The sequence below is a fragment of the Ranitomeya variabilis genome, chromosome 2 (assembly GCF_051348905.1).
Source record: "Ranitomeya variabilis isolate aRanVar5 chromosome 2, aRanVar5.hap1, whole genome shotgun sequence".
In the NCBI taxonomy this organism is placed as follows: Eukaryota; Metazoa; Chordata; class Amphibia; order Anura; family Dendrobatidae; genus Ranitomeya; species Ranitomeya variabilis.
In genome coordinates this window covers 27,998,421-28,142,599 of record NC_135233.1, presented here as the reverse complement: position 1 = coordinate 28,142,599, position 144,179 = coordinate 27,998,421, and the positions used below count along the sequence as shown (strand labels likewise).

At 45.3% G+C, this 144,179-nt stretch overlaps 1 protein-coding gene across 1 annotated transcript; it reads right to left on the bottom strand.

The window, feature by feature from the left end:
- Nucleotides 1-29,054: 29,054 nt before the first annotated feature.
- CNIH3 (cornichon family AMPA receptor auxiliary protein 3) lies at nt 29,055-115,448 on the bottom strand. The gene is made up of 6 exons (XM_077292215.1): nt 115,018-115,448; nt 71,426-71,494; nt 45,216-45,263; nt 34,378-34,490; nt 33,907-34,050; nt 29,055-31,086 (listed from the first exon to the last, which is right to left on the bottom strand). The coding sequence occupies exons 1-6, from the start codon at nt 115,096-115,098 to the stop codon at nt 31,059-31,061; spliced, it is 483 nt and encodes a 160-aa protein (XP_077148330.1). The 5' UTR covers nt 115,099-115,448; the 3' UTR covers nt 29,055-31,058.
- Nucleotides 115,449-144,179: the final 28,731 nt, after the last annotated feature.

Below are 144,179 nucleotides of genomic sequence, written 5' to 3'. Positions count from 1 at the left end.
CTCTTGTCTCTGTTTCTGATGTTCTCTCTCTCTCTGTCCCCCAGTTGATATGGCTAGGACGCACCCGTATGACGGGGTAGGCCTGGAGCTTTTTTATAGGGACCCTAGAGACGCCCTTCTCCCACAATTGCCTCCGTTGTCTGCTTAGGTGAAAAGGTGAGACAGCCAACCTAAAGTCAACTGCCCTGCCGTTATCTGGAGTATTGCGTAGAGCCAGCACTCCCTCGGTGTTCCGGCCACCGGCTACGCGCCTCAGAAGGATGTTGCCACGATTTTAGGGCACGACTCCTCCCGGTATTATCTCCTTGTGCTGTGATCTCGTTTCTCACTTCTCCAACAATATACTCGCTTCTTGTCCTTTCTTTGGATGCCGCCGCAATGAAGTGCAGGCGCGGACCCGTAATGATCTATCTCTTGCTAAGTCTCTGCCAGGATCCCACCCCTGACAGGGACCTCTGTCTGCAGCTCAGATGTTCCTCCTTTTCTCCTGTCTGCCTGACAGGTCCTCTCTGGGTCTCACCCAGGCTGCTTTCTGACTAACTTCCTATCCAACCCCCAGTTTTACCAGAGTGTGGGGAGTGGCCTAGTAAATAGAACGTTTTGCTCGCCCTTGGGTCCGGAGTGTGAAGTGTAGTGTGTGACTGTGATACCTGGTCAGGTGAACTCTTTTAGTACAATCAGACGTAACATCACTCCCCTTAGTGGCAGAGCGACAATACTGCACGACCAGGACTCTGGGGCGCTGCACTGTCACTTCATATGACTATGATGTTACTATAGGGGGTGCAGTGGTTGGAGATTTTGGGGGGCATTGAGGTCTCTGCGATCTCATGTACTGCAGCTCCTTCCAAAGTCTACGGGACTGATGAAAATAAACGAATATCCCCCCAGCCCCAAATACTCTAATGTGCAGCAACTCTGATGGATCTATAACATGTTCGCAAATCTCTCAGCCACATAAAGAATTTACAGACATTCTTCAGCAATAAAATGGGATTATATTTTTAAGAAGATTTTTGAAAAAGTTTCTCAACTTTGTATTTAATGAACTATAGAATTAATTCTGTGTAAAGGTGGAAATAGTCTATAAAACATGTTTTTTAACAACATTCGTTTGCCCCCCAAAAAAGGACTGGCCGAAACAATCTATGTAGGTGTCCTTTGTAACACACACACATTTGTAAGGAGATGAATATTTTTGGAAAGCACTTCATATACAGTATACATATAATAAATATATAGTTACAAAAATAAATGTGTCATGTAAATGTAATGATTATGAAATTCCCCTGATTGCTCCATCCTACACCGAACGTAATACAGTATAGAATTATTAATCACCGATTAAGAGGGGCGCTGATCATTGGACCCCCACGGATCTAATGTTGATAACTTATTCTATGGACTAGACATCAATTCTTAAAAAGCTGGAAACCTCTAAGGAGAAAAAGCTGAAGGCTCCTATGTCTGCCATCTTATCCCCTTTCCATAGGATCCCCAGTGATCCTGCAATCCCATAGATCAGAGGTGTCAAACTGCATTCCTCGAGGGCCGCCAACAGGTCATGTTTTCAGGATTTCCTTGTATTGCACAGGTGATAATTTAATCACCTGCACAGAATGATTCCAGCACCTTGTGGAATGCTAAGGAAATCCTGAAAACATGACCTGTTGGCGGCCCTCGAGGAATGCAGTTTGACACCTCTGCCATAGATAATGAATGGAGTTGAGGTCAACTATGTGCTCCTCTGCTCTACTCAAGACAAGAGCCCTGTTCCCGGGATCCAGAACCATGTTGTCATGATCCAGACCGGGTTTTGAGTCCTGTCTTCCCCTTTCCCGGTCTGGTCATGTCAGGGGTTAACTTTGCTCTGCCTCATTCTGGGTTCAGGTTTGCTGTTTATCTCCGCTGCATTCTGCAGGCGGTGTCAGTTATAGTTTCTGCCTACGGTGTGAGTAGCTTATCCTGCTTAAATCCCCTCTTCCCGTCCCGACACTGTGTTTCCCCTTCGTGTGTGGACTCCCAGGTACTTGACTCAGCTTGGACCCTGACCTGCTTTTGTCTCTTGTCTTTGGTATTTCCATTCCTGAACGGTATTGACCTTTTTGGCTTGTCTCTGACTCTGTGTTTGTTTATTCCTTTGGTACTGCGCTACTGACTAATATCGACCCGGCTTGTTTGACTTTCCTGCTGCCACCTGGTGGTAGCCTCGCTGCTGCTCTGCAGGTCTGCTCTGGCAGTGTGTAGTCCTCCCGTCACTTTATTGCCATCTAGTGGAGCTTCCATCTCCATGCATAGCAGCAGCGTGACACATGTTGTCATCAGGATCACTGGGGTCACAGTGATAGGACCCCCAGTTATCATTAAGTTATCCCCTATGCTATGGATAGTGCATAGCTTACAATTTTGGGAATAACCCTTTAAGCCCTAATGCACAGCAGTACAAAAGTATTGCATTGTGTTGCACCCGCATTGAAGTGATAACAATTTCAAGTTTAGGAAATCGTCATTCTCGGATGCAGTTTGGTATAATAAATCTGTCTTACCCCGGTAAGTCTCCACCACTACTCACAGTGTCTGGTATTGGCTGCAGAGCTGATGTCACTTCGACAGCCAATCGGTGAGCTGAATGGGCAGCGCTCACTGATTGGCTGGTGCGCTGTCGACTTGACGTTAGTTCTGCAGCTAAAACCAGACATGGGGAGCAGTGAAGGGGGTTCATTGGTGGACCTGAGGATGGTGAGTAAAGCACTGTTTGTTTGTTTGTTGTTTTTTTTTAATAGCAAACTGTTCACTTTACACTATATTTCTCCAGCTTGGTATATGGTTATTTCTGGCTTGAAAAGATTCACGTAGACAATTTGTTACGGCGTTCCTTTAAAGCGTGATGCAGATCCATCGCATAATCCTACCAGAGCCGTAGAGAAGCTACAGGTGTCACGATATAGAACAGGGTGTAGAAACTTTCCCCGACTCTTCTTGCAGCACGGGGGCCTCAGAGATCTGCATCCCCCGAGGATCGCTCCTCATAATGGATCATATTGTGCTAATAATATACCCCAACCCCTGGAAACCCTCGGCCTCGGCAGTCAAGCTGCTTTTAATGACATTTTAATGCCTCCTTTCTCCGGCAGTTTTGTTCGGAGCGGTGGGAGAGCGCAGGATTCCGAGTCTCCAGCACATTAGCCAAGTTGGGTTTTGTCACTTTGTTTGAGGTTTCGCTGTGTGCAACAATCCACAGGGGCATCCGATCAACGTAAGGGGAGCAGCAGGAAAGCAATCTATCACGCTGCAAGCCCCCCAACCCCCGCCTGCCCACCACTAATTAACTAATTACCGCACAAGCAGCTACTAATAATGCAAAAACTGGAGAGATGATGGAGTGTGTGCCATTGTCTTCCAGGCAAGAATTAGTCTGTTCCACACACTTCATTTAGCCGAGCGCTGCATCCATTCATTACATTGGCAGGACTGATGATGATGCGGATGATGATGATGATGATGATGATGATGATGGGGGGGGGAGGCCGTTGCTGATGACAGATCTGGCTGCTCGTATCAGAGGTGAAAATGAATTTTTTGTGTTTTTGGTAATATTATACCCAAAGTCATTAATTGTTTAGCAATAACCATTTTTGGCTTTCGCTGCCTTTCTGATAGCTCCCAGGAGCAGCCTGACTTCATATCTCTCCGCTGCCCCATCTGATCTAATGTATAAAGAGCCTGACCGGCTATAGTGCATTGTGGGAGAGTAAAGTGACTACGGGCGGTAGCCATGACCGAGCTGCTGCTCCATAACTCCTTTTAACGCACTTTATAGGACCCAGTGGCACCCTCCCCCAGCTCTAATTGACACACCTGGACTGGGGTGTGTATAACTCCCAGCTTGCTGCTGGGAGTTGCCGGTGACATTTCCATTTCCATGTTGGGGCTTGGAGCTATCGCAGTCGGCTATCTTCCTCTTTGGTGTTTGGAGGATGTCTGTGTTTCTCTCTGAGTCTACTCAAGCTAAGTGTTCCCCTTGTTTGTGTATCCCATCTGTCTTTAGTGGTGGTGGAAATTGACTAGTTCTCATTCTGTCCTTCCCTTTGCAGGGCTTATCGCCAGTGTCGGGCAGGGATTACGGTAGGTATCCTGCTCGGCGATAGGTGCGGAACCTATATAGGGATGCTTAGGGCAGACAGGGTGACATTAGGTCTGTCTAGGGGTCTCCCCTCCCCCCTTCCCTAGTGTTGGGCTCCCTTCCCCTTATCCCTTTTGTGTTGCACTTAGTGTTTCCTACACTGTGACATTAAGGCACTCTCCGTAGTACCCATACCAAGCCTTGAGATCTGGACATTGCAAGAATGTCCGCAAGGGATTCTAGTAAGGCCTCCCACTGCCAGGAACAATAGATTATTACTTCCTATCAGGAAGTGCTTGCTTTTCAGTAGCACTATTCATTCCCACTGTGGGCTAGTCCCAAACATTAACTGTATCGTATGTCCTAGATCCTAATCTGTATCTTACCCTATGCTGTTTACCATATCAGAGTCTATTCACAATATACAGTATACTACAGTACATAGCATGTGCAATACTAATGCTATATAGTGTCTGATGGAGAAATAACTATACTTGCGACAATGCGCGACAGCATGAGGCCGTTCATTAGGACATTGCATGGCCACGGTACAAGGTACAGGGGTTTTCTGCTTTTGACAATTGTTCTTTTTATAAGCTGATCAGCAGCAATCAGTTCTACTCTATGGCAGAGACCGGAAGGATGTGTTCTGTACCTGCAGCGCCTGCGCAGGAAGAAGGAAGTATTACACCGTTTACATTGAGGGCAATGCGCTCTCTGTGTAAGGCCAGTTGTGTCGGGTCCTCTGCGGTACGAGATGAGATCTCCGCTCTGTCCAATAGGTGAGAATGCAACTGTGATAGGAGAGTAAAAGGTGATAAAACGTAGAAGAACAGTAAAATAAAGTATTAAAGGTCTGCTGTACTGTAATATCCTTATGTAACCATTAACCTTTTCACCACCATAGACCACCAGGAATATAACCATAAACATCTTCACCATCCTAGACCACCAGGAATATAACCATAAACATCTTCACCATCCTAGACCACCATGGCTGTAACTATGAACACCTTAATTGTTCTAAACCACAAAAAAATGAAACCATAAACTACTTGATGAACCCAGGACCACCAGGGATGTAGTCATTCATCCTTATGTTGCCACAGACCACAAGGGATGTAACCAATAATCCCTCCTCTGCCCTAAATCACCAGAGATGTAACCAATAATCCCTCCTCTGCCCTAGACCACCAGGGATATAACCAATAATCCCTCCTCTGCCCTAGACCACCAAGGCTGTAACCAATAATCCCTCCTCTGTCCCAGACCGCCAGGGCGGTAACCAATAATCCCTCCTCTTCCCTAGACCACCAGGGATATAACCAATAATCCCTCCTCTGCCCTAGACCACCAGGGATGTAACCAATAATCCCTCCTCTGTCCCAGACCGCCAGGGCGGTAACCAATAATCCCTCCTCTTCCCTAGACCACCAGGGATATAACCAATAATCCCTCCTCTGCCCTAGACCACCAGGGCTGTAACCAATAATCCCTCCTCTGCCCTAGACTGTCAGGGCTGTAACCAATAATCCCTCCTCTGCCCTAGACTGTCAGGGCTGTAACCAATAATCCCTCCTCTGCCCTAGACCACCAGGGCTGTAACCAATAATCCCTCCTCTGCCCTAGACCGCCTCTCCTCTGCCCTAGACCGCCAGGGCTGTAACCAATAATCCCTCCTCTTCCCTAGACCACCAGGGCTGTAACCAATAATCCCTCCTCTGTCCCAGACCGCCAGGGCTGTAACCAATAATCCCTCCTCTGCCCTAGACCACCAGGGATGTAACCAATAATCCCTCCTCTGCCCTAGACCACAAGGGATGTAACCAATAATCCCTCCTCTGTCCCAGACCGCCAGGGCTGTAACCAATAATCCCTCCTCTGCCCTAGACCACCAGGGATGTAACCAATAATCCCTCCTCTGCCCTAAATCACCAGAGATGTAACCAATAATCCCTCCTCTGCCCTAGACCACCAGGGATATAACCAATAATCCCTCCTCTGTCCCAGACCGCCAGGGCTGTAACCAATAATCCCTCCTCTGCCCTAGACCACCAGGGATATAACCAATAATCCCTCCTCTGTCCCAGACCGCCAGGGCTGTAACCAATAATCCCTCCTCTGCCCTAGACCACCAGGGATATAACCAATAATCCCTCCTCTGTCCCAGACCGCCAGGGCTGTAACCAATAATCCCTCCTCTGCCCTAGACCACCAGGGATATAACCAATAATCCCTCCTCTGTCCCAGACCGCCAGGGCTGTAACCAATAATCCCTCCTCTTCCCTAGACCACCAGGGATGTAACCAATAATCCCTCCTCTGTCCCAGACCGCCAGGGCTGTAACCAATAATCCCTCCTCTGCCCTAGACCACCAGGGATGTAACCAATAATCCCTCCTCTGCCCTAGACCACAAGGGATGTAACCAATAATCCCTCCTCTGTCCCAGACCGCCAGGGCTGTAACCAATAATCCCTCCTCTGCCCTAGACCACCAGGGATGTAACCAATAATCCCTCCTCTGCCCTAAATCACCAGAGATGTAACCAATAATCCCTCCTCTGCCCTAGACCACCAGGGATATAACCAATAATCCCTCCTCTGTCCCAGACCGCCAGGGCTGTAACCAATAATCCCTCCTCTGCCCTAGACCACCAGGGATATAACCAATAATCCCTCCTCTGTCCCAGACCGCCAGGGCTGTAACCAATAATCCCTCCTCTGCCCTAGACCACCAGGGATATAACCAATAATCCCTCCTCTGTCCCAGACCGCCAGGTGTTGTGAATTTGGATTCTGGGCTCCCCCGGTGGCTACTGGTGGAATTGAACTGGTGTCTTCATCTTCTCTGTTCACCTGTTCCCATCAAGATGTGGGAGTCGCTATATAACCTTGCTGCTCTGTTAGTTGCTTGCCGGTCAACAATGTTATCAGAAGCCTCTCTGTGCTTGTTCCTGCTCCTAGACAACTATTAGATAAGTTGGACTCTTGTCCATGTTTGTTTTGGCATTTTTGTTCCAGTTCACAGCTGTAGTTTCGTTACTGTGTCTGGAAAGCTCTTGTGAACAGGAATTGCCACTCTGGTGTTATGAGTTAATGCCAGAGTTTTAAAGTAATTTCTGGATGGTGTTTTGATAGGGTTTTCAGCTGACCATGAAAGTGTCCTTTCTGTCTTCTGCTATGTAGTAAGTGGACCTCAAATTTGCTAAACCTATTTTCATACTACGTTTGTTATTTCATCTTAATTCACCGCCAATACATGTGGGGGGCCTCTGTCTCCTTTCGGGGTATTTCTCTAGAGGTGATCTAGGACTAATATTTTCCTCTGCTAGCATTATTTAGTCCTCCGGCTGGTGCTGGGCATCTAGAATCAACGTAGGCATGCTACCCGGCCACTGCTAGTTGTGCGTTAGGTTTAGTTCATGGTCAGCTCAGTTCCCATCTTCCAAGAGCTAGTTCCTATATATGCTGATGCTATGTTCTCTTGCCATTGAGAACATGACAGTTTGACCGGCCCACTAAAGGGTTAAAATCCTTGGCTGAGAAAGGAGAGAAATAAGAAGTCTGCTGAGATTTTTTTTTTTTTTTTTCTCCTTCTAATCTTTGAATGGCTCTGTGTCCACCTGTTTGTAATGGATCTTCAGAGTGTAACTGCAGGTTTGAATAATCTCGCCACGAAGGTACAAAATTTGCAAGACTTTGTTTGTCATGCACCTGTATCTGAGCCGAGAATTCCTTTGCCGGAATTTTTCTCGGGGAATAGATCTGGGTTTCAGAATTTTCGAAATAATTGCAAATTATTTTTGTCCCTGAAATTTCGCTCTGCCGGAGACCCTGCACAGCAGGTCAGGATTGTGATTTCCTTGCTCCGGGGCGACCCTCAAGACTGGGCTTTTTCATTGACACCAGGGGATCCTGCGTTGCTCAATGTGGATGCGTTTTTTCTGGCCTTGGGGTTGCTTTATGACGAACCTCATTTGGAGCTTCAGGCAGAAAAAACTTTGATGTCCCTATCTCAGGGGCAAGATGAAGCGGAAATTTACTGCCAAAGATTCCGTAAATGGTCTGTGCTTACTCAGTGGAATGAGTGCGCCCTGGCGGCGACTTTCAGAGAGGGTCTCTCTGATGCCATTAAGGATGTTATGGTGGGGTTCCCTGTGCCTGCGGGTCTGAATGAGTCCATGACAATGGCTATTCAGATCGATAGGCGTTTGCGGGAGCGCAAACCAGTGCACCATCTGGCGGTGTCCACTGAGAAGTCGCCAGAGAGTATGCAGTGTGATAGAATTCTGTCCCGAAGCGAGCGGCAGAATTTTAGACGGAAAAATGGGTTGTGTTTCTATTGTGGTGATTCTACTCATGTTATATCAGCATGCTCTAAGCGCACTAAAAAGCTTGATAAATCTGTTTCCATTTGCACCTTACCGTCTAAGTTTATTCTATCTGTGACCCTGATTTGCTCTTTGTCATCTATTACCACGGACGCCTATGTCGACTCTGGCGCCGCTTTGAGTCTTATGGATTGGTCCTTTGCCAAACGCTGTGGGTATGATTTAGAGCCTTTGGAGACTCCTATTCCTCTGAAGGGGATTGACTCCACCCCATTGGCTAATAATAAACCACAATACTGGACACAAGTAACTATGCGTATTAATCCGGATCACCAGGAGATTATTCGCTTTCTGGTGCTGTATAATCTACATGATGATTTGGTGCTAGGATTGCCTTGGCTGCAATCTCACAACCCAGTCCTCGACTGGAGAGCTATGTCTGTGTTGAGCTGGGGATGTAAGGGGGCTCATGGGGATGTACCTGTGGTTTCCATTTCATCATCTATTCCCTCTGAAATTCCTGAGTTCCTGTCTGACTATCGTGACGTCTTTGAAGAATCCAAGCTTGGTTCGTTACCTCCGCACCGAGAGTGCGATTGTGCCATAGATTTAATCCCGGGTAGTAAATACCCAAAGGGTCGTTTGTTTAATCTGTCTGTGCCTGAACATGCTGCTATGCGAGAATATATAAAGGAGTCCTTGGAAAAGGGACATATTCGTCCATCGTCATCTCCCTTAGGAGCCGGTTTTTTCTTTGTGTCAAAAAAAGACGGCTCTTTGAGACCATGTATCGATTATCGGCTTTTGAACAAAATCACTGTTAAATATCAATACCCATTGCCGTTGCTGACTGATTTGTTTGCTCGCATAAAGGGGGCCAAGTGGTTCTCTAAGATTGACCTTCGTGGGGCGTATAATTTGGTGCGAATCAGGCAGGGGGATGAGTGGAAAACCGCATTTAATACGCCCGAGGGCCACTTTGAGTATTTAGTGATGCCTTTTGGTCTTTCAAATGCTCCGTCAGTTTTCCAGTCCTTTATGCATGATATTTTTCGCGATTATTTGGATAAATTTATGATTGTGTATCTGGATGATATTCTGATTTTTTCGGATGACTGGGACTCTCATGTCCAGCAAGTCAGGAGGGTTTTCCAGGTTTTGCGGTCTAATTCTTTGTGTGTGAAGGGTTCTAAGTGTGTTTTTGGGGTACAGAGGATTTCCTTTTTGGGATATATTTTTTCTCCCTCTTCCATTGAAATGGATCCTGTCAAGGTTCAAGCTATTTGTGATTGGACGCAGCCCTCTTCTCTTAAGAGTCTTCAGAAATTTTTGGGCTTTGCTAACTTTTATCGTCGATTTATTGCTGGTTTTTCGGATATTGCTAAGCCATTGACCGATTTGACTAAAAAGGGTGCTGATGTTGCTGATTGGTCCCCTGACGCTGTGGAGGCCTTTCGGGAGCTTAAGCGCCGTTTTTCCTCTGCCCCTGTGTTGCGTCAGCCTGATGTTGCTCTACCTTTTCAGGTTGAGGTCGACGCTTCTGAGATCGGAGCTGGGGCTGTGTTGTCGCAGAAAAGTTCTGACTGCTCCGTGATGAGGCCTTGTGCCTTCTTTTCCCGTAAATTTTCGCCCGCTGAGCGGAATTATGATGTTGGGAATCGGGAGCTTTTGGCCATGAAGTGGGCTTTTGAGGAGTGGCGCCATTGGCTTGAGGGGGCCAGACATCAGGTGGTGGTATTGACTGACCACAAAAATTTGATTTATCTTGAGACCGCCAGGCGCCTGAATCCTAGACAGGCGCGCTGGTCATTATTTTTCTCTCGGTTTAATTTTGTGGTGTCATACCTACCGGGTTCTAAGAATGTTAAGGCGGATGCCCTTTCTAGGAGTTTTGAGCCTGACTCGCCTGGTAACTCTGAGCCCACAGGTATCCTTAAGGATGGAGTGGTATTGTCAGCCGTTTCTCCAGACCTGCGGCGAGCCTTGCAGGAGTTTCAGGCGGATAGACCGGATCGTTGCCCACCTGATAAACTGTTTGTTCCTGATGATTGGACCAGTAGAGTCATCTCTGAGGTTCATTCTTCTGCGTTGGCAGGTCATCCTGGCATTTTTGGTACCAGGGATTTGGTGGCAAGGTCCTTCTGGTGGCCTTCCCTGTCACGAGATGTGCGAGGCTTTGTGCAGTCTTGTGACGTTTGTGCTCGGGCCAAGCCTTGTTGTTCTCGGGCTAGTGGATTATTGTTGCCCTTGCCTATTCCTAAGAGGCCTTGGACGCACATCTCGATGGATTTTATTTCAGATCTGCCTGTTTCTCAGAAGATGTCTGTCATCTGGGTGGTGTGTGACCGTTTCTCTAAGATGGTCCATTTGGTTCCTCTGCCCAAGTTGCCTTCTTCTTCCGAGTTGGTTCCTCTGTTTTTTCAAAATGTTGTTCGTTTGCATGGTATTCCTGAGAATATCATTTCTGACAGAGGGACCCAATTCGTGTCTAGATTTTGGCGGGCATTCTGTGCTAGGATGGGCATAGATTTATCTTTTTCGTCCGCTTTCCATCCTCAGACGAATGGCCAGACCGAGCGGACTAATCAGACCCTGGAGACATATCTGAGGTGTTTTGTGTCTGCTGACCAGGATGATTGGGTTGCTTTTTTGCCATTGGCAGAGTTCGCTCTCAATAATCGGGCCAGCTCTGCCACTTTGGTGTCCCCGTTTTTCTGTAATTCGGGGTTTCATCCTCGATTTTCCTCTGGTCAGGTGGAATCTTCGGATTGTCCTGGAGTGGATGCTGTGGTGGAGAGATTGCATCAGATCTGGGGGCAGGTGGTGGACAATTTGAGGTTGTCCCAGGAGAAGACTCAGCTTTTTGCCAACCGCCACCGTCGTGTTGGTCCTCGGCTTTGTGTTGGGGATTTGGTGTGGTTGTCTTCTCGTTTTGTCCCTATGAGGGTCTCTTCTCCTAAGTTTAAGCCTCGGTTCATCGGCCCGTATAAGATATTGGAGATTCTTAACCCTGTTTCCTTCCGGTTGGACCTCCCTGCATCCTTTTCTATTCATAACGTTTTTCATCGGTCATTATTGCGCAGGTATGAGGTACCGGTTGTGCCTTCCGTTGAGCCTCCTGCTCCGGTGTTGGTTGAGGGTGAGTTGGAGTACGTTGTGGAGAAAATCTTAGACTCTCGTGTTTCCAGACGGAGACTCCAGTATCTGGTCAAGTGGAAGGGATACGGCCAGGAGGATAATTCTTGGGTGAATGCATCTGATGTTCATGCCTCTGATTTGGTTCGTGCCTTTCATAGGGCCCATCCTGATCGCCCTGGTGGTTCTGGTGAGGGTTCGGTGCCCCCTCCTTGAGTGGGGGGTACTGTTGTGAATTTGGATTCTGGGCTCCCCCGGTGGCTACTGGTGGAATTGAACTGGTGTCTTCATCTTCTCTGTTCACCTGTTCCCATCAAGATGTGGGAGTCGCTATATAACCTTGCTGCTCTGTTAGTTGCTTGCCGGTCAACAATGTTATCAGAAGCCTCTCTGTGCTTGTTCCTGCTCCTAGACAACTATTAGATAAGTTGGACTCTTGTCCATGTTTGTTTTGGCATTTTTGTTCCAGTTCACAGCTGTAGTTTCGTTACTGTGTCTGGAAAGCTCTTGTGAACAGGAATTGCCACTCTGGTGTTATGAGTTAATGCCAGAGTTTTAAAGTAATTTCTGGATGGTGTTTTGATAGGGTTTTCAGCTGACCATGAAAGTGTCCTTTCTGTCTTCTGCTATGTAGTAAGTGGACCTCAAATTTGCTAAACCTATTTTCATACTACGTTTGTTATTTCATCTTAATTCACCGCCAATACATGTGGGGGGCCTCTGTCTCCTTTCGGGGTATTTCTCTAGAGGTGAGCTAGGACTAATATTTTCCTCTGCTAGCATTATTTAGTCCTCCGGCTGGTGCTGGGCATCTAGAATCAACGTAGGCATGCTACCCGGCCACTGCTAGTTGTGCGTTAGGTTTAGTTCATGGTCAGCTCAGTTCCCATCTTCCAAGAGCTAGTTCCTATATATGCTGATGCTATGTTCTCTTGCCATTGAGAACATGACAGCCAGGGCTGTAACCAATAATCCCTCCTCTGCCCTAGACCACCAGGGATATAACCAATAATCCCTCCTCTTCCCTAGACCACCAGGGATGTAACCAATAATCCCTCCTCTGTCCCAGACCGCCAGGGCTGTAACCAATAATCCCTCCTCTGCCCTAGACCACCAGGGCTGTAACCAATAATCCCTCCTCTGCCCTAGACCACCAGGGCTGTAACCAATAATCCCTCCTCTGTCCCAGACCGCCAGGGCTGTAACCAATAATCCCTCCTCTTCCCTAGACCGCCAGGGCTGTAACCAATAATCCCTCCTCTTCCCTAGACCACCAGGGCTGTAACCAATAATCCCTCCTCTTCCCTAGACCACCAGGGCTGTAACCAATAATCCCTCCTCTGTCCCAGACTGCCAGGGCTGTAACCAATAATCCCTCCTCTGCCCTAGACCACCAGGGATGTAACCATTAATCCCTTCAGTAATCTAGACTTCCTGTTATATTCTTTTTAAAGGGAACCTATCCCACAATTCACGCTGCCCAAACCATAGGCAGGATGAATCAGATCTGTGCTGCACTATTGCAACCTGGTATATTTTTCTCTGAAGCTTTCTGGTATTTCAGAAACAATACAGTTAGAAGGTACGGCCGGCAGGGACCATAGCTGGGGGTCCGGGGGCCGTCAGGTTCAGAGTAGTCGATGCATCGTGACCCTGATACATGGATGTCTGAATTCGCCCTTTGTTGTCATTTCATTGCTCCATCAGGCCCCAATACTTGTGTCACTAAAAGTGGATTTTTTTTGCACATTTCCTTCCTAATGTGGGTATTAATAATAAGTAGATTATGATATCACCTTCTAACATCCCACAGCTACAACCCGGGCGGCTGGTCCTGGGGACGTTGGTTACTCTGCAGCATCTATCCTGCCCCTGAGCAGAGGGATAGTCATTACCGTGCCGCTAATTACCCGCACACTTGGGCTGTTCACAGCGTGAAATAAGAAGAGGAACTTGAGAGAACGCTGCGATCCTAATGGCAACGCTGCGGCGCAGGGTCTCCGGATGGCTCCCGCCAAACTACAGAGCAGATGTTGCAAATTACATTTCTGAGTGGAAGCATAAATTGCTAAAAATTGCCAAATCCTCTCCTCGTTGCCATTCTGCTTGATGTCCTCCTGGATTCCTGTAAAATAAATCTTTAAACTGAAAGGTTTATTGAACGGAATAGGAAAATCTCACCCGTAACTGTCAAGAAAAGTGATAAAAGCAGAAAGACACCGCGGGGCCCCGCTGCTGCGCAGATCGCAAACGACAGCGGGTTCTATTCCGGAATTAATCCTTAACCCTTTCTTTATTAACCGGGTGATTTTTGTTTTTGCACTTTCGTTCTTTTCCTGCCTTTTTTTTTTCCAAGATGCCTTTTTTTTTTTCCAAGAACCATAGCTTTTTTTTTTAATGTTTTTCCCATTGACATAGCTTTTTGTTTTGTCTTTGTTTGTTTTATTTGGTCATTTTCATTGATACCATTTTCGGGTACATACAACATTTTCATCGCTTTTTATTGTGAGAAGTGCGATGTCATGAACAATAAATGGAAATTCTGTTCCATACACCTGGACTTAACGTAGTACCTACTGTGTTGGGAAGGGGTTAAAGGGTGTGTAAACTTTTGTACTTTGTACTCATTTTCTTCTACAGATGCAATGGAGCCCCTGTAGTGAGAGGGCCCAAGGTGGACCCTATCCCTTCATTTTTGGGGTGGTAGTATCCTTTGCATATATTAAAGGGTTGTTCACAACATGTAAAGTTATCACCTGTCCACAGGTGCTGGGGGTTCGACCTCTGTGACCTTTTCAAATCCGAAAAATGGGGCTTTGAAATCGAGTGGTGGCTGCACCACTACTGCATTCCTTCTGTACAGGACTGTCGGCCATCTCAGGCAGCTTCATATGGGATGAACGGAGCGGAGGCAGGACAATTTAGAACTCCTTTCTTCATAGGGTTCTCAATAGTGATTAGTGCTTCATCAGTGGCACAAGGATCCTCCATGATTGGTCCTGGACTCGGGACTACAAAAGTCTTCAGCAAGTCCACTAGAGTGGGATTGTGGCCAAAGTGACCACCGGCTCTTCCATGCCCCAGTTTGGTGCAAGGTAGGACCAGGGCCGGCCTTTGCCCTGTGCGACCTGTGCGGCCGCACAGGGCGCCAAGGCTCGTTAGCATACAAGGGGCGCATTTATTGAGCTCAGCAGATTAATGTCACATTACATCACAATCAGGGGTGGGATTCAGCCGGTACGACCCGGTACGGGGCAGCCGTTTTCTAAAATTTCCATCTGCCAGCGTTCCGGTTACCACGCCCCCGGTCATCGGGCCCCCCCTGGCAGTGGCGTAGGAAGGGGGCGGCACAATGCGGGGGGCGGCACAATGCGGGGGGGCGGGTCGCCGGCGGCACAGAATTTACCTGGCTGTTCGCTTCTCGGCTTCAGAAAAATGGCCGCCGCGATCTCCATCTGCGCATGCGCGGCATCCCGCGGCCATTTTCCTGAAGCCCCGGGCAGCAGAGCACTCCACCTGCGCACGCGCGGCCTCAGGAAGATGGCCGCCCCCACCGATAAGCAGATAGAGCAGGATCGCGGTCAGGTAAGAAGAACTTGTTTTTTTTTTTTAATTATTATTGAGAGCGGCGATCGGGAGGGGGGGGGCAGGGCAGAAAGCTGGACACAGGGAGGCAGAACGCTGGACACTGGGGCAGAAAGCTGGACACTGGGGCAGAAAGCTGGACACTGGGGCAGAAAGCTGGACACTGGGGCAGAAAGCTGGAGACGGGGCAGAAAGCTGGACACAGGGGGGGCAGAGCGCTGGACACTGGGGCAGAACGCTGGACACTGGGGCAGAACGCTGGACACTGGGGCAGAACGCTGGACACGGGGGCAGAACGCTGGACACGGGGGCAGAACGCTGGACACGGGGGCAGAACGCTGGACACTGGGGCAGAAAGCTGGACACTGGGGCAGAAAGCTGGACACTGGGGCAGAAAGCTGGACACTGGGGCAGAAAGCTGGACACGGGGGCAGAACGCTGGACATTGGGGCAGAACGCTGGACACTGATGCAGAACGCTGGACACTGGGGCAGAAAGCTGGACACGGGGGCAGAAAGCTGGACACTGGGGCAGAAAGCTGGACACTGGGGCAGAAAGCTGGACACTGGGGCAGAAAGCTGGACACTGGGGCAGAAAGCTGGACACGGGGGCAGAACGCTGGACATTGGGGCAGAACGCTGGACACTGATGCAGAACGCTGGACACTGGGGCAGAAAGCTGGACACGGGGGCAGAAAGCTGGACACGGGGGCAGAACGCTGGACACGGGGGCAGAAAGCTGGACACTGGGGCAGAAAGCTGGACACTGGGGCAGAAAGCTGGACACTGGGGCAGAAAGCTGGACACTGGGGCAGAAAGCTGGACACTGGGGCAGAAAGCTGGACACAGGGGCAGAACGCTGGACACAGGGGCAGAACGCTGGACATTGGGGCAGAACGCTGGACACTGATGCAGAACGCTGGACACTGGGGCAGAAAGCTGGACACTGGGGCAGAACGCTGGACACTGGGGCAGAAAGCTGGACACTGGGGCAGAAAGCTGGACACTGGGGCAGAAAGCTGGACACTGGGGCAGAAAGCTGGACACAGGGGGCAGAAAGCTGGACACAGGGGCAGAAAGCTGGACACTGGTGCAGAATGCTGGACACTGGTGCAGAATGCTGGACACTGGTGCAGAATGCTGGACACGGGCAGAATGCTTGACACAGGGGCAGAATGGAGACACGGGGCAGGATGACAGACATGGCGTCATGACTGGAGACACTGGAGGCAGGATTGGAGACAGATGGGGCAGGATGGATACGATGGAGACAGATGGGGCAGGATGGGAAGATCATATGGGGCAGGATAGATACTCATTAGGGCAGGATGGGAGAATATATGGCTGACGCCAGGAATGAGACACACGGGGGCCAGGATGGCGAATATTATTACCATAGGGGCTAATTAAGGGATATTATTACTGCAGTAATGTATTTATTTTATTTTTTGAGTATACTGTTTTAAATGGAGGGGCGGTCCTATTACTGTGTAGAGTGACACTATGTCGCCTTCTTCATGTGGTGTAATGTAGAAGTTGGGAAAATTAAGTAATGTGTTCTGCAAGTGGAACTCGAGATAACTGTGTTATTTCCTGCAGAGACGAGTCCTGGCTGGATGAAGTGATGGCGGTCTGTGCGGGATGAAAGATGAAGGACTTCACCTAGAGATGTCACTGGTGAGTCAGTGTGTTACCTATACACTGACACTATACACTGTATACTATATACTGAGGTCCTGTGTATGTCACCGGTGATCACTGTATTACCTATACACAGACGCTGCATACTAAGTACAGATCTCCTGTGTATAATGGCACTTATGGTGATAGTATTGTGGTTTTTTTTATTATTGATCAGTATTGTAGTATTCAGTCACTATGTGGTGGTAATATGTGGTCTGGTCATGATGTTGTGGTATTCGTTCCTTGTATTTGATATTATTCGATCACTGTGGTGGTAATATGTCATCTGGTCATGGTGTGGCGGTGTTTGGCCTTGCAGGCCGCCGCTCTGCACTCTGATTGGCTGTCAGCCCATATGGCTTTGGACCAAGCGTCATTTTTTCCTTTTGGTCCGCTTTAAAGCACTTTATAATTCCCGTTATTGCAATATTAGTGTTTCTTCAAGTGTTTTGCAGGGAAACACAAGTTTTCTAAGTAAACGTGTTGTTGTGAATATTAAAGAGTTATTGTTTTCTTTCAAAGTTTGGAGGGGGGGGGCGCCGTCCTGCAGTCTCGCACAGGGCGCCTTTTGGGCTAAGTCCGGCCCTGGGTGGGACAAACCACTTTGTATAGATTCGCCTTGCACCTTGGTGATTCCAGATGGTTTGATAACACTGCCTTTCACCGGTTGTCTGACCAGCCGCTGCTGTGAGGGCTCAGTATGCACATCACCCCACATTCAGTTCTTCTCAGTGACACTTTGACCTTGTTGTGCATCACTTCTCTGACACTATCGATCTCTGGGTCTTCTGTAGGGCTCACCGGCAGCCCCAACGGGTAGCTGCATTTAGGCTCTTGGTCACCTGCTCCTGCCCCAAGTCTCACGGATGTTCCTCAGCTACTGGATCCAGACCTGAATCCTTAGAAGGTGCTTTGGGCATCTCATGTGGTTACACCACACACCCAATTCTTAGCACCAGAACAATGACTTTCATAGACTTCTTTCTCCATCGTTGGCATGCAACAATTACTACCATGGGCATGGTTTACAACAGTCTCAAATGTGCCAGGACTGTCGTGATTTTTCATAAAAAATGTTGGCAAATTCTAGGCAGATCTAGGTTAAAAAGGGAGCAGTTCATCTGGGTTAGGGGGCATTGGGCAGGCCTGGGTGGTGGGACTTTAATGCTCCTATTTGGCCAATGTTGGTAAGCATGCACAAGGTCAACCAAGGTGGATAAAATGTTATGGCACAACATAACATGGCTCATACACATACTATAGGCCCTGTATACTTTTATGGATGTATGTATCTGACTGGACATCATTTGTTTCTTACGCTTATTGTATAAATATCAGGGTCGTAACTATAGTGGGAGCAGGGGTTACATCAAAGACCTGGAGGATAAGTAGGCCCAAAATGTCCCTTTGGCCTATGTGAGAAGACCCATACTAATAAAAGCCCATGAAGAGATTTTGCATGTGGAGCCCACAAACATCAATTTACATCACTGATAAATATTCAGTATTTCAACAACCCAAATTTAACCCCATTCACATTTGACATTTTGAGATAAACGTCATTTTTGGGTGGAAGTGCCAAGTGAAGCCTCACAATTGGCTGAATTTTCTGAAACCTTAAGGAGCTGGAAATCCATAGGTGTCCTAAGATTAGCTGAGAAATAAAACAACCCTCATCCACTGGACATCAAGAGGTTCTGTGCAAAAATAGATCTGTCACATATTACAGGAAACGGGAGATGATGCTGGAAATTGAATTCTTAGCATGAAGAACAAATAGGTCATTGAGAGGGGCTGGGGGCGATGAGTAATTGTAACATCACGGCCACTAAGATAAAAACGCATCATTTGTGAGCTCCGGACGGTAGAAGATTCCATGGTGGAAGGCGACGTGACGGGAGACCGGAGAATGATTGGATGTGACAAGGTGGTTGCAATCCTCCCAGGACTTCGTAAGGTTTCCTGATCAGATCAGATATGACAGCTGAGAAGCAGGATGACATTAATGCACTGTATTCCCGCGCTGGGCTCCAGCGTGGTCCTCATGGTTGTTGGTGTCCTCTGACATACACAATCTATGTCTACATGGGCCACACAGGCGATCTATGTCTCATCTAATACTTGTTTCCAGGAGAGATGGACCTGCGCGTAGGAGGGTGGTGGAAAATTGTAATATTTCTTAATGCAGTTGTATCACATTCTGTGCTTTATCCATTAATCTTTTCCAAATTATGATCAACCAGGGACATAGCTATGGGGGAAACAGAGGCAGCAGTCGCGCATACTGGCCATGGAGCCTGAGGGAGACTTTGTACTGGGACCAGGAAGCGTTAGATGGCATTTTTGCTGCCTCTTCAGATGTTTAACCGTACATGCAGGAGTGCCATCTCCATACAGCTGAAGCTAGCGCCATACATGCAGGAGTGCCATCTCCGTACAGCTGGAGCTAGCTCCATACATGCAGGAGTGCCATCTCCGTACAGCTGGAGCTAGCTCCATACATGCAGGAGTATCATCTCCATACAGCTGGAGCTAGCGCCATACATGCAGGAGTGCCATCTCCCTACAGCTGGAGCTAGCTTCATACATGCAGGAGTGCCATCTCCATACAGCTGGAGCTAGCTTCATACATGCAGGAGCGCCATCTCCCTACAGCTGGAGCTAGCTCCATACATGCAGGAGCGCCATCTCCCTACAGCTGGAGCTAGCTACATACATGCAGGAGCGCAATCTCCATACAGCTGGAGCTAGCTCCATACATACAGGAGCGCCATCTCCATACAGCTGGAGCTAGCTCCATACATGCAGGAGTGCCATCTCCGTACAGCTGGAGCTAGCTCCATACATACAGGAGTGCCATCTCCATACAGCTGGAGCTAGCTCCATACATACAGGAGTGCCATTTCCATACAGCTGGAGCTAGCTCCATACATGCAGGAGTGCCATCTCCATACAGCTGGAGCTAGCACCATACATGCAGGAGTGCCATCTCCGTACAGCTGGAGCTAGCTCCATACATGCAGGAGTGCCATCTCCATACAGCTGGAGCTAGCTCCATACATGCAGGAGTGCCATCTCCATACAGCTGGAGCTAGCTCCATACATGCAGGAGTGCCATCTCCGTACAGCTGGAGCTAGCTCCATACATGCAGGAGTGCCATCTCCATACAGCTGGAGCTAGCACCATACATGCAGGAGTGCCATCTCCGTACAGCTGGAGCTAGCTCCATACATGCAGGAGTGCCATCTCCGTACAGCTGGAGCTAGCACCATACATGCAGGAGTGCCATCTCCATACAGCTGGAGCTAGCTCCATACATGCAGGAGTGCCATCTCCGTACAGCTGGAGCTAGCTCCATACATGCAGGAGTGCCATCTCCATACAGCTGGAGCTAGCACCATACATGCAGGAGTGCCATCTCCGTACAGCTGGAGCTAGCTCCATACATGCAGGAGTGCCATCTCCGTACAGCTTGAGCTAGCTCCATACATGCAGGAGTATCATCTCCATACAGCTGGAGCTAGCGCCATACATGCAGGAGTGCCATCTCCCTACAGCTGGAGCTAGCTTCATACATGCAGGAGTGCCATCTCCATACAGCTGGAGCTAGCTCCATACATGCAGGAGCGCCATCTCCCTATAGCTGGAGCTAGCTCCATACATGCAGGAGCGCCATCTCCCTACAGCTGGAGCTAGCTACATACATGCAGGAGCGCAATCTCCATACAGCTGGAGCTAGCTCCATACATGCAGAAGCGCCATCTCCATACAGCTGGAGCTAGCTCCATACATGCAGGAGTGCCATCTCCATACAGCTGGAGCTAGCTCCATACATGCAGGAGTGCCATCTCCGTACAGCTGGAGCTAGCTCCATACATACAGGAGTGCCATCTCCATACAGCTGGAGCTAGCTCCATACATACAGGAGTGCCATCTCCATACAGCTGGAGCTAGCTCCATACATACAGGAGTGCCATTTCCATACAGCTGGAGCTAGCGCCATACATGCAGGAGTGCCATCTCCATACAGCTGGAGCTAGCACCATACATGCAGGAGTGCCATCTCCGTACAGCTGGAGCTAGCTCCATACATGCAGGAGTGCCATCTCCATACAGCTGGAGCTAGCACCATACATGCAGGAGTGCCATCTCCATACAGCTGGAGCTAGCTCCATACATGCAGGAGTGCCATCTCCGTACAGCTGGAGCTAGCTCCATACATGCAGGAGTGCCATCTCCATACAGCTGGAGCTAGCACCATACATGCAGGAGTGCCATCTCCATACAGCTGGAGCTAGCTCCATACATGCAGGAGTGCCATCTCCATACAGCTGGAGCTAGCACCATACATGCAGGAGTGCCATCTCCGTACAGCTGGAGCTAGCTCCATACATACAGGAGTGCCATCTCCATACAGCTGGAGCTAGCACCATACATGCAGGAGTGCCATCTCCGTACAGCTGGAGCTAGCTCCATACATGTAGTGCGCACATCCACCATGCATGAATTACAAAGTGGTGGTGGCACTGACCTTGACAGCTTCCATATAGTCAGCTACAGTGGCCAGAAAGTCAATTCTAGTAAAGTTGGGAACAGTCATGGTCAGTTAGTGTTCTCCATGATCATTTACAGTATTCTCAAGGGTCAGTTATTGTATCTTCAAAGTCAGTTACAGTACCTCCAGGATCAGTTACAATATTCTTCATGATCAGTTGCAATATTCTCCAGGGTCAGTTACAGTACCTCTTCGGTCAGTTACAGTATTCTCAAGGGTCAGTTACAGTGTTCTCCATGATCATTTACAGTATTCTCAAGGGTCAGTTATGGTATTCTCCATGATCAGTTACAGTATTCTCAAAGGTCAGTTATGGTATTCCGCACGGTCAGTTACAGTACTCTCCTTGGTCAGTTACAGTATCTCCTGGGTCAGTTACAGTATTTTCTAGGGTTAGTTACAGTATTCTCTAGGGTCAGTTACAGTACCTCCAGTGTCAGATACAGTATTCTCCATGGTCAGTTACAGTATTCTCTTGGATCGGTCACAGTATTCTCCGTGGTCAGTTACTGTACCTCCAGGGTCAGTTATAGAATTCTCCAGGGTTAGTTACAGTATTCTCCATGGTCAGTCACAGTATTCTCCATGGTCAGTTACAGAATTTTCCACGGTCAGTTATAGTACCTTCAGGGTCAGTTACAGCATTCTCTAGGGTCAGTTATAGTATTCTCCAGAGTCAGTTACAGTTCCTCCATTGTTAGTTACAGTGTTCTCCAGGGTCAGTTACAGAATTCTCCAGGGTCAGTTACAATATTCTTTAGGGTCAGTTACAGTATACTTTCCGGGTATGAGCAGTGATGTCAGGAAGCTTAAAGCAGTACACACCTGTTTTCTGTTTGGAATGACGGTCAGTCTTTTGTTATTTGTGTATATAGGGCCTCAGACTGAGCACTCCACCCATCAGCCTCTGGTGGTTTTATTCATAGAAGGCTCCTATCTAACCCTATAAATGGAGGCTTCAGCCTAGCAGAGGATCCCCATTAGTCAGGTTCCCAACAAAGAGAATCACCTTATCCCGGCTGCTGGGTAAACATGAATTCGCCAATTTCTGTGCTAAGTAGTCTCAACTTTTACTATTTTCTAGAGCAGTAATACAGTTCCAGTTTCATATATATCATGTTTTCAGGCTATGGCGTTACAGAGTGCAACTTTATTTGTTGTTATTTGTTACTTATATCCTTGCTGCTGTAAAGCAATTTTTTTGATCCTCTGTTGCATTAGTTAAAACATTAGGGCTGCCTCTTTAGGCAAATAAAATAAATATATAATAAAAAATACAATAAAAAATACATGAAAAATAATGCGACACATTCACTTTTAAGCAGATGAATCATTAATACCAGCATTTGCCATTTTACTACAATCCCCTCCAAAAAAAACTTTTTTTTTCTTTTTAAGTAAAAAAAACAACTTTATTTAAACAAATGCTCTCCACCCACATCCCTGCATGCATATAAGGATGCAGCGCATAGCATAAAATCTTCAAGTAAAAACTTATAGACAAATCCAGGTTAGAACGCGCCATATAACACTGAATGTTTGACATCACAGCCCTTGATATACGCTCCATGGACATAAAAAGTATTGGGCAGAGCCAATGAAATGACAGTTCTATGATCGTACCTACAAAAAAACAATCTTCAAGGGGACATATTTTATATATTGTCCCAATATATCCAATATGAAAAATGAAGCAACATTGCAAATTGTCTTGATAACCAATATCCTAACATCTGACTCTAGCACCTGACTACACTCGGTTTGTTTGCAGTCTGTTACCATGGAGATACATAACAATGAGCAAATCTGCAAAAATTTGAATTTGAAAGATGCTTAAAAATATTTAAAATATTATACTTACCTCGCTCCTCAACTGCTCTGCCTCCGTAGCTTCCAACCAGGTGCCCCGCTGGTTCCAACCCTCCCTGCAGCTCCAGTCTTCTTCTCTTTGGTCTTCATTATCGGCACATCTAGTAATGATTAGGCTTTACGTAACCTCATGACTTTGCAGGATGACATAAGCCGAGATATCGCGTGTGGCAGAGTTAGCACCGGAGGCGCTAAAGAGCAAAAATTAGAAGAGAAGAAGACCAGAGCTGTAGGGGGAAGCCAACGGAGAACTGCTTGCTAAGCTTCGTCGGCTGAACAGCTGAGGGGCAAGGTGTTATAATATCTTCTTAATTCTTTAAACCCAACCTGGCCACCAATTTTTTGGGATTCGAACAAATCGATTTGAAAAAAATAATAATAATTGGAATATGATTCACTTCAAAACGGTTTGTTGATCTATAGTTGGTGCAGAAGCTGTAGACACAAACCCATAGAAGATGTGCAAACAAGACTATTTTGCAGAATTTCCTTCTAAGTTGATTTTGGAGCTTGAGGTTAGAGTGGTCCAGAACTCCTGGTGCTTCAGGTTCCAGTTCTGGAGACCCTCAAGGGGCTGAGGATTTCTCATGTACAGAAAATCTGTGCGTTTCCATCTGATGGGCATGCACCTTCAGCCAAATTTGTCTTGATTTTGGGAGGACTTTCCTATGAATGTAACCATAAAATCCACGTCCAAAAGGTTTGAGGGTGTCCCTAGAACCTGTCACTCGATTCACGCTATCCAAGTCATCGGCAGCATAAATCCGATCCTTTCGGCACAAATTGCAGCCTGATAAGTAGGGAGAGACCTGTCAACTATCAACTAAAGCGGAGAAGGGAGAAGCTGGACTAGTCATGGTCTCTACCTGGATCTTTAAACTATACTTTTTCTGAAACTCTCCATTTGTATTTTTGTAATCATGCAACAATTAAAGACAGCAGTCTGAAATGCATTTGCTATATATCCCTATAGAGGGGTTGCGATTTTTTGATACCTAATAAAATGTGTTTTTTTACTGAAGATCCTGACAATGGAATCCTTTTCTCTTCCTACATTGTTTCACCACCGGTCTTAGCGCTTCGGATCTCGGATGGGAATGCTGACTATTTTGCTTTTTTCGCCTCTCCGTCTGTCTTTGTTTGGGCAACATGAATGATGTTGCAGGTTTCCTTTAATCTGGATCTGCTAATGTTGGTAAGTATGACTACTTTTACGCACTGGTCCCGCATCTGTGTTTTGATCCACTCACCCCGGTCTGCTAAACTCTGTGGTACTCCACACCTGGCTTTGCAGATGCTCCAGCATGCTCCCATGTGATCATATGCCTAGGACTATATAAGACTATATCAGTGCAACTAAGACTCTGAGTTTTCCGGTACACCTTCACCTGGTCGGCTGGCTGTCTGCAGTTTACAGGACCTGCCTGCCTGCAGTTTCCAGCATCACAGCTGCCCGTTCATGGTCTTCATGATGTCTCCTGCCTGCTTGCAGTTTCTAGAATCCCAACGGCCTGTCTGTGGCCTCTTGGATGTCCCCTGCCTGCCTATGGTTTCCAGCAGGCCAACTGCCTATCCATGGTCTCCTGGATGTCTCCTGCCTGCCTATGATTTGCAGCATCCCAGCTGCCCATCCACAGTCTCCCTGACGTCTCCTGCCTGCCTGGGGTTTCTAGCATCCCAACAACGTGTCTGTGGTCTCCTGAACATCTCCTGCCTGTCTATGGTTTGCAGCATCCCAGCTGCCCATCCACAGTCTCCTTGACGTCTCCTGCCCGCCTGCCTGAGGTTTCTAGCATCCCAACGATGTGTCTGTGGTCTACTGAACATCTCCTGCCTGCCTATGGTTTTCAGCAGCCCAGCTGATTGTCCATGGTCTCTTGGAAGTCTCCTCCCTGTGTCAGGACTCTGAACATTTTTTATTACCTTTTTGTGCATTACTGCCCTTTTCCAAGATGGCGTCTTTGGTCTCATGTGCACTGTGTCTTCCTGCTATAAAACTCCACCCCAGCCTTCAGTCTCTGCTAGAGTATTCCTGCCTTGCATCCAGCTCCTGACCTCTGGTTACTCCCTGGCTATATACCTGCTCCTGTGAACCTGTGGGGTTATCCTGCTACTCTGCTCTGAGTTCCTGCTGCATACACCAGTTCCAGTAATCCTCCTTCATCTGCTGCTCGTGTTTACTTCCATCTGCATTTGCTGGACATGTAAGCTGTTTCTGCTCTGCAAGAACCTGAGACTATTACCCAGACCTCCCTGGTTGAGCTATTATTTGAACTGCCTTATAAGCCTATCTATCTGTGTTTTGGACTAAGCAAGGACTTATTCGTTTCAAGTATCCTCAAGAATAATTGTGCTTCATAGACTTTCTGCTTGATTGCATTTTCCTATGAAGTTTCCTATAGACTGCTGAGCTGCATTTGATATTGGCACCAAGTGTTGTGGACTTGAGTTTCTCTCTACACCTGTTTGAATCACCGTGTGATAATATAGACTTTACCACTTATAAAACTGTGTCCTGTAGTTGTCTTGTTCCACGCAAAGAGTCTCCTGAGTTATCCCCTATAATTATTACAGGATACTCTAGCCTAAAAAAAAAAGGAGACTGCTGGAACAATGACTGCAGAAAGCAGACTAGAGCAGGTGTTTTCCATAATTAGATCACTGCAGAAAGATGTGGAAGGTCTGCAAAAGAAGTTTGGAAGCTTTGAACACAATCAACAAGTGTTTGGACAGACTTTGCAGGACTTATTTTAGGCATTCCTTGTTTGCCTTCTCAGAACCCAATTATCAACTGGGAGACCAAGAAGATTATCTTTCCAACAAGGAGCAACTCAGCGTTAACAGAAGTTGTCCCTGAGTCCACGGCTACGGAACCACATGTACAGGTAATTTCTTTACCTCCAGCATATAAAGAGTTCTCTGACATCTGTGACAAGAAGAATGCAGATCAGCTTCCTCCACACAGGCATTATGACTGTCCCATTGAGTTGCTTCCTGGGGCAGCTATTCCTTTTGGTAACGTACACCCTTTGGCGGCACCTGAGCTTCAAGCCTTAAAGGAGTATATTGATGAAAATCTGGCCAAAGGCTTCATACATCCTTCTTCCTCACCAGCAGGGGCATCTATCTTTTTTGTAAAGAAGAAGGATGGGACCCTGAGACCCTGTGTTGACTATTGAGACTATTACCCAGACCTCCCTGGTTGAGCTAAGATATTATTTGAACTGCCTTATAAGCATATCTATCTGTGTTTTGGACTAAGCAAGGACTTATTCGTGTCAAGTATCCTCAAGAATAATTGTGCTTCATAGACTTTCTGCGTGATTGCATTTTCCTCTGAAGTTTCCTATAGACTGCTGAGCTGCATTTGATATTGGCACCAAGTGTTGTGGACTTGAGCTTCTCTCTGCACCTGTTTGAATCACCGTGTGATAATATAGACTTTACCACTTATAAAACTGTGTCCTGTAGTTGTCTTGTTCCACGCAAAGAGTCTCCTGAGTTATCCCCTATAATTATTACAGCCAGCTTGCCATCTCCAGCATTCCAGTTGCCTGTCTGTGGTCCATAAGACTTTTCCTGCCTGCCTTCAGTTTCCAGCATCGCAGCTGCTTGTCCATGTTCTCCTGGACATCTCATGCCTACAGTTTCCAGCATCCCAGCTGCCTGTCTGTGGTCTCCCAGATGTCTCCGGTCGGCCTGCGGCTTCCATCAACTCTGTCTGTTTCCCGCGTTCAACACTGGCCTGCAGCACCAACGTCCGTGGCTCGTCAACCCACCCGGATCTTGGGCTTGGAGGATCAACCTCACCTAGTGATCCTCCTGACACCTACATTTTCAGCCTTAAAGCCAAAGCAAAAACAAACCTCTCTACACATGGGGCATGGCTTACATTTTTGCAGAAATTTAACATAATAGTGACAGGTTATCAGCCTCAAAATATCATGGTGTGGTCCAGTTTCTGGAAAGAAAAATCGAGAAATAAAAAGCTACAAATATTATGAGCTAGATCCTACAGAGAACTGTGGAGTATAACGTCCCAAAAATCAGAAACTGTGAACTTAATTATAAAAATACAAATTTTGATTGAACAAATATAGATAAAACAAGTAAAAAATTCAGTGTTTGGAAAGAAAGAATGGTGATGACACAATGACAAAAACGACGCACCTAAAAACCACATGTTGCCAAAGATGGCATCGCACCAGGGCGGCACAATCAGAGGTGTGGGAACTGATAATAATACAGGGGCACTATAAACTAAATCAGAGAGACACAGGTGTGATTACCCGAATGAAATGTGCATGCAAAACTGGCCTAAGTTCAATAGGGAGTATGGTACCTGTGATACCCAGAGTAAAAGGACAAAATTACATGTGCCTGACCTTAAATCAGTCTAAATAAAGTGCCACATGCCTACAGAAAGTGTCATATATAGTGCTTACCCATATGGGACATGGAGAAGATGCGTACGCTGTCAAGAACCCCAACGCACGTTTCACGCTGATGGCTTCCTCGGGGGCCTTGTGTGTGTTGCTGTGCCATAAGTACTCCATACACGCCTGATGAAAATGACCAACCGCTCTATGGAGCGCATGGGCGGCGGGTCCCGAGCCGCACGGACATCACTTCTGACTGTCCTAGCATTTGTACAGGTCAAGGAAAAGTTTCCTGTGACGTCAGATGATCTGCACCAAGCCGATTGGACACCTTCAGAGATGGAGGCGTGGTCAGGACCCACAGCACATGTGCACACCGCGGCGGCCATCTTGGATACTGGAACAAGTGTGGGCAAAAACGCAAATGCTAAGTAAGGCTGCCAACCTAAATTACAATGTGCAAAGCAGTGAACTAATGATATATATACATTAGCATATAAAGCATTACAATCAAGCCAGATTGAAAAACATCAATTAATAATAGATCATCCCATATCCAGTCTGTTCACCGCAGATTCCCATGTATGTGATCAAGAACAGTGGTGTTTCGGAGGATCCAGGCGCACTCCTCAATGTACAAAGCAGACTATTGACCTTGCATGCTAATGTATATATCACTATTTCACTGCTTTGCACATTGTAATTTAGGTTGGCAGCCTTACTTAGCATTTGCGTTTTTGCCCACACTTGTTCCAGTATCCAAGATGGCCGCCGTGGTGTGCGCATGTGCTGTGGGTCCTGACCATGCCTGCATCTCTGAAGGTGTCCAATCTGCTTGGTGCAGGTCATCTGACGTCACAGGAAACTTTTCCTTGACCTGCTCCAATGCTAGGACAGCCGGGTGTGATGTTTGTGCGGCTCGGGACCCGCCGCCCATGCGCTCCACAGAGCGGTTGGTCATTTTCATCAGGTGTGTATGGAGTACTTATGGCACAGCAACACACACAAGGCCCCCGAGGAAGCCATCAGCGCGAAACGTGCGTTGGGGTTCTTGACAGCGTACGCATCTTCTCCATGTCCCACATGGGTAAGCACTATATATGGCACTTTCTGTAGGCATGTGGCACTTTATTTAGACTGATTTAAGGTTGGGCACATGTAATTTTGTCCTTTTATTCTGGGTATCACAGGTACCATGCTCCCTCTGATTGTGCCGCCCTGGTGCGATGCCATCTTTGGCAACATGTGGTTTTTAGATCCGTCGTTTGTGACATTGTGTCATCACCATTCTTTCTTTCCAAACACTGACTTTTTTGCTTGTTTTTTGTCTATATTTGTTCAATCAAAATTTGTATTTTTATAATTAAGTTCACAGTTTCTGATTTTTGGGACGTTATACTCCACAGTTCTCTGTAGGATCTATTTATAATGGGAGTTGTCCTGTGCTTATTTTGTACTCCAGCACTTTTTCCGTACGGGGAACGATTGTATGTGTTCTGGAGATGTCGGTTTGTGTTAAACTAAATATTATGAGCTGAAAGAAAACTGTCCATGACTATTTTTGTTTTTCCGTATTATGTTTTTTTTCCATAATTGTACTGTTCCCGTGTTATTTCTCCTGGAAATGTATTATTAAGTTAATATACAACAGCACTGACGAGTCAGTGTCAGGGCACAGACAGACGGCCGTATAAATGCACGGGCTGGCCTGTGGCTCTTCCAACCCGAGCGTGATATCTTCATGTATTTCTATGCAGCTGCCACGCTCCGCGGCCAGTCCGAGCACTGCGGTGCGATCTCGGTCTGATTTATACGGCCGTCTTACTGCCCCTTCAGAGTCTACACAGTCAATGTTACCAAGGGAAATGGCAACACTCTGTTATCAATGTATTCATACTTTTCCAGGAAGAACAACAGAGGAGCTGCACAATGCAGAGATGTGAAGAAAAAGTGCTCCAAAGTGCAAAATATTTACTAAAACGGAGGGGAGCGCATATGACCCCTGCACCGATAGTAGGTAAGCTTCACTGTCCTTAACGATGTCACCTGACAAATATTAAACACCACGGTGGGCAATGATTGTCCACTGCAGTCAAGGAAGGACTCATATGGTATAGACGAGAAAAAGTGGAAAATCAGTAAAAGAATATATTGCATTCATACCCCTATAAAGGGGATGTCCACATCTGGGGCCATTTTATTTTTACTTAAATGCATGTACTTGGGGCTAAAAATAATTTTGGCAATTTGGTTTCATTACAAATCTTGCAGCATTTTGCTTTTCTAGGCTCTTCAATTTGTTGAACAATCAATTTTAATGTGTTCAGTGGTCTTAAATCAGCTCAGAAGAGCTAAAAAAAGACATAAATAAGTTAGAATTTTTCCCATTGGACTGTTTGAAGGAGCTCACTGACAGATTCTCAATTAACTTCTTTGGCTTCCGTCAAATGACAGTGCAAAATTTGATGTTGTAGAATGTAAATGTTGCAAAAAAATTAATTAAAATTAATTACAAAAATTGTTTTGAGAAGGATAAAGAGGGAGAAGAAGAAAAAAAAAACCTTTAAGAAGATGTGTAATTTTATCACGGTCTGTGCACATTTTCAACCTCTGGGTGTACACAAGTCTATCTCAGTTTACTGACGGGTTGCAAAGATCTTGAAAATGGCATAGAACTGAAACACAGGATATATCAGAATGTAATAGAATTCCGTACACTGCGATTACGTTCCATTTCCATAAATCCGGACCCCTATGTACAAATACCTCTGTCAATTGCCACCAAACACAAATTTTCAGCCCATAATAAATTATAATGCCATATCAAACAGGTTGAAGAATGCATGAGGATGAAAAATGCCAAAAAATAATCCGAAGGAGCGGCAGAACCGGAACTTTTTAGAAGAAAGGACTTGTCCATTAGGAATCTCCGCGTAATGACTGAAATTGAAATACGGAGCTGGACGATGAGAATAAATCCCCCGTTAGTATAGTCCCCGATGTTGACTATATGACCACGACGTCAACATAAAAAAATATAAAGTATATTATTGCAATAGAGAAGAGACTCCAACGATGGCTGTCGTCTTGTAGACCACATCTCTGAGGAATCTATCATAGAATCATAGAATGGTAGAGTTGGAAAGGACCTCCTGGGTCATCTGGTCCAAAACCTGCTTTCCTGTTGTCCAAGAACTTGATCCCAAAGTTTATAATCCCGTAATGAATGTCCGGTACTAATCGATGATCCTCAGGGTCTTTACTGCCGGTGTGGCCAGTAACTAAACATATAGACAGGACCCTCCCAAGATGTCCTGGGCCACCATATCTGATCCACCAGAGTCCTGCGATAATCTCTAAATCAGGCGAGTTCTTAATATTTTCTAAATCTTCCTCTTTTAGGAACTCATTAAAGTGTATATCATACTGGAGAAACAGAGAAGATGTGGTTAATTAGGTCACAGGAAGGGATCCATCCAGTGATATAACAGTAGTAATGTATTATACATGAACAAACTGATTTTTTAGTTGAGTTTTTGGAGCAGAAACTGAACAAAAACTCTTGGTTTTTGAAGACTTTTGAGGAGGATTTGATGAGTTTTTGCTCAGTTTCTGTTCCAAAAACTCCTATAAAAACTTAGTGTGCACAGACCCTATGGGTAAATCCACATGTACTAGATTTACCATGGAGAGTTTCCACATCAAATCAGAAAAATCTGCACTGAATTGTGTGGATTTTGGTGCAGATTTGCCTTTCACTATGATAAAACACTGCAGATTTTCTTATAACTATCACTTTGAAGATAAAAACAAACAAACAAACAAAAAGTAATTTGTAAAGTATACAGCCTTATTTAAATTCTGCATCAGTAGTTTGTCAGTATTTCTCCCTGTAGATCTCAATTTAATATATAAGGATGCAAAATAATGACTAAATATTCACATGTAAATAAGGCCTTGAAGTTGGGTTTCTTGGTTTTAACCCTTCAATTGCATTTATGACTCAGGACCTCTGGTTAAACAAATGATAAAATGTTCAAAGAAAATCATCAGGGGTTTCAAAGTTTGTGTTAGACAAAGAACAATGGAGACCAGATGAAGTATTAGGAGAAGGTTAAGTCTACGATCGATCCTTGTGTTTAAATTTCTGCACACATCACAAGAAGAATTAACTTTCTGCACTTATCATGAGTAGATTTAACTTTCTGCACTTATCATGAGTAGATTTAACTTTCTGCACTTATCATGAGTAGATTTAACTTTCTGCACTCAACAAGAGTAGGCTTAACTTTCTTCACTCACACAAGAGGATAGTTAACTTTCTGCACCTATAAATATACTTATATTTCTGCATCCATAAGTAGACTTTACTTTCTTGACCTAAATTAGACTTTCATTTCTACATACTACAAGAGTAGATTTAACTATCTGCCTCCATACCATAAATAGACTTAACTTTTTGTACAAAAGAGTAGGGTTAAAATTCTGCACACAAGAGAAGACTTATTTTTTTGCATAACTAAACCTCTTTAAGTCTTCTTATGGATGCAGAAAGTTAAGTCTACTCTTGTTGAGTGCAGAACGCTAAGTCTACCCTTGTTGTGTGCAGAAAGTTAAGTGTAATTATGGGTGCAGAAAGTTAAGTTTAGCCTTCTTATGTGCAGAAATTTAAGTCTAATTATGCATGCAGAAAATTAAGTCTACTCTTATGTGCAACTCAAAGAGTTCTTCTTGTGTCATCCGCAGCACACTGATCTAGAGACTCTTTTGCATCACTGTTGCTGGAACTGGCGGACATTCCTTCTTGACAGTTCTGTCTTAGTAGCTTTGTTTTTCTGCTTAATTTCTTCTTGCTACTGTGACACATTTACAATCTGTTAGTGCTTGTTCAGAAATCTACACTGTTATGACCATATTTGCATATAGAGATAACAGTGAATTTGAAGCACATGGCTCAATGAATAGAAGAATTGCTCAGGAAACTGCCAATAGTAGGGGGTACGGGCTTCTGATTATGCAGTACTAATAGCAGAGGCTCCTTCAGGATCTAAGAAGAAGGGGGATGTGAGTAGCTGTCTCACTGCTTTATAGGAATCAATGGGCTGGAGACAGCCGACTTGTATCTCAAGAGTTCACTCCTCAGCCTACAATGTAGCTACTGTGAACACTCATCCAGGCTGTAGTGGTCGATCTTGGTAACAAGCTGTTCACTAAGTAAGATAAAAGCTCTCATATCAGGAGAACCGCAGCAGATGCAAAAAGTAAGTAAATTTCAAACTTGCTTATTTTAACTCCGTCTAACTATACTATTTCATATCATAAAAATACCCATTAAGTCTATTCTTGTTGTGTGCAAAGTTAAGTCTACTAGATGTGCAGCAAGTTATGTCTACTCTTGTGTGTAGAAAAATAAGTCTACTCATGTGTGAAGAAAGTTAAGGAAATCACAAATCAATAGTACACATGAAAATAAGCAACTTTGTAAGATTTCTTATCAAAGGTGTTTGCTTCTTTCTCTTACTGATCTTATTGATCTTTCACTCTCAATTTATCTGTAAAATCTTGAAAATATGTATTCTGGGAAGACAAATTTTTCTATTAATGAGATAAGGTGATGACAGATGGAGAAGGTTACACAAAATTCTATGGCGAGGGCTCCGTCAGAAGCTGAGAGGAAGGGAGAAGAGAACAGTTGTCTCATTACTGTATATAAACGAATGGGCTGGACTTGAGGGAGCCATCTTGTATCTTAGCAGTTAACTCCTCCCCTTTGAATGTAGCTACGGCACACACCCGGCCAGGCTATAGTGGTTGATCTTGACAGCAACATGCCAAGCTGTACACTATGTAAGATAAAAGCTCTCATATCAGGAGAATCTAAGCTTAAAGAAAAAGCAAATCAATTGCAAACTTGCTCATTTTCATGATGTCTAAATAACTATACCAGTAGACAAATGTTGCCATTACTGAGATAAGAGATAGCAGTTGGTGCTTTTAAAATTCTACGGAGAGGGGAGGAGAAGAGAGGAGTTAGAGGCAGACACAGACATTCCGCTGCAAGTTCTCCATAGTACGTTATGAGCAACAACTGTCATATATTCTCTGGTATAATGTGGACTCACTTCATGACGTAAATTTAGTCCGATTTTTGTAAATTCTAAAAAAAAATATGACAGCTGCAGCCCTACTGCTAATATCAATTGGAAGTTATGATTATTAATTTATTTCAAAGAAATTTGCATTTACCAGTATAAATAATAGAAGAAGGAGAGGAGATAGAATGCTAGTTTACACCATGCTTCTTTCTGGCAATAACTCAAGGTGCTGGCATTCATTACTACCGGTGGGTCATAGGCCAACTCTGAGCTGTCTGCCGGGCAGTGGAAATACCTGGTGACAGATAAAGATGACAGGTAAACAATGTTGCATAGACTGCAGTTATAATCAGTACAATTAGGACAGCAACGACTGGTTGTTTTTATTCCGCTAGTGAGTAGCATCTTCATGCCACTCCTCATGGGCGGTCCTATCCTGTGGGCCAATCAGATGTCTGATGCTGCTGCCTCTTCTTACCTCTCCCAGTATACAGGAGGGAAAGACACTGCAGCTTCATCTCCCTCCTCCCCCTTGTTTTCTATTTATTGTGTTACTGACCAAGAGGTGACCATAGAGACTTCTGAACATGCAGAGAGAGTAAGGTCACATAAGAGTTATTACCTCCAGATATGGTAGAAGAGCAACGGGGTGTTCAGGCCAAGTGTTAACCATTCTTCGGCACATAGAAACATTATGCAGAACAGGCTGTGAATGGAATATTCCGGGAGTACCAGCTAGAAGAAATTACAGAAAATTAGAAAGGTATTCCGACAATTGTTATTTCCAGTGAAGAATAACCAATATCCATCTGATGGGTAAAGGGTCTTACTTCTCGGACCTCATATACCAAGTAGAGCCCAGTGCAAACTTCCACCCAATTCAGTAGAGGTCGTGTCTACGCCTCGTTCTATTATAGACTTGTGTGGTCACCTATCCTCTTTGTGGCCAATTTTGAAGGTGGGGTACAAATTGTGGTCAATTTTGAAATTGGGGTCTTGCTTTGCAGATAGTCATCAAAGTTCTGTGCTCCCATCAAACAGACAAAAATGTGATAACCTTGGGACATGCCAAAAAGGTCCATCATCAATACACCTATAGCTCGTTGGAGCTCCAATGTCCCATCTTCCCGGAGAAACATTAGAGGGGATCCGTGCTTAGGACAATCCCTACTTGGTGGACCTCATTTAGTGGGCTTGTCATGTTCATGTTCTTTCCACTTTTTTTCATGGATAGAACATGTATCCATTATTGTCTAGGGGCCTGTTCACACGTCCTTTTCTATTTGCGCAAAAAACGGGTTCACGGATCAAAAATGCCCAATCAAGTAAATGAGTCCATGATAAAATTGGATAACGCCATCCGTATCTTCCTAGTTCTGTATTTTTTTATTTTTTTTTTACTGTTGAATGGATAGGAGAAGTTTGGAAAAGTTTTTTTAATGAGATGCAATCTGCAGTACACCAGTTCTTGGAGTAAAATAATCCCCGAAAAGTTGTACAAATTGTGCAAAATGTTTGCTTTTTACGCAGCCCTCACCAAAAGCTAAGAAAATGGGTTTCGTTTGGCTTATCAGGATGCTGCAAAAATAATATGGTGTAATATGTCAGTGCCATACAGCAAGTGCCGCCATCCAGTGCTCATAAATACCAACATCATACTAATGGCGTGTGGACTGAGAAGGAGAACGGGAGACCTGAATGGGATACCAGATTGTTACTGGTATTACGTCATTGGCTAGAGGTACTTAGGTTCTCTATTGTAGTCACCTCCCAGGGCATGGTGGGAGTTGTAGTCTCTTGAGAGCCACAGGGTTGGAAACCATCTATGTACATAAGAGGGTAATTGATGCAAGCAGTATCACTAGTCCTTGGATATGAGACCTAGAAATCTCGCTGCAGGACACACTGGATATAAAATATTTAACATTTGTTCGGGCATTTAATACGAGGCTTTAATGATCAGATAAATGCACAATAAAAGCCGACAGCGAGACCTTTCCTTACTCCGTTTTCTAGTTGCTTAAGCAATTAGTAGCGTAAATCGTGACCTTTAAGAACTCACAGTATGACGACTCCCGCACCCGGTGGGAAGCTTGGAACGAGGCCCAATGCACTGGGAACATGGCTATGTCTGAAAGTTACATAATTAAGTAATATACACAGTATGGGAAAGGGATAAAAGGGAAGACCGCGACCCGAGAACAAGACGATGTGTCTATTAAAGGGGAAAAAAGCCCCTCAGAACGGGTGCAACACGGGGGGCAGGATAAGCAGACATCTCGATATCATCACAGTGACACCTCTGTAGGAAAACATCAAGCCAAAAATCAGGATTGCACCATTGCCGGGAAGAGATGACAGCAAATCAGCTCCTCCTCCCTCTCTGCACGGAGACCTCTGTACAGAGAACATTAAGAATCTTTGTTACGTCATTCAGACTTCTAAGAAGTTTTTATCAATACAAATCTGAGACTATTTGGACCCGATGGGGAAGTGGAGAGAACCCCCTACCTCTATTAAACTTTTTTGATGATCTATCTGTGGGGTTAAATATTCGGGATCTGAGTTATCTCCAACCCTGGCCATTGCAGACAGATATAGGTGACATACTACAGATGCAGGGGCGCGTAACGATTGCTGTCGTAGAGGGTGCGACCATGACCGGACAAGAGCAGGAAGGAGGCCCGCTGACGCACATTCAGTTGAAATGTTTTTTGGAGCAGAGATTCGCAGGCTCCCTGCACTGCCATACAAGCCACCGGCCAATCAGAGGCCTACAGGTGACAGGGGCGTGTTCGTCACGGACGTTTTTTTTTTTTTTTTCTAATAGCAGCAGAACAGGGAACATTTCATGAGGAATGGTCCAAGGATCGGGACATTATACCAGAAAGAGGCCAGGATAGGGACATTATAATAGGAAGGTGCACAGGATGGAGGACATTATACCAGTTAGGGGCCCAGGATGGGGGACATTATACTAGAAAGGGGCCCAGGATGGGGGATATTATATCAGAAAGGGGACCAGGATGGTGAACACTATTATTGGAAGGGGACAGGATGGGGGACATTATAATTGGAATGGGTCAGAATGGGGAACAGTATACCAGGAAGGGGCCCAGGATGGGGGACATTATTATTGAAATGAGCTAGGTTCGGGGACATTATTACTGGAAGGGGTCAATATAGAGGACATCATTAGTAGAAGGGGCCAAGATAGAGGACATCATTACTGGATGGGGGACATTTCTCCAGGAAGAGACCCATGATGGGGCACATTATTACAGAAAGGGGACATTACTACAGGAAGGGTCCAGGACGGGGACATTATTACAGGAAGGAGACAGGACGGGTGGATATTATTACTTGGGAGGCAAATACGCATATTTTTATAGGTTCTAGAACACTACATGGGCCCACATATCTGACCAACATGCTGGTGGGGGGGCCAAGGTCCAACTTTTGCACTGGGGCCCATCAGAATCTAGTTACACCACGGTACAGATGGCACAACTGGTGTGGAAAGCGGTTACTCCATCTTTGGTGAGCAATAACCACCAAAGCACCCTGGAGATAGCACATATTAACCCTTAATCATTTCTAGACCACTAAGGATATTACCAGAAATGTTGTTATTAACCCCTAAACCACTTTATATAAAAATGAATTATGGAGTACGGTATAATCCATCCATGTCTGTACTTGGAAGACCCCTCTTTCCCCCAATCTCAAAGGCTTAGGTGTAATCTACACCTATGGTAGGTAGCTGTAAATCCCGTATTATCATATCCATACCCTGGTAGGGAACAGGTTAATGTCACTGCAGACTGTAAATCGCATTCCTGCATCTCAACACCACGCACCCCACCACCTACAATCTAACAAGGATTACCTACCTGGCACAAACCTGCTCAGCCCACAGAGTCATGAAATATTTATGGGGTTTGTCAAAAGTTGTGACACATCTTGGGGGCAGCCAGCGATGGAGGATTTACATCACAAGAGCTTCACAAAAATAAGTCCATGAATAAACCATGTACCTCCGGCTAGGCAGAATTAATTACTGCCTGCACTTTAAATAGAATATTAGCAATGTGCGCGATGCCCTTATGGGCGGTAAAGTGCAATAAATGGCGGCTTCAAAGGGACTTCAAATTTATATCACTTACAAACTGTGTGTTTTATGGAGAGAACCAAGAGAGATATTAGCTCCAACACAGAGGGCACAAAATAAACGTGTGGGTTCTGTAATTAAGTTGAATATTCAAGATAATATGGCTGATGGTAAAAAAAGAAGAGGAAGATGATGACCAACTACAAGATGGAAGGTGTCAATCAAAGGAAATCTTGAACATGTTATTGAGAGGATCAAGGACCCAAAGAAACCATGGAACATTCTGGAGAAACTGTAAATGGTCGAGATAAATAGTGTTATATAGTGCCCAGATAAAGAGTATCATGTACTGCCCAGATAAATAGTATCATTTAGTGCCCAGATAAATAGTATCATGTAGTGCCCAGATAAATGGTGTCATGTAGTGCCCAGATATATAGTGTCACTAGTTGAAGAGCCCAGCGTTGCCCGGGCATAGTAACTAACTGTGGTTAGTTAAAACAAATTATAATGATTATATCTATATCTATATCTATATATATATATATATATATATATATATATATATATATACACTCACCGGCCACTTTATTAGGTACACCATGCTAGTAACGGGTTGGACCCCTTTTGCCTTCAGAACTGCCTCAATTCTTCGTGGCATAGATTCAACAAGGTGCTGGAAGCATTCCTCAGAGATTTTGGTCCATATTGACATGATGGCATCACACAGTTGCCGCAGATTTGTCGGCTGCACATCCCAAAGATGCTCCATACAAGGCAGGATGGATCCATGCTTTCATGTTGTTTACGCCAAATTCTGACCCTACCATCCGAATGTCGCAGCAGAAATCGAGACTCATCAGACCAAGCAACGTTTTTCCAATCTTCTACTGTCCAATTTCGATGAGCTTGTACAAATTGTAGCCTCAGTTTCCTGTTCTTAGCTGAAAGGAGTGGTACCCGGTGTGGTCTTCTGCTGCTGTAGCCCATCTGCCTCAAAGTTCGACGCACTGTGCGTTCAGAGATGCTCTTAGGCCTACCTTGGTTGTAACGGGTGGCGATTTGAGTCACTGTTGCCTTTCTATCAGCTCGAACCAGTCTGCCCATTCTCCTCTGACCTCTGGCATCAACAAGGCATTTCCGCCCACAGAACTGCCGCTCACTGGATTTTTTTTCTTTTTCGGACCATTCTCTGTAAACCCTAGAGATGGTTGTGCGTGAAAATCCCAGTAGATCAGCAGTTTCTGAAATACTCAGACCAGCCCTTCTGGCACCAACAACCATGCCACGTTCAAAGGCACTCAAATCACCTTTCTTCCCCATACTGATGCTCGGTTTGAACTGCAGGAGATTGTCTTGACCATGTCTACATGCCTAAATGCACTGAGTTGCCGCCATGTGATTGGCTGATTAGAAATTAAGTGTTAACAAGAAGTTGGACAGGTGTACCTAATAAAGTGGCCAGTGAGTGTATATATATATATATATATATAAAGCTGAGTGTATAGCCACACTCACTCTAATATCCCACATCATCCCATCAGCCAGAGCCACCGGACTACTACCCCTAATATCCCACATCATCCCATCAGCCAGACCACTGGACTACTACCCCTCATATCCCACCTCATCCCGTCAGAGCTACCGGACTACTACCCCTAATATCCCATATCATCCCGTCAGCCAGAGCCACTGGACTACTACTCCTAATATCCCACATCATCCCGTCAGAGCCACCGGACTACTACCCCTAATATCCCACATCACCCAGTCAGCCAGAGCCACCGGACTACTACTCCTAATATCCCACATCATCCCGTCAGAGCCACCGGACTACTACCCCTAATATCCCACATCCTCCCGTCAGAGCCAACATTGTCAGGTTAGCGCTGTTACACCGATTATAATGATACCTGGCTTGGAGAAATAAGTCTGGTGTTTCTTTTTTTAATCTGTGTTTGACGTTTTAAGTTAATGAGATGCTTCATGCCGGACAAAGAGAAGTTCCTGATTCTGGGCCCCTGCAGTCTGTGGCAGAGGGGGGTCTGCGTCGGCACGGTAATAAATTGTGTTATTTCCAGCTTTACAGAAGGACGATAACACCATAGAAATGATAAAAATAATAGGCCTCAGTTACCAAACTGTCTACGGGGAAAACTGTTGCTCATAGCAACCAGTCACAACTCAGCTTTCATCTTCATCACAGCTCTGGTGAAATGAAAGATGCTTAGTGATTGGTTGAGGAGTGGGCGGGGTTATGTGGAGTGGGCGTGGCTGATAGATGCACACACTCACATACATACACTCAGCTTTGTATATAGTGTCATTTAGCATCCAAATAACATGAGCCGTGCAGTGCCAAGATTAATAATTTTAAGCAAATACCAGATAAATAGTCATAAAGAATCACAATAAATGGTGTCATACAGTGCCAAGATAAATGGTGTCATACAGATATATAGTGTGACATAGTACCAAGATATATCCTGCCAAATAAATAGTGTCAAATAGTGCAAAGATAAAAAGTGTCATAAAGTGCAAAGATAAATGGTGTCATACAGATATATAGTGTGACATAGTACCAAGATATACAGTGCCAAGATAAATAGTGTCATATAGTGCAAAGATAAATCATGTGATAATAGTGCCAACATAAATAGTGTCATACAGATATATACTGCAACATAGTACCAAGATATATACTGCAAAATAAATAGTGTCAAATAGTGCCAAATAAATGGTATCAAATAGTGCAAAGATAAAAAGCGTCATATAGTGCAAAGATAAACGGTGGCATACAGATATATAGTGTAACATAGTACCAAGATATACAGTGCCAAGATAAATAGTGTCATACAGTGCCAAGATAAATAGTGTCATATAGTGCCAAGATAAATCGTGTGATAATAGTGCCATCATAAATAGTGTCACGCAGTGCCAAGATAAATTGTATCATACAGTGTCAAGAGAAATAGTGTTACATAGTGACAATATAAATAGTGTCATACAGTGCCAAGATAAATAGTGTTATATAGTGCCAAAATAAAAAGTGTCATACAGTGGCAAGCTAAATGGTGGCATATAGTACCAATATAAATAGTGCCAAGCTAAAGGGTGTCATACAGTGCCAAGATAAATAGTGTCATGCAGTGCCAAGATGAATAGTATCACACAGTGTCAAAATAAATAGTGTCACATAGTGTAAATATAAATGGTCTCATAAAGTGCCTATATAAATAGTGCCAATCTAAATGGTGTCATACAATGCCAAGATAAATATGGTTATATAGTGAAAAGGTTATATGATGTCATATAGTGCCAAGATAGATCGTGTCATAGAGTACCTAGATAAATGGTGTCATGCAATGCCATGATAGTGTCATAGAGCGGCAAAATAAATAGTGTCATATAGTGCCAGGCTAAATGGTATCATACGGCGCCAAGATATAGTGTCATATAGGGCCAAGATAAATAGTGTCATATGGTGCCAACATAAATGGTCTCATAAAGTGCCAAAATGAACAGTGCCAATCTAAATGGTGTCACACATTGTCAATATAATTATGGTCATATAGTGAAAAGGTGTATGATGTCATAGAGTGCCAAGATAAATAGTGTCATACTGTATATTGCCAAGCTAAATGGTATCATATAGTGTCATAGTGCCAACATAAACGGTCTCAAAGTACCAAGATAAATAGTGACAATCTAAATGGTGTCATACATTGTCAAGATAAATATGGTGATATAGTGAAAAGGTGTATGATGTCACACAGTGCCAAGATAAATAGTGTCATATAGTGCCAAGCTAAATGGTGTCACACAGTGCCAAGCTAAATGGTGTTATACAGTGCCAAGATGAATAGGGTCACATAGTGCCAAGATGAATAGGGTCATACAGTGACTGGCAAGATAAATAGATTCATATAATACCTTGTAGCAATGGTGGCTTAAAAAATCTGTTGGCCAAAACAAAAGCTGCTGGCTCTGTATGTGATCTTTGTTCATTGGGATCTGTTAATGTGCGATTGGTGAGGACGTGGTGCAGAAGTGGAGATTTTCCAAGAGAGGGTTGTGGGATGCCATTATGGGGCCCTGGAATTCCTGGTGGCAGCCCTGCACAGAGATGCCACAAAGTCACCAGAAGTAGATTTGCCGGAGCTATTGATGACATGTTTGCGACCCTATGTAGATTATGAGTCTCAGTGGGGACAGAGGACATAGTGAGTGATTACAACGGACAGGATGTACAGGAGACGTTATATTCCACCAGCTCTAACTTTAGGAAACTTGACTGTAATATAAGCAAGAGAGAAGAAGCCGTGGAAATCATGTAAAACTGTCGTCTTTCCAGTCCTGATCCAATTAAATATTAAAGGTAACCATAATGTATAACAGAACACAAACCTCGACATTTCCTAGATTTGTCTCGCTCCTTGTTACTGTAACGAGACGGATGCAACCGGTTCTGGGATAATTTCCAGCCATTGTTCCGGGAGCGGAGTCCTCAGCTGGAAATGTGCAGGTTTCCTATGGTGTGTTATCGGAATGAGTGATGGGAATTACATGATTAGTTCTCTCCAGTCCTTGTCTTCTTCTGGCGCTAATTACAAGACACTTTGTACTCTGCAAATTTAACTCATTTTACAGAGGTTTTTTTACTTTGTTCCTACAATTTAAACCACCGGAGCGGAGGCGCCGCAGCAGCGGGTGGACAGAACAAGTGCATAACTGGTATTTTTTTAATCACATCCCCGCTCTTAAACGAAATTCTGGACAACCCTTTCATAATTGTACTATCCAAAGTTCTTCAACTACTTTTTAGTTCCCCTACTTCACATTGCCCAAACACAATAAAAGCAGTATCCTTAAAGTTAACAACACCCGTATAGAACTATACGCAGAACACACAAAAAAATACCCCCAAAAATTGTGCCCTGGAGAGTTACATTGCTTCCAGAAATGCCCCATCAATAAAGCCCTGGCACCCAAAGGGCTATGGAAGAGGGCGAGTGAGAGGGGTGGGCATGGTTTAAAAAAGGTCTACATCGAAAAAAAAAATCCTCTTTCCTTCCAGATGGCCAACCTTGTAAGTTGGCAGTCAAGAGGTTAATGCAATGCATGTTATTGATATGACCTACTGATAATGCTAAATGTATCATGTTCTAATAATATGAATAGCTATAATTATCTTATAGTTTCTAATAAGGATAAACTATCTAAACTAAAGAGATTGTCCAACCAAAATGTAAAACTGTCCATATATTCATACATCAGAGTCAGACATATAAATCATAGGGGTCTTAATTAGGCCCCCCATCCCCCACAAAAAAATAATATAAGTGTAGCGCCCCCACTGCCGCAGGGTCGAGGGGTACCCGGTACCGGGCCTTTGAGTCTCTGCTCTGAGGTTGTCACGGTGGCTAGACCTGGTCCGTGACCCTGCTGAGGGGCGTACAATGAAAGGTGTTGTTGTGGTGTGGTGCTGGTCGCAGTAAATAACGAGGACACCAGGTTGCAGTCTCTTTACCTCTTTACTGAAGGCTTCTGGATCCTCAGTCCGGAATACGGTTAACCAGACTGCGCAAGTCCGGCCGGTCCGATGGCACCTCCAGAGTTCCCTTTGCAGGTGGAAATCTGTGCCTACCTTCTAGCGCTTGTGTGCTGTGCTTACGGGATAGTCCCCACAACTGTTGTGTCTGTTTCTCGTGTTCCCTCACAACTCGATAATGATGTTCTTCTTCGTCCCCCAGATGATATGGTTAGGACGCACCCGTATGACGGGTAGGCTCGGAGCTCTTCCGGGACCCTAGAGTCGCCCCTCTCCTGTTGTTGCCCCCTATGTCTTCTTAGGTGAATTGGGTGAGACAGCCCGCCTATAACTGACTGTCCTGCCGTAGGTTTGAAGTTAGGCCTGGAGCTCTATACTCCCTCGGCGTTCCGGCCACCGGTTACGCGCCTCAGTAGGATGTTGCCTCGTCTTACAGCACGACTCCTACTGGTATTCTCCTTGTTGCGTTGATCTCGTTTCTCACTCAGCACAATAAACCTCGCTTCTTGTCCTTTCTTGGGGCACCGCCGCTATGTCGTGCAGGCGCGGTCCCGTAACGTTCTCTCTGTTCGCTAGGCCTCTGTCAGGATCCCACCCCTGACAGGGACCCCTCTGAATCTTCCCCCTGCAACACCCTCTGCCACAGGATGTTGCCTGGTTCCAACCCAGTCAGCTTTCTGTCTAACTTCCTATCCAACCCCCAGTTTTACCAGACTGTGAGGAGTGGCCTAATACATAGCGCCCTTAGCTCCCCCTGGAGGCCAGACTGTGAAGTGTATTGGTGTCTGTGATACCTGGTCAGGTGAACTCCTTCAGTGCCATCAGACGTACCACAGCCCCCCTTAGTGGCGGAGCATCAGTACTGCAACGACCAGGACTCTGGGGCACTGCATAAGCAGGGTCACAGAAGAGCATATCTTACAACTTTGAAACTCTTACAGTACATAGTAATGTTTCCCCACACCCTAAGTTACCCTTTCATGATCCCCATCAAGTATGATGCCAAAAAATGTGCCACCCCCACAAGCACAGTGAATTCCTTCACACACACACACACGCGCACACACACGCGCACACACACGCGCACACACACGCGCACACACACGCGCACACACGCGCACACACACACACACAGTATGATGACCCTACCACCCCACACAAAGTATGATATCCCCACAGAGACCCCAACAGAATATGATGGCACCCATATCCGCACAACGATGGCCCCCATACAGCCCTCATATAGTATTGTGGCCCTCCATACAGTATACATACCCCTCCAAGTAGTATAATTGGCCCCCAGAAATGTCCAAATAAAATAATGGCCCGCACATAGCCCTCCAAATATTATGATGGCCCCCACATAGCTCTCCAAATAATATGATGGCCCCCACATAGCTCTCCAAATAATATGATGGCCCCCCACATAGCTCTCCAAGTAGTATGATGGTCCTCCAAATAGTATGATGGCCCCCCAAGTAGCCCTCCAGATAGTATGATGGCCCTCCATATAATATGATGGCCCCCCAAGTAGCCCTCCAAATGGTATATGATAATGATGTCCACAATGCATTCGTTGATTGAAGAAAAAAAAAATACTCACCTCCCCATTCACCGCCGCTGCTCTGGTCTCAGCCCATGTGACTCACGGACTCCATAGTGGCCATATGGTCTACCAAAATTAGCCATGCGCCACTGATTAGAGCAATAAGAGTTTGGTGAGTCTTAAAGTTTTACATTTTATTTCCCATGAAAAGGGATTTAAATATTGGGAGGTCAATAATAATGTCAGACTCACCTTCCTAAGGAGGAAACAGATTCGCTCGATGTTTCTCAGTCGCTCCCTCTGTAATAAAGAAGTGAGTATAAAAGTATTAGTAAGTGTAAAGAAGTATAAAATCCGGGGCAAATGGCAATACAAATTAGCGAGAACTGCTGGGGGCGATTAAGTTTTGAAAAACTAATTTTCCAACTAATTTTCCAATTGGCCACCCCCTTTAAGAGTCAAGTCTGGCTTACAGGATTGGAGGATTGGTAACCATCTATTTGCATTTTTTAATTATGAATGCCTATGAAATTTCCTTGACCAATTCAAACAGGACCTGTCACTTAACATAAATATGTTGTTTTTTTTACCTTGTATAAATGACCCTGTTCTCCTGAATCCGGCGTTGTTTTTCTTTTGTTTCTGCGCCTCACCATTCCAGAGATATGACCAATTTTCCCTTTATGTAAATTAAATCTTGTTAAACAAGGGGGTGTGGTTCGTATGACCACGCCCACATAGAAGAATTGATGACCACGCCCAGCTGCCTAAAAATAGATTTCTTTACAAGGAAGAGGGTTCCATATCCAGTGGCGTTACAAGAGTGCAAAATTTGTACCTAGCCCCCCACCTAAATGTTGGTCAGATCTATGGGCCCTTGTAGCATTCTAGGACCTATAAGAACATGCGTATTCGCTTCCCACGTAACAATGTCCCCCATGCTGTCTCCTTCCTGTAATAATGCCCTCTATCCTGGTCCCTTCTTGTAATAATGTCCCCAGCCTTGCCCTTTTCAGTAATAATTGGCCCCCCATCCTACGACAGTGTAACCCATCCTAGGACTCTTCCTTGTATAACGTCCTCCATCCTGGGTCCCTTTCAGGGATAATATCTCCTATCCTGGGCTCCTTCCTGCAATAACGTCCCTCATCCTGACCACTTCCAGTTATAATGTCCCTCACAATCTATAACAATCTCCTCCATCTTTGGCCCCTTCCTGGTTTAACATCCCCCATCCTGGGTCCTTTCCTGGTATAATGTCCCCCATCCTGGGCTCTTTCCTGTAATAATGTCCCCGATCCTGGCCCCTTCTAGTAATAATGTCCCTCCCATTCTATAATAATGTCCCTCATCCTAGGCCTCTTCCTGGTATAATGTCTCCTATCCTGAGCCCCTTCCTACTGTAATTTCCATCCCCTGGCCCCTTCTTGCAATAATGCCCCCCTCCATCCTGAGCCCCTTCCTATAACAATGTTCACTATATTTTGGCACTTCCTAATATAATGTCTGTTGTGAATTCCGTTCTTGGGCTCCATCCTGTGGTTGCGAATGGTATTTTTGGGAGTTCTGCTCTTGGGCTCCCTCTGGTGGTTTCAAGTGGAACTTAGCAGCTGCGTTCACTAATCGGTTCCCTGGCCTTTGTTATTTAACTGGGCTTTAGGCTGTAGCTGATGCCAGCTGTCAATGTATTTCCTGTGGATTCAGTCCTTTCCTGGAAGTTCTCTGTTGGCCAGTCCATTTTCAGCTTAAGATAAGTCTGCTAGTTTTTGGGTGTTTCCCTGCTTATGACCTTCTGTTCAGTTTAATTTATGTCTCTTTTGTCCAGCTTGTCATTAGGAAATATTCCGGCTAGTTGGAAGCTCTGGGGTCGCAGATTTGCCCCTCCACACCGTGAGTTGGTGTGGTGGTTATTTTTGTAAACTCTGCGTGGACTTTTTAGTTTTTATACTGACCGCACAGTAGCCTTTTCTATCTCTGTCTATTTAGATAGTTTTGGCCTCCTTTGCTAAAAAATCTAGTTTCATTTCTGAGTTTGTCATTTCCCTCTCCACTCACCGTCAATATTTGTGGGGGGCTATCTTCCTTTGGGGGTTTCTCTGAGGTGAGATAGTTTTCCGTTTCTATCTTCAGGGGTAGCTAGTTCTTAGGCTGTGCAGAGGCGTCTAGGCAGAGTTAGGTACCCTCCACGGCTATTTCTAGTGTTGGTGTTAGGAGTAGGGATTGCGGTCAGTAAAGCTACCACCTCCTCAGAGCTAGTACATGATTTGTTTTACCCACCAGGTCATTTCAGTGCTGCTCCGTATTCACTAGGTCATATCAGTGATTACTGTCTGTGGAGCTGCTACCTCCTCTAAGTTTGTCCATGATTGGTTTTACCCACCAGGTCATCTCAGTACCGCTCCGTAACCACCAGGTCATAACAGTACAGCTGGCCCACAATGTGTTAAATGCATCTCAAAAGAGGGAAGAGAAAGTTCTGAGTCATTGTTTTTTTTGCTTTTTTTTTCTTGTTGTTTGTTTCGTCCTTTTTTTTCCCCTTGATTTTTGGATGGTGCAGGAGCTTGGTGCTGATATGGAGGTTCAGGGTCTGTCTGCGCGTGTTGATCATCTCGCTGCTAGGGTACAGAGTATCCAAGACTATGTTGTCCAAACTCCTGTTTCTGAGCCTAGAATTCCTATTCCTGATTTGTTTTCTGGGGATAGATCTAGGTTTTTGAACTTTAAAAATAATTGCAGATTATTTTTTGCTCTGAGACCCCGTTCCTCTGGTGACCCCATTCAGCAGGTGAAGATTGTTATTTCTCTGCTGCGTGGCGACCCGCAGGACTGGGCATTCTCCCTTGAGCCAGGGAATCCTGCATTGCTCAATGTAGATTCATTTTTTCAAGCACTTGGACTGCTTTATGACGAACCCAATTCTGTGGATCAGGCAGAAAAAATTTTGCTGGCTCTGTGTCAGGGTCAGGAAGCGGCAGAGATATATTGTCAGAAATTTAGAAAGTGGTCTGTGCTTACAAAATGGAATGAGGATGCCCTGGCGGCTATTTTCAGAAAGGGTCTCTCTGAAGCTCTTAAAGATGTTATGGTGGGGTTTCCCATGCCTGCTGGTTTGAACGAATCAATGTCTCTGGCCATTCAGATTGATCGGCGCCTACGTGAACGTAAGGTGGTGCACCATATGGCGGTGTCCTCTGGGCAGAGTTCTGAGCCTATTCAATGTGATAGGATTTTGACGAGAGCAGAACGGCAGGATTTCAGACGTCAGAATGGGCTGTGTTTTTACTGTGGTGACGCTACTCATGCTGTCTCTGACTGCCCGAAGCGAACTAAGAGGGTTGCTAGGTCAGTTACCATCAGTACTGTACAGCCTAAATTTCTCTTGTGTATTACCCTGATTTGCTCATTGTCGTCCTTTTCTGTAATGGCATTTGTGGATTCTGGCGCTGCCCTGAACTTAATGGACCTAGAATTTGCCAAGCGCTGTGGTTTTTCCTTGGAGCCTTTGCAGAGTCCTATTCCCTTGAGGGGGATTGACGCTACGCCATTGGCCAAGAATAAACCTCAGTACTGGACACAGTTAGCCATGAACATGGCTCCAGCACATCAGGAAAATATTCGCTTTTTGGTGTTGCATAATTTGCATGATGTGGTTGTGCTGGGGTTTCCATGGTTACAGGTACATAATCCAGTGCTGGATTGGAAATCTATGTCCGTGACTAGTTGGGGTTGTCAGGGGATACATAGTGACATTCCTCTGATGTCAATTTCCTCGTCCCCTTCTTCTGAAGTTCCTGAGTTTTTGTCGGATTTCCAGGATATATTTGAGGAGCCTAAATCCAGTCCTCTGCCTCCTCATAGGGACTGTGATTGCGCTATTAATTTGATTCCTGGCTGTAAGTTCCCTAAGGGCCGACTCTTCAATCTGTCTGTGCCAGAGCATGCCGCTATGCGGACTTATGTAAAGGAGTCCTTGGAGAAGGGGCATATTCGCCCGTCTTCGTCACCGTTGGGAGCGGGGTTCTTTTTTGTTGCCAAGAAGGATGGCTCCTTGAGGCCCTGTATAGATTATCGCCTTCTCAATAAGATCACGCTCAAATTCCAGTACCCTTTGCCTTTGCTCTCTGATTTATTTGCTCGGATTAAAGGGGCTAGCTGGTTTACCAAGATTGACCTCCGAGGGGCGTATAATCTTGTCCGCATCAAACAGGGTGATGAATGGAAAACAGCATTTAATACGCCCGAAGGCCATTTTGAATATCTTGTGATGCCTTTCGGGCTCTCTAGTGCTCCATCTGTGTTTCAGTCCTTTATGCATGATATTTTCCAGGAGTATTTGGATAAATTTATGATTGTGTATTTGGATGATATTTTGTTTTTTTCCGATGATTGGGAGTCTCATGTGAAGCAGGTCAGGATGGTATTTCAGATCCTTCGTGCTAATACACTGTTTGTGAAGGGGTCTAAGTGTCTTTTTGGAGTTCAGAAGGTTTCTTTTCTGGGGTTCATTTTTTCTCCCTCAGCTATTGAAATGGACCCTGTTAAGGTCCAGGCTATTTATGATTGGACTCAGCCCACATCTGTGAAGAGCCTTCAGAAATTTTTGGGCTTTGCTAATTTTTATCGCCGCTTCATTGCTAATTTTTCTACTGTGGTTAAACCTCTGACCGATTTGGCCAAGAAAGGTGCTGATGTGGTGAATTGGTCCTCTGCGGCTGTGGAGGCCTTTCAGGAGCTTAAGCGTCGTTTTATTTCTGCCCCTGTGTTGCGTCAGCCAGATGTTTCTCTCCCTTTTCAGGTTGAGGTTGATGCTTCTGAGATTGGGGCAGGAGCTGTTCTGTCTCAGAGAGGTTCTGATGGCTCTGTATTGAAACCGTGTGCTTTCTTCTCCAGAAAGTTTTCGCCTGCTGAGCGTAATTCCAAAGTCCGTGAGCCGGCTGGTATTCTCAAGGAGGGGGTGATTCTTTCTGCTATCTCCCCTGATTTGCGGCGGGTGCTTCAGGAATTTCAGGCTGATAGACCCGACCGCTGTCCTGTGGGGAAATTGTTTGTTCCTGATACATGGACTAGTAAGGTGATTTCTGAGATTCACTGTTCGGTGTTGGCTGGTCATCCTGGGATCTTTGGAACCAGAGATTTGGTTGCCAGGTCCTTTTGGTGGCCTTCTTTGTCACGGGATGTGCGTTCCTTCGTGCAGTCCTGTGGGATTTGTGCCCGGGCTAAGCCCTGCTGTTCTCGTGCTAGTGGGTTGCTTTTGCCTTTGCCTATCCCTGAGAGGCCCTGGACGCATATTTCCATGGATTTTATTTCTGATCTTCCTGTTTCTCAGAAGATGTCTGTCATCTGGGTGGTTTGTGACCGGTTTTCTAAAATGGTCCATTTGGTACCTTTGCCTAAGTTGCCTTCCTCCTCTGATTTGGTTCCTTTGTTTTTCCAGCATGTGGTTCGTTTGCATGGTATTCCAGAGAATATTGTGTCTGACAGAGGTACCCAGTTTGTTTCTAGAATTTGGCGGTCCTTTTGTGGTAGAATGGGCATTAATTTGTCTTTTTCTTCGGCGTTTCACCCTCAGACAAATGGACAGACGGAGCGAACCAATCAGACCTTGGAAACCTATTTGAGATGCTTTGTGTCTGCTGATTGGGTTACCTTCTTGCCGTTGGCCGAGTTTGCCCTTAATAATCGGGCTAGTTCGGCTACTTTGGTTTCGCCTTTTTTTTGTAGTTTCAGTTTTCATCCTCGTTTTTCTTCAGGGCAGGTTGAGCCTTTGGACTGTCCTGGGGTAGATTCTGTGGTGGACAGGTTGCAGCAGATTTGGACTCATGTGGTGGACAATTTAACATTGTCTCAGGAAAAGGCTCAACGTTTTGCTAACCGCCGTCGGTGCGTTGGTCCCTGGCTTCGGGTTGGGGATTTGGTCTGGTTGTCTTCTCGTCATGTTCCTATGAAGGTCTCTTCCCCTAAGTTCAAACCTCGTTTTATTGGTCCTGTAAGAGTCATGTCGGTCTGGTAGTCGGGGGCAGATATGTCTCGCCCAGGTATTTGTCCTATGTGAATTAGGCCGCTCAGTATCTTCAGGATACTAATGGGTTAATAAGTGCAGGAATAAAGGATGACCAGCTGGGGGTTTTCAGCGTCAGCCTGGGGCACACAGATTGCCTGTCTGTGTGAGACAAACGTGAGTGAGAGCTGTGCTCAAGAATTGTGTGATGTTAGCTGGGTGGGAGAAGCCCCCCCAGTTGTTGAGATAGTAACGTGTTGGTTTAGTTAGCGCCGGACAGGCTAGGATTTATTTTTATGTTTTGTTTTATCTATGTTGCTTTCATGTTAATAAATCTGACCTGAGGTCAGTCTGCTCAGAAAACCTGCTGTACGCCTCAGATTCAATGCTCAAACTGTCCTGTTACCACTGAACCCATTCAGTGCGACGTTACAGACTCTAAAAAACGCATGTCTTTGGTTACACAGCTAGTGAGTGTGAATGCGGGTCAAAATGATACAGCGAAGCACCTGTGTGAATTGTCTGTTGATGGGAAAAATATTGTGGCATTACTAGACTCTGGAAGTGTGGTGACTCTGGTGAAAGCTAGTCTGGTGGCTGTTGTGAATTTGCTTTTTGCTCCCTCTAGTGGTTACTAGTTTTTTGACTCTGGTTTTTCTGTCATTCCTTTTATCCGCACCTGGGTCGTTAGTTAGGGGTGTTGCTATATAAGCTCCCTGGACCTTCAGTTTAATGCCTGGCAACATAGTTATCAGAGCTAGTCTGCTGTGCTCTTGTCTACTGATCCTGGTTCCAGTTATATCAGCTAAGTCTGCCTTTTGCTTTTTGCTATTTGTTTTGGTTTTGTATTTTTGTCCAGCTTGTTCCAAATCTATATCCTGACCTTTGCTGGAAGCTCTAGGGGGCTGGTGTTCTCCCCCCGGACCGTTAGACGGTTCGGGGGTTCTTGAATTTCCAGTGTGGATTTTGATAGGGTTTTTGTTGACCATATAAGTTACCTTTCTTTATTCTGCTATCAGTAAGCGGGCCTCTCTGTGCTAAACCTGGTTCATTTCTGTGTTTGTCATTTCCTCTTACCTCACCGTCATTATTTGTGGGGGGCTTCTATCCAGCTTTGGGGTCCCCTTCTCTGGAGGCAAGAAAGGTCTTTGTTTTCCTCTACTAGGGGTAGCTAGATTCTCCGGCTGGCGCGTGTCATCTAGAATCAACGTAGGAATGATCCCCGGCTACTTCTAGTGTTGGCGTTAGGAGTAGATATATGGTCAACCCAGTTACCACTGCCCTATGAGCTGGATTTTTGTATTCTGCAGACTTCCACGTTCCTCTGAGACCCTCGCCATTGGGGTCATAACAGTTTGCCAGGCCAGTATTAAATGTTTAATGCATTGCAGAAGAGGGATTATAAGAAAGAAGATTCTGAGTTTTTTTTTTTTTTTCTCCTTCCCCTTTACCTCAGAGTGGCTATGCTTGCTGCAGACATGAATGTCCAGACCTTGATTACAAGTGTGGACCAGCTGGCTACTCGTGTGCAGGGCATACAAGACTATGTTATCAGAAATCCTAGGTCAGAACCTAAAATACCAATTCCTGAACTGTTTTCCGGAGACAGGTTTAAGTTTAGGAATTTCGTGAATAATTGTAAATTGTTTTTGTCCCTGAGACCCTGTTCATCAGGAGATTCTGCTCAGCAAGTAAAAATTGTTATTTCGTTCTTACGGGGCGACCCTCAGGATTGGGCTTTTTCGCTGGCGCCAGGAGATCCGGCATTGACTGATCTTGATGCGTTTTTTCTGGCGCTCGGTTTACTTTATGAGGAACCCAATCTTGAGATTCAGGCAGAAAAGGCCTTGCTGTCTATGTCTCAGGGGCAGGACGAGGCTGAAGTGTATTGCCAAAAATTTCGGAAATGGTCCGTGCTGACACATTGGAACGAGTGTGCACTGGCCGCTAATTTTAGAAATGGCCTTTCTGAAGCCATTAAGAATGTTATGGTGGGTTTTCCCATTCCCACAGGTCTGAATGATACTATGGCACTGGCTATTCAAATTGACCGGCGGTTGCGAGAGCGCAAAACCGCAAATTCCCTCATGGTGTTGTCTGAACAGACACCTAATTCGGTGCAATGTGATAGAAAAACCGCAAATTCCCTCATGGTGTTGTCTGAACAGACACCTGATTTAATGCAATGTGATAGAATCCTGACTAGAAATGAGCGGAAAATTCATAGACGCCGGAATGGCTTGTGCTACTACTGTGGTGATTCTACACATGTTATCTCAGCATGCTCTGTTATGAAACCTTGTGCCTTTTTCTCTAGGAAGTTTTCGCCTGCCGAGCGAAATTATGATGTGGGCAATCGGGAGTTGTTGGCCATGAAATGGGCATTTGAGGAGTGGCGTCATTGGCTCGAGGGTGCTAAGCATCGTGTGGTGGTCTTGACTGATCACAAAAATCTGATGTATCTCGAGTCTGCTAAACGCCTTAATCCGAGACAGGCCCGCTGGTCATTGTTTTTCTCCCGCTTTGATTTTGTTGTCTCGTATTTACCAGGTTCAAAGAATGTGAAGGCCGATGCTCTTTCTAGGAGCTTTGTGCCTGATGCTCCTGGAGTCGCTGATCCTGTTGGTATTCTTAAAGATGGAGTTATCTTGTCAGCTATTTCTCCGGATCTGCGACGTGTGTTGCAGAGATTTCAGGCTGATAGGCCTGAGTCTTGTCCACCTGACAGACTGTTTGTCCCGGATAAGTGGACCAGCAGAGTCATTTCCGAGGTTCATTCCTCGGTGTTGGCAGGTCACCCGGGAATTTTTGGCACCAGAGATCTGGTGGCCAGGTCCTTTTGGTGGCCTTCCTTGTCAAGGGATGTGCGGTCATTTGTGCAGTCCTGTGGGACTTGTGCTCGAGCTAAGCCTTGCTGTTCTCGTGCCAGCGGTTTGCTCTTGCCCTTGCCTGTCCCGAAGAGACCTTGGACACATATCTCCATGGATTTCATTTCTGATCTTCCGCTATCTCAGGGCATGTCCGTTATCTGGGTGATATGTGATCGCTTCTCCAAGATGGTCCATTTGGTTCCTTTGCCTAAGCTGCCTTCCTCTTCCGATCTGGTTCCTGTGTTTTTCCAGAACGTGGTTCGTTTGCACGGCATCCCTGAGAATATTGTGTCAGACAGAGGATCCCAGTTCGTTTCCAGGTTCTGGCGATCCTTTTGTAGTAGGATGGGCATTGATTTGTCGTTTTCGTCTGCTTTCCATCCTCAGACTAATGGGCAGACGGAGCGAACCAATCAGACTTTGGAGGCTTATTTGAGGTGTTTTGTCTCTGCTGATCAGGACGATTGGGTGACATTCTTGCCGTTGGCTGAGTTTGCCCTTAATAATCGGGCTAGTTCCGCCACCTTGGTTTCGCCTTTTTTCTGCAACTCTGGTTTCCATCCTCGCTTTTCTTCGGGTCATGTGGAGCCTTCTGACTGTCCTGGGGTGGATTCTGTGGTGGATAGGTTGCAGCAGATCTGGAATCATGTGGTGGACAACTTGAAGTTGTCACAGGAGAAGGCTCAGCGCTTTGCCAACCGCCGCCGCGGTGTGGGTCCCCGACTACGCGTTGGGGATTTGGTGTGGCTTTCTTCCCGCTTTGTTCCTATGAAGGTCTCCTCTCCCAAATTTAAACCTCGTTTTATTGGGCCTTACAAGATATTGGAAATCCTTAATCCTGTATCTTTTCGTCTGGATCTTCCTGTGTCGTTTGCTATTCACAATGTATTTCATAGGTCCTTGTTGCGGCGGTACATTGTGCCTGTAGTTCCTTCTGCTGAGCCTCCTGCTCCAGTGTTGGTTGAGGGCGAGTTGGAGTACGTGGTGGAGAAGATCTTGGATTCTCGCCTCTCCAGGCGGAGGCTTCAGTACCTGGTCAAGTGGAAGGGCTATGGTCAGGAGGATAATTCCTGGGTGGTCGCCTCTGATGTTCATGCGGCCGATTTAGTTCGTGCCTTTCATGCCGCTCATCCTGATCGCCCTGGTGGTCGTGGTGAGGGTTCGGTGACCCCTCACTAAGGGGGGGGTACTGTTGTGAATTTGCTTTTTGCTCCCTCTAGTGGTTACTAGTTTTTTGACTCTGGTTTTTCTGTCATTCCTTTTATCCGCACCTGGGTCGTTAGTTAGGGGTGTTGCTATATAAGCTCCCTGGACCTTCAGTTCAATGCCTGGCAACGTAGTTATCAGAGCTAGTCTGCTGTGCTCTTGTCTACTGATCCTGGTTCCAGTTATATCAGCTAAGTCTGCCTTTTGCTTTTTGCTATTTGTTTTGGTTTTGTATTTTTGTCCAGCTTGTTCCAAATCTATATCCTGACCTTTGCTGGAAGCTCTAGGGGGCTGGTGTTCTCCCCCCGGACCGTTAGACGGTTCGGGGGTTCTTGAATTTCCAGTGTGGATTTTGATAGGGTTTTTGTTGACCATATAAGTTACCTTTCTTTATTCTGCTATCAGTAAGCGGGCCTCTCTGTGCTAAACCTGGTTCATTTCTGTGTTTGTCATTTCCTCTTACCTCACCGTCATTATTTGTGGGGGGCTTCTATCCAGCTTTGGGGTCCCCTTCTCTGGAGGCAAGAAAGGTCTTTGTTTTCCTCTACTAGGGGTAGCTAGATTCTCCGGCTGGCGCGTGTCATCTAGAATCAACGTAGGAATGATCCCCGGCTACTTCTAGTGTTGGCGTTAGGAGTAGATATATGGTCAACCCAGTTACCACTGCCCTATGAGCTGGATTTTTGTATTCTGCAGACTTCCACGTTCCTCTGAGACCCTCGCCATTGGGGTCATAACAGGTGGCACTCCCATCTGGTCAGTCTGACAAGTTTTCTGTAACGTGTGTGCATGGTGACACCTGCTCATACCTAACAGCGGTCATATGGATTTCCACTCCCTATGGGTCGGTGCAACACAAAGTGGGACTCGTTCCGCATTGTTACAGGATGTAATCCTGGGCAGGGATTTTCCCCATTTCTGGCAGTTGTGGGAGAATCAGTTGCTCCTTCATGGTAGCTGTACCCGTGGATCTTCTCCCATGCCATCTGGAGGTCCCGAGTCCCTAGACGAGACCCCACAGGAAGACGTTGCTGGGGAGGTTATTGAATCTAACCTTCAGTACCCCTTCTCCGTCATGGCGGGGGAAACTGAGGAACCTCAGCGAGAGGCGGAGGCAGACAGCCATCCGGCACCCTGCCTGCCAGATTTGGGAGTCCAGTTGGATGACTTCCACAGCGAGCAAATGAAAGATCCTACCCTGACTCCGGCTAGGAAAAATGTAAAAATGATAAATGGGGTACCCGTAGAACCTGACACTAGGCTAGCATACCCGTACATGGTTCTTGAAAATGATTTGCTCTACCAGGTAGAAAAAAAAGGGGAAGACACTGTGCAACGGTTAGTGGTACCCAAACCTTATCGGCGGAAGGTACTGGACTTGGCCCATGGACATATAATGGGGGGACATCTGGGGGTACAGAAAATCACGGAAAGGATATCGCATTGTTTTGTGTGGCCTGGAATAAATAATGATGTGCGTAACTATTGTGAGTCCTGTCCAGAGTGCCAAATCTCGGCACCTAAACCTCGGTTCTGTAGCCCTTTGGTACCCCTTCCTATAATTGGAGTCCCTTTTGAGAGAATTGGGATGGATTTGGTTGGGCCCCTTCCCCGATCCGCACGTGGGCACCAACATATCCTCGTCATCATGGACTATGCCACTCGTTACCCGGAAGCCATCTGTTGTGAATTGACCTTTTGGCTCCCTCTTGTGGTCACTAGTGATATTACACTTTGATATTCCTTCCCTTGCTTGGTACCCACCTGGCCTCGTTAGTTCAGGGGTGTCGCTATTTGAACTTCCTGGATTTTCAGTCTGGTGCCTGGCATCGTTGTAATCAGATCCTTCTGTTTGCTCCTATCTGCTGGTCCTGGTTCTATGCAAAATTAAGCTAAGTCCTGCTTTCTTATTTTTGGTTATTTTCTTTGCTCTTATTTTTGTCCAGCTTGTACTAAATGTGATTCCTGATATTGCTGGAAGCTCTAGGGTGCGGATGTTCTCCCCCCGTGCCGTTAGACGGTTCGGGGGTTCTTGAATATTCCGCGTGGAGTTTTTTGTGAGGGTTTTCGCTGACCATATAAGTCATCTTCCTATATTCTGCTATTAGTTAGCGGGCCTCTCTTTGCTAAAACCTAGTTCATTTCTTGCGTTTGTCTTTTCTTCTTACCTCACCGTTATTATTTGTTGGGGGCTTGTATCCAACTTTTTGGGGTATTTCCTCTGGAGGCAAGAAAGGTCTTTCTTTTCCCTGCTAGGGTTAGTTAGTTCTCCGGCTGGCGCGAGACGTCTAGAATCAACGTAGGTACGTTCCCCGGCTGCTGTTATTTGAGTGCTAGGTTCAGGTATATGGTCAGCCCAGTTACCACTGCCCTATGAGCTGGGTTTTATGTTTGCAGACTTCGCTATTGTCTCTGAGACCCCCTGCCATTGGGGTCATAACAGTATGCCAGGCCATAAGTGAATATTTAATGCTTCTGAGATCGGTGCAGGGGCCGTTTTGTAGCAGAGAAGCCCTGGTTGCTCAGTAATGAGACCATGTGCTTTTTTTTCTAGGAAATTTTCGCCTGCTGAGCGGAATTATGATGTTGGCAATCGGGAGTTGTTGGCCATGAAGTGGGCATTTGAGGAGTGGCGTCATTGGCTCGAGGGTGCTAAGCATCGTGTGGTGGTTTTGACTGATCACAAAAATCTGATGTATCTCGAGTCTGCTAAACGCCTGAATCCTAGACAGGCCCGTTGGTCATTATTTTTCTCCCGTTTTGACTTCGTGGTCTCGTACCTGCCTGGTTCGAAGAATGTTAAGGCTGATGCTCTTTCTAGGAGCTTTGTGCCTGACTCTCCTGGAGCCTCAGAGCCAGTTGGTATTCTTAAAGAGGGAGTAATCTTGTCGGCCATTTCTCCGGATTTGCGACGTGTGTTGCAGAGATTTCAGGCTGATAGACCTGACTCTTGTCCACTTTACAGACTGTTTGTTCCTGATAAATGGACCAGTAGAGTCATTTCCGAGGTTCACTCCTCGGTGTTGTCAGGGCATCCGGGTATTTTTGGCACCAGAGATTTGGTGGCTAGGTCCTTTTGGTGGCCTTCCTTGTCACGGGATGTGCGGTCATTTGTGCAGTCCTGTGGGACTTGTGCTCGGGCTAAGCCTTGCTGTTCTCGTGCCAGCGGGTTGCTTTTGCCCTTGCCTGTCCCGAAGAGGCCTTGGACACACATTTCCATGGATTTCATTTCGGATCTTCCAGTGTCTCGGGGCATGTCTGTCATCTGGGTGGTATGTGATCGCTTTTCCAAGATGGTCCATTTGGTGCCCTTGCCTAAGCTGCCTTCCTCTTCTGATCTGGTTCCGTTATTCTTTCAGAATGTGGTTCGTTTGCACGGCATTCCTGAGAATATCGTGTCTGACAGAAGATCCCAGTTTGTTTCCAGGTTCTGGCGATCCTTTTGTGCTAGGATGGGCATTGATTTGTCGTTTTCATCTGCCTTTCATCCTCAGACTAATGGCCAAACTGAGCGAACAAATCAGACTCTAGAGGCTTATTTGAGATGTTTTGTTTCTGCAGATCAGGATGATTGGGTGACCTTCTTGCCGTTGGCTGAGTTTGCCCTTAATAATCGGGCTAGTTCCGCTACATTGGTTTCGCCATTTTTCTGCAACTCTGGTTTCCATCCTCGTTTTTCCTCGGGACATGTGGAGCTGTCTGACTGTCCTGGGGTGGATTCTGTGGTGGATAGGTTGCAGCGGTTTTGGGATCATGTGGTGGACAACTTGAAGTTGTCACAGGAGAAGGCTCAGCGTTTTGCCAACCGCCGCCGCGGTGTGGGTCCCCGACTTCGCGTTGGGGATTTGGTGTGGCTGTCTTCTCGCTTTGTTCCTATGAAGGTCTCCTCTCCTAAATTTAAGCCTGGCTTCATCGGTCCTTATAAGATTTTGGAAATTCTTAATCCAGTGTCCTTTCGCTTGGAACTTCCTGTGTCGTTTGCCATTCACAACGTGTTCCATAGGTCCTTGTTGCGGCGGTACGTTGTGCCTGTGGTTCCTTCTGTTGAGCCTCCTGCTCCGGTGTTGGTTGGGGGCGAGTTGGAGTACGTGGTGGAAAAGATCTTGGATTCTCGTCTCTCCAGGCGGAGGCTTCAGTATCTGGTCAAGTGGAAGGGCTATGGTCAGGAGGATAATTCCTGGGTGGTCGCCTCTGATGTGCATGCGGCCGATTTGGTTCGTGCCTTTCACGCTGCTCATCCTGATCGCCCTGGTGGTCCTGGTGAGGGTTCGGTGACCCCTCCTTAAGGGGGGGGTACTGTTGTGAATTGACCTTTTGGCTCCCTCTTGTGGTCACTAGTGATATTACACTTTGATATTCCTTCCCTTGCTTGGTACCCACCTGGCCTCGTTAGTCCAGGGGTGTCGCTATTTGAACTTCCTGGATTTTCAGTCTGGTGCCTGGCATCGTTGTAATCAGATCCTTCTGTTTGCTCCTATCTGCTGGTCCTGGTTCTATGCAAAATTAAGCTAAGTCCTGCTTTCTTGTTTTTGGTTATTTTCTTTGCTCTTATTTTTGTCCAGCTTGTACTAAATGTGATTCCTGATATTGCTGGAAGCTCTAGGGTGCGGATGTTCTCCCCCCGTGCCGTTAGACGGTTCGGGGGTTCTTGAATATTCCGCTTGGAGTTTTTTTGTGAGGGTTTTCGCTGACCATATAAGTCATCTTCCTATATTCTGCTATTAGTTAGCGGGCCTCTCTTTGCTAAAACCTAGTTCATTTCTTGCGTTTGTCTTTTCTTCTTACCTCACCGTTATTATTTGTTGGGGGCTTGTATCCAACTTTTTGGGGTATTTCCTCTGGAGGCAAGAAAGGTCTTTCTTTTCCCTGCTAGGGTTAGTTAGTTCTCCGGCTGGCGCGAGACGTCTAGAATCAACGTAGGTACGTTCCCCGGCTGCTGTTATTTGAGTGCTAGGTTCAGGTATATGGTCAGCCCAGTTACCACTGCCCTATGAGCTGGGTTTTATGTTTGCAGACTTCGCTATTGTCTCTGAGACCCCCTGCCATTGGGGTCATAACAGCCATCCCTTTGCGTAACACAGCTACCAAGACGATCGCCAAGGAATTGGTACAAGTGTTTAGTCGGGTGGGAATTCCAAAACAGATACTCACCGACCAGGGGACTCCCTTTATGTCGAGGGTAATGAAGGAGCTCTGCAGACTCTTACAAATAGACCCGTTGCATACGTCTGTCTATCACCCTCAAACAGTTGGCCTGGTGGAGCGGTTCAACAAAACCTTAAAACAGATGCTCCGGAAGGCGATAGACAAAGATGGGAAGAACTGGGATTACTTGTTACCCTATTTGCTGTTTGCCATTAGGGAAGTTCCCCAGTCTTCCACAGGGTTTTCGCCTTTCGAACTGTTGTACGCCCGTCGTCCCCGGGGACTGTTGGACGTCGCAAAAGAAACCTGGGAAGGTCAAGTCACTCCCTTTAAAACGGTGATCGACCATGTAACACAAATGCAGGACCGTATTGCCGCTGTCATGCCCATTGTTAGGGACCATATGTTACAGGCCCAGGGAGCCCAGAGGCAAAGTTATGATAGAGGCGCTAAGGTCCGTACATTTGCATCCGGGGATAGGGTGTTGATCCTAATCCCTACGGTGGATAGTACATTTCTGGCGAAATGGCAGGGCCCCTTTGAGATCGTGGAAAGAGTTGGTGAAGTGAACTATAAAGTGTACCAGCCTGGTAAGAGAAAACCAGAACAGATTTATCATGTGAATCTGATAAAACCCTGGAAAGACCGCTCTGCCCTAACGGCGGATCTGCCCTGTCCGGTTTTCTCACCTACCGTACCGGAGGTGCAGATTGCCGAGACTCTCTCGGAACGACAAAAATGTGAGGTTAAGCAGTTTTTGTTACAGAACCGACAGTTTTTCTCAGAAAAACCTGGCCGGACTAAGCTGGTGAAACATGAGATTGTCACAGAGCCTGGTGTCACAGTTCATGTGAAGCCCTACCGGATTCCGGAAGCACGCTGTGAAGCCGTCTTCCGGGAAGTGATGGCAATGTTGGACTTAGGAGTCATTGAGGAGTCGCACAGCGCCTGGTCCAGTCCAATCGTGTTGATACCTAAGCCGGATGGCTCCATACGGTTTTGTAATGACTTTAGGAAACTGAATGCGGTTTCTAAATTTGATGCGTACCCTATGCCCCGGGTCGATGAGTTGATCGACCGGCTTGGTAAAGCCCGATACATTACGACCCTAGATCTAACAAAGGGGTACTGGCAGATCCCTCTGGCCGAGGCGGCCAGAGAGAATACGGCATTTGCTACACCGGAAGGTCTGTTCCAGTATGTCTACATGCCGTTTGGACTTCACGGAGCTCCAGCAACGTTCCAGAGATTGATGGATCGAGTCTTGAGGCCCCACAGACAGTACGCTTCTGCCTACCTGGATGACATCGTAATTTACAGCATGGACTGGGAAACGCACCTCCGGAAGGTACAGGCGGTGATTGATGACCTGCGAGATGCAGGCTTAACGGCGAACCCCAAGAAATGTCACATCGGGCTTGAAGAAGCCCGATACTTGGGCTACGTGATTGGCAGAGGAGTGGTTAAACCCCAGATCGACAAAATACAGGCAATCCAGGGCTGGCCACAACCAGTAAACAAGAAACAAGTACAAGCTTTCCTGGGGATTGCCGGCTATTATCGCTGGTTCATACCCAATTTTGCAGCCATGGCTACCCCCTTGACGGATCTTACCAAAGGGAAGGGTTCCGTCATGGTAAAATGGACCTCAGCTGCTGAAGAGGCCTTCCACAGCCTGAAACGGGCTTTGTGCTCTCAGCCCATACTAGTGACTCCTGATTTCAGCAGCGAGTTTGTGGTGCAAACTGATGCCTCTGATACTGGTGTCGGAGCTGTACTATCCCAGGTGAGGGACGGAGTCGAACACCCGGTCCTCTACCTTAGCCGGAAACTGAATGTACATGAGCAAAGGTATGCCGTGGTTGAAAAAGAGTGCCTAGCCATTAAATGGGCTCTCGACTCCCTCAAGTATTACCTGGCTGGTAGGAAGTTTAGGCTGGTCACGGACCATGCCCCTCTCAAGTGGATGCACCTCCACAAGGACCGGAATAGTCGGGTAACCCGGTGGTTCCTTGCCCTGCAGGCTTACTCTTTCACGGTGGAGCACCGACCTGGGGTGCAGATGGGGAACGCCGATGCCCTGTCCCGAGTGCACTGTTTCAAGAGTGTTCTTGCTCGACCGGAGTGGTGTGAGCAAGGGGGGGGAAAATGTAAGAGTCATGTCGGTCTGGTAGTCGGGGGCAGATATGTCTCGCCCAGGTATTTGTCCTATGTGAATTAGGCCGCTCAGTATCTTCAGGATACTAATGGGTTAATAAGTGCAGGAATAAAGGATGACCAGCTGGGGGTTTTCAGCGTCAGCCTGGGGCACACAGATTGCCTGTCTGTGTGAGACAAACGTGAGTGAGAGCTGTGCTCAAGAATTGTGTGATGTTAGCTGGGTGGGAGAAGCCCCCCCAGTTGTTGAGATAGTAACGTGTTGGTTTAGATAGCGCCGGACAGGCTAGGATTTATTTTTATGTTTTGTTTTATCTATGTTGCTTTCACGTTAATAAATCTGACCTGAGGTCAGTCTGCTCAGAAAACCTGCTGTACGCCTCAGATTCAATGCACAAACCACGTGACCTTTGACCCCAGCAAAGGCGATCCCGGAGTGTTGTGTCACAGTCCGTATAGGATTTCGGAAATTATCAATCCAGGAGGATAACTCTTGGGTTTTTGCCTCCGATGTCCATGCTGCCGATTTGGTACGTGCTTTTCATTTGGCTCGTCCCGATCGGCCTGGGGGCTCTGGTGAGGGTTCGGTGACCCCTCCTCAAGGGGGGGGTACTGTTGTGAATTCCGTTCTTGGGCTCCATCCTGTGGTTACGAATGGTATTTTTGGGAGTTCTGCTCTTGGGCTCTCTCTGGTGGTTTCAAGTGGAACTTAGCAGCTGCGTTCACTAATCGGTTCCCTGGTCTTTGTTATTTAACTGGGCTTTTGGCTGTAGTGGATCCCAGCTGTCAATGTATTTCCTGTGGATTCAGTCCTTTCCTGGAAGTTCTCTGTTGGCCAGTCCATTTTCAGCTTAAGATAAGTCTGCTAGTTTTTGGGTGTTTCCCTGCTTATGACCTTCTGTTCAGTTTAATTTATGTCTCTTTTGTCCAGCTTGTCATTAGGAAATATTCCGGCTAGTTGGAAGCTCTGGGGTCGCAGATTTGCCCCTCCACACCGTGAGTCGGTGTGGTGGTTATTTTTGTAAACTCTGCGTGGACTTTTTAGTTTTTATACTGACCGCACAGTAGCCTTTTCTATCTCTGTCTATTTAGATAGTTTTGGCCTCCTTTGCTAAAAAATCTAGTTTCATTTCTGAGTTTGTCATTTCCCTCTCCACTCACCGTCAATATTTGTGGGGGGCTATCTTCCTTTGGGGGTTTCTCTGAGGTGAGATAGTTTTCCGTTTCTATCTTCAGGGGTAGCTAGTTCTTAGGCTGTGCAGAGGCGTCTAGGCAGAGTTATGTACCCTCCACGGCTATTTCTAGTGTTGGTGTTAGGAGTAGGGATTGCGGTCAGTAAAGCTACCACCTCCTCAGAGCTAGTACATGATTTGTTTTACCCACCAGGTCATTTCAGTGCTGCTCCGTATTCACTAGGTCATATCAGTGATTACTGTCTGTGGAGCTGCTACCTCCTCTAAGTTTGTCCATGATTGGTTTTACCCACCAGGTCATCTCAGTACCGCTCCGTAACCACCAGGTCATAACAAATGTCCCCTATCCATCAACAATGTCCCTTGTTCTTCTCCGGCCCATTTTAAAAATAAACAAACGATTCTTACCTTCCCCAACTCCTACGACATACAGTGTGTTCTTGTATAGCCGGCAGCTGACTTGAGCTTGCCGACAGGGGCAGTGCAAGATCTCACAGCCATGTGTTACCCGTGACATGCAAGCCTCTGATTGGTCAGCGAAGTGTATTGTGGTGCTGGGAGCCGGTGGATCTCTGCACCACGATACATTTCACCTGAATGTGCATACAAAGAAGTACATCCAGGTGAAATAGTCCCTGGGATCGGCAGGCCACCTTCTAAGACGAGCCCGATCTTTATGCTCCTGGTCATATCTCAGGAACGGAGAGGCGCAGGTACAAAAGAGAAACATGGCCAGATTCAGGAGAACAGCAGCTTTTAACCCAGGTAAAAAAAATATGTATTCACCTGAATGTGCATCCAAAGAAGCACATCCAGATGAAATAGGCCTTGGGATCGGTAAACCATCTTCTAGAACGAGCCCGATCTTTATGCCCCTGGTCATATCTCAGGAACGGAGAGGCGCAGGTACAAAAGAGAAACATCACCGGATTCAGAACAACAGCGGCATTTAACCCAGGTAAAAAAAAATATGTATTCACCTGAATGTGCATCCGAAGAAGCACATCCAGATGAAATAGGCCTTGGGATCGGTGAACCATCTTCTAGAACGAGCCCGATCTTTATGCCCCTGGTCATATCTCAGGAACGGAGAGGCGCAGGTACAATAGAGAAACATCGCCGGATTCAGAACAGCGGCATTTAACCCAGGTAAAAAAAAATATGTATTCACCTGAATGTGCATCCGAAGAAGCACATCCAGGTGAAATAGGCCCTGGGATCGGTGAGCCACCTTCTAGAACGAGCCCGATCTTTATGCCCCTGGTCATATCTCAGGAACGGAGAGGTGCAGGTACAAAAGAGAAACATCACCGGATTCAGAACAACAGCGGCATTTAACCCAGGTAAAAAAGAATATATGTATTCACCTGAATGTGCATCCGAAGAAGCACATCCAGGTGAAATAGGCCCTGGGATCGGTGGGCCACCTTCTAGAATGAGCCCGATCTTTATGCCCCTGGTCATATCTCAAGAACGGAGAGGCGCAGGTACAAAACAGAAACATCGCCGGATTCAGGAGAACGGCGGTATTTGAACCATATAAAAAATTACGTATTTATGACTACGGTATATATTAGCCACCGGTTATTGATCACTGATATAAATGTGTCACTGCAGCTCCAGCTCAGACCTGAATATCAGAAACTGTATAATCTAAGGACTCGTAAATATTACGTCTCTGTAAGAAGAGCAGTAGCACGTTTCCTCCAATGTATGATTGCGTTTGGTAGTTATTAATTTCCGCTGCTCAGATATATTATCATCATCCTATAATCTGACGCAACCGGGAGATTTATTGTAACAACCGGGAAGATTCTGTATCAATCCTCTAAATCTTCTGCTGAGGATAATGAGATCCACTCCTAGTGGTGGGAATACAAATGGCAGCAATCACAGGATGATTGCAGAAGAATTGCTTTTTTTATAATGCTCAATGCCCACCTACAACTGCGACTTTTCAGGACGGAGTATCTGGGATTACAAGGGTTCTGTGGTTTGGGCAATCCATTTTGTTAGAAGGGTCCCCTCGATTTTAAACTGATCTCTGGGATCTCCAGGGGTAATCTATAACGGGACCTGGCAGCAGGTGTTCAATTTCCCTACAGCGCCACCGCAGGTGAAATGTAGAAATTACACCAGTCTCAATAAAGTCAATGGGATGTGAGCTTAACAAATGGACATGTTGGGTCCTCCGGAGTGAGAGATGCTCTTTGTTACCAAGCATTGCTCAAACAAAAATGAATAAGGGTCCCAAATTTACTAATTAAGAAATTAAATGAGGTATTAGAAGATTTAAGATAAAAGATTTCATCCTTTAACACCAATATCAACATACATGGATGGGTGCGGGTGTATTCAGCAGCTTCAGGAGCTGAGCACGCTCCGTACATGACAGGTGCCGGCTGTGTTAAACAGCCACCACCTGCAAAGCTAGGTCTGCGACTGCTAGCCTTAACCACTTAAATGCCGCTGTCAGTCTCTGACGGTGCTGTCTTCGTCCGCCATTCTTTATACTGCAGCTCTGCTTATTCAGTTTTGCTGATGTGAACAGGCAAAAGTCTGTGCATAAAATATGACAAACTGCAGGCAATTAAACTCATTGCCATGATATATTGAAATAAAATTATGGGGCAGGGTGATATAAACTCTCTATATGGCCACATTATATAAAATCATCTATTGATGTCTGCGCCGGGGGGCCAGTCCCTCACTTGGGGGTTTATTTTAAGGAAAAAGTCTATGACTGTCTGAAGGAAAGCGGAGGATTTGGAGCTGTGTATCAGTATAACTCCCGTAGTTCTTTCTGCTACATTAGATTAATGTTTCCTGAAGGTTCCATAAACTTTCTCTATATACATTGTCAGTATAACCTTGGAGATGTCAAGTTCGTGAGCAGCGAAAATGTTGACAGCGGCTTCTGGAGCCTGCGCTCATCGGACGGGCTGCGTTGTAATCCAGTAACTGCTGTGTATTCTTACAGCGGCGAGGAGTCACAAAACATCTCCTGAATGGAGGAGATAAGACCGGAGATGTGACAGAGCAGATACATGTATATGGCTGATTACGGACGTCGCGGAATAGAAGCTTCGCTGTGGACCTGGAAATATTCTGTAAACTGAGGTCGTTCCTACAGTCCCCGCTAACATCACAACTCTGGGACTATTCCTTAAACATATGGACAAAAACATTTTTTCTACCTTATGCATTAACTTACCTGTCCCGGCTCCAGTGCCGGACTTTAGTCCCTTCTCCTATTGCCGTTTTCTAGTAGTTTACATGTCCCGGGTAACCCGATGAATTTCCCTGACATACAGTGGCATGTAAAAGATTGGGCACCGATGGTCAAAATGACTGTTATTGTGAAAGGTTGAGCAAGTTGAAGATGACATTATCTGTAAAAACCCTAAAGTTACAGATCACACATTTCGCTTGTATTTTAGGCATAAAAAAGTATATATATAGTAATATTTTAAGTTTAAAAAATTACAAAAAGGAAAATGGGCCAATTGCAAAAGTTTGTGTACCCTTGGAGATTTCTGTGCTGAAATAACTTTGACCAAGGTTTCAGACCTTAGTCTGTTAGGGTTATGGCTTGTTCACTATCATCGTTAGGAAAGGCCAGGTGATACAATTTCCCAGCTTTATAAAAACCCAGCCTTCTCTAACCTTGTGCCAAAATCAGCAGCCATAGGTTCTTCTAAGCATCCGCCTAGCACTCTGAGAATGAAAATGGTGGAGGCCCATAAAGCTGGAGAAGGCTATAAGAAGATCACAAAGTGTCTTCAAGTTGCCCTTTCATCAGTAAATGTAATTAGGAAATGGCAGTTACCAGGAACAGTGGAGGTCAAGATAAGGTCTGGAAGACCAAGAAAAATTTCAGTGAGAGCTGCTCGTAGGATTGCAAGAGAGCCAAATCATAACCCTCGCTCAACTGCAAAAGACCTTCAGAAAGATTTAGCAGACTCTGGAGTTGTGGTACGTTGTTCTATTATTCAGAGACACCTGTACAAATATGGCCTTCATGGAAGAGTCATCAGAAGAAAACCTCTCACGAGTCCTCACCATAAAATTCAGTTTCAGAAAAACATTTAGTCTGATGCATTTTGTAAACAAATCCTGTGGACTGATAAGGCTAAAAAAGATCTCTTTGGCCACAATGAGCAAAGGTCTGTGTGGAGAAAAAAGGGCAGAGAATTTCAGGAAAAGAACATCTCGCCAACCATTAAGCATGGGGGTGGATCAATAATGTTTTGGCGTTGTGTTGCAGCCAATGGCACCGGGAACATTTCATGGGTAGAGGGAAGAATAGATTAAATGAAATTTAAACTATTTTTTGATGCAAACATAACACCATCTGTAAAAAAGCTGAAATGGATAATGATCCTAAACACACGGCAAAATCCACAATAGACGACCTCAAAAGGTGTAAGCTGAAGGTTTTACAATGGCCCTCACAGTCCCCCGATCTGAACATCATTGAAAATCTATGGCTAGACCTCAAAATAACAGAGGATGCAAGATGCCCCAGGAATATCACAGAACTGGAAGAATTCTCCAAGGGAGAATGGATGAAAAGCCCTCAAACAAGAATTGAAAGACTCTTGTGTGGCTACAAAAAGTGTTTACAAGCTGTGATACTTGCAAAAGGGGGCACTACTAGGTACTAACCATGGGTGCCCAATGCAAAGGAAATGTGTCATCTTTAACTTTAGGCCTTTTAGAGATCATTTAATCTTCAACTTGCTTACACAATAACAGGAAAGATATATATCTTGGTACCGTGTTAGCCAGTAGATAGAAAAATATTTAGAATTCAGAGTCCGTAAAAGGTATCAACCACTGAGGACTCAATTCTAAATATTTTTCTTACACAATAACAGTAATTTTGAGCAGAGGAGCACAAACTATTACATGCCACTGTGATTATCTTTGGCCTTTTTAATTAGCATTGTCCACATTTGTTACAAGTTTGTCAAGAGTTAACTCCTGACTTCCATTCTACAACCATAGTTATTTCCGAGCTCCATTCAGCTTAGTAAGTGTTGTCCATATCTACCTCTCCTCAAGCAAGTTACCAACTCCTCAGTGCTGATCAGACTTGGCCTCTGCAATCAAGGTAACGCATTTCTTCAAGTGTGTTTCTAGTTTGCTTAAAATACACTGTTATCCTGTGGTTAACTATTTCTTTGCTACAACTCCTAGTTTGCCCACTCCCTAGCCTCTTTTTGCCTTTTTGAGATCATGATGATGACACTTTAAGGAAGGTGCTTTCATTATGTGAGTGAGGCCTGTATGCATAGGTGGGATTTATATTATCTGAAGACTTCCTGAATACAATGCAACATATGGGTGAAATGGGTCCACCAGAAGAACCGTGCCTTGCTAGTGGCTCTCCACTTTGCTGGCATTAGGAGAGCACTCTGCCTACCCTCTTTATGAGATCATGATGATGATGCTTTAAGGGATGCTTTAAGGGAGGAGCTTTCATTATGTGGGTGGGGCCTGTAAGCATAGGCGGGACTTACATAATTCAAGTCTCCCTGAATTTAATGCAGTATGTGGGTGAGATGGGTCCACCCAAGAAAGAAGAGAAGGCTTTTTGGGCTAAGCTAACTAATGATCCTTTTGTTCCAGATTCCTTTACTAGATGTCATTGGACCGAGCCTCTATCCTTCTTGATACTTATGGATTGATGTATACATCTATGTCTTGTACCTCATTGGAGATGCTCTTCGTTTCTGTCATATGTCACGTCTACGCCTGTGAACTAAGTGGATTTTTGAGGAATCAGAAATACATCATGAACCGGCTGTTTACAGATCAAAGCAGACTGCCCGCTTATACTAAATCTCGTACACGTATACTTACACTTTTTTTTTTTTTTGTTTGTTTTCTGATCAAGTGTTATATGTCTTTCCATCAGAGTCTTGTATTATATCTGCTGGATTCATGTTTTAAACGCTTTTTTCAGTTGCTCGACTGAGCAGCCTGTTTACTATTGTACTTTCGAGACACTTTTTTCTTGCAGCAGTGCATTTACTGCTCCGGTATTCCATCCATAGGCTTCATCAAGGGGCTCCTTGGTGGTTGTAAGTCAGGTACATTTATTCACCTTGGTTATTTCGCTCCCATTAGTTCCTTTCATGAGGGGCCACAACCATCATATCATTACATAGACTCTTCATTTGGTATTTTCTTTTTCTTTTTGGTTCCCCGATGTGTTTCCCTTCATGTGTCATTTTGGTTTGTTTGTCTTTGTCTCATTCCTCTTTATTATACCTGTTTAAGTTTTTTATTTACCCATGCACTTATTTAGTTAGTTAGTCAGTGTCACTTTTTCTTTGTTTTGTCCCAATCTTTCAAATTATGCATTGTGCTATATGAGTAACATTGGGTCACTTCCCTTGTTTTCATGCGCAGCGCCAGACACCCTTTTTTTTTTCTCATGTTTAAACAATAACCTTGGGCCTCGCATATCTTCTACACGATGCGCAGCGTTGATGTTTCCGACGCAGGCGCATTGTGCAGTACTGGCAGAGACGTCTGCCAGTACGGGCGTCTCCCTTCCTGCCCATGTCATTTCCGGGTCCGGGCTCTTAGCGTGCTCCGCTCACTGCCTGGCCACATGATAAGGTATTTAAACTCAAATTGATCGTTCTTTTTTTGCACCTTCCCCTGACGAAGCCGTCCTTAGTGACGGCGACACGCGTTGGGTTTGCCCCCCACGCTGTGCCCTGCCTGTGGCGCTTGGTCCCTCTCATTGATTTCCTGGCACCTTTGGGCACTCTGCCTGTAGCACTTTTTATCTGGCTGGACACATGTTCTGGTAGTGCCTTCTGCTGCGGTAACTATATCATTGTTTCAGGGTCTATTTATGCTTTACTACCACTATATGTTGGTTATTTATATCCCCGTAGCATATCGGCCGCTAGATCGGGGGCATAGAACACTGTGGACCCTTTGCCGTTTCTGGTACTGGGGGCATATTGATTTCCCTACCAGGTGCTATTGTTTATCTTTTTGAAGGGTACTTTACACGTTGCTCGCGCCATCTTATTTATCAACGAGAGTGCGGACACTTAGCATTATATTGTATTATTTACCCGCTTTACCAGGTCAATTGTGTGTCTGCTTATTTATTGTATCTCTGTGGCGGGCCAGTGGGGGATTCACGGCATTATGCCATTTTAATTGTTTTTTAACATTTGTATCAATAAAAGTTTTCCCTCTTTCATTATTTATTAGTGGTGTGCGATTTATATAGAGTGGTGCTTTCCTTCTTTTGTGTTGTCACCCAAGAAAGAACTGTCCTTTATTAGTTGCTCTCCACTTTGCTGACATTGGGGGGCATTCTGCCAAGCCTCTTTATGTGGGAGGGTCCTGTATGCATAGGTGGGATTTAGATAATCTCAGGTCTTCCGGAATAAATAAAATGCAATACATTCGAGAGATGCAAGAACCATGCTTTATAAGTGGCGCTCCACTTCTGGCATTAGGGGGCCACTTTTATGATCTCCCACTAATGACAATTTAAGGAAGATGTTTTCATTTTGTGAGTGGGGCCTGTATGCCTGGGCGGGGCTTAAATAATCTCAGGACCTTTGTAAAAATAGGGAAGTATATGGAGGTCCTGGATAATCAAGGATCATTAAGGGCAATACTGCAACCTTCATCCAGTGGCTGGCAGGACATGCCGGGAGTCGGTGAATTACAGGTAGAAGTAGCCCTAAATAGGACATTAGACACCCAATACTACTAGACAGTGCCAGTAACCCAAGACTGTGCCACTTATGGGGCAAATTGGTGGCACAAAATGACTTCTACAACTGACCTGTGATCCTAAGACAAAGCATTAATTCTCAGAGCACAGAAACGTCTTCAAAGACGACTTACCGCGTGCGCAGGATTACACTGATCAATTGGGCTTTTGAAGTCTGTTCTTAATTCATCAAAGGCAATTATCTGCAAGAAATGATGAGAGCGTTCTTAGTCCCGAGCAGCGGATCTGCACGAAATTTCATGAGCCACATTATCCCGCTTATTTCCAACCATCAAAGCATCTGCAGATACATTATGTAATGGCATCCCTGCATTTAATACCTTGTGTTATTACTGGAAAAATGCTAAAATCTGACAAATGTCTGACCTGCGGCGGCCGAAGGGTCAAGTCTCCACTCTAGCAATAATCCGCTATATACTGTACATATAAGAATATGCAACATTACATCATACAGTCAGAACAGTGTACAATGCCGCTCCTCCCTGCTCACGGACAATGATTGACAGGTCTTTCCATTTACATGCACGCAGGAAGAGATCTGTTACTTAAAGGGATCAGGAGGGGAGAGCGGCTTTTAAACCCTTGACCATTTTCCATTTTTTAATTACACTGTTTAATGATCAGATATATTTATATATTTATATTTTGATAGATTGGATATGTATGAACGCAGCTATACTAAATATATGCTTTTTTATTGTTTTATGTTTAATGGGGGTGATTTGAACTTTTGTGTTTTTTTCATATTTTAGAAAACTTTTTTTTTACTTTGTACTGTATTTAATAGTCCCCTTAGGGCACTTGCAGCTGTGATCTAGCAATCGCTTGTGCTATACATATATCCGATTGCTTGTCCTATGCATAGCAGTGCATCAGCACGAGCATTCACAGGAGGATCGTAATGGCAGGCACGGGGGTCTTCATCAATGATATATCCGCCCCTGTACTGCCTATAGATTTATAAGCTACCAGATTCCCTATCTACATTGTGAAGAAGGAGGAGTCCTGGAAGTGATGATCCGACCCCCGCAGAGCCCTGATCTCACATCTTCCCGTCTGTCTGGGATCACATGAAGAGATGGAAGGATCCACACAAGCCTCATTCACAGAAGATCTGGGGTCAGGTCTCCAAGATGTTTGGAACAACGTTGCAGCATTTTTTCCACACCTGCGTAAAACTTTTGCACAGTGCTGCACACATCAGTGCATACAAAGTGGAAACCCCCTTTAAATTTTAGTATACTACTCAGTAAAGGGATTGGCTGTCTTTATACCGTATTTGTCCTTGACAAAACATGAAGTCATGAGATGTCATCCCGTGACCTGTCACAGATGGAGATTTATCAAGGAATTATCGGGGCCCCTGACATGATACATTTCACCTTTGGCAATTCCCTATTTATTCAGCCATTCATAAAGCAGTTTTCTTGGTACTTACACTGTAAAGAGTGGAGATGACTGAGAGCGCTGAGCTATTACTAAACTCTCTGTTATGTGCGCTGTCTTTCTACTTCACTGGATATCAGTAAATATGTGCAGCTGATGATACATGAGTAGCTAACCATCTATCTATGTGCATTACATGGAGAAAAGTATGTGACCCCTCCACAATCGCCTCCAGGAGCTTTTCTGACCTCCCATTCTACACCCATAGACAGTGGCGAAACTAGAGACTGATGGGCCACGATGCAAGATTTAGACCGGCCTTTATTCTGGGCCACATCCTGGTATACATATTCCCCATCCTGATATATACCGTATATGCCCCTTATTCTGGGCCCCATCCAGGTATAAATATCCTCCATCCTCGTAAATGTCCCCGTTCTGCCGCTTTTCTTTAATCTAAAGAAAAAAAATAAACCATTATACTCAAGAGGGGCGTACATAGAAGTCATGGGGCCCCATAGCAGAAGAATAATGCACAGTCCATAGTACTCCATATAGTATAATGCACTTCTCAAAGTCCTCCATACAGTATAATGCACAGCCCATATCCTTCATAAAATATAATGCACAGCCCATAGTAATACATGTAGTATAATGCACAGCCCATAGTCATCAATATAGTATAATGCAAAGACCATAGTCATCCATGTTGTATAATGCACAGCCCATAGTCATACATGTAGTATAATGCACAGCCCATAGTCATCCATGTTGTATAATGCATAGCCCATAGTCATCCATATAGTATAATGCAAAGACCATATTCATCCATGTAGTATAATTCACAGCCCATAGTCATCCATATAGTATAATGACAAGACCATATTCATCCATGTAGTATAATTCACAGCCCATAGTCATCCATATAGTATAATGAAAAGCCCATAGTCATCCATGTAGTATAATGCACAGCCCATAGTCATCCATGTTGTATAATGCATAGCCCATAGTCATCCATATAGTATAATGCAAAGACGATAGTCATCCATGTTGTATAATGCACAGCCCATAGTCATCCATATAGTATGATGCAAAGACCATATTTATCCATGTAGTATAATTCACAGCCCATAGTCATCCATATAGTATGATGCAAAGACCATATTTATCCATGTAGTATAATTCACAGCCCATAGTCATCCATATAGTATAATGCACAGCCCATAGTCATCCATATAGTATAATGCACAGCCCATAGTCATCCATATAGTATAATGCACAGCCCATAGTCCTCCATATAGTATAATGCAAAGACCATAGTCATCCATGTTGTATAATGCACAGCCCATAGTCATACATGTAGTATAATGCACAGCCCATAGTCATCCATGTTGTATAATGCATAGCCCATAGTCATCCATATAGTATAATGCAAAGACCATATTCATCCATGTAGTATAATTCACAGCCCATAGTCATCCATATAGTATAATGCACAGCCCATAGTCATCCATATAGTATAATGCACAGCCCATAGTCATCCATATAGTATAATGCACAGCCCATAGTCCTCCATATAGTATAATGCAAAGACCATAGTCATCCATGTTGTATAATGCACAGCCCATAGTCATACATGTAGTATAATGCACAGCCCATAGTCATCCATGTTGTATAATGCATAGCCCATAGTCATCCATATAGTATAATGCAAAGACCATATTCATCCATGTAGTATAATTCACAGCCCATAGTCATCCATATAGTATAATGCACAGCCCATCATCATCCATATAATATAATGCAAAGACCATATTCATCCATGTAGTATAATTCACAGCCCTTAGTCATCCATATAGTATAATGCACAGCCCATCATCATCCATATAATATAATGCAAAGACCATATTCATCCATGTAGTATAATTCACAGCCCTTAGTCATCCATATAGTATAATGCACAGCCCATAGTCATCTATATAGTATAATGCAAAGACCATATTCATCCATGTAGTATAATTCACAGCCCATAGTCATCCATATAGTATAATGCACAGCCCATCATCATCCATATAGTATAATGCAAAGAACATATTCATCCATGTAGTATAATTCACAGCCCATAGTCATCCATGTTGTATAGTGCATAGCCCATAGTCATCCATATAGTATAATGCACAGCCCATAGTCATCCATGTAGTATGATGAACAGCTCATAGTCATCCATGTAGTATAATGCACGGCCCATAGTCATACATGTAGTATAATTCACAGCCCATAGTCATCCATGTTGTATAGTGCATAGCCCATAGTCATCCATATAGTATAATGCACAGCCCATAGTCATCCATGTAGTATGATGAACAGCTCATAGTCATCCATGTTATATAATGCGCAGCCCATAGTCATCCATGTTGTATAATGCATAGCCCATAGTCATCCATATAGTATAATGCACAGCCCATAGTCATCCATATAGTATAATGCACAGCCCATAGTCATGCATGTTGTATAATGCATAGCTCATAGTCATCAATGTAATATGATGAACAGCCCATATTCATTTATGTAGTATAATGCACAGCCCATAATCATCCATGCTGTATAATACAAAGCCCATAGTCATACATGACGCATAATGCACAGCCCACAGTCATCCATGTAGTATAATGCACAGCCCATAGTTATCCATGTAGCGTAATGCACAGCCCATAGTCATCCATGTAGCGTAATGCACAGCTCCTAGTCATCCATGTAGTATGTGACGCCCACCAGGGCCTAGGGGTACTCAGTACCGGGTCCGGTACTTAAGGGGATGTGTCATGGCAGCGGCGACCTGGTCCGTGGCCCTGGGCACCCAGGTCCGTGGCCCTGGGCACCCATGTAAAAGGGACGGACTTTAAAGGGGTTTGAATAAAGTTTTTGTGACACCACTTGTGGTATTCGGTCAGGAATGACCGATGCTGCTTAAAGGGGTCCTCTGGGGTGATGTTGTGGCAGCAGGGATGGTATGGCTTCCCACAGATGAAGCTGGGTGCCCAGGACTCCTGGTGTGTAGATGGAGATGGTAGGTAGTGTAGAAAGAAACAAACAGAGGACACAGGTCTGCAGCTCTTTACCTGGTTTACTGAAGACTTCAGGTAGCCACAGTCCAGGACTCCAGATCACAGGTACAGGCAGGGTCCGGCCGGCTTGGAATTGAGTTCATAGTCCCTTTCACCAGATGGAGTTAGAAGCCTTCCTACTAGCACCGTGGTGTAGTCCCTTGCTGCCTTAGGCCTCACACAAGGTCCTCACATGTTCTCTCTGTCCTCCTTGAGGTAGGACACTAACCCGTATGACAGGTGGCTCGAGCCTTTTTACAGGGTCTCTATCAAGACCCGGGCTCTATGCGCCACTGTGTCTCCAGGTGTCAGGGCGGACAGGTGACGTGTAGTCCAGCTGTCCTGCCGGTTTCTGCTGTGAGTCTTGGAGTCCCTCACAACCTCAGTCTTCCGGCTACCGGTGTCTGTGCTCTGAAGGGAGGTAGCTCAGTCGCAGCTATTCTCCCCAGTTCTCACTATCCCATGCTTCACTTCTCCTACAAGCTCTCTACAATCCATTCGTCTTTCTCTAGGAGCTGCAGCACTTCTTGTGGCTGCACGGCCCCTCGACTTCCTTCTCCTCTGTCTCTCTGACAGGAGCTCTCTCTCAGTCTCACTGACTTTCCCTCCAGACCAGAATATATAAAGGAGCCACCCACAAGCTGGATCAGAGCTCTCCCTTCTGGCCTGGAGTGTGAACATGTTGTATGCTTGTGTGTACCTGATAAAGAAGATCCTCCCTCACTTCCAAGTGTGACATCACTCTACCCGTGAGGAAAGTAATGCCACTGTGACAACCAGGACCTTGGGGTGTCACAAGTATAATGCACAGCCCATATTCACCCATGTAGTATAATGCACAGCCCATATTCACCCATGTAGTATAATGCACAGCCCATATTCACCCATGTAGTATAATGCACAGCCCATATTCACCCATGTAGTATAATGCACGGCCCATAGTCATCCATGTAGTATAATGCACAGCCCATAGTAATCATTGTAGCATAATGCACAGCCCATATTCATCCATGTAGTATAATACACAGCCCATAATCATCCATGTAGCATAATGCACAGCCCATAGTCATCCATGTAGCATAATGCACAGCCCATATTCATCCATGTAGTATAATGCACATCTCATAGTCATCCATGTAGTATAATGCACAGCTCATAGTCATCCATGTAGTATAATGCACAGCCCATAGTCATCATTGTAGCATAATGCACAGCCCATATGCATCCATGTAGTATAATGCACAGCCCATAGTCATCATTGTATCATAATGCACAGCTCATAGTCTACCATGTAGTATAATGCACAGCCCACAGTCAGCCATGCAGTATAATGCACAGCTCATAGTCAGCCATGTAGCATAATGCACAGCCCATAGTCATCCATGTAGTATAATGCACAGCTCATAGACATCCATGTAGTATAATGCACAGCCCATATCCGGCTGTTCACAGAGTGCTGTATCCAAACATATTAATGGAAAGTTGAGTGCAAGGAAAAAGTGTGGTAGAAAAAGGTGCACAAGGATTCAGCTCGCCGTGTCTATCTCCATAGTAACCCTGACTTTCCAGGTGACACGTTACTCGGCAACCTATTGGTCACATATTTAAATGTGCTGGTGTCACTCTTCCCTGCCATGCCCCCTGAAGAAGTGTGGACGAAACGAGCGTCGGGGTGGAGGGACGCAGCACTGACACCACATCACTTGTAGGTATGATCTTTCAGGACCATGCAGCCTACTCTTTTTCTACCCCCATGTATTGTGCAGTGACATTAGTGCATATCGAATTTCTGTTGGCGCCCTATTACTGTTTACTGAAGTGGGCGTCCCACTATACCTCAGCATAGGAGATGGTCACCCCAACTGCACTGCTCTACTTAGGCAGCCATCTTTCCTACCTCAGCACATGCACTTTACAGTAATGGTACTCTTTACCCTTTTTTTTACAGGCAGTACGTTATAGGCCTTTGCACTCCCTGATCTATGTATGATTTTTTTCTCTATCATTTTCACTTACTTACAGTATATGATTAAAGGTGTCTGTAGCCACTCAGCGTCCCTCACATCTGAGGCATTTGCTTTTATTTTCCTATTATTATTGGTTTGATTATTGATGTTGTATATTTAATAAAAATTGCAATTCATTTAATTTTTTGTATATTTTTCTATTGTGTGCTTTTTCTGTTCACCTCTCTCATGCTGTTGAGAATTTGATGTTACAGAGGGGATTAATATATCTAATTTATCTGACATCTAACTATATCAATAAGGGGTAATTGGAGCAGCAGAAGCTATTTATTCTAGTAATTTATGGTGGTCTCAGTAACCAGACCCCACTACTAATATCTTTCCAAGTAATAAATCATAACATTTTGTCCGTACTTGCTTCAATCCTTTTATCCACACATAAATATACATACTGTATACTGAATATATACACATATACCGTACATATATAATGTGTGTGTCTTTGAAGGACAAATCCTCATTATTATTTTACAACCAAGAGCAAGAAAATCCCCACGAGTCGTAATAACTGCACCCCTCGCATCCCGTACGATATCACTATACTGTATATTATAGAGTGCTACTGGGGAGGGGGCACATATTTATTCACTTGCCAGAGATGGATAAATTCTTCATAAGCTTATTTTTCAGGCTGCAAGTGAGGAATTAACTGTAATGTGACTCAATACAAATGCTAATTTCCGTTTTTCTTCAGGCTGAGAATAACAAGCTGTGAAAAGTTTATAAAGCGTTCCGAGGTCTCCATCACTGCGTGCCCCCCGGAGAGGATGAGTCCTGTAGAATCAGGAATGGAAATCTTCAGGTTCCCTCATTATAATCTCATTTCTTCCCGTGCCCTGTGATGTCAGCCGCCGCTCCAAGCAGTTACATTAGGCGGATCTGGGATACTGCGATGCTTCATGTGAATAATGTGCTGTTTATCATAGCACTCGTTATGATCATTGAAGAACGGTATTATATGGCACTGTGCTGTTCTGATTCCTTTTTATTATAGCTGGGATGCTCTGCCTGTCCTGACACCGTTATAGCATAGCTGCGATGCTCTGCGTGTCCCGACCCTTTCTATCATAGCTGCAATGCTCTGCCTGTCCTGACACTGTACTATCATAGCTGTGATGCTCTGCGTGTCCTAATTCCTTTCTACCATAGCTGCGATGCTCTGTTTGTATACTGTTGCCAGCACCATTCTCACACTCTCAAACAACTTCTACCCTGTAGGATATATTTACAGGTGCTTCTCGCAAAATTAGATCATCAAAGTTAATTTATTTCAGTTCTTCAATGCAAAAAGTGAAACTCATTATATAGAGTCATTACACACAGAGTGATCTATTTCACGTGTTTACTTCTGTTAATGTTGATGATTATGGCTTACAGCCAATGAAAACCCAAAAGTCATTATCTCAGTAAATTAGAATACTTTATAACACCAGCTTGAAAAATGATTTTAACATACGAAATGTTGTCCTACTGAAATGTATGTTCAGTAAATGCACTCAATACTTGGTCGGGGCTCCTTTTGCATCAATTACTGCATCAGTGCGGCGTGGCATGGAGGCGATCAGCCTGTGGAACTGCTGAGGTGCTATGGAAGCCCAGGTTGCTTTGATGGTAACCTTCATCTCGTCTGCATTGTTGGGTCTGGTGTCTCTCATCTTCCTTTTGACAATACTCCATAGATTCTCTATGGGGTTAAGGACAGGTGAGATTGCTGCCAGTCAAGCCCAGTGATACTGTTGTGTTTACACCAGGTATTGGTACTTTTGACAGTGTGGACAGGTGCCAAGTCCTGCTGGAGAATAACATTTCCATCTCCAAAAAGCTTGTCGGCAGAGGGAAGCATGAAGTGCTCTAAAATGTCCTGGTAGACGGCTGCACTGACTTTGGTCTTGATAGAACACAGTGGACCTACACCAGCAGATGACATGGCTCCCCAAACCATCACTGATTGTGGAGACTTCACACTAGACTTCAAGCAGCTTGGATTGTGGCCTCTCCACTCTTCCTCCAGACTCTGGGACCTGGATTTCCAAATGACATTCAGAATTTACTTTCATCTGAAAACAACACCTTGGACCACTGACCACAGTCCGGTTCTTCTTCTCCTTGGCCCAGGTAAGACGCTTCTGGCGTTGTCTATTGGTCATGAGTGGCTGACACTAGGAATGTGACACTTGTAGCCCATGTCCTGGACACGTCTGTGTGTGGCGGCTCTTGCAGCAATGACTCCAGCAGCAGTCCGCTCCTTGTGAGTCTCCCACAAATTTTTGAATGTCCTTTTCTTAACAATCCTTTCAAGGCTGCGGTTATCCCGGTTGCTTGTGCACCTTTTTCAACCACACTTTTTCCTTCCGCTCCACTTTCCATTAATCTGCTTAGATACAGCACTCTGTGAACAGCTGGATTCTTTAGCAATGACCTTTTGTGGCTTCCCCTCCTTGTGGAGTGTGTCAATGACGCCTTCTGGACATGTCAGGTCAGCAGTCTTCCCCATGATTGTGGAGCTACTGAAACAGACTAAGGGACCTTTTTAAACACTTAGGAGCCTTTGCAGGTGTTTTTTGTTAATTATTCTAATTTACTGAGATAATGATTTTTGGGTTTTCATTGGCTGTAAGCCATAATCATCAACATAAACACGTGAAATAGATCACTCTGTTTGTAATTACTCTATAGAATATAGGAGTTTCACTTTGTGTATTGAAGAACTGAAATAAATTAACTTTTTGTTGATATTCTAATTTTGTGAGAAGCAGCTGTGTGTACCTATCAGGGAGTTACTTACAAAGGGGCTGGTAAGAACGGACTGTTCAAGGCCCTTCTTACAAGAGACCATGGCTGCTATTGCCGTTGGGCAGTTCCGCCTCTATACTCACCTTCCATCACCCCTATGGGTCCAGTGCAGGCGTCTTAAAAGATCTGTACTGGCTCCGGAAACTGAGATGTCATAGGACTGTGGAAACCTGTGATTGGCTGTAGTGATTAGCTGACTAGTAGATTGCCTTTTCAGAAAAATATCTGATTACACCCTCTTATAGTCACCGGACCGCTGCAGGCAATCACAGGATTCAGTGTTCCTGTGATATCCAGACAGCACAGTCATCGCTTGTGGAGCCGGAGCAGATCTCTGAAGTAGCCTGCACTAGATTCATGGGGTTGATGGCAGATGGTTAGGCCCTTGGTTATATTTTAAAAAGATCCATAAATAAGAAAAAAAAAGTTTTCAACGTTCAACAACTCTTTCAAAAATGTTCTAATATTTTTCTGCAGAGAACCTGTAACGCTTTAACTGCAAAAACATTACATATACATCAGGAGCTACTGCTTCTTTTTCTCATGGATCTCTCTGCTCTACCTGTACCTTCTTTCGGTGTTAGAGATACCAGCAAGGAGTAGGAGGGAGTTATACACAGATCTCCAGTGTGGAGAGAGGGAAAGATCTCATTAAGGGTGGAGAAAATGGACTACGTATACATAAGTAGGAAAGAACATAAAGAAGAAAATCAGGGCCCAATATATGTTATGTTGCTGTGTTAACTACAGAAAATCTCAGACCTCAAATTCAATTTTTTAATCTCATCTGACCACAACACCTTCCTCCATACATTTGAGGAGTCTCCCACAAGTCTTTTGGCAAACTGAAAACGAGCCTTACAATTTTTGTGTGTAAGTAAAGGCTTTTTTCTGCCCACTTTTCCATAAAGGCCACCTCTATGGAGTGTACAGCTTATTGTGGTCATATGGACAGATACTCCAGTCTCTGCTTGGGAACTCTGCAGCTCCTTCAGGGTTACCTTTGGTCTCTATGCTGCCGCTCTGATTAATGCCCTCCTTGCCCGGGCTGAGGTTCTGGTGGTTGCTATTACTTGGCAGGTTTGCTATGTTCTTTCCATGAGATGATAATGAATTTGATGGTGCTCTGGGGATCATCACAGATTGGGAGACTTTTTATAAGCCAACCCTGACTTGTTCTTCTCAACATCTTTGTCCCTGACTTGTTTGGAGATCTCCCTGGTCTTCATGGTGTTGTTTGGAGATCTCCCTGGTCTTCATGGTGTTGTTTGGAGATCTCCCTGGTCTTCATGGTGTTGTTTGGAGATCTCCTTGGTCTTCATGGTGTTGTTTGGAGATCTCATTGATCTTCATGGTGTGCTTTGGAGATCTTCCTGTTCTTCATGGTGTTGTTTGGAGATCTCATTGATCTTCATGGTGTGCTTTGGAGATCTCCCTGGTCTTCATGGTGTTGTTTGGAGATCTTCCTGGTCTTTATGGTGTTGTTTGGAGATCTCCCTGGTCTTCATGGTGTTGTTTGGAGATCTCATTGATCTTCATGGTGTGCTTTGGAGATCTTCCTGTTCTTCATGGTGTTGTTTGGAGATCTCCGAAGTCTTCATGGTGTTGTTTGGAGATCTCATTGATCTTCATGGTGTGCTTTGGAGATCTTCCTGTTCTTCATGGTGTTGTTTGGAGATCTCCTGGTCTTCATGGTGTTGTTTGGAGATCTCCCTGGTCTTCATGGTGTTGTTTGGAGATCTCCCTGGTCTTCATGGTGTTGTTTGGAGATCTCCCTGGTCTTCATGATATTGTTTGGAGAACCCCCTGGTCTTCGTGGTGTTGTTTGGAGATCTCCTTAGCCTTCATGGTATTGTTTGGAGATTTCCCTGGTCTTCATGGTGGTGTTTGGAGATCTCATTGATCTTCATGGTGTGGTTTGGAGATCTTCCTGTTCTTCATGGTGTTGTTTGGAGATCTCCCTGGTCTTCATGGTGTTGTTTGGAGATCTCCTTAGTCTTCATGGTATTGTTTGGAGATCTCCCCGGTTGTCATGGTGTTGTTTGGAGATCTCCTTGGTCTTCATGGTGTTTAGTTAGTGGTGCCTCTTGTTAATGGTGTTGAAGGCTCTGTGGCCTTTCAGGAAAGGTAAAGTACATATACTGACAGACATGTGACACTTAGCTTACACACAGGAGGACATCCTGTCACTAAGCATGGGACTTATGAAGGGAATTGCTTCCACCAGAAATTTTTAGGGGCTTCATAGCTAAAGAGTGAATACATATGCACATGCCAATTTTTAGTTATTTGTTCTCATAAATTAAATTATTATCTATATTTTTCTCACTTCACCATGACTAGTTAGTGCTGATGCATCACACACAAATCGGATTACAAAAATATTTAAACACAGGTTGTAGTGTAACAAAATAGCTAAAAAGCCTATGGGGTAAATACTTTTGCCAGCCACTGTATGGTTGCGTGCCAATACATCATGTTATGCTTGTCTTACCTAATCGTTGGAGGCCATGGGGATCTTACCTCCACTGATCAGACATTGATCATCTCTCTTTAGGACAGGTTCTCACTTTTCATTTTCCAGAAATGGCAGTCAATAGTCTGCCATGCTACAGAGTACAGACTGTTATAAATTTACTGTCAATAGTCAAGTTTGAAATAACAATAATATAACTTAATGTGGTATTCAACCATTTGAGAAACTTGAAACTGCAGTGACGGCCATGGGTGGCAAAGTCGAATTTTAACTACAATTTTGCTCAGCACCCATTACAAGAAATAGGGGTCATATTCTAAACTGATCCTTTCTGGAATGACCTGAACAATATTGTGTCCATATGTCCTTTTTCCCCCAAGTACCGTAAGTTAAAAAAAAGAGTCAGCGTTCAAATCAATGTAAGCCGGACGGACACCTAAAAACTGGACAGAAAAATGTTTTTGACTAGTGCAGTTCTACAGATGAAGAAATTGTCGCTTCTCGTTACTTATTCTGTAAAGGGATTAATGGTGGCAGAAAAGTTCACAAAAGTCTAGAAGTGTTCAGCTGGTGAAATCCTCCGCACAGTCCCACTAATCACAAACTATTAATCTGTGCGAGGATCCGGTGATTCTAAAAATATTCAAGAGAAGAAATCTGCAACTGTGAAATATCTCAAGGATATTGTGTCCTTCAAGAAAAAAAAATATAGGGATAGTAAGAAAATCTTAACATTTCTGGGACCCCAAAACACTGTCAGTGTGGACTCGAGTGGTGGTCTAGAATAGTTGGCAAGAGTCGTAGAGGTGTGAATAACGCCTTTATTACCTGCTATAGTGAAAGGGTTAAGGCCAACATGAAGACGGTGGAGGACAAGTTTCAGACCTTAGGGCCTAGCATATTAAGGAAAATGATATCCCTGGTGGTCTTGAATAGATAAGGCGTTACTAGTAACATGCCTGAGGTCTTGGGCAGTAAAGGGGTTAATGTCTACATCCCTGGTGGTCTGTGGCAGAGGTGGAGAATAAAATTTCAGCTTAAGGCTGCCATCACACTAGCAGTATTTGGTCAGTATTTTACATCGGTATTTGTAAGCCAAAACCAGGAGTGGGTGATAAATGCAGAAGTGGTAACATGTTTCTATTATACTTTTCCTCTAATTGTTCCACTCCTGGTTTTGGCTACAAATACTGATGTAAAATACTGACCAAATACTGCTAGTGTGACGGCAGCCTAATAGTCACACAAGTACTATTAGGTCAGGGGGATAGTGTGGTGTCAATACTTCATAGGATGTACTTCACAGTCCAACAATGGTATTGGCATAATCAGGAGGCTGTTAGTGAGCATAATGAACATGGAAGGAACCCCCTGAGCATGAATATCGCACCCCTACCTTCCATTTTTTTAGTGAAACATATCTTTGAACTGTTATAGGTAATTGGGTTAAATACTGGTGGAAAATACTTGCTGAATTCACTATAAGTGATTACTCCTGCTGTTTTATATCAGCCAATTTTAGTGCCACAGAATTGTAGTGTAACTTTCCAGCGGAGTTCTGCAGTATAGCAGTGTAACCATCAAGCTCAGAGTCACAGTATAGCAGTGTAACCACAAAGCTCAGAGTCACAGTATAGCAGTGTAACCACAAAGCTCAGAGTCACAGTATAGCAGTGTAACCACAAAGCTCAGAGTCACAGTATAGCAGTGTAACCATCAAGCTCAGAGTCACAGTATAGCAGTGTAACCACAAAGCTCAGAGTCACAGTATAGCAGTGTAACCTCCAAGCTCAGAGTCACAGTATAGCAGTGTAACCACCAAGCTCAGAGTCACAGTATAGCAGTGTAACCACAAAACTCAGAGTCACAGTATAGCAGTGTAACCACCAAGCTCAGAGTCACAGTATAGCAGTGTAACCACCAAGCTCAGAGTCACAGTATAGCAGTGTAACCACCAAGCTCAGAGTCACAGTATAGCAGTGTAACCATCAAGCTCAGAGTCACAGTATAGCAGTGTAACCACAAAGCTCAGAGTCACAGTATAGCAGTGTAACCACAAAGCTCAGAGTCACAGTATAGCAGTGTATCCACCAAGCTCAGAGTCACAGTATAGCAGTGTAACCAACAAGCTCAGAGTCACAGTATAGCAGTGTAACCACAAAGCTCAGAGTCACAGTATAGCAGTGTAACCACCAAGCTCAGAGTCACAGTATAGCAGTGTAACCACAAAGCTCAGAGTCACAGTATAGCAGTGTAACCACCAAGCTCAGAGTCACAGTATAGCAGTCTAACCACCAAGCTCAGAGTCACAGTATAGCAGTGTAACCACCAAACTCAGAGTCACAGTATAGCAGTGTAACCATCAAGCTCAGAGTCACAGTATAGCAGTGTAACCACAAAGCTCAGAGTCACAGTATAGCAGTGTAACCACCAAGCTCAGAGTCACAGTATAGCAGTGTAACCAACAAGCTCAGAGTCACAGTATAACAGTGTAACCACCAAGCTCAGAGTCACAGTATAGCAGTGTAACCACCAAGCTCAGAGTCACAGTACAGCAGTGTAACCACCAAGCTCAGAGTCACAGTATAGCAGTGTAACCACCAAGCTCAGTCACAGTATAGCAGTGTAACCACCAAGCTCAGAGTCACAGTATAGCAGTGTAACCACCAAGCTCAGAGTCACAGTATAGCAGTGTAACCACAAAGCTCAGAGTCACAGTATAGCACTGTAACCACAAAGCTCAGAGTCACAGTATAGCAGTGTAACCACAAAGCTCAGAGTCACAGTATAGCAGTGTAACCACAAAGCTCAGTCACAGTATAGCAGTGTAACCACAAAGCTCAGAGTCACAGTATAGCAGTGTAACCACCAAGCTCAGAATTACAGTATAGCAGTGTAACCACCAAGCTCAGAGTCACAGTATAGCAGTGTAACCAACAAGTTCAGAGTCACAGTATAGCAGTGTAACCACCAAGCTCAGAGTCACAGTATAGCAGTGTAACCAACAAGCTCAGAGTCACAGTATAGCAGTGTAACCACCAAGCTCAGAGTCACAGTATAGCAGTGTAACCACCAAGCTCAGTCACAGTATAGCAGCGTAAGCAACAAGCTCAGAGTCACAGTATAGCAGAGTAACCAACAAGCTCAGAGTCACAGTATAGTAGTATAACCACAAAGCTCAGAGTCACAGTATAGCAGTGTAACCACAAAGCTCAGAGTCACAGTATAGCAGTATAACCACAAAGCTCAGAGTCACAGTATAGCAGTGTAACCACAAAGCTCAGAGTCACAGTATAGCAGTGTAACCACCAAGCTCAGAATTACAGTATAGCAGTGTAAGCACCAAGCTCAGAGTCACAGTATAGCAGTGTAACCAACAAGTTCAGAGTCACAGTATAGCAGTGTAACCACCAAGCTCAGAGTCACAGTATAGCAGTGTAACCAACAAGCTCAGAGTCACAGTATAGCAGTGTAACCACCAAGCTCAGAGTCACAGTATAGCAGTGTAACCACCAAGCTCAGTCACAGTATAGCAGCGTAACCAACAAGCTCAGAGTCACAGTATAACAGTGTAACCAACAAGCTCAGAGTCACAGTATAGCAGTGTAACCACAAAGCTCAGAGTCACAGTATAGCAGTGTAACCACCAAGCTCAGAGTCACAGTATAGCAGTGTAACCACCAAGCTCAGAGTCACAGTATAGCAGTGTAACCACCAAGCTCAGAGTCACAGTATAGCAGTGTAACCACAAAGCTCAGAGTCACAGTATAGCAGTGTAACCACAAAGCTCAGAGTCACAGTATAGCAGTGTAACCAACAAGCTCAGAGTCACAGTATAGCAGTGTAACCAACAAGCTCAGAGTCACAGTATAGCAGTGTAACCACAAAGCTCAGAGTCACATTATTGCAGTGTAACCAACAAGCTCAGAGTCACAGTATAGCAGTGTAACCAACAAGCTCAGAGTCACAGTATAGCAGTGTAACCACAAAGATCAGTCACAGTATAGCAGTGTAACCACCAAGCTCAGAGTCACAGTATAGCAGTGTAACCACAAAGCTCAGAGTCACAGTATAGCAGTGTAACCACAAAGCTCAGAGTCACAGTATAGCAGTGTAACCACCAAGCTCAGAGTCACAGTATAGTAGTGTAACCAACAAGCTCAGAGTCACAGTATAGCAGTGTAACCACCAAGCTCAGAGTCACAGTATAGCAGTGTAACCACAAAGCTCAGAGTCACAGTATAGCAGTGTAACCACAAACCTCAGAGTCACAGTATAGCAGTGTAACCACAAAGCTCAGAGTCACAGTATAGCAGTGTAACCACCGAGCTCAGAGTCACAGTATAGCAGTGTAACCAACAAGCTCAGAGTCACAGTATAGCAGTGTAACCACCAAGCTCAGAGTCACAGTATAGCAGTGTAACCACCAAGCTCAGTCACAGTATAGCAGCGTAACCAACAAGCTGAGAGTCACAGTATAGCAGTGTAACCAACAAGCTCAGAGTCACAGTATAGCAGTGTAACCACAAAGCTCAGAGTCACAGTATAGCAGTGTAACCACAAAGCTCAGAGTCACAGTATAGCAGTGTAACCACAAAGCTCAGCGTCACAGTATAGCAGTGTAACCACCAAGCTCAGAGTCACAGTATAGCAGTGTAACCAACAAGCTCAGAGTCACAGTATAGCAGTGTAACCACCAAGCTCAGTCACAGTATAGCAGTGTAACCACCAAGCTCAGAGTCACAGTATAGCAGTGTAACCAACAAGCTCAGAGTCACAGTATAGCAGTGTAACCACCAAGCTCAGTCACAGTATAGCAGTGTAACCACCAAGCTCAGAGTCACAGTATAGCAGTGTAACCAACAAGCTCAGAGTCACAGTATAGTAGTGTAACCAACAAGCTCAGAGTCACAGTATAGCACTGTAACGACCAAGCTCATAGTCACAGTATAGCAGTGTAACCACTAAGTTCAGAGTCACAGTATAGCTGTGTAACCAAGAAGCTCAGAGTCACAGTATAGCATTATAATCATCAAGCTCAGTCACAGTACAGCACTGTAACTACCAAGCTGAGAGTCACAGTATAGCACTATAACCATAAAGCTCAGAGTCACAGTATAGCAGTGTAACCAATAAGCTCAGAGCAGGGCCAGACTGGCCATTTGGCAATTCTGGCAAATGCCAGAAGGGCCTGTCTGGTCGTGGGCTGCCTTGTCTGCTACGTTGTTAACAAAATTAGTGTTTTCAAGATGCCCATACTGTTAAGAGTTGTGATGGAGCACAAAGTCGCTGACTCGGTCACTTACCCCAGCAGGCCATGGGTATCATTAGAAATATTGGTCCTGTAGTAAATCTTCCTTACCTCCATCCAGGGTAATAGGGTAATATTAGTAATATATCCCATCTGCTGCTTGGGGACAGTGACAGCATGGGCCTGTGTGATTTCAAATGCCAGGGCTGAATTTCGGCCCCAGTCTGTACCTGGCTCAGTGTCACAGTATATCACTATAACCATCAAGCTCAGAGTCACAGTATAGCAGTGTAACCAATAAGCTCAGAGTCACAGTATAGCTGTGTAACCACCAAGCTCAGTGTCACAGTATAGCAGTGTAACCAACAAGCTCAGAGTCCCATTATAGCAGAGTAACCACACCAAGCTCTGAGTCACAGTATAGCTCTGTAACCATCAAGCTCAGTCACAGTATAGCAGAGTAACCAACAAGCTCAGTGTCATAACATAGCAGTGTAACCACCAAGCTCAGTGTCACAGTATAGCCATGCAACTGCTAAGCACCTTGTCACAGTATTGTACTGTACCCACAAAGTTCAGTGTCACAATATAGCACTATCACCACCAAGGTGAATGTCACAGTATAGCACTGTAACCACCAAGCAAGGTTTCACAGTATAACAGTTTAACTGCTAAGCTCAGTGTCACTGTATAGCAGTACAACTGCTAAGCCCCTTGTCACAGTATTGTACTGTTCCCACATAGCTCAGTTTCACAGTATAGTGCCGTAGCGACCAAGCTCAGTGTCACAGTGTAGCAGTGTAACCACCAAGCTCAGTGTCACAGTATAGCAGTGTAACCACCAAGCTCAGTGTCATAGTATAGCAGTGAAACCACCAAGCTCAGTGTCATAGTATAGCAGTGTAACTACCAAACCTAGTCACAGCATAGCACTGTAACCACCAAGCTCAGTGTCACAGTATAACAGTGTAACCAACAAGCTCAGAGTCACAGTATAGCAGTGTAACCACAAAGCTCAGAGTCACAGTATAGCAGTGTAACCACCAAGCTCAGAGTCACAGTATAGCAGTGTAACCACCAAGCTCAGAGTCACAGTATAGCAGTGTAACCACCAAGCTCAGAGTCACAGTATAGCAGTGTAACCACAAAGCTCAGAGTCACAGTATAGCAGTGTAACCACAAAGCTCAGAGTCACAGTATAGCAGTGTAACCAACAAGCTCAGAGTCACAGTATAGCAGTGTAACCAACAAGCTCAGAGTCACAGTATAGCAGTGTAACCACAAAGCTCAGAGTCACATTATTGCAGTGTAACCAACAAGCTCAGAGTCACAGTATAGCAGTGTAACCAACAAGCTCAGAGTCACAGTATAGCAGTGTAACCACAAAGCTCAGTCACAGTATAGCAGTGTAACCACCAAGCTCAGAGTCACAGTATAGCAGTGTAACCACAAAGCTCAGAGTCACAGTATAGCAGTGTAACCACAAAGCTCAGAGTCACAGTATAGCAGTGTAACCACCAAGCTCAGAGTCACAGTATAGCAGTGTAACCAACAAGCTCAGAGTCACAGTATAGCAGTGTAACCACCAAGCTCAGAGTCACAGTATAGCAGTGTAACCACAAAGCTCAGAGTCACAGTATAGCAGTGTAACCACAAACCTCAGAGTCACAGTATAGCAGTGTAACCACAAAGCTCAGAGTCACAGTATAGCAGTGTAACCACCGAGCTCAGAGTCACAGTATAGCAGTGTAACCAACAAGCTCAGAGTCACAGTATAGCAGTGTAACCACCAAGCTCAGAGTCACAGTATAGCAGTGTAACCACCAAGCTCAGTCACAGTATAGCAGCGTAACCAACAAGCTCAGAGTCATAGTATAGCAGTGTAACCAACAAGCAAAGAGTCACAGTATAGCAGTGTAACCACAAAGCTCAGAGTCACAGTATAGCAGTGTAACCACAAAGCTCAGAGTCACAGTATAGCAGTGTAACCACAAAGCTCAGCGTCACAGTATAGCAGTGTAACCACCAAGCTCAGAGTCACAGTATAGCAGTGTAACCAACAAGCTCAGAGTCACAGTATAGCAGTGTAACCACCAAGCTCAGTCACAGTATAGCAGTGTAACCACCAAGCTCAGAGTCACAGTATAGCAGTGTAACCAACAAGCTCAGAGTCACAGTATAGCAGTGTAACCACCAAGCTCAGTCACAGTATAGCAGTGTAACCAACAAGCTCAGAGTCACAGTATAGCAGTGTAACCAACAAGCTCAGAGTCACAGTATAGCACTGTAACGACCAAGCTCATAGTCACAGTATAGCAGTGTAACCACTAAGTTCAGAGTCACAGTATAGCTGTGTAACCAAGAAGCTCAGAGTCACAGTATAGCATTATAATCATCAAGCTCAGTCACAGTACAGCACTGTAACTACCAAGCTGAGAGTCACAGTATAGCACTATAACCATAAAGCTCAGAGTCACAGTATAGCAGTGTAACCAATAAGCTCAGAGCAGGGCCGGACTGTCCATTTGGCAATTCTGGCAAATGCCAGAAGGGCCTGTCTGGTCGTGGGCTGCCTTGTCTGCTACGTTGTTAACAAAATTAGTGTTTTCAAGATGCCCATACTGTTAAGAGTTGTGATGGAGCACAAAGTCGCTGACTCGGTCACTTACCCCAGCAGGCCATGGGTATCATTAGAAATATTGGTCCTGTAGTAAATCTTCCTTACCTCCATCCAGGGTAATAGGGTAATATTAGTAATATATCCCATCTGCTGCTTGGGGACAGTGACAGCATGGGCCTGTGTGATTTCAAATGCCAGGGCTGAATTTCGGCCCCAGTCTGTACCTAGCTCAGTGTCACAGTATATCACTATAACCATCAAGCTCAGAGTCACAGTATAGCAGTGTAACCAATAAGCTCAGAGTCACAGTATAGCTGTGTAACCACCAAGCTCAGTGTCACAGTATAGCAGTGTAACCAACAAGCTCAGAGTCCCATTATAGCAGAGTAACCACACCAAGCTCTGAGTCACAGTATAGCTCTGTAACCATCAAGCTCAGTCACAGTATAGCAGAGTAACCAACAAGCTCAGTGTCATAACATAGCAGTGTAACCACCAAGCTCAGTGTCACAGTATAGCCATGCAACTGCTAAGCACCTTGTCACAGTATTGTACTGTACCCACAAAGTTCAGTGTCACAATATTGCACTATCACCACCAAGGTGAATGTCACAGTATAGCACTGTAACCACCAAGCAAGGTTTCACAGTATAACAGTTTAACTGCTAAGCTCAGTGTCACTGTATAGCAGTACAACTGCTAAGCCCCTTGTCACAGTATTGTACTGTTCCCACATAGCTCAGTTTCACAGTATAGTGCCGTAGCGACCAAGCTCAGTGTCACAGTGTAGCAGTGTAACCACCAAGCTCAGTGTCACAGTATAGCAGTGTAACCACCAAGCTCAGTGTCATAGTATAGCAGTGAAACCACCAAGCTCAGTGTCATAGTATAGCAGTGTAACTACCAAACCTAGTTACAGCATAGCACTGTAACCACCAAGCTCATATTCACAGTATAGCAGTGTAACCACTATAAATAATCCAGCTTATTTAAAGCTGAGTGCCACTTTATAATAGTGTAAAAACCAAGCTGAATGTCACAGTATAGCAGTGTAACTGCTAAGTTCAGTGTAACAGAACTGTAAGTTTTGAGCTCAATGTAACATTATAGTAGTATAACTGCCAAGGTGAATGTCACAGTATTAAGCTCAATGTCACAGTACAGCAGTATAACTGCTAAACTCAGTGTCACAGAGCTGTAGTGTAACTTTCAAGCTGAGTTCCACATTATAGGAGTGTAAAAGCCAAGCTGAATGTAACAGTATAGCAGTGTAACTCCTAAGTTCAATGTCACAGAGCTATTTTGTAACTTTCAAGCTCAGTGCCACAGTATTGTAGAGTAACCGCCAAGCTCAGTGTCACAATATACAGTAGTTGTGTAACCAACAAGCTCAATGCCACATTATAGCAGTGTACAAGTCAAGCTTACAGAATCCAACTTTCAAGTTCAGTGCCACAGTATAACTGTGTAGTTTAGTGTTACGTTTGGTGTCACAGAGCTCAGTACCATAGTATAATAATCTAACCACCAAGCTCAGTGCCATAGTTATAATAATGCAACCACCAAGCTCAGTGCCATAGTATAAAAATGTAACCACCAAGCTCAGTGCCATAATATAATAATGTAACCACCAAGCTCAGTGCCATAGTATAATAATGTAACCACCAAGCTCAGTGCCATAGTATAATAATGTAACCACCAAGCTCAGTGCCATAGTATAATAATGTAACCACCAAGCTCAGTGCCATAGTATAATAATGTAACCAACAAGCTCAGTGCCATAGTATAATAATGTAACCACCAAGCTCAGTGCCATAATATAATAATGTAACCACCAAGCTCAGTGCCATAGTACAATAATGTAACCACCAAGCTCAGTGCCACAGTATAATAATGTAACCACCAAGCTCAGTGCCATAGTACAATAATGTAACCACCAAGTTCAGTGCCATAGTACAATAATGTAACCACCAAGCTCAGTGCCATAGTACAATAATGTAACCACCAAGCTCAGTGCCACAGTATAATACTGTAACCACCAAGCTCAGTGCCATAGTACAATAATGTAACCACCAAGCTCAGTGCCATAGTACAATAATTCAACCACCAAGCTCAGTGCCATAGTACAATAATGTAACCACCAAGCTCAGTGCCATAGTACAATAATGTAACCACCAAGCTCAGTGCCACAGTATAATAATGTAACCACCAAGCTCAGTGCCACAGTACAATAATGTAACCACCAAGCTCAGTGCCATAGTATAATAATGTTACGACCAAGCTCAGTGCCACAGTATAATAATGTAACAACCAAGCTCAGTGCCATAGTATAATAATGTAACCACCAAGCTCAGTGCCATAGTATAATAATGTAACCACCAAGCTCAGTGCCATAGTATAATAATGAAACCACCAAGCTCAGTGCCATAGTATAATAATGTAACCACCAAGCTCAGTGCCATAGTACAATAATGTAACCACCAAGCTCAGTACCATAGCATAATAATGTAACCACCAAGCTCAGTGCCATGGTATAATAATGTAACCACCAAGCTCAGTGCCATAGTATAATAATGTAACCACCAAGCTCAGTGCCATAGTACAATAATGTAACCACCAAGGTCAGTACCATAGCATAATAATGTAACCACCAAGCTCAGTGCCATAGTTGTTATGACCCCAGTGGACAGGGTCTCAGAGGAACGTGTAAGTCTGCAAGATACAAAAATCCAGCTCATAGGGCTGTGGTAACTGGGTTGACCAAATAGCTACTCCTAACGCCAACACTAGAAGTAGCCGGGGATCATGCCTACGGTGATCGCTAGATGACTCGCGCCAGCCAGAGAATCTAACTACCCCTAGGAGAAGAAAACAAAGACCTCTCTTGCCTCCAGAGAAAGGGACCCCAAAGCAAGATACAAGCCCCCCACAAATAATAACGGTGAGGTAATAGGAAATGACAAACACAGAAATGAACCAGGTTCAGCAAAGAGAGGCCAGCTTACTAATAGCAGAATATAGCAAGATAACTTATCTGGTCAACAAAAACCCTATAAAAATCCACGCTGGAGATTCAAGAACCCCCGAACCGTCTAACGGTCCGGGGGGAGAACACCAGCCCCCTAGAGCTTCCAGCAAAGGTCAGGATACAGATAGGAACAAGCTGGACAAAAATACCAAACAAAAGCAAAAAGCAAAGAAGCAGACTTAGCTTGAAAAACAGGAACCAGGATCAGAGGACAAGAGCACAACAGATTAGCTCTGATATCAACGATGCCAGGCATTGAACTGAAGGTCCAGGGAGCTTATATAGCAACGCCCCTGAACTAACGGCCCAGGTGAGGATATAGGAAAAGACAGACGCTCCAGAGTGAAATCACTAATGACCACTAGAGGGAGCAAAAAGCAAAATCACAACAGTACCCCCCCCCTTAGTGAGGGGTCACCGAACCCTCACCACGACCACCAGGGCGATCAGGATGAGCGGCGTGAAAGGCACGAACTAAATCGGCCGCATGAACATCAGAGGCGACCACCCAGGAATTATCTTCCTGACCATAGCCCTTCCACTTGACCAGGTACTGAAGCCTCCGCCTGGAGAGACGAGAATCCAAGATCTTCTCCACCACGTACTCCAACTCGCCCTCAACCAACACCGGAGCAGGAGGCTCAGCAGAAGGAACCACAGGCACAACGTACCGCCGCAACAAGGACCTATGAAACACGTTGTGGATAGCAAACGACACAGGTAGATCCAGGCGAAAGGATACAGGATTAAGAATTTCCAATATCTTGTAAGGACCAATAAAACGAGGTTTAAATTTGGGAGAGGAAACCTTCATAGGAACAAAGCGGGAAGAAAGCCACACCAAATCCCCAACACGTAGTCGGGGACCCACACCGCGGCGGCGGTTGGCAAAGCGCTGAGCCCTCTCCTGTGACAACTTCAAGTTGTCCACCACAAGATTCCAGATCCGCTGCAACCTATCCACCACAGAATCCACCCCAGGGCAGTCAGAAGGTTCCACATGACCCGAAGAAAAACGAGGGTGGAAACCAGAGTTGCAGAAAAACGGCGAAACCAAGGTGGCGGAACTAGCCCGATTATTAAGGGCAAACTCAGCTAACGGCAAGAAGGTCACCCAATCGTCCTGATCAGCAGAGACAAAACACCTCAAATAAGCCTCCAAAGTCTGATTAGTTCGCTCCGTCTGTCCATTAGTCTGAGGATGGAAAGCAGACGAAAACGACAAGTCAATGCCCATCCTACTACAAAAGGATCGCCAGAATCTGGAAACGAACTGGGATCCTCTGTCTGACACAATATTCTCAGGGATGCCGTGCAAACGAACCACGTTCTGGAAAAACACAGGAACCAGATCGGAAGAGGAAGGCAGTTTAGGCAAAGGAACCAAATGGACCATCTTGGAGAAGCGATCACATATCACCCAGATAACAGACATGCCCTGAGACACTGGAAGATCAGAAATGAAATCCATGGAGATATGTGTCCAAGGTCTCTTAGGGACAGGCAAGGGCAAGAGCAACCCGCTGGCACGAGAACAGCAAGGCTTAGCTCGAGCACAAGTCCCACAGGACTGTACAAATGACCGCACATCCCTAGACAAGGAAGGCCACCAAAAGGATCTGGCCACCAGATCTCTGGTGCCAAAAATTCCTGGGTGACCTGCCAACACCGAGGAATGAACCTCGGAAATGACTCTGCTGGTCCACTTATCAGGCACAAACAGTCTGTCAGGTGGACAAGAATCAGGCCTATCAGCCTGAAATCTCTGCAACACACGTCGCAGATCAGGAGAAATAGCTGACAAGATAATACCATCCTTAAGAATACCAACAGGTTCAGCGACTCCAGGAGCATCAGGCACAAAGCTCCTGGAAAGAGCATCGGCCTTCACATTCTTTGAACCTGGTAAATACGAGACAACAAAGTCAAATCGGGAGAAAAACAATGACCAGCGGGCCTGTCTAGGATTCAGGCGTTTAGCAGACTCGAGATACATCAGATTTTTGTGATCAGTCAAGACCACCACACGATGCTTAGCACCCTCGAGCCAATGACGCCACTCCTCAAATGCCCATTTCATGGCCAACAACTCCCGATTGCCCACATCATAATTTCGCTCCGCAGGCGAAAACTTCCTAGAGAAAAAGGCGCAAGGTCTCATAACAGAGCAACCAGGGCCTCTCTGCGACAAAACGGCCCCTGCTCCAATCTCTGAAGCATCCACCTCAACTTGAAAGGGAAGCGAGACATCAGGCTGGCACAAAACAGGCGCCGAAGTAAACCGACGTTTCAACTCCTGGAAAGCCTCCACGGCAGCAGGAGCCCAATTAACCACATCGGAGCCCTTCTTGGTCATATCCGTCAAAGGTTTCACAATGCTAGAAAAGTTAGCGATAAAACGACGGTAGAAGTTAGCGAAACCCAAGAACTTCTGAAGACTCTTAACTGACGAGGGCTGAGTCCAATCAAGAATAGCTCGGACCTTGACTGGGTCCATCTCCACAGCAGAAGGGGAAAAAATGAACCCCAAAAAGGGAACCTTCTGTACACCAAAAAGACACTTTGAGCCCTTGACAAACAAAGAATTTTCACGCAAAATTTTAAAGACCATCCTGACCTGCTCCACATGCGAGTCCCAATTATCAGAAAAAACCAGAATATCATCCAGATAAACGATCAGAAATTTATCCAGATACTTCCGGAAAATGTCATGCATAAAGGACTGAAAAACTGAAGGGGCATTAGAGAGCCCAAAAGGCATCACCAAGTACTCAAAATGACCTTCGGGCGTATTGAATGCGGTTTTCCATTCATCCCCTTGCTTAATGCGCACAAGGTTGTACGCACCACGAAGGTCTATCTTGGTAAACCACTTGGCACCTTTAATCCGGGCAAACAAGTCAGACAACAGCGGCAAAGGATACTGAAATTTGACAGTGATCTTATTTAAAAGCCGATAGTCAATACAAGGCCTCAAAGATCCGTCCTTTTTAGCCACAAAAAAGAATCCCGCACCAAGAGGGGAAGAAGACGGACGGATGTGTCCTTTCTCCAGAGACTCCTTGATATATGAACGCATAGCGGTATGTTCAGGTATCGACAGATTAAACAGTCTTCCCTTAGGAAATTTACTGCCTGGAATCAAATCTATTGCACAGTCACATTCCCTATGAGGAGGCAATGCACTGGACCTGGACTCGCTAAAGACATCCTGATAATCAGACAAGTACTCCGGAACTTCCGAAGGCGTAGAAGAAGCAATAGACACAGGCAGGGAATCCTCATGAATACCACGACAGCCCCAACTAGACACTGACATAGCCTTCCAGTCAAGGACTGGATTATGGGTCTGTAACCATGGCAGCCCCAAAACAACCAAATCATGCATTTTATGTAGAACGAGAAAACGTATCACCTCGCGGTGTTCAGGAGTCATGCACATGGTAACCTGTGTCCAATACTGCGGCTTATTTTCTGCCAATGGCGTAGCATCAATACCCCTAAGAGGGATAGGATTTTCTAATGGTTCAAGAATAAAACCACAGCGCTTAGCAAATGAGAGATCCATAAGACTCAGGGCAGCACCTGAATCTACAAACGCCATGACAGGATAAGATGACAGTGAGCAAATCAAAGTTACAGACAGAATAAATTTAGGTTGCAAATTACCAACGGTGACAGGACTAACAACCTTAGCTATACGTTTAGAGCATGCTGAGATAACATGTGTAGAATCACCACAGTAGTAGCACAAGCCATTCCGGCGTCTATGAATTTTCCTCTCATTTCTAGTCAGGATTCTATCACATTGCATCAAATCAGGTGTCCGTTCAGACAACACCATGAGGGAATTTGCGGTTTTTCTATCACATTGCATCACATCAGGTGTCTGTTCAGACAACAACATGAGGGAATTTGCGGTTTTGCGCTCCCGCAACCGCCGGTCAATTTGAATAGCCAGGGACATGGTATCATTCAGACCTGTGGGAATGGGAAAACCCACCATAACATTCTTAATGGCCTCAGAAAGGCCATTTCTAAAATTAGCGGCCAGTGCACACTCGTTCCAATGTGTCAGCACGGACCATTTCCGAAATTTTTGGCAATACACCTCAGCCTCGTCCTGGCCCTGAGACATAGCCAGCAAGGCTTTCTCTGCCTGAATCTCAAGATTGGGTTCCTCATAAAGTAAACCGAGCGCCAGAAAAAACGCATCAATATCAGCCAATGCCGGATCTCCTGGCGCCAACGAAAAAGCCCAATCCTGAGGGTCACCCCGTAAGAATGAAATAACAATTTTTACTTGTTGAGCAGAGTCTCCAGACGAACAAGGTTTCAGGGACAAAAATAATTTACAATTATTCCTGAAATTCCTAAACTTAAATCGGTCTCCTGAAAACAGTTCAGGAATCGGAATCTTGGGTTCAGACCTAGGATTTCTGGTAACATAATCTTGTATACCCTGCACACGAGCGGCAAGCTGGTCCACACTTGTAATCAAGGTCTGGACATTCATGTCTGCAGCAAGCTTAAGCCACTCTGAGGTAAAGGGGAAAAGAAAAAAAAAAATGAGAGAGGGAAAAAAAAACCTCAAAATTTTCTTTCTTATAATCCCACTTCTGCAATGCATTAAATATTTAATACTGGCCTGGCATACTGTTATGACCCCAGTGGACAGGGTCTCAGAGGAACGTGTAAGTCTGCAAGATACAAAAATCCAGCTCATAGGGCTGTGGTAACTGGGTTGACCAAATAGCTACTCCTAACGCCAACACTAGAAGTAGCCGGGGATCATGCCTACGGTGATCGCTAGATGACTCGCGCCAGCCGGAGAATCTAACTACCCCTAGGAGAAGAAAACAAAGACCTCTCTTGCCTCCAGAGAAAGGGACCCCAAAGCAAGATACAAGCCCCCCACAAATAATAACGGTGAGGTAAGAGGAAATGACAAACACAGAAATGAACCAGGTTCAGCAAAGAGAGGCCAGCTTACTAATAGCAGAATATAGCAAGATAACTTATCTGGTCAACAAAAACCCTATAAAAATCCACGCTGGAGATTCAAGAACCCCCGAACCGTCTAACGGTCCGGGGGGAGAACACCAGCCCCCTAGAGCTTCCAGCAAAGGTCAGGATACAGATAGGAACAAGCTGGACAAAAATACCAAACAAAACAAAAGCAAAAAGCAAAGAAGCAGACTTAGCTTGAAAAACAGGAACCAGGATCAGAGGACAAGAGCACAACAGATTAGCTCTGATATCAACGATGCCAGGCATTGAACTGAAGGTCCAGGGAGCTTATATAGCAACGCCCCTGAACTAACGGCCCAGGTGAGGATATAGGAAAAGACAGACGCTCCAGAGTGAAATCACTAATGACCACTAGAGGGAGCAAAAAGCAAAATCACAACACATAGTATAATAATGTAACCAACAAGCTCAGTGCCATAGTATAATAATGTAACCACCAAGCTCAGTGCCATAGTACAATAATGTAACCACCAAGTTCAGTGCCATAGTACAATAATGTAACCACCAAGCTCAGTGCCATGGTATAATAATGTAACCACCAAGCTCAGTGCCATAGTACAATAATGTAACCACCAAGTTCAGTGCCATAGTACAATAATGTAACCACCAAGCTCAGTGCCATAGTATAATAATGTAACCAAACCACCAAGCTCAGTGCCATAGTATAATAATGTAACCACCAAGCTCAGTGCCATAGTACAATAATGTAACCACCAAGCTCAGTGCCATAGTACAATAATGTAACCACCAAGCTCAGTACCATAGCATAATAATGTAACCACCAAGCTCAGTGCCATAGTACAATAATGTAACCACCAAGTTCAGTGCCATAGTACAATAATGTAACCACCAAGCTCAGTGCCATAGTATAATAATGTAACCAAACCACCAAGCTCAGTGCCATAGTATAATAATGTAACCACCAAGCTCAGTGCCATAGTACAATAATGTAACCACCAAGCTCAGTACCATAGCATAATAATGTAACCACCAAGCTCAGTGCCATGGTACAATAATGTAACCACCAAACTCAGTGCCACAGTATAATAATGTAACCACCAAGCTCAGTGCCATAGTATAATAATGTAACCACCAAGCTCAGTGCCACAGTACAATAATGTAACCACCAAGTTCAAATTTCACATGGAATTGTGCAGATTTAGCCGAAATCCGAAAATGAACATCTGCAGCTTGTCAAATTCTCAGTGCACGGTGTCGCTCAATTCACACTGCATATTTAATTAATGGTCATGTACGAGGCCGCTACTGAAAAACTCAACAGGGGCATAAAATCCACGGCCCATCCCAACCGTGGGAAGATAATTTTTAGTTGGAAAAAATACTTTTCGTTCTTAGGGACTAATATATTTTCACATAAAACTAAGAGCCAATTTCCGAGCTTAGGTCCTTGTTAAGTCTTACAATTAATTTATGAGAACATATTTACTCATAAACGCTATATTCTGTTCCGCCTGACGGAACGTCTTGCTCGCATTACCGGGCACATCGTCGATATACCTCCCTGTCTGTCTGAGTCTATCAGCTCTGTGGTTGCTCTGCCCCGGGTCACATTACAGCGGAGACATAATCCTGTCTGGTCTCATCGAGATTTCTGCCTCTCATTGTCCCGTTCTCGCATCGAGCAAGCTGCCTGCCTACAAGACACGGCTATTTTTCCAACAAACAGTATGGGATACTTCTCTCTGTGCAAAATTAAATATGTGTCTAACATCCAAGCTGCTCTTAGATGACAGAACATCTTTATTCACGGATAACCGGGTCTGTTGTAATCCCATAAAACGTACACGCATTATTTCCTTATAAAGAGCCACAGCTTTGGTTGTATTTTAGGTTTTGGCCACTGGGGGCACTGTTGTGATAAAATGATTTTCACATGGTGCGTTACAGCAAGGCATAGACATAAAGGGGCCACATCTGTCAATTAGAGGTTAGTATACTGTATTTATGGATGGTTTATGGCTGATTGTGAATCCAGATTGTCCAGAACTGATATATTGATGACCAATCCTAAGACCCCCAGCTTCTTCTCCAATCAGGGAAATACCCGATTCCACAGCCACTGGATAGACACAGTGTACAAAGCCAGAACATTGTGTAGTGGTCACTCTCAGGTCCTGCAACTCAGCTCCCATTGAAGTAAATTGGAGCTCAGCTGCAGTACCAAGAACAACCACTAGAATGGGCGTGGTGCTCAAGCAGGAGTCCAAAAAGAAGAGTTGAGAACCACACCCACTTGGCTATCAAAATAAAAATAACACTAGATTCAGAAAAGCAACAGCATTTACAACAGGTAGGAAAAAAAAATACATATTTGGGTCATCTTTAACCTCTTCATGCCAAGGCCAATTTCAGTTTTTGCATTTTTTATTTTTTTTCTCACCTTCTTCAAAGAGATATAACTTTTATTTTTCTGCCCACATAGACATATGAGGGTTATTGTACTTTTGTATGACACGATTAATTTCACCACATAATGTAATGGAAAATGGGAAAAAAAAATTCCAAGTGGGGAGAAATGGTGATTAAAACACAATACTGACATTGTTTTTTTCAAATTTGTTTTCATGGTGTACATTTTGTGGCAAAAATGACCTCACAATATGATTCCTCTTATCAGTACGATTACAGCGATACCAAGCATGTCCAGTTTTTATTATTATTTTTTTATTTCTTTTTTTTATTTTTAATTATTTCAGTGATGAAAAAAAAAATCAGGTTTGCCAAAACAAATTTTTTGGGGTTGCGTCGGCATTTTCCGAGATCATCCGTAACATTTTCATTTTTCAGTCGATAAAGCTGTGTGATGGCTTTTTTTTTTCCGGGGCGAGAAGAAGTTTTCATTGATACCATTTTGGGACAGATACGATGTTTTGATCGCTTGTTACTACATTTTTTTGTGGAATTGTAGAAACAAAAAAAATTTGAGTTTGGTGTTTTTGAAATTTTTTTGTTTACCGTGTTTACCCATCAGGTTAATTATGTTTATATTATGACAGATCGGACTTTTCTGAACACGGCGATATCACATATCTGTATTTTTTTAATATCTATATTTTAATGGGGGAAAAGAGGGGTGATTTGAACTTTTATGTTTTTTTTAGTTTTGTCATATTTTTTTAAACTTTTTTTTTACTTTTCATCGTACTGTTAGTCCCCTTAGGGGACTTGAAGCTGCGATCATTTGATCACTTGTACAGCTACGCCACAGCATTGCCGCCTATATAAAAATCAAAGTCTCATTTGAAGACAGGGTTTCGGAAATGACCAGAACGGAGGTCTCCAGTAGACCCCCGGCTGTCATAACAACCCATCGGTGCCCCGCTATCACGCACAAATGCTAAATAATTTTTAGCCAAAGAAAACATAACATTAAGTAGGACAACAAAAGTCCCCAAAAGTGGACAATCCCTATCTTAGGAGTCACACGACAGCAGTTTTTGGGGGGACAGCGTGCTGGAAATTTTCTGCTGTATATTCCGCAGACATGGCAGACATCAGTGGAGTTTCACATCGTTTTACACTGACACAACATGACAGCGGGATACAATGATACTAAATTATCCAGCAGTAGAAATACTTCTAAGAATCTCGCTCCCTGATGAAAACTTGACTTCAATTATTCATCAAGAGCGTCCAGAAACCATGAATGAAAGCGGCGGAAGTAACAGCTGGACGGTGGCAGGAGCTCAACATACAACGTACACCGCGGGGAAAAAGGAAACACGAAGTGTGAACTGGAGTAAATACAGCCATGAAAATTTCATGGCTTTATACCGCGAAACATTAACCAGCAAGCTGTCGCTTTATGTGCTTGCCCGAAAAGAAGCATTATCGTATGTTCTGGAATTAACATCCTGTAAAGGCGACTGCTTTTTTCCCTGGTGTAAATGCCGCTGTTCTCCTGTTTTTCTTTTCCTGGGAAGACTGATAGATCTCAATTACTTTGTTTCTCATTTATTCCAGAATTTCTTTGGATTGCGGCATGATGTTTAGCTTTTGAGGTTCTTTTGGTCTACTTCACTTCGTCAGGCAGGTCCTACTTAAGTAATTTCTTGATTGAGAATAGGTGTGGCAGTAATCAGGCTAGGGAATTTGAACTCCGCTTCCCAAAGATTTGATACACCACAGTTAATTTATGTTGTAAGGGGGGGGGGGGGGGGGGCAGTCACTTTTTTTTTTACACAGGACCCTGTAGGTTTGGATTTCTTTTCCCATTTATAATAAAGAACTTCATTTAAAAACTGCATTTTGTGTTTTCTTTGTCTAATATTTACATTTGTTTAGTGATTTGGACAGTCCCAGCAAAATTGGGGCAGTTGGTGTGTATGGTTATGACATGCAGGGCATTGCAGTATTGTCCCTTTGAAGTGTATGGGAAAATAATGCAAAGCCCAACACAGGTACCACTAAGGACACAGAGGAAAAGGCGCAGACCTAGAGCAGAGCTAAAATGTCTTCATTTGTCAAAAAAATAAGCAGTTAGTCAACTAGGCGGGGTTTGTTGGAGTGGGCGTGGTCTTCTATTTTTCGACAGATTAATTAATGCTAAAGTCATAAATTGGTGTAAATTTTGCCGCACATCCATAACGGGCAGAGATTTCATTTTGTGATTTTAGTACAGTTTAAACTCGGCAAATCAAGTTTTTAATATTATGCAAATATATGCAAATCATAGTATGATCATGAGTCTCAAGACCCTATATAAAGATCCGGATTAGTCCCGAGGAGCAGACTCTGACCGACTCATCTCACACAGAAGTTATAGTAAAGTGCAGGCGCCGGCATGAAACTTTCTCACCGGGAGACAGATTAATCTTCTTGGCCCAGATACCGCACAGCGTCAGCAATTAGTTGGAAACGACATCCTAATATCCAGCCCCAGGACAGCCACGTTACCTGCACGTACAGAGACTTATTCATAGAAGAGTTCCCCAAAATATCGGCCACCGGAGCCATCAAAAAGTGATCACGGGACCTCCCAAAAATTCAGGATGATTCCGTTATTAAAAATATTACAGGGAGCTGTGCACAGAAATTCTGCGTCATATATGGCACGTGGAAACATATCCTTAACCCCTTCACCCCGAGGGTGGCTTGCACATTAATGACCGGGCCAATTTTTACAATTCTGACCACCGTCCCTTTATGTGGTTATAATTCTGGAACGCTTCAATGTGATTCTGAGACTATTTTTTTATGACATATTGCACTTCATGGTAGTGAAAACATTTCTTCGATATGACTTGCGTTTATTTGTGGGAAAAAATTGAAATTAAATTTTGCAATTTTTGAACTTTGAATTTTTATGCCCTTAAATCTCATAGATATGTCACACAAAATAGTTAATAAATAATATTTCCCACATGTCTACTTTACATCAGAACAATTTTGGAACCCAATTTTTTTTCTGTTAGAAAGTTATAAGGGTTAAAAGTTGACCAGTGAAACCCTGGTGTAAGCACTCAGGGTAGAGCGCAGGATAAATGTGCGCCGAGCCTTACTGCGAGGCAGAATGAATAAAATCAACAGCATGTGAAGAATTGGTTTTATTTATTTTTTATGCCGTTCCTCGTGCGGTATAAGTGATTATGCGACTTTATTCTTCAGGTCGGTGCGATTACAGCGATACCAGATTTATAGCGGGTTTTTAGGTTTGGCTGCTGTCACACACTAAAAGATGCTTTTTATTGCAAAAATTAGTTTTTACACCACCATATTTTGAGAGCTATAATTTTTCCATATTTTGGCCCACAGAGTCATGCGAGGGCTTGTTTTTTGCGGGATGAGTTGACGTTTTTATTGGCGCCATTTTTAAACACATGTCATTTTGTGATCACTCTCTATTCTGATTTTTGGGAGGCAGAATGTACAAAAACCACCAATTCAGGAATTTTTTTAGGGGGGGTGGCTTATGTCATTCTGCGTGTGGTAAAATTGATAAGGCAGTTTTATTCTTTTTTTTATTTATTCTTTTTGTTTATGTTTATTTTTTCATACAAATATTTATTTATAGATACAATATCTTTAGATTTTTTTATTATCATTTTGTTATTTATTTTTTTTAGATTTGTACAATTATTAAAAAAAAAGTTTACTTTTTTAACTTTTTTACTTTGTCCCAATATGGGACTATCATTTTTTGCAGTCTGATCGCTTGTATAGTATGGGGATGCATACTTTCTGGAAAAGTATAATGGTACAGGGTATATACACTAGATTCCTTGATAAGGCGTTGATCCAGGGAACTAGTCTGATTGCCGTATGTGGAGTCGGGAAGGAATTTTTTTCCCCATGGTGGAGTTACTCTTTGCCACATGTTTTTTTTTTGCCTTCCTCTGGATCAACATGTTAGGGCATGTTAGGTTAGGCTATGGGTTGAACTACATGGACTTAAAGTCTTCCTTCAACCTTAATAACTATGTTACTATGTTACAAAGACATGAACAGTCTATAATTTTAAGGGTAGGTTAATTTTAACATTGAGAGATAGAATATCAAAAATAAAATCCAGAAAATCACATTGTATAAATTCTATAAATTTATTTGCATTTTGATGTGAGAAATAAGTATTTGATCCCTCTGGCAAACAAGACCTAATACTTGGTGGAAAAACCCTTGTTGGCAAGCACAGCAGTCAGACGTTTTTTGTAGTTGATGATGAGGTTTGCACACATGTCAGGTGGAATTTTGCTCCACTCCTCTTTGCAGATCATCTCTAAATCATTAACATTTTGAGTCTGTCGCTTGGCAACTCTGAGCTTCAACTCCCTCCATAAGTTTTCTATGGGATTAAGGTCAGGACACTGGCTAGGCCACTCCATGACCTTAATGTGCTTCTTTTTGAGCCACTCCATTGTTGCCTTGGCTGTATGTTTTGGGTCATTGTCTTGCTGAAAGACTCAGCCACAACCCATTTTTAGTGTCCTGGCAGAGGGAAGGAGGTTGTTACTCAGGATTTTACGGTACATGGCTCCATTCATTCTCCCATTGATGCGGTGAAGTAGTCCTGTGCCCTTAACAGAGAAGCACCCTCAAAACATGTTCCCACCTCCATGCTTGACAGTGGGGATGGTGTTCTTTGGGTCATAGGCAGCATTTCTCTTCCTCCAAACACGGCGAGTTAATGCCAAAGATTTCAATTTTGTCTCATCTGACCACAGCACCTTCTCCCAATCACTCACAGAATCATCCAAGTGTTCATTGGCAAACTTCAGACGGGCCTGCACATGTGCGTTCTTGAGCAGGGGGACCTTGCAGGATTTTAAACCTTTACGGCATAACGTGTTACCAATGGTTTTCTTGGTGACTGTGGTCCCAGCTGCCTTGAGATCATTAACAAGTTCCCCCGTGTAATTTTAGGCTGATCAATCACCTTCCTGATGATCAAGGATACCCCACAAGGTGAGATTTTGCATGGTGTCCCAGATCGATGTCGATTGACAGTCACTTTGCATTTCTTCCATTTTCTTACTATTGCACCAACAGTTGTCTTCTTCTCACCCAGCATCTTACGTATGGTTTTGTAGCCCATTCCAGCTTTGTGCAGGTCTATGATCTTGTCCATGACATTCTTAGAAAGCTCTTTAGACTTGCCCATGTTGTAGAGGTTAGAGTTTGACTGATTAATTGAGTCCGTGGACAGGAGTCTTTTATAACGGTGAGTCGGTGACTATATAAGACAGGTAATGCAGGTAATGAGTTGATTAGGAGCGTCTAACTGGTCTGTAGGAGACAGAACTCTTAGGCCGGCGTCACACTTGGCGTAAGACAATACGCCACGTATTATACGTCCGTACTACGCGTTCAGTACGCCAAAATGTCTCCGTAATCGACTTCCGTAGTTAATGCGTTGCTTAGGTGTGTCAGCGTATTTTGCGCATGGCATCCTCGGTATGTAATCCGTATGGCATCCGTACTGCGATATTTTCTCGCAGGCTTGCAAAACCGACATCTAATGGATTTATGTGCTCAAATGTTCGGGAAAACATATATACAGTATATATATATATATATATATGTCATTGAGACACATATATATATATATTCTGTATTTATATTTCATTCAGCGCGATATCTGTGAAAAGCCGGTAATTCAATTGCCGGCTTTTCATTTCTCCTGCCTAAACCCGACAGGATATGAGACATGGTTTTCATACAGTAAACCATCTCATATCCCCATTTTTTTTGCATATTCCATACTACTAATGTTAGTAGTGTGTATGTGCAAAATTTCAGAGCTGTAGCTGCTAAACTAAAGGGTTAAATGGCGGAAAAAATTGGCGTGGGCTCCCGCGCAATTTTCTCCGCCAGAGTGGTAAAGCCAGTGACTGAAGGCAGATATTAATAGCCAGGAGAGGGTCCATGGTTATTGGCCCCCCCTGGCTACAAACATCTGCCCCCAGCCACCCCAGAAAAGGCACATCTGGAAGATGCGCCTATTCTGGCACTTGGCCACTCTCTTCCCACTCCCTGTAGCGGTGGGATATGGGGTAATGAAGGGTTAATGCCACCTTGCTATTGTAAGGTGACATTAAGCCAGATTAATATTGGAGAGGCGTCAATTATGACACCTATCCATTATTAATCCAATTGTCTGAAAGGGTTAAAAAACACACACACATGAATAAAAAGTATTTTAATGAAAGAAACAAACAGGTTGTTTTAGTATTTTATTGCTCTCTCAATCCATCAGGAACACCCTCGCTTGGCAAAATAATAAACACACAAGATACATACCTTCTGATGTCCTATCACGTCCCACGAGGTAATCCATCTGAAGGGGTTAACTAATATTACAGGCAGGAGCTGCGATAAACCACTCGCTCGTGCCTGTAATCCCCGGGTGCTGAAAGGAAAGCTGGATCTGTACTTACATTCAGTCGCGGTGATGCGCCCTCTACTGGATGTCCTCATATGACCTGGAGCATGGGAAAAAGTTCCCAGGCTGCAGTTCATGAGGACATCCACCAGAGGGCGCATCACCGCGACTCAATGTAAGTATAGATCACTGCTTTCCTTTCAGCACCCGGGGATTACAGGCACGAGCGAGTGGTTTATCACAGCTCCTGCCTGTAATATTAGTTAACCCCTTCAGATGGATTACCTCGTGGGACGTGATAGGACATCAGAAGGTATGTATCTTGTGTGTTTATTGTTTTGCCAAGCGAGAGTGTTCCTGATGGATTGAGAGTGCAATAAAATACTAAAACAACCTGTTTGTTTCTTTCATTATACTTTTAAATCATGTGTGTGTGTGTTTTTTAACCCTTTCAGACAATTGGATTAATAATGGATAGGTGTCATAATTGACGCCTCTCCATTATTAATCTGGCTTAATGTCACCTTACAATAGCAAGGTGGCATTAACCCTTCATTACCCCATATCCCACCGCTACAGGGAGTGGGAAGAGAGTGGCCAAGTGCCAGAATAGGCGCATCTTCCAGATGTGCCTTTTCTGGGGTGGCTGGGGGCAGATGTTTTTAGCCAGGGGGGGGCAATAACCATGGACCCTCTCCTGGCTATTAATATCTGCCCTCAGTCACTGGCTTTACCACTCTGGCGGAGAAAATTGCGCGGGAGCCCACGCCAATTTTTTCCGCCATTTAACCCTTTATTTTAGCAGCTACAGCGCCCAAATTTTGCATACACACACTACTAACATTAGTAGTGTGGAATATGCAAAAAAAAATGGGGATATGAGATGGTTTACTGTATGTAATCATGTCTCATATCCTGTCGGGTTTGTGCAGGAGAAATGAAAAGCCGGCAATTGAATTACCGGCTTTTCACTAACAGCGCTGCGTATTTCTCGCAAGTCACACTGCTGGTCCGTGTGGAATCCGTATTTTTCTCGCCCCCATAGACTTTCATTGGCGATTTTTTTGCGCAATACGCTGACAAACACAGCATGCTGCGATTTTGTACGGCCGTAGAAAGCCGTATAATACTGAACCGTAATATACGGCTAATAGGAGCAGCCCCATTGAGAATAATTGTGCCGTATGTAATGCGAGTTTTACGCACGTAGTTTCTGCGCTCTTACGTCCGTAAAACTCGCATGTGTGACGCCGGCCTTAATGGTTGGTAGAGGATCAAATACTTATTTCTCACTGCAAAATGCAAATAACTTTATATAATTTATACAATGTGAATTTCTGGATTTCATTTTTGATATTCTATCTCTAAATGTAAAAATTAACCTACCCTTAAAATTATAGACTGTTCATGTCTTTATAAGTGGGCAAACTTACAAAATCAGCAAGGGATCCAATACTTATTTCCCCCACTGTGCATGCATTTATTTATTTATTTAAAAAAAAGTCTCCATATCATTTTGGCATTTGAAAAAAAGAAAGAGAATACTATGAATTTAGGATGACTTCTTGGCAAACAGCCTCCTCAATAGCAGAACAGTAAGGGTATGTGTCCATGGTCAGGATGGCAGGCGGTATCGCCGCAGCGGCGAAGCCGCTCGGCGCTAAGCCCCGCCCCCTTCTGGGACGCGATCATGCCGGATGTGTTAACTGTACACATCCGGGATCATCGCCCCCCTCCCATAGCGCCCTATGATATGCCTTGCGGGGACGCTGCGATCTGAAAAGACGCGCAGCATGTCCGGAGTCGCAGGGCCGCCGCGTGCGGGTTTCCACGCATAGTGGACACGGGATTTCAAAAAATCCCCTCCACTATGCTGGAACATCTGGACGCTGCGTGTTTGACGCTGCAGCTCTGCGCAGCGTCAAACAAGCAGCGTTTACTGACCGTGAACACACACCCTTAGGGCTGACCCACACGTCCAGATAATTCCGGTACCGGAATAAATCGGTACCGGAGTTATCCGTGTCCGTGTGCCTGGGAACTCACGGAGGCCATACCTGCGGCACACGTGTGCCGCCCGTATGGCGAGTGGGTACCACACGGAGCGTGTGGTACCCACTCTGCATGGTGCTGAAGCTGCGATTCATATCATCCCTGCAGCAACGTTTGCTGCAGGGAAAATATGAAGAATAGTGTTTAAAATAAAGATCCATGTGTCCGCCGCCCCCCCACCCCCTGTGCGCCCCCCCGCTGGTCAGAAAATACTCACCCGGATCCCCCGTCGGCAGTCGCTCCTTCCTGGTCTGGCCGCGGCTTACTGTATGCGGTCACGTGGGGCCGCTCATTTACACTCATGAATAGGCGGCTCCGCCCCTATTGGAGGTGGAGCCACATATTCATGAGTGTAATCGGCCGCATACAGTAGAGAAGCCGCGGCCAGACCAGGAAGGAGCGACTGCCGACGGGGGACCCGGATAAGTATTTTCTGACCAGCGGGGGGGGGCGCACAGGGGGTGGGAGGGCGGCGGACACATGGATCTTTATTTTAAACACTATCATTCATATTTTCTCTATAGCAAACGCTGCTACAGGGAAGATATGAATCGCGGCTTCAGCACCATGTGGGGGGGACAGCGCTTACTGTAGCGCTGTCTCCTGCACGCACACGGACCCCAGACGGAAAATGTCCGTGTGAGGTGCGTGTTTTACGCGGACCCATTGACTCTATTGGGTCCGTGTAAAACGTGCGCTCCCACGAACACTGACATGTCTCCGTGTTTGGCACACGGAGACACGGTCCGCACACGGTCCGCACAAAATCAATGACATCTGCACAGATGCATTGATTTTTATGGGTCTACGTGTGTCAGTGTCTCCGGTACGGGAGGAAACTGTCACCTCACGTACCGGAGCCACTGACGTGTGAAACCGGCCTTAGGCTATATGCACACGTTCAGGATTGCATCAGGATTTGGTCAGGATTTTTCATCAGTATTTCTCAGCCAAAACCTGGAGTGGGTGATAAATGCAGAAGTGGTGCATATGTTTCTGTTATACTTTTCCTCTAAGGCTGAGTTCACACGTAGCAGAATTGCAGCGGAAATTTCCGCGGCAATTCTGCGCCTCCTGCCGCGGGTATATCGCATGCAGAATTTGCATGCATATACCCGCAGAAAACTAGCGTTTTGCAAGCATAATTAGCTTGCAGAATGCTAGCGTTTTCCAAGCGAGCTGTAGCATTGCTTGGAAAACTGTTTGACAAGTGTGACCAACTTTTTACTATAGATGCAGCCTATGCCGCATCTATAGTAAAAGATAGAATGTTTAAAAATAATAAAAAAAAATTAAAAAAAGGTTATACTCACCTCAGCGGCGTCCGTTCCTAATGCTGTGTGTTCAGGACCTTCCATTGACGTAGCGGTCACGTGACCGCGACATCATCGCAGGTCCTTCACACACACCACGGAAGCCGCTGAGAAGGTCGGGCCGCCAGAAGGTGAGTATATCGCTATTTTTTATTTTAATTCTTTTTTTTTTTACCACTTATATGGTGCCCAGTCCGTGGAGGAGAGTCTCCTCTCCTCCACCCTGGGTGCCAACCGCACACAATCTGCTTACTTCCCGCATGGTGTGCACAGCCCCGTGCGGGAAGTAAGCAGATCAATGCACTCCTATGGGTGCAGAATCGCCGCGATTCCGCAATTTTAATGAACATGCTGCGTTTTTTTCTGGATTGCTATTCCGTTCAGGAAAAAAATGCAGCATGTGCACAAAAAATGCGGATTGCATTCTGTTACATAGGATGCTTAATGTTAGCGTTTTTTTCGCAGTTTTACAGCGTTTTTATAGCGAAAAACCGCGAAAAAAACGCAAAAAATCTGCTACGTTTGCACACAGCCTAATTGTTCCACTCCTGGTTTTGGCTTACAAAAACTGATGAATAATCCTGACCAAATCCTGATGCAATCCTGAACGTGGACACATACCCTAATATGCATATGTTAGATATCCAAAAGCTTTGAAGAAGACCTGTTGCTAGAAAAGTATATTTTTTACCTAGTGTAAATGCCTCTGTTCTCCCAAATCCCACGTTTTTCTCTTGTTCCTGCGACTATATGACCCTCTGTATAAATCTAGCCCTTTTAGCCAAGTGGGTGTGGCAGAATACGCTTTTCTGTGGGTGTGTTCTTGAAAACCACACCCATTTGCAAATAAAAACTAGAGGGAAGAACGGCTCGGGAACTGAGAGACGCAGAAACAAAAGAAAAACATTGCCGGATTCAGGAGGACAGCGGCATTTATGCCACGTTAAAAAAAAATGTAATTATTATAATTTTTAATAAGACATAGTACTAATTAAATATATAAAAGAGTTGCCCTAAGTGGCTCCTAGCCCTGTTGATAAGGAAAAAAAAAATGAATACTGTAAGCCAGGTATAAACATGCGGCATTTATGAGAAATTAAACATCAGAAATAAGGAATAAATGCAAACTATCCGGTATACGTAGATTGCACGTTTGCACTATTTTAGGTCCTGTCCACCATTGAAAAATTGGTAACAAAGTAAAAATACAAAAAATAATTAATTGCCATACACAAATGAAATTGTCTGCAGAACATGTACACAATATCTGCTAATGTGAATTGTTTGGTGAGGCTCTACAGAAATGTGAGAAAGTGAAGAATCAGAGCTGTCAGAATTCTCAAACGTGATACATTGTGTCGGTACAAGATATATAATAACCCGCTACATTGTAACAGATAACCAGTGGTGGTACTATAACTCCCAGCATATGCAAGCTTTTTATTCTTCCTTGGATTGCAATACTGCCTGCTGCCCTAGATTGTATCATGATCTTTCCCGTGGATGCCCTTCACCCTCTGTGCCCCATGCCTGGTACCCACACGTCAAATGACAGATTAGTGACAACGCAGAAAGACATAGAATAGAGAGAATAGAGGAGGAAAGTAGAAGTAATGTATAATCACAGGGATCACAAGAATGTGCCTTCATACATCCTAATGGTAATCAGAATTCATGGAACCACAAGTCTCAGAATGTCTTGTAACACACAAACAGATCCACTAACTCCTGATTGCTCCTTCTGTCCCCTACTCCTAACTTTTGGGGTCTACTTCTACCCTTACCCATGGTATACCCTATCCAGGACAGACCAGTCACCCTCCATGGCACATGACTCCTGGATGACAAGCCCTGAGTACAAGACATGAACCCCGGATACACTGACACCATGCAAACAGGGGTATATTCCTGCCACCATAGTCTCCACTGCTCGCATAGCTCCTGGATGTTCCCTTGCCATCCTCTGTGCCACCATTCACATTATCCCTGGATGTGCCCCTGCCATCCTCTGTGCCATTACTCACATTATTCGTGGATGTGCCCCTGCCATCCTCTGTGCCATTACTCACATTATACCTGGATGTGCCCCTGCCATCCTCTGTGCCACCATTCACATTATTCCTGGATGTGCCCCTGCCATCCTCTGTGCCACCATTCACATTATCCCTGGATGTGCCCCTGCCATCCTCTATGCCATTACTCACAATATTCCTGGATGTGCCCCTGCCATCCTCTGTGCCACCATTCACATTATTCCTGGATGTGCCCCTGCCATCCTCTGTGCCATTACTCACATTATACCTGGATGTGCCCCTGCCATCCTCTGTGCCATTACTCACACTATACCTGGATGTGCCCCTGCCATCCTCTGTGCCATTACTCACATTATACCTGGATGTGCCCCTGCCATCCTCTGTGCCATTACTCACACTATACCTGGATGTGCCCCTGCCATCCTCTGTGCCATTACTCACACTATACCTGGATGTGCCCCTGCCATCCTCTGTGCCATTACTCACACTATACCTGGATGCGCCCCTGCCATCCTCTGTGCCATTACTCACACTATACCTGGATGTGCCCCTGCCATCCTCTGTGCCATTACTCACATTATACCTGGATGTGCCCGACATCCTCTGTGCCATTAATCACATTATTCCTAGATGTGCCCCTGCCATCCTCTGTGCCATTACTCACATTATACCTGGATGTGCCCCTTCCATCCTCTGTGCCATTACTCACATTATTCCTAGATGTGCCCCTGCCATCCTCTGTGCCATTACTCACATTATTCCTGGATGTGACCCTGCCATCCTCTGTGCTATTACTCACATTATTCCTAGATGTGCCCCTGCCATCCTTTGTGCCATTACTCACATTATACCTGGATGTGCCCCTGCCATCCTCTGTGCCATTACTCACACTATACCTGGATGTGCCCCTGCCATCCTCTGTGCCATTACTCACATTATACCTGGATGTGCCCCTGATATCCTCTGTGCCATTACTCACATTATTCCTAGATGTGCCCCTGCCATCCTCTGCACCATTACTCACATTATACCTGGATGTGACCCTGCCATCTGTGCTATTACTCACATTATACCTGGATGTGCCCCTGCCATCCTCTGTGCCATTACTCACATTATCCCTGGATGTGCCCCTGCCATCCTCTGTGCCACCATTCACATTATCCCTGGATGTGCCCCTGCCATCCTCTGTGCCACCATTCACATTATACTTGGATGTGCCCCTGCCATCCTCTGTGCCATTACTCACATTATACCTGGATGTGCCCCTGCCATCCTCTGTGCCATTACTCACATTATACCTGGATGTGACCCTGCCATCCTCTGTGCCATTACTCACATTATACCTGGATGTGCCCCTGCCATCCTCTGTGCCATTACTCACATTATTCCTGGATGTGCCCCTGCCATCTTCGGTGCCCTATGGACATAATTCCTATATATACCAGCATCACCCTCTGTTTTCTGTAAGCAAATGATTTGGAGATGCCCTGCCACTCTCTGTGCCTCCAGAATATTCCCATACCACCCAATATACCACTATTTACCTAACTCCTGGATATGCCCGTGTCTTACTTATAACCCCTGGATCTGCCCGTCACTTCTGTGCCCATATACCCAGAAGTCCTGAATAGAATGATACTACCCACTGTGCCCCCATATATATAATTCCTATATTTGCCCCTGCTACTTTCTATGCCCCAATGTGCATAGCCCCTTGCCATGCCCCTGCCAGCCCCCATGCCCATTACTTACATGCCAAATTGCAAAGAAGATGAGAGCAGCACACAGGACCAGGGACAACATGTAGCAGAAGGCAGCGAAAGTAAATGCCATGGTGCCCCCAGAAGAGAAGAAGGATCAGGGCTCAGTCCATGCAGCCAGGACTCCAGGAAAGTGTCCTCCAGCCTCCAGGTCCCTGCGCAGGGCATCAGTCTCCTCCAGGGTATGACTCCAGCACTGCAATCCTCAGAGTGATAAATGCTGCCCTGTACATGGGCACAAAGCTGGGCACAGACCTGCCTACTGTCAGCAACACTGTGCCAGGCTGCAACCTCTGCCATGCATTCCCCCAGCACACAGGACACTTGTGGAGAGCAAGAAATGTGCTGCCAGGGGAGGAGGAAGGGTAAGGAAAACTGAAGGAGGTGCTGCTGCCAGGCAACTTATTCCATGTGCTGCTGATGTGACTGGTGCATGGAGGAAGTGTGATCTCAGGAAGGAGAACTGCCCAGCAATGCCCCCGATAGGCAGGATCTGGAGCCACTGGGCATCAGCTCTACAGGGAGCAGCAGACCCTGACACATTGTAACAAAGCCTGGAGTCTAGACGTGATGGATACAAAGTAACATACTAGGAGGCAGCTGCATAGGGGCTCAGAAGAAAATGGGGCACCCACTGCTGGGGGGCAAATGGCAACACTTTATGGCCGAGGACTTACACAGAAGATTAATGCGAAAGTATCTTCTTAAAGAAACCCTGCAAGATGTCAAGGTGTGGGGGACAAAAATAAACCCCCTGATGTAGCCCAAATCTGTCCAGACAACTGTCCTCATCAACTCATGACTTCTAGCATGAAAGAAGGGTGGAAAAGGAAACAGTCAGCAATGTCCAGGATGGTATCAGCAGAGGGAAAGGAAACAGTCAGCAATGTCCAGGATGGTATCAGCAGAGGGAAAGGAAACAGTCAGCAATGTCCAGGATGGTATCAGCAGAGGGAAAGGAAACAGTCAGCAATGTCCAGGATGGTATCAGAAGAGGGAAAGGAAACAGTCAGCAATGTCCAGGATGGTATCAGCAGAGGGAAAGGAAACAGTCAGCAATGTCCAGGATGGTATCTGCTGACTGTTTCCTTTCCCTCTGCTGATACCATCCTGGACATTGCTGACTGTTTCCTTTCCCTCTGCTTATACCATCCTGGACATTGCTGACTGTTTCCTTTCCCTCTGCTATGTCCAGGATGGTATCAGCAGAGGGAAAGGAAACAGTCAGCAATGTCTAGGATGGTATCAACAGAGGGAAAGGAAACAGCAATGTCTAGGATGGTATCAGCAGAAGGAAAGGAAACAGTCAGCAATGTCCAGGATGGTATCAAAAGAGGGAATGGAAACAGCAATGTCCAGGATGGTATCAAAAGAGGGAAAGGAAACAGTCAGCAATGTCCAGGATGGTATCAGCAGAGGGAAAGGAAACAGTCAGCAATGTCCAGGATGGTATCAGCAGAGGGAAAGGAAACAGTCAGCAATGTCCAGGATGGTATCAAAAGAGGGAAAGGAAACAGTCAGCAATGTCCAGGATGGTATCAGCAGAGGGAAAGGAAACAGTCAGCAATGTCCAGGATGGTATCAGCAGAGGGAAAGGAAACAGTCAGCAATGTCCAGGATGGTATCTGCTGACGGTTTCCTTTCCCTCTGCTGATACCATCCTGGACATTGCTGACTGTTTCCTTTCCCTCTGCTATGTCCAGGATGGTATCAGCAGAGGGAAAGGAAACAGTCAGCAATGTCCAGGATGGTATCAACAGAGGGAAAGGAAACAGCAATGTCTAGGATGGTATCAGCAGAAGGAAAGGAAACAGTCAGCAATGTCCAGGATGGTATCAAAAGAGGGAAAGGAAACAGCAATGTCCAGGATGGTATCAAAAGAGGGAAAGGAAACAGTCAGCAATGTCCAGGATGGTATCAGCAGAGGGAAAGGTCAGCAATGTCCAGGATGGTATCAGCAGAGGGAAAGGAAACAGTCAGCAATGTCCAGGATGGTATCTGCTGACTGTTTCCTTTCCCTCTGCTGATACCATCCTGGACATTGCTGACTGTTTCCTTTCCCTCTGCTTATACCATCCTGGACATTGCTGACTGTTTCCTTTCCCTCTGCTATGTCCAGGATGGTATCAGCAGAGGGAAAGGAAACAGTCAGCAATGTCTAGGATGGTATCAACAGAGGGAAAGGAAACAGCAATGTCTAGGATGGTATCAGCAGAAGGAAAGGAAACAGTCAGCAATGTCCAGGATGGTATCAAAAGAGGGAATGGAAACAGCAATGTCCAGGATGGTATCAAAAGAGGGAAAGGAAACAGTCAGCAATGTCCAGGATGGTATCAGCAGAGGGAAAGGAAACAGTCAGCAATGTCCAGGATGGTATCAGCAGAGGGAAAGGAAACAGTCAGCAATGTCCAGGATGGTATCAAAAGAGGGAAAGGAAACAGTCAGCAATGTCCAGGATGGTATCAGCAGAGGGAAAGGAAACAGTCAGCAATGTCCAGGATGGTATCAGCAGAGGGAAAGGAAACAGTCAGCAATGTCCAGGATGGTATCTGCTGACGGTTTCCTTTCCCTCTGCTGATACCATCCTGGACATTGCTGACTGTTTCCTTTCCCTCTGCTATGTCCAGGATGGTATCAGCAGAGGGAAAGGAAACAGTCAGCAATGTCCAGGATGGTATCAACAGAGGGAAAGGAAACAGCAATGTCTAGGATGGTATCAGCAGAAGGAAAGGAAACAGTCAGCAATGTCCAGGATGGTATCAAAAGAGGGAAAGGAAACAGCAATGTCCAGGATGGTATCAAAAGAGGGAAAGGAAACAGTCAGCAATGTCCAGGATGGTATCAGCAGAGGGAAAGGTCAGCAATGTCCAGGATGGTATCAAAAGAGGGAAAGGAAACAGTCAGCAATGTCCAGGATGTTGATTTTAGCTAAGGGGAATTAAACAAAGTGTTTTCCAGTTTAAATGTTTCTGGAATTTCCCACACAGAAGGGGGCGTTATTAAGTGCAGGGTGGGTTCACAATGAAACATCTGCGGTATTAAGCGGCTGCTAATCTGCTGCATGGTGGCCGATCAGCGGATATTTAACATCCCGGTCTGAAAGTGCGACGGCGTCTGCGGCGTGCACAGAACGATCAGTGGTGGATCGGTGATGGATCCGTCTGTGCACAATGGCTGCCATTGTTCTCGGCAGCACAGGCAAGCTAAGGCTAATTTCACATATCAGTTTTTTGTTTTCAGGCTAAATCCGGCTAATTTTTTAAAAAACGGATCCGATGTAAATTGTTGAAAACTGATGCACCGGATCCGTTTTTTAGCTGGATCTCGGAGAGAGAGAGAGAACATGTGTTTTTGGCAGATTCCGGCAGTGTGCGTTTTTTTCTGCCGGACAAAAAAACGTTGCAGTGGACGTTTTCTCCATCTGCCGGAAACTACTATTTGGACGGATGCGGAAAAAAACGGATGAAACATCTGGCCATCAGGCACAATCCAGCGCTAATACAACTCTATGGGAAAAAATCCGGCGGAAAAAAAACGGATCTGTTTTTTCCAAAAATTGCCGGATTGTGCCTGAAACAAAAAGCCTGATGTGTGAAAGTAGCCTAAAAGGTCGTTTCACCTAACGGACAAAGATCTTCCTCGTTCGTCAGGTGATTAGCAGCTTTCACGATTATTGGGAGCGAATATTCCTGGGAAAAGAGCAGCTCCACAGAGGCGGCTGAATATGGAGAAAAGTATTGGGACACAACTCTTAAAGGGGTCCCCGATTCAGGATAGAACTTGCCTTCCCTGGATCCGGCGCCGACTCCCAGCTGCTGCTCCAGGCTCCATGTTTCGGCTGCAGCGGACATCACTCCTGCAGCCAAAACACAATGGGCCGAGTCATCAAAGCTTTTCCACCAAAATAGCGGCATAAAAGATTTGCAAAGTTGCAATTTTTGGGGCACAATCAAGAGTTTTGTCATTTTCGTACCAGTGTAAATTGGGGACTGGAGTGAAGTTGCACCAACATTTTTGACTTTTTAAAAAAGTTGCAATTCATGAGTCAGGCAAAAAGATTTCGAATCACCAGACTCCGTCCAAAAGGCAAGCAGAAGACAAAAAAAGCGAAAAAAAAACCAGGCTAGCACATAAAAATGGGCTTAATAAAGAAAAGAAAAAAAAGGAAAAAAGACACGAATCACAGAAAACAAGACAAAGAACAGGCATAAAAGCCACGAGGAATCAGGAGCAAAGACGGCAGCAGCAGCAAGGAGCCGCTGCTGGACCTGGGAAGGATGAGCGCTATCTGACTTTGCTATTTTACATGACAGCAAATGTTTGCGGACCACTTTTCTAAATGTGTAAATCTGTATGCAGTGAGCTCCCCCTAGTGGTGTCTGTGTAAATCTGTATGCAGTGAGCTCCCCCTAGTGGTGTCTGTGTAAATCTGTATGCAGTGAACTCTTTTATTATAAAAATACAAAACTTACAATAAATAGCAAAAATCAAAACCCCAGCAAAAGCAACTGTCCGAGTCCAACATTACCCCCCCAGTCCAAAGCAAAGTCCGAGTCCAGCATAACTGCCCTTAGTCAAAGCAACCCCGCAAAAGAAAACAAACTGCCTTCTTCTTTCTCAGAGAAGCTTCATCCATCTTTTCTTTCGTTCTTTATGTTGTTTTCTGTCCTTTACTCTTCTTTTCACTTTTTGATTCCTCCTCCCCAGGTTACATCACCCAAGGAGAGAAGAAACATTTTATTAATACACACGCACATACACACTTCATACCAAACCTGACAAAGAAAACTCTGGTCCATCGCCCAAAAAGAAACATTATAGCCACCTGGCTTAAACACATCTATCTAAAATCACACAAAATTTTTTTTTTTCTTTTTTAATTTATATATATTTTTATTATTATTTCATTTTTAATTTTTTTTAATTTTTTTTTACACAGCAAACACAACTATAAACAACCTACCACCAAACCCACACAATACAAAAATAAGCTCACCGAGGAACTCATAACCTCTTGCTTACAGGTGCATTAACCCTGTAAGCCACAGGATCATCACTGTACAATACAATACTACATAACTCTATATTACAACACTTACCCAGAGCCAGGATTGGTGCCTGTAAGCCCTATATCAATAATTCACTTCTGCAAAACAAAAATCTGATAGTGAAAAGCCCCAGCCCGCCACCGGGAAACCGGAGATGACAGGCTTCTACCCTAGCAATCCTTACCCTACCAGCCGTCCCTACCTGTCTAGACATCTGCCCCTATTTATCTACCTACCTTTCCCTGTCTCTCCCTGCCTGACCCTACTACCCTACCTAACGCACCGCGTGCCTACCTAACTGTCCCTAGGCTGTCCCTATCCTGTCCCTAACTATCTACCTGTCCCTACTGAAGCTGTCTACCTGTCCCTATCATTTACCTGCTTATCTAAGCCCTAGGTACATTAAATGAGAACCCTCTCCAGAGAAGAGAGGCCCTCGCTGCACCTAGCCTGTCATACTCCAGAGAGCGCACCTTCACCAGGCCACCCAGAATGTTCCTAACAACCTCGTCCCGGGGGAGGATTTTCTGCTGAGTTGACACTAAGCACCGTGCGTTCCACGTGTAAAACCTGACGACTAAACTGACTAGAAATAAAGTGCCTCGATCTCGGCCACCCAGGGATCCGAATGCCCCATACGCCCACTCCGCATAGGAAAGGTGTGCCAGCCGAGGCCAGCCTATGGAAGCACCCACCCTGTTGTAGACCCCTGTATTAAAAGGACACTGAAGGAGGAAGTGCTCCATGCTTTCCAGCGTGTCGCAACACCCCTCACTGGGACAACCCCGATCATCGGAGTTCCTACACTTCAGGTTGTCCCTTACATACAGTTTCCCATGGAAGCAACGCCAAGCCAAGTCCCAAAACTTCAAGGGGACCCGTGTAGAATTCAATAACCTCAGCCCACCCTCCAGATCCCGACTTGGGCAATCTTTGAGCACCAGAGGCTTCTGGAAATGGGTCAACAGGACCCTCCTGTCAAGGAATTTCCTCGACATGGTCCTGATCTCCCACATTCCCAGACCCCACCGGCGGATCACCTTCAGAACCGGGGTAGCGTAAGCCGGGAGATGCCCGTGCGGTGTGCGCAGGTCCTTCACTTGCCCTCCTGTCTCCCATTCCTGGAAGAAGGGTCGAAGCCACCCCTTGTAGGAGAATACCCACGGAGGAGCCCTCTCTGACCAGAGGTTGGCGATGTTAGTCTTGACAAAAGTGTTTATTAGAAACACCACTGGGTTGACCATACCCAACCCTCCTAGTCTCCTTGTGCGATATGTGACCTCCCGCTTCACTAGGTTCAGCCTATTTCCCCATAACATCTGGAAAAACAGGCTGTAGACCCGTGTCCAGAGCGGCTCTGGCAACATGCAGACACTGCCCAGGTATATTAACAAGGGTAGCAAAAAACCCTTATCCAGGCTAACCCTTTCCCTCAGGGTCAAAGACCAACCCTTCCATTGGTCCACCTTCTGGGCGGCGATCTTAAGTCTGCCCTCCCAATTTTGCTGGGGGTAGTCCCCAGGGCCAAATTCGATGCCTAGGATTTTTGCCGATGCCTGGGGCTCTGGAAGAGTGTCCGGGAGACCAAAACTAGGGCCTCTGTTATGACCCCAATGGCGAGGGTCTCAGAGATATCAGCAAGTCTGCGAAGCACAAAAATCGAGCTCATAGGGCAGTGGTAACTGGGTTGACCATATAACTACTCCTAACTCCAACACTAGAAGTAGCCGGGGAACATGCCTACGTTGGTCGCTAGATGTCTCGCGCCAGCCGGAGAGCTAACTACCCCTAGAAGAGGAAAACAAAGACCTCTCTTGCCTCCAGAGAAAGGACCCCAAAAGTAGGATACAAGCCCCCCACAAATAATAACGGTGAGGTAAGAGGAAATGACAAACACAGAGATGAACTAGATTTTAGCAAAGAGAGGCCCACTTACTAATAGCAGAATGTAGTAAGATGACTTATATGGTCAACGAAAACCCTATCAAAATCCACGCTGGAGATTCAAGAACCCCCGAACCGTCTAACGGCCCGGGGGGAGAACACCAGCCACCCTAGAGCTTCCAGCAAGGTCAGAAAACAGATTATATACAAGCTGGACAAAAAATGCAAACAAAAACAAATAGCAAAAGCAAGAAAGCAGACTTAGCTTAATCAAGCAGGAACCAGGATCAGTAGACAAGAGCACTACAGATTAGCTCTGATATCAACGTTGCCAGGCATAGAACTGAAGGTCCAGGGAGCTTATATAGCAACACCCCTGACCTAACGACCCAGGTGAGCATACAAGGGATGAATGACATACCCAGAGTCAAATCACTAGTAGCCACTAGAGGGAGCCAAAAGGTAAATTCACAACAGTACCCCCCCTTAGTGAGGGGTCACCGAACCCTCACCAAGACCACCAGGGCGATCAGGATGAGCGGCGTGAAAGGCACGAACTAAATCGGCCGCATGCACATCAGAGGCAACCATCCAGGAATTATCCTCCTGACCATAGCCCTTCCACTTGACCAGGTACTGAAGCCTCCGCCTGGAGAGACGAGAATCTAAGATCTTCTCCACCACGTACTCCAACTCGCCCTCAACCAACACCGGAGCAGGAGGCTCAGCAGAAGGAACCACAGGCACAACGTACCGCCGCAACAAGGACCTATGAAATACGTTGTGAATGGCAAACGACACCGGAAGATCCAGGCGAAAGGATACAGGATTAATGATTTCCAATATCTTGTAAGGACCAATGAAGCGAGGCTTAAATTTGGGAGAGGAGACCTTCTTAGGAACAAATCGAGAAGACAGCCATACCAAATCCCCAACGCGAAGTCGGGGACCCACACCGCGGCGGCGGTTGGCAAAACGCTGAGCCTTCTCCTGTGACAACTTCAAGTTGTCCACCACATGACTCCAGATCCGCTGCAACCTATCCACCACGGAATCCACCCCAGGACAGTCAGAAGGCTCCACATGTCCCGAGGAAAAACGAGGATGGAAACCAGAGTTGCAGAAAAATGGCGAAACCAAGGTGGCGGAACTAGCCCGATTATTAAGGGCAAATTCAGCCAACGGCAAGAAGGTCACCCAATCATCCTGATCAGAAGAGACAAAACACCTCAAATAAGCCTCCAGAGTCTGATTAGTTCGCTCCGTTTGTCCGTTAGTCTGGGGATGGAAAGCGGACGAAAACGACAAATCAATGCCCATCCTACCACAAAAGGATCGCCAGAACCTGGAAACAAACTGGGATCCTCTGTCCGACACAATATTCTCAGGAATGCCGTGCAAACGAACCACGTTCTGGAAGAACACAGGAACCAGATCAGAAGAGGAAGGCAGCTTAGGCAAAGGAACCAGATGGACCATCTTGGAGAAACGATCACATATCACCCAGATGACAGACATGCCCTGAGACACTGGAAGATCCGAAATGAAATCCATAGAGATGTGTGTCCAAGGTCTCTTCGGGACAGGCAAGGGCAAGAGCAACCCGCTGGCACGAGAACAGCAAGGCTTAGCTCGAGCACAAGTACCACAGGACTGCACAAATGACCGCACGTCCCTTGACAAGGAAGGCCACCAAAAGGACCTGGCCACCAGATCTCTGGTGCCAAAAATTCCCGGGTGCCCTGCCAACACTGAGGAATGAACCTCGGAAATGACTCTGCTGGTCCATCTAGCAGGCACAAACAATCTGTCAGGTGGACAAGAGTCAGGCCTACCAGCCTGAAATCTCTGTAACACACGTCGCAGATCTGGAGAAATAGCTGACACGATAACTCCTTCCTTAAGAATACCCACAGGTTCAGCGACTCCAGGAGCATCAGGCACAAAGCTCCTAGACAGAGCATTGGCCTTCACATTCTTAGAACCTGGTAAATACGAGACCACAAAGTCAAAACGGGAGAAAAACAATGACCAGCGGGCCTGTCTAGGATTCAGGCGCTTAGCAGACTCGAGATACATCAGATTTTTGTGATCAGTCAAGACCACCACACGATGCTTAGCACCCTCGAGCCAATGACGCCACTCCTCAAATGCCCACTTCATGGCCAACAACTCCCGATTGCCCACATCATAATTTCGCTCTGCCGGCGAAAACTTCCTAGAGAAAAAGGCACAGGGTCTCATAGTAGAGCAACCAGGGCCTCTCTGTGACAAAACGGCCCCTGCCCCAATCTCCGAAGCATCCACCTCAACCTGAAAGGGAAGTGAGACGTCAGGCTGGCACAAAACAGGCGCCGAAGCAAACCGGCGTTTCAACTCCTGGAAAGCCTCCACGGCAGCAGGAGCCCAGTTAGCTACATCAGAGCCTTTCTTGGTCATATCCGTCAGCGGTTTAACAACGCTAGAGAAATTTGCGATAAAACGACGGTAGAAGTTAGCAAAACCCAAGAACTTCTGAAGACTCTTAACTGACGAGGGTTGAGTCCAATCATGAATGGCTCGGACCTTGACTGGATCCATCTCCACAGCAGAAGGGGAAAAAATGAACCCCAAAAAGGGAACCTTCTGTACACCAAAGAGACACTTTGAGCCTTTTACAAACAAAGAATTTTCACGCAAAATCTCAAAAACCATCCTGACCTGCTCCACATGCGAGTCCCAATCATCAGAAAAAACCAGAATATCATCCAGATAAACAATCAAAAATCTATCCAGATACTTCCGGAAAATGTCATGCATGAAGGACTGAAAAACTGAAGGTGCATTAGAGAGTCCAAATGGCATCACCAGGTACTCAAAATGACCTTCAGGCGTATTGAATGCGGTTTTCCATTCATCGCCCTGCCTAATGCGCACAAGGTTGTACGCACCACGAAGGTCTATCTTGGTGAACCACTTGGCACCTTTAATCCGGGCAAACAAATCTGACAGCAGCGGCAAAGGATACTGAAATTTGACAGTGATCTTATTTAAAAGCCGATAGTCAATACAAGGCCTCAAAGATCCGTCCTTTTTGGCCACAAAAAAGAATCCCGCACCAAGAGGGGAAGAAGAAGGACGGATATGCCCCTTCTCAAGAGACTCCTTGATATATGAACGCATCGCGGTATGTTCAGGTACCGACAGATTAAAGAGTCTCCCCTTAGGAAACTTACTGCCAGGAATCAAATCTATTGCACAGTCACATTCCCTATGAGGAGGCAGTGCACTGGACTTAGACTCACTGAAGACATCCTGATAATCAGACAAATACGCCGGAACTTCCGAAGGCGTAGAAGAAGCAATAGACAAGGGCAGGGAATCTCCATGAATTCCATGGCAGCCCCAACTTGACACTGACATAGCCTTCCAGTCCAAGACTGGATTATGGGTCTGTAACCATGGCAAACCCAAAACAACCAAATCATGCATTTTATGCAGAACAAGAAAACGTATTACCTCCCGATGTTCGGGAGTCATGCACATGGTAACCTGTGTCCAAAACTGCGGTTTATTTTTTGCCAATGGCGTAGAATCAATACCCCTAAGAGGGATAGGATTTTCCAATGGCTCAAGAACAAAACCACAGCGCTTGGCAAATGACAGATCCATAAGGCTCAGGGCAGCACCTGAGTCCACAAACGCCATAACAGGATACGATGACAGTGAGCAAATCAAAGTTACAGACAGAATAAATTTAGATTGCAAATTACCAATGGCGACCGGACTAACAATCTTAGTAAGACGTTTAGAGCATGCTGAGATAACATGTGTAGAATCACCACAGTAGTAACACAAGCCATTCTGGCGTCTATGAATTTTCCGCTCATTTCTAGTCAGGATTCTATCACATTGCATTAAATCAGGTGCCTGTTCAGACAACACCATGAGGGAATTTGCGGTTTTGCGCTCCCGCAACCGCCGGTCGATTTGAATAGCCAGGGCCATAGAATCATTCAGACCTGTGGGAATGGGAAAACCCACCATCACATTCTTAATGGCTTCAGAAAGGCCATTTCTAAAATTTGCAGCCAATGCACACTCGTTCCACTGGGTCAGCACGGACCATTTCCGAAATTTTTGGCAATACACTTCAGCCTCGTCCTGGCCCTGAGACATAGCCAGCAAGGCTTTTTCTGCCTGAATCTCAAGATTGGGTTCCTCATAAAGCAAACCAAGCGCCAGAAAAAACGCATCAATGTCAGCCAATGCCGGATCTCCTGGCGCCAGCGAGAAAGCCCAATCCTGAGGGTCGCCCCGTAAAAAAGAAATAACAATTTTTACTTGCTGAGCGGAGTCTCCAGATGAACAGGGTCTCAGGGACAAAAACAATTTACAATTATTCCTGAAATTTCTAAATTTAAATCGGTCTCCGGAAAACAGTTCAGGAATCGGAATCTTAGGTTCTGACTTAGGATTTCTGGTAACATAATCTTGTATGCCCTGCACACGAGCAGTAAGCTGGTCCACACCTGTAATCAAGGTCTGGACATTCATGTCTGCAGCAAACTCAAGCCACTCAGAGGTAAAGGGGAAAAGAAAAAAAAAAAATGAGAGAGAGAAAAAAAAACTCAGAATTTTCTTTCTTATAATCCCGCTTCTGCAATGCATTTAACATTTAATACTGGCCTGGCAAACTGTTATGACCCCAATGGCGAGGGTCTCAGAGATATCAGCAAGTCTGCGAAGCACAAAAATCGAGCTCATAGGGCAGTGGTAACTGGGTTGACCATATAACTACTCCTAACGCCAACACTAGAAGTAGCCGGGGAACATGCCTACGTTGGTCGCTAGATGTCTCGCGCCAGCCGGAGAGCTAACTACCCCTAGAAGAGGAAAACAAAGACCTCTCTTGCCTCCAGAGAAAGGACCCCAAAAGTAGGATACAAGCCCCCCACAAATAATAACGGTGAGGTAAGAGGAAATGACAAACACAGAGATGAACTAGATTTTAGCAAAGAGAGGCCCACTTACTAATAGCAGAATGTAGTAAGATGACTTATATGGTCAACGAAAACCCTATCAAAATCCACGCTGGAGATTCAAGAACCCCCGAACCGTCTAACGGCCCGGGGGGAGAACACCAGCCACCCTAGAGCTTCCAGCAAGGTCAGAAAACAGATTATATACAAGCTGGACAAAAAATGCAAACAAAAACAAATAGCAAAAGCAAGAAAGCAGACTTAGCTTAATCAAGCAGGAACCAGGATCAGTAGACAAGAGCACTACAGATTAGCTCTGATATCAACGTTGCCAGGCATAGAACTGAAGGTCCAGGGAGCTTATATAGCAACACCCCTGACCTAACAACCCAGGTGAGCATATAAGGGATGAATGACATACCCAGAGTCAAATCACTAGTAGCCACTAGAGGGAGCCAAAAGGTAAATTCACAACAGGCCTCCCCCTCCCAGCCAGAGACTCTCACACTTTTCCTGATTAATTCTGGACCCAGAAGCCTCCGAGTAGCGATCAACCTCAGACATGACCCACTCCGCCTCCTCACCCGAGGACACGAAAAGGGAGACGTCATCGGCATACGCTACCACCCTCAGAGTGGCTTCCGGAGCCACCTGGTCCATCCTGACTCCCACCAACGGTCCACGCTCGATCCTCCTTAAAAGGGAATCTATCGCGAACACGTATAACAGCGGGCTCAATGGACAGCCCTGGCGGACCCCAGACCCAACCTCAAAAGGGCGGCCAGACCAACCATTCACGAGCGGGAAAGTCTCTGCCCCCGCATACAAGATCTTTAGCCAATTTACAAACCCCCCAGGCAGACCATACCTCAGAAGGGCGGACCAGAGGTACTCATGGTTAACCCGATCAAAAACCTTCGCCTGGTCTAAGGACAGCAAGTACCCCTTCCAGTGACCTGCCCTGCCCTGCTCCACTGCCTCTCGGACACCGAGCACAGCACTAAACGTACTGCGGCCTGGAACAGAGCAGTGCTGGGCCTCCTGTTATGGTTCTCAATGGCAAGAGAACATAGCCCAGCATACATAGGAACTAGCTCTTGGAAGGATGGAAACTTAAACTGACCATGAACTAAACCTGCCGCACAACTAACAGTAGCCGGGTAGCGTAGCCTGCGTTTTATCCCTAGACGCCCAGCGCCGGCCGGAGGACTAACTAATCCTGGCAGAGGAAAATATAGTCCTGGCTCACCTCTAGAGAAATTTCCCCGAAAGGCAGACAGAGGCCCCCACATATATTGGCGGTGATTTAAGATGAAAAATGACAAACGTAGTATGAAAATAGGTTTAGCAAAATCGAGGTCCGCTTACTAGATAGCAGGAAGACAGAAAGGGTACTTTCATGGTCAGCTGAAAACCCTATCAATACACCATCCTGAAATTACTTTAAGACTCTAGTATTAACTCATAACATCAGAGTGGCAATTTCAGATCACAAGAGCTTTCCAGACACAGAAACGAAACTGCAGCTGTGAACTGGAACAAAATGCAAAAAACAAACAAGGACAAAAGTCCGACTTAGCTGGAAGTTGTCTGGTAGCAGGAACATGCACAGAAAGGCTTCTGATTACAATGTTGACCGGCATGGAAGTAACAGAGGAGCAAGGTTAAATAGCGACTCCCACATCCTGATGGGAACAGGTGAACAGAGGGGATGATGCACACAAGTTCAATTCCACCAGTGGCCACCGGGGGAGCCCAAAATCCAATGTCACAACAGTACCCCCCCTCAAGGAGGGGGCACCGAACCCTCACCAGAACCACCAGGGCGATCAGGATGAGCCCTATGAAAGGCACGGACCAGATCGGAGGCATGAACATCAGAGGCAGTCACCCAAGAATTATCCTCCTGACCGTACCCCTTCCATTTGACCAGATACTGGAGTTTCCGTCTGGAAACACGGGAGTCCAAGATTTTTTCCACAACGTACTCCAACTCGCCCTCAACCAACACCGGAGCAGGAGGCTCAACGGAAGGCACAACCGGTACCTCATACCTGCGCAACAATGACCGATGAAAAACATTATGAATAGAAAAAGATGCAGGGAGGTCCAAACGGAAGGACACAGGGTTAAGAATCTCCAATATCTTGTACGGGCCGATGAACCGAGGCTTAAACTTAGGAGAAGAAACCCTCATAGGGACAAAACGAGAAGACAACCACACCAAGTCCCCGACACAAAGCCGAGGACCAACCCGACGCCGGCGGTTGGCAAAAAGCTGAGTCTTCTCCTGGGACAACTTCAAATTGTCCACCACCTGCCCCCAAATCTGATGCAACCTCTCCACCACAGCATCCACTCCAGGACAATCCGAAGATTCCACCTGACCGGAGGAAAATAGGAAAATCGAGGATGAAACCCCGAATTACAGAAAAAAGGAGACACCAAGGTGGCAGAGCTGGCCCGATTATTGAGGGCAAACTCCGCTAAAGGCAAAAAAGCAACCCAATCATCCTGATCTGCAGACACAAAACACCTCAAATATGTCTCCAAGGTCTGATTAGTCCGCTCAGTCTGGCCATTAGTCTGAGGATGGAAAGCAGACGAGAAAGACAAATCTATGCCCATCCTAGCACAGAATGCCCGCCAAAATCTAGACACGAATTGGGTTCCTCTGTCAGAAACGATATTCTCCGGAATACCATGCAAACGAACCACATTTTGAAAAAACAGAGGAACCAACTCGGAAGAAGAAGGCAACTTAGGCAGGGGAACCAAATGGACCATCTTAGAGAAACGGTCACACACCACCCAGATGACAGACATCTTCTGAGAAACAGGAAGATCCGAAATAAAATCCATCGAGATGTGCGTCCAAGGCCTCTTCGGGATAGGCAAGGGCAACAACAATCCACTAGCCCGAGAACAACAAGGCTTGGCCCGAGCACAAACGTCACAAGACTGCACAAAGCCTCGTACATCTCGTGACAGGGAAGGCCACCAGAAGGACCTTGCCACCAAATCCCTGGTACCAAAGATTCCAGGATGACCTGCCAACGCAGAAGAATGAACCTCAGAAATGACTTTACTGGTCCAATCATCAGGAACAAACAGTCTACCAGGTGGGCAACGATCAGGTCTATCCGCCTGAAAATCCTGCAAGGCCCGCCGCAGGTCTGGAGAAACGGCAGACAATATCACTCCATCCTTAAGGATACCTGTAGGTTCAGAATTACCAGGGGAGTCAGGCTCAAAACTCCTAGAAAGGGCATCAGCCTTAACATTCTTAGAACCCGGTAGGTATGACACCACAAAATTAAACCGAGAGAAAAACAACGACCAGCGCGCCTGTCTAGGATTCAGGCGTCTGGCGGACTCAAGATAAATTAAATTTTTGTGGTCGGTCAATACCACCACCTGATGTCTAGCCCCCTCAAGCCAATGACGCCACTCCTCAAAAGCCCACTTCATGGCCAAAAGCTCCCGATTCCCAATATCATAATTCCGCTCGGCGGGCGAAAATTTACGAGAAAAAAAAGCACAAGGTTTCATCACGGAGCAGTCGGAACTTCTTTGCGACAAAACCGCCCCAGCTCCGATTTCAGAAGCGTCGACCTCAACCTGAAAAGGAAGAGCAACATCAGGCTGACGCAACACAGGGGCGGAAGAAAAGCGGCGCTTAAGCTCCCGAAAGGCCTCCACAGCAGCAGGGGACCAATCAGCAACATCAGCACCCTTCTTAGTCAAATCAGTCAATGGTTTAACAACATCAGAAAAACCAGCAATAAATCGACGATAAAAGTTAGCAAAGCCCAAAAATTTCTGAAGACTCTTAAGAGAAGAGGGTTGCGTCCAATCACAAATAGCCCGAACCTTGACAGGATCCATCTCGATGGAAGAGGGGGAAAAAATGTATCCCAAGAAGGAAATCTTTTGAACCCCAAAAACGCACTTAGAACCCTTCACACACAAGGAATTAGACCGCAAAACCTGAAAAACCCTCCTGACCTGCTGGACATGAGAGTCCCAGTCATCCGAAAAAATCAGAATATCATCCAGATACACGATCATAAATCTATCCAAATAATCACGGAAAATGTCATGCATAAAGGACTGAAAGACTGAAGGGGCATTTGAAAGGCCAAAAGGCATCACCAAATACTCAAAGTGGCCCTCGGGCGTATTAAATGCGGTTTTCCACTCATCCCCCTGCTTAATTCGCACCAAATTATACGCCCCACGGAGATCTATCTTAGAGAACCACTTGGCCCCCTTTATGCGAGCAAACAAATCAGTCAGCAGTGGCAACGGATATTGATATTTAACCGTGATTTTATTCAAAAGCCGATAATCAATACACGGCCTCAAAGAGCCATCTTTCTTAGACACAAAGAAAAAACCGGCTCCTAAGGGAGATGACGAAGGACAAATATGTCCCTTTTCCAAGGACTCCTTTATATATTCTCGCATAGCAGCATGTTCAGGCACAGACAGATTAAATAAACGACCCTTAGGGTATTTACTACCCGGAATCAAATCTATGGCACAATCGCACTCCCGGTGCGGAGGTAATGAACCAAGCTTAGGTTCTTCAAAAACGTCACGATAGTCAGACAAGAATTCAGGAATCTCAGAGGGAATAGATGACGAAATGGAAACCAAAGGTACGTCCCCATGCATCCCCTTACATCCCCAGCTTAACACAGACATAGCGTTCCAGTCGAGGACTGGGTTATGAGATTGCAGCCATGGCAATCCAAGCACCAACACATCATGTAGATTATACAGCACAAGAAAGCGAATAATCTCCTGATGATCCGGATTAATTCGCATAGTTACTTGTGTCCAGTATTGTGGTTTATTACTAGCCAATGGGGTGGAGTCAATCCCCTTCAGAGGTATAGGAGTTTCAAGAGGCTCTAAATCATACCCACAGCGTTTGGCAAAGGACCAATCCATAAGACTCAAAGCGGCGCCAGAGTCGACATAGGCATCCGCGGTAATAGATGATAAAGAACAAATCAGGGTCACAGATAGAATAAACTTAGACTGAAAAGTGCCAATTGAAACTGACTTATCAAGCTTCTTAGTACGCTTAGAGCATGCTGATATAACATGAGTTGAATCACCACAATAAAAGCACAACCCATTTTTTCGTCTAAAATTCTGCCGTTCGCTTCTGGACAGAATTCTATCACATTGCATATTCTCTGGCGTCTTCTCAGTAGACACCGCCAAATGGTGCACAGGTTTGCGCTCCCGCAGACGTCTATCGATCTGGATAGCCATTGTCATGGACTCATTCAGACCCGCAGGCACAGGGAACCCCACCATAACATCCTTAACGGCATCAGAGAGACCCTCTCTGAAATTCGCCGCCAGGGCGCACTCATTCCACTGAGTAAGCACAGACCATTTACTGAATTTTTGGCAGTATATTTCAACTTCATCTTGCCCCTGAGATAGGGACATCAAGGCTTTTTCCGCCTGAAGCTCTAAATGAGGTTCCTCATAAAGCAACCCCAAGGCCAGAAAAAACGCATCCACATTGAGCAACGCAGGATCCCCTGGAGCCAATGCAAAAGCCCAATCTTGAGGGTCGCCCCGGAGCAAGGAAATCACAATCCTGACCTGCTGAGCAGGATCTCCAGCAGAGCGAGATTTCAGGGACAAAAACAACTTGCAATTATTTTTGAAATTTTGAAAGCAAGATCTATTCCCCGAGAAAAATTCAGGCAAAGGAATTCTAGGTTCAGATATAGGAACATGAACAACAAAATCTTGTAAATTTTGAACTTTCGTGGTGAGATTATTCAAACCTGCAGCTAAACTCTGAATATCCATTTTAAACAGGTGAACACAGAGCCATTCCAGGATTAGAAGGAGAGAGAGAGAGGAAGGCTGCAATATAGGCAGACTTGCAAGTGATTCAATTGAAAGCACACTCAGAACTGAAGGGAAAAAAAAAAAAAAAAAATTTTTCAGCAGACTTCTTTTTTCTCTCCTTTCTCTGCCAATTAATTTAACCCTTTGTGGGCCGGTCAAACTGTTATGGTTCTCAATGGCAAGAGAACATAGCCCAGCATACATAGGAACTAGCTCTTGGAAGGATGGAAACTTAAACTGACCATGAACTAAACCTGCCGCACAACTAACAGTAGCCGGGTAGCGTAGCCTGCGTTTTATCCCTAGACGCCCAGCGCCGGCCGGAGGACTAACTAATCCTGGCAGAGGAAAATATAGTCCTGGCTCACCTCTAGAGAAATTTCCCCGAAAGGCAGACAGAGGCCCCCACATATATTGGCGGTGATTTAAGATGAAAAATGACAAACGTAGTATGAAAATAGGTTTAGCGAAATCGAGGTCCGCTTACTAGATAGCAGGAAGACAGAAAGGGTACTTTCATGGTCAGCTGAAAACCCTATCAATACACCATCCTGAAATTACTTTAAGACTCTAGTATTAACTCATAACATCAGAGTGGCAATTTTAGATCACAAGAGCTTTCCAGACACAGAAACGAAACTGCAGCTGTGAACTGGAACAAAATGCAAAAAACAAACAAGGACAAAAGTCCGACTTAGCTGGAAGTTGTCTGGTAGCAGGAACATGCACAGAAAGGCTTCTGATTACAATGTTGACCGGCATGGAAGTAACAGAGGAGCAAGGTTAAATAGCGACTCCCACATCCTGATGGGAACAGGTGAACAGAGGGGATGATGCACACAAGTTCAATTCCACCAGTGGCCACCGGGGGAGCCCAAAATCCAATGTCACAACAGCCTCCGAAAGGAGCCGGGGTGCAAACTTCACCAGCCGTTTGAACAGCACATTTGCCAGAACCTTCCGGTCCGCATTGAGAAGCACTATGGGACGCCAATTCTCAATACGGGACGGGTCCTGTTGTGAAATTGGATTCTGGGCTCCCCCGGTGGCCACTTGTGGAATTGTACTTGTGTGCATCATCCCCTCTGTTCACCTGCTCCTATCAGGATGTGGGAGTCGCTATATAACCTTGCTCCTCTGTCAGTTTCATGCCGGTCAACAATGTAATCAGAAGCCTTTCTGTGCATGTTCCTGCTACTAGACAACTCCCAGCTAAGTTGGACTTTTGTCCTTGTGTGTTTTTGCATTTTGTTCCTGTTCACAGCTGCTGTTTCGTTACTGTGTCTGGAAAGCTCTTGTGAGCGGAAATTGCCACTCTGGTGTTATGAGTTAATGCTAGAGTCTTAAAGTAATTTCTGGATGGTGTTTTGATAGGGTTTTCTGCTGACCATGAAAGTGCCCTTTCTGTCTTCTTGCTATCTAGTAAGCGGACCTCGATTTTTGCTAAACCTATTTTCATACTACGTTTGTCATTTCATCTAAAATCACCGCCAATATATGTGGGGGCCTCTGTCTGCCTTTTGGGAAAATTTCTCTAGAGGTGAGCCAGGACTGTCTTTTCCTCTGCTAGGATTAGGTAGTTCTCCGGCTGGCGCTGGGCATCTAGGGATAAAAAAAAACGTAGGCATGCTACCCGGCCACTTCTAGTTGTGCGGCAGGTTTAGTTCATGGTCAGTATAGTTTCCATCTTCCAAGAGCTAGTTCTCATATATGCTGGGCTATGTTCTCTCGCCATTGAGAATCATGACAGTTTGACCGGCCCAAAAAAAAGGGTTAAATTACTGGCTGAGAAAGGAGAGAAAAAAGAAGTCTGCAACAATTTTTTTTTTTTTTTTCCCTCTAGTTCTGAGTGTGCTCTTAATTGAATCACTTGCTAGTCTGCCTATACTGCAGCCTTCCTCTCTTTCTCTCCTTCTTATCCTTGAATGGCTCTGTGTTCACCTGTTTCAAATGGATCTTCAGAGTGTAGCTACAGGTTTGAATAATCTCGCCACGAAGGTACAAAATTTGCAAGATTTTGTTGTTCATGCACCTATGTCTGAGCCTAGAATTCCTTTGCCTGAATTCTTCTCGGGGAATAGATCTCACTTTCAAAATTTTAAAAATAATTGCAAATTGTTTTTGTCCCTGAAGTCTCGCTCTGCCGGAGACCCTGCACAGCAGGTCAGGATTGTAATTTCCTTGCTCCGGGGCGACCCTCAAGACTGGGCTTTTGCATTGGCACCAGGGGATCCTGCGTTGCTCAATGTGGATGCGTTTTTTCTGGCCTTGGGGTTGCTTTATGAGGAACCTCATTTAGAGCTTCAGGCGGAAAAGGCCTTGATGTCCTTGTCTCAGGGGCAAGATGAAGCTGAAATATACTGCCAAAAATTCCGCAAATGGTCTGTGCTTACTCAGTGGAATGAGTGCGCCCTGGCGGCGATTTTCAGAGAAGGTCTCTCTGATGCCATTAAGGATGTTATGGTGGGGTTCCCTGTGCCTGCGAGTCTGAATGAGTCCATGACGATGGCTATTCAGATCGATAGGCGTCTGCGGGAGCGCAAACCTGTGCACCATTTGGCGGTGTCTACTGAGAAAACGCCAGAAAATATGCAATGTGATAGAATTCTGTCCAGAAGCGAGCGGCAGAATTTTAGACGAAAAAATGGGTTGTGCTTCTATTGTGGTGATTCAACTCATGTTATATCAGCATGCTTTAAGCGTACTAAGAAGCCTGACAAGTCTGTTTCAATTAGCACTTTACAGTCTAAGTTTATTCTATCTGTGACCCTGATTTGTTCTTTGTCATCTATTACCGCGGACGCCTATGTCGACTCTGGCGCTGCTTTGAGTCTTATGGATTGGTCCTTTGCCAAACGCTGTGGGTATGATTTGGAGCCATTGGAGGCTCCGATACCTCTGAAAGGGATTGACTCCACCCCATTGGCTAGTAATAAACCACAATACTGGACACAAGTGACTATGCGTGTTAATCCGGATCACCAGGAGGTTATTCGCTTTCTGGTGCTGTATAATCTACATGATGTTTTGGTGCTGGGATTGCCATGGCTGCAATCTCATAACCCAGTCCTCGACTGGAGAGCTATGTCTGTGTTAAGCTGGGGATGTAAAGGAACTCATGGGGACGTACCTTTGGTTTCCATTTCATCATCTATTCCCTCTGAGATTCCTGAATTCTTGTCTGACTTTCGTGACGTTTTTGAAGAACCCAAGGTTGGTTCACTACCTCCGCACCGGGAGTGCGATTGTGCCATAGACTTGATCCCGGGTAGTAAATACCCTAAGGGTCGTTTATTTAATCTGTCTGTGCCTGAACACGCTGCTATGCGAGAATATATAAAGGAGTCCTTGGAAAAGGGACATATTCGTCCTTCGTCATCTCCCTTAGGAGCCGGTTTTTTCTTTGTGTCTAAGAAAGACGGCTCTTTGAGGCCGTGTATTGATTATCGACTTTGGAATAAAATCACGGTTAAATATCAATATCCGTTACCACTGCTTACTGATTTGTTTGCTCGTATAAAGGGGGCCAAGTGGTTCTCTAAGATTGATCTCCGTGGGGCGTATAATTTGGTGCGAATCAAGCAGGGGGATGAGTGGAAAACCGCATTTAATACGCCCGAGGGCCATTTTGAGTATTTGGTGATGCCTTTTGGTCTTTCAAATGCCCCTTCAGTCTTCCAGTCCTTTATGCATGACATTTTCCGCGATTATTTGGACAAATTTATGATTGTGTATCTGGATGATATTCTGATTTTTTCGGATGACTGGGACTCTCATGTCCAGCAGGTCAGGAGGGTTTTTCAGGTTTTGCGGTCTAATTCCTTGTGTGTGAAGGGTTCTAAGTGTGTTTTTGGGGTTCAAAAGATTTCCTTCTTGGGATACATTTTTTCCCCCTCTTCCATCGAGATGGATCCTGTCAAGGTTCAGGCTATTGGTGATTGGACGCAACCCTCTTCTCTTAAGAGTCTTCAGAAATTTTTGGGCTTTGCTAACTTTTATCGTCGATTTATTGCTGGTTTTTCTGATGTTGTAAAACCATTGACTGATTTGACTAAGAAGGGTGCTGATGTTGCTGATTGGTCCCCTGATGCTGTGGAGGCCTTTCGGGAGCTCAAGCGCCGCTTTTCTTCCGCCCCAGTGTTGCGTCAGCCTGATGTTGCTCTTCCTTTTCAGGTTGAGGTCGACGCTTCTGAAATCGGAGCTGGGGCGGTGTTGTCGCAGAGAAGTTCCGACTGCTCCGTGATGAGACCTTGTGCTTTTTTTTCCCGTAAATTTTCGCCCGCCGAGCGGAATTATGATATTGGGAATCGGGAGCTTTTGGCCATGAAGTGGGCTTTTGAGGAGTGGCGTCACTGGCTTGAGGGGGCCAGACATCAGGTGGTGGTATTGACTGGCCACAAAAATTTAATTTACCTTGAGTCTGCCAGGCGCCTGAATCCTAGACAGGCGCGCTGGTCGTTGTTTTTCTCTCGGTTTAATTTTGTGGTGTCTTACCTACCGGGTTCTAAGAATGTTAAGGCGGATGCCCTTTCTAGGAGTTTTGAGCCTGACTCCCCTGGTAATTCTGAGCCCACAGGTATCCTTAAAGATGGAGTGATATTGTCTGCCGTTTCTCCAGACCTGCGGCGGGCCTTGCAGGAGTTTCAGGCGGATAGACCTGATCGTTGCCCACCTGGTAGACTGTTTGTTCCTGATGATTGGACCAGTAGAGTCATCTCTGAGGTTCATTCTTCTGCGTTGGCAGGTCATCCTGGAATCTTTGGTACCAGGGATTTGGTGGCAAGGTCCTTCTGGTGGCCTTCCCTGTCACGAGATGTGCGAGGCTTTGTGCAGTCTTGTGACGTTTGTGCTCGGGCCAAGCCTTGTTGTTCTCGGGCTAGTGGATTGTTGTTACCCTTGCCTATCCCGAAGAGGCCTTGGACGCACATCTCGATGGATTTTATTTCGGATCTGCCTGTTTCTCATAAGATGTCTGTCATCTGGGTGGTGTGTGACCGTTTCTCTAAGATGGTCCATCTGGTTCCCTTGCCTAAGTTGCCTTCTTCTTCCGAGTTGGTTCCTCTGTTTTTTCAAAATGTTGTTCGTTTGCATGGTATTCCGGAGAATATCGTTTCTGACAGAGGGACCCAATTCGTGTCTAGATTTTGGCGGGCATTCTGTGCTAGGATGGGCATAGATTTGTCTTTTTCGTCTGCTTTCCATCCTCAGACTAATGGCCAGACCGAGCGGACTAATCAGACCTTGGAGACATATTTGAGGTGTTTTGTGTCTGCGGATCAGGATGATTGGGTTGCTTTTTTGCCTTTGGCGGAGTTCGCCCTCAATAATCGGGCCAGCTCTGCCACCTTGGTGTCCCCGTTTTTCTGTAATTCGGGGTTTCATCCTCGATTTTCCTCCGGTCAAGTGGAATCTTCGGATTGTCCTGGAGTGGATGCTGTGGTGGAGAGGTTGCATCAGATTTGGGGGCAGGTGGTGGACAATTTGAAGTTGTCCCAGGAGAAGACTCAGCTTTTTGCCAACCGCCGTCGTCGTGTTGGTCCTCGGCTTTGTGTTGGGGACTTGGTGTGGTTGTCTTCTCGTTTTGTCCCTATGAGGGTTTCTTCTCCTAAGTTTAAGCCTCGGTTCATCGGCCCATACAAGATATTGGAGATTCTTAACCCTGTGTCCTTCCGTTTGGACCTCCCTGCATCCTTTTCGATTCATAATGTTTTTCATCGGTCATTGTTGCGCAGGTATGAGGTACCGGCTGTGCCTTCCGTTGAGCCTCCTGCTCCGGTGTTGGTTGAGGGTGAGTTGGAGTACGTTGTGGAAAAGATCTTGGACTCTCGTGTTTCCAGACGGAAACTCCAGTATCTGGTCAAATGGAAGGGATACGGTCAGGAGGATAATTCTTGGGTCACTGCCTCTGATGTTCATGCCTCCGATCTTGTCCGTGCCTTTCATAGGGCTCATCCTGATCGCCCTGGTGGTTCTGGTGAGGGTTCGGTGCCCCCTCCTTGAGGGGGGGGTACTGTTGTGAAATTGGATTCTGGGCTCCCCCGGTGGCCACTTGTGGAATTGTACTTGTGTGCATCATCCCCTCTGTTCACCTGCTCCTATCAGGATGTGGGAGTCGCTATATAACCTTGCTCCTCTGTCAGTTTCATGCCGGTCAACAATGTAATCAGAAGCCTTTCTGTGCATGTTCCTGCTACTAGACAACTCCCAGCTAAGTTGGACTTTTGTCCTTGTGTGTTTTTGCATTTTGTTCCTGTTCACAGCTGCTGTTTCGTTACTGTGTCTGGAAAGCTCTTGTGAGCGGAAATTGCCACTCTGGTGTTATGAGTTAATGCTAGAGTCTTAAAGTAATTTCTGGATGGTGTTTTGATAGGGTTTTCTGCTGACCATGAAAGTGCCCTTTCTGTCTTCTTGCTATCTAGTAAGCGGACCTCGATTTTTGCTAAACCTATTTTCATACTACGTTTGTCATTTCATCTAAAATCACCGCCAATATATGTGGGGGCCTCTGTCTGCCTTTTGGGAAAATTTCTCTAGAGGTGAGCCAGGACTGTCTTTTCCTCTGCTAGGATTAGGTAGTTCTCCGGCTGGCGCTGGGCATCTAGGGATAAAAAAAACGTAGGCATGCTACCCGGCCACTTCTAGTTGTGCGGCAGGTTTAGTTCATTGTTGTGAATTTGCTTTTTGCTCCCTCTAGTGGTTACTAGTTTTTTGACTCTGGTTTTTCTGTAATTCCTTTTATCCGCACCTGGGTCGTTAGTTAGGGGTGTTGCTATATAAGCTCCCTGGACCTTCAGTTCAATGCCTGGCAACGTAGTTATCAGAGCTAGTCTGCTGTGCTCTTGTCTACTGATCCTGGTTCCAGTTATATCAGCTAAGTCTGCCTTTTGCTTTTTGCTATTTGTTTTGGTTTTGTATTTTTGTCCAGCTTGTTGCAAATCTATATCCTGACCTTTGTTGGAAGCTCTAGGGGGCTGGTGTTCTCCCCCCGGACCGTTAGACGGTTCGGGGGTTCTTGAATTTCCAGTGTGGATTTTGATAGGGTTTTTGTTGACCATATAAGTTACCTTTCTTTATTCTGCTATTAGTTAGCGGGCCTCTCTGTGCTAAACCTGGTTCATTTCTGTGTTTGTCATTTCCTCTTACCTCACCGTCATTATTTGTGGGGGGCTTCTATCCAGCTTTGGGGTCCCCTTCTCTGGAGGCAAGAAAGGTCTTTGTTTTCCTCTACTAGGGGTAGCTAGATTCTCCGGCTGGCGCGTGTCATCTAGAATCAACGTAGGAATGATCCCCGGCTACTTCTAGTGTTGGCGTTAGGAGTAGATATATGGTCAACTGTCATGTTCTCAATGGCAAGAGAACATAGCATAAGCATATATAGGAACTAGCTCTTGGAAGATGGGAACTGAGCTGACCATGAACTAAACCTAACGCAAAACTAGCAGTGGCCGGGTAGCATGCCTACGTTGATTCTAGATGCCCAGCACCAGCCGGAGGACTAAATAATGCTAGCAGAGGAAAATATTAGTCCTAGCTCACCTCTAGAGAAATACCCCGAAAGGAGACAGAGGCCCCCCACATGTATTGGCGGTGAATTAAGATGAAACAACAAACGTAGTATGAAAATAGGTTTAGCAAATTTGAGGTCCACTTACTACATAGCAGAAGACAGAAAGGACACTTTCATGGTCAGCTGAAAACCCTGTCAAAACACCATCCAGAAATTACTTTAAAACTCTGGCATTAACTCATAACACCAGAGTGGCAATTCCTGTTCACAAGAGCTTTCCAGACACAGTAACGAAACTTCAGCTGTGAACTGGAACAAAAATGCAAAAACAAACATGGACAAGAGTCCAACTTATCTAGTAGTTGTCTAGGAGCAGGAACAAGCACAGAGAGGCTTCTGATAACATTGTTGACCGGCAAGCAACTAACAGAGCAGCAAGGTTATATAGCGACTCCCACATCTTGATGGGAACAGGTGAACAGAGAAGATGACAACACCAGTTCAATTCCACCAGTAGCCACCGGGGGAGCCCAGAATCCAAATTCACAACAGTACCCCCCCCCTCAAGGAGGGGGCACCGAACCCTCACCAGAACCACCAGGGCGATCAGGATGGGCCCTATGAAAGGCACGAACCAGATCAGAGGCATGAACATCAGATGCATTCACCCAAGAATTATCCTCCTGGCCGTATCCCTTCCACTTGACCAGATACTGGAGTCTCTGTCTGGAAACACGAGAGTCTAAGATTTTCTCCACAACGTACTCCAACTCACCCTCAACCAACACCGGAGCAGGAGGCTCAACGGAAGGCACAACCGGTACCTCATACCTGCGCAATAATGACCGATGAAAAACGTTATGAATAGAAAAGGATGCAGGGAGGTCCAAACGGAAGGAAACAGGGTTAAGAATCTCCAATATCTTATACGGGCCGATGAACCGAGGCTTAAACTTAGGAGAAGAGACCCTCATAGGGACAAAACGAGAAGACAACCACACCAAATCCCCAACACAAAGCCGAGGACCAACACGACGGTGGCGGTTGGCAAAAAGCTGAGTCTTCTCCTGGGACAACCTCAAATTGTCCACCACCTGCCCCCAGATCTGATGCAATCTCTCCACCACAGCATCCACTCCAGGACAATCCGAAGTTTCCACCTGACCAGAGGAAAATCGAGGATGAAACCCCGAATTACAGAAAAACGGGGACACCAAAGTGGCAGAGCTGGCCCGATTATTGAGAGCGAACTCCGCCAATGGCAAAAAAGCAACCCAATCATCCTGGTCAGCAGACACAAAACACCTCAGATATGTCTCCAGGGTCTGATTAGTCCGCTCGGTCTGGCCATTCGTCTGAGGATGGAAAGCGGACGAAAAAGATAAATCTATGCCCATCCTAGCACAGAATGCCCGCCAAAATCTAGACACGAATTGGGTCCCTCTGTCAGAAATGATATTCTCAGGAATACCATGCAAACGAACAACATTTTGAAAAAACAGAGGAACCAACTCGGAAGAAGAAGGCAACTTGGGCAGAGGAACCAAATGGACCATCTTAGAGAAACGGTCACACACCACCCAGATGACAGACATCTTCTGAGAAACAGGTAGATCTGAAATAAAATCCATCGAGATGTGCGTCCAAGGCCTCTTAGGAATAGGCAAGGGCAACAATAATCCACTAGCCCGAGAGCAACAAGGCTTGGCCCGAGCACAAACGTCACAAGACTGCACAAAGCCTCGCACATCTCGTGACAGGGAAGGCCACCAGAAGGACCTTGCCACCAAATCCCTGGTACCAAAAATGCCAGGATGACCTGCCAACGCAGAAGAATGAACCTCAGAGATGACTCTACTGGTCCAATCATCAGGAACAAACAGTTTATCAGGTGGGCAACGATCCGGTCTATCCGCCTGAAACTCCTGCAAGGCCCGCCGCAGGTCTGGAGAAACGGCTGACAATACCACTCCATCCTTAAGGATACCTGTGGGCTCAGAGTTACCAGGCGAGTCAGGCTCAAAACTCCTAGAAAGGGCATCCGTCTTAACATTCTTAGAACCCGGTAGGTATGACACCACAAAATTAAACCGAGAGAAAAATAATGACCAGCGCGCCTGTCTAGGATTCAGGCGCCTGGCGGTCTCAAGATAAATCAAGTTTTTGTGGTCAGTCAATACCACCACCTGATGTCTGGCCCCCTCAAGCCAATGGCGCCACTCCTCAAAAGCCCACTTCATGGCCAAAAGCTCCCGATTCCCAACATCATAATTCCACTCAGCGGGCGAAAATTTACGGGAAAAGAAGGCACAAGGCCTCATCACGGAGCAGTCAGAACTTTTCTGCGACAACACTGCCCCAGCTCCGATCTCAGAAGCGTCGACCTCAACCTGAAAAGGTAGAGCAAGATCAGGCTGACGCAACACAGGGGCAGAGGAAAAACGGCGCTTAAGCTCCCGAAAGGCCTCCACAGCGTCAGGGGACCAATCAGCAACATCAGCACCTTTCTTAGTCAAATCGGTCAATGGCTTAGCAATATCCGAAAAACCAGCAATAAATCGACGATAAAAGTTAGCAAAGCCCAAAAATTTCTGAAGACTCTTAAGAGAAGAGGGCTGCGTCCAATCACAAATAGCTTGAACCTTGACAGGATCCATTTCAATGGAAGAGGGAGAAAAAATATATCCCAAAAAGGAAATCCTCTGTACCCCAAAAACACACTTAGAACCCTTCACACACAAAGAATTAGACCGCAAAACCTGGAAAACCCTCCTGACTTGCTGGACATGAGAGTCCCAGTCATCCGAAAAAATCAGAATATCATCCAGATACACAATCATAAATTTATCCAAATAATCGCGAAAAATATCATGCATAAAGGACTGGAAAACTGACGGAGCATTTGAAAGACCAAAAGGCATCACTAAATACTCAAAGTGGCCCTCGGGCGTATTAAATGCGGTTTTCCACTCATCCCCCTGCCTGATTCGCACCAAATTATACGCCCCACGAAGGTCAATCTTAGAGAACCACTTGGCCCCCTTTATGCGAGCAAACAAATCAGTCAGCAACGGCAATGGGTATTGATATTTAACAGTGATTTTATTCAAAAGCCGATAATCAATACATGGTCTCAAAGAGCCGTCTTTTTTTGACACAAAGAAAAAACCGGCTCCTAAGGGAGATGACGATGGACGAATATGTCCCTTTTCCAAGGACTCCTTTATATATTCTCGCATAGCAGCATGTTCAGGCACAGACAGATTAAATAAACGACCCTTTGGGTATTTACTACCCGGGATTAAATCTATGGCACAATCGCACTCTCGGTGCGGAGGTAATGAACCAAGCTTGGATTCTTCAAAGACGTCACGATAGTCAGACAGGAACTCAGGAATTTCAGAGGGAATAGATGATGAAATGGAAACCACAGGTACATCCCCATGAGCCCCCTTACATCCCCAGCTCAACACAGACATAGCTTTCCAGTCGAGGACTGGGTTGTGAGATTGCAGCCAAGGCAATCCTAGCACCAAATCATCATGTAGATTATGCAGCACCAGAAAGCGAATAATCTCCTGGTGATCCGGATTAATACGCATAGTTACTTGTGTCCAGTATTGTGGTTTATTATTATTAGCCAATGGGGTGGAGTCAATCCCCTTCAGAGGAATAGGAGTCTCCAAAGGCTCTAAATCATACCCACAGCGTTTGGCAAAGGACCAATCCATAAGACTCAAAGCGGCGCCAGAGTCGACATAGGCGTCCGTGGTAATAGATGACAAAGAGCAAATTAGGGTCACAGATAGAATAAACTTAGACGGTAAGGTGCAAATGGAAACAGATTTATCAAGCTTTTTAGTGCGCT

Coding starts and splice junctions, on each gene's coding strand:
- CNIH3 (XM_077292215.1), bottom strand. CDS start 115,098: ATGGCATTTACTTTCGCTGCCTTCTGCTACATGTTGTCCCTGGTCCTG. Junction 45,264..71,425: donor AGTGTAATCCTGCGCACGCG/GTAAGTCGTCTT, acceptor TCTTTATTACAG/AGGGAGCGACTGAGAAACAT. Junction 34,491..45,215: donor TCTGTTTCCTCCTTAGGAAG/GTGAGTCTGACA, acceptor AATTTCTTCTAG/CTGGTACTCCCGGAATATTC.